We start from the raw sequence: 144179 nt of genomic DNA on the forward strand, positions 1-144179 counted from the left end.
AGGTAGCAGGGTTGCTCCCGGGTCCTTCCAGGGTTACTGGCTGGTGTGAAAGGTGCAGGGACATGTCCCTGCTTCCCGTGTTGCCTCTGCTAGTTCTGATTTGCTAGCAGGGCAACTTCCTGTTGTGGTGGACACACACAGACACGCCCAGAGGCAGCAAACAGCATGCAGGGAGACAGTGTGCATGTTCTGTAGCACCACCAACCCCAGAAGTGAATTTTAACCCCTGAAAGCCTGCAATGTGTGCCATGTCTTGGACAAATGAGGAGGTGAGAGAGCTATTTATCATTAGAGGAGAAGAGCTTTCATATGCCTTTTAATTTGTTTTATACAAGTAAACAAAGGCTGAAACACTACAAATGTTTTGTGTCTTAATTATTAATAATCAATAATCTAATGTGAGCCTAAAAAAGGCCATTTTCAATGCTATTCTCATAGAAATGCAGGGTCATCCCGGGTTCAGTGTGAAAGGTGCCGACCCGGGTTGCCCCTGCTTCAAAAGCATGTGTGAATGGGTCCCAACCCGGGAATGTCCCTGCTTGTCCCGGGAATGTAATTCCCGGGTTTGTCTCTGCATTTCTGGTGTGAAAGGGGTATTACAGTCCAAGTTTTAAGGATAGCCATGCTTGAGTCCAGGCGTTTAAATCAAAATGAGTAATGTAGTTAAGTCATCTGTGCTCGCACGTGGACATCCTTAAAGCCTGGCCAGTAATTATGGAGTTTGGGAAATTCTGCCTTAGCCTATAACACTGTTTTTCTGTATCTCGTGTGGTGTTAATTCCATGATGTATCGCAAGACCTGTGACAATGTAATGTAATATTTTGGAGCTCTATAAATCATGATAAAATGAATATGTTACACTGCATCAGCTAATGTTAGCCCACATTTATTTATACACACGTAAAACAATAATAAACAAATCTAAAATAATGACAGAGACCTATTGGCGAGGAAAATCGTCAGGGTTACTAATTACTAGCTGAAGTACCCGGCCATACCCAAATGATCAAGTTATTAAGTTATCATTAAGTTCGGTGTAACTGTCACCATAATAATAATTAGCAGCTTAGCAGCTCTTCCAACACACCCATGAGGTGGCTGCTCAATGTCGTTTTTTTTGTGGGGTGTCGCCATTAGCCCTAATCCCCAGCTTGTTACCGTCAATTCCCTCCAGAAAAATGATTGCAGAAACTGGAGGGATCAGGAACAAGTCTTTACAATCAGTTGATTGTTTGCAAAAAAGAAAAGGAGTAAAAGAAAAGATGTAAAAATTTATTAATAATATTAAATAGGAACTTACCGCTTTAGACCTTTGCTCTTACATTTTGGTGGTTCTGATTCGATGGGGAGCCATCAGGTGAGGTGGGAGAGAAGGTCCAGGCTGAAGAGTCCCTCGCGGCACAGAGGGCAGGTGTTGTTGACCTTCAGCCATTCTGTAAGACAGGGAGCATGGAAGGTGTGGTGGCAGTGTGACAAAGCCATTTCCGTCCCTACCTCAATATCAGAGATGCAGATGGCGCAGTGCTCTGGTTTCTCTCCTTCCGCAATGGTGTGTCTGCAGAAGGTGGGGAGACGGGGCTTGAAGAACTGCAAGAATATTTCCAGCAGGAGGCGATCTGGTCTCACAGCCTCTGCCTGATGGTCACTGCCACTGAGCTCATGTCCTCCTCTTCCTCTCCGTCCAGATCTTCCTCTTCCCGACGATGGTCCAGATCTTCTTCCTGATCGACTCCCATCGGATGGTCTGCGGCGTCCTGACCTCAGCCAAGCCTCTCTGATGTTCTGGCTGGGTCCATCTAAAATGATATTTCATACATTGTAGATATAACAAATAGCCATATGTGACATGTGAGGATCGGATATTGCTGTGTACAATAAGAGATCCAGCAATAACATCATTATATATATTAAATTACCATACAACTGAAATACAGAGCTGCAGCAGTATGCGTGTACGGATGCAGGCCCCAATGTTTAGCGCTTCCTGATCTGTAACTAACAGCATGGGAGGTGCCAGCCAGTAACACAGGGACACTGGCCAACCACCACTGCTATAATCCCTCCCACTACAAAGGACAGGTGCCCATACACTAGTAAGATTTATCATCAGATCTGGCTGGTTGGGACAAAAACATGGTGATGGATGAGTGACAGTTTGTCAGTTTTCCAGCATTTCCAAGCTGTCAGCTGTCATTTGCTCTCATCCATAACCAGGTTTTTGTTCCAACCAGCCAGATCTGAAGATAAATCTGCGTGTGTATGGCCACTAAAAGATTTAATTTACTGAACAAACTTTTTACTGACCTTGGTTTCCAATTAGCTGGGACAACTCTCGACGGCTCATTGTAGCCGGAGGCAGAAGGTGATCGAAGTGAGAAAAAGAAGAAAAAAAAGGGGGAAAAGAGAAAGAAAAAGCACAGATGTAATTGTGCGCTGAGCTCCACTCACTGGTCACTCACTACAGTCACTGGCTGCGATTTTTTTTGCCTGAAAATGTCTCTTACCTGAGAGCTGGTTTTTTCCCTGCGTCCTCGTCCACTTCTGCCCAGGAAATGCCAGTGCTGAGGCTGCATCATTCAAATGTGGCATGCGGGCGGCAGTTGGTGATGGCCGTGCGGCACATCACATCTACATTATATTCCACATCATCCTCTTCCAGGACAGGGGAAATGACCAAAAACAGACACCCAGACATATGTACATGTGTAACACTAGCTTCTGTGCATTATTGTAGCAACCCAGCATCTGTAATACACCGTGAGACAGGTTTATTAAGCCTGATGAAGCTGCACCAGCCAATCAGCCTCTAACTGTCAATGTTAAACCTATCCTGTTAGGAGCTGATTGGTTGGTGCGTTATCACTTCCCACTTTATCATGTCACCAGGCTTAGTACATATGGCCCTGTGGGAGGTGATTTGCTGATTAAATAAAAATGTAAAGAGAAATACAGTTTTCCTGATGATTTGATGCTGCGCATCTCAGAGTGTCTCAGTTGTGCCGGGTGACTTGTGCTGTGTGTCGCATTAATGCTACAATAGGTATATGAGGATGCCCTGACATCACAGCGGGCGAGATGTACGAAGCTTAAAAAGTGATAAAATTGAGAGTAATAAACAACCAGCCAATCAGTTGGTAATAGCCATGTCGCAGGCTGTGTTTGAAAAATGACAGGTAGGAGCTGATTGGTTGGAGGTTTATCACTCTCCATTTTATCACTTTTTAAGGCTCAGTACATCTCGCCCGCTTAGCGTGTTGTGATATACTTGGATGACAGACACCGTTCATCTCTTCTTCTAATTATGGAAAACGTTTATGCATTTTATTATTGCTAATGTATGATTGGAGGATGGAACGCTGGGTGATTGATGTGTTTAGGACATTTGAGTGATAAATGGTGTGTACACACGGTGAGATCCCCTTGCTATGCGACTTAATGGTGTGTACACACTTGTACAATGTGCATATACTATAGAGTCAAAATCTCATCTGGATCTCATGTAGATCGCATAGGTTTTAACCCTTGTGATCCCGATGCGCGCTCCCGTATCGCAGCCAGAAAGTCTTGGCTGCATAGACTATATAGTGCAGATCTGCACTATGTAGTCTACATTGTTTGCAGATAGTCTAAATTGTAATATAGCTGGAAGGGATAAATAAATAATAGATAAATAATACATTGCAGGATAGCGCTGGTATTAATGCAAAAACAAAAGTGAAAAGATGGAGACTGGTGTGTGAGGTAATGTAGAGCAGGAATAATATGGGGGGGGGGGTTCACCTTGTGCTTTGGTCTCCCTTACTTCTCTAGATGAAATATATATATAAATGGCTATATGCAATATTTCAAATGAATACAAATGAGAGTAAGGATGTTTTGTTTAAAAAGTAAGTGTTTATTTGTTACTTGTTTCCAAGCAGGGCGGCCGGTGCGCTGAATGCTTACTGGGCTATTCTCCGTAGTGAAATTGCATGACGCGTTATAGTAGCATGCGATACATGTGATGTCCATATAAAGTGCACAGGAGTGCTTATACAATGAAATATTGAATCCGATCTCAGTGCACCCAATGCGTTGCGATATTTTATTGTACAAGCAGCCATGTGATGGGTGTTTACAATTGTAATCCCCTATGCCATAGTTTTGCATCACCCCCAGTATCAACGCCACCCCGAAGCGTGACGAGCAGCGGCGGAACGCGTCCTCCGACCTTTTCATACCCCCACTATCCACGTCGGCGTGGAGTTGACTTTATATAGTGTGGGGAGCGCAGCGCGCCACCGTGCCCGAAGCGTGGCGAGCGGACGCGGATTACATGTAAAGTAGTCCACATCCCCTCACGGGGCTTGCTGTGCTCGCCACACTATATACAATCAACTCCATGCTGACGTGGATCGTGGGGTTCCGCCACCCCTCGCGGGGCTCCCTGTGCTCGTCATGCTTCGGTGTGGTGTTGATACTGGTGGGGTTTTAGGAACAGATTCTACTCTCCATCTATGGGAGTCATGGAATTCACGGAAAGGGGGCCTGGAATCGCATCGCGCGGTGAAAACGTACCATGCGATGCGATTTCACTACGTTTGCGTACGTAAGACATCTGGGCGCCCTGCTAGGAAATAAGTACCGTTTATTTGTATTTACATACAAAGGTTTACTAACCCATACAATATAAAATGCAATTTGTATACTAAAAAGAATAAAAAAAAAAAAGGTGCTAATATACAAAATCAGTATTGAGCTTGTAATATCAAGTGATTCTATGAGTCTCCTCTACTAGTAACTAATACCGGTATATGCATACACAGAGGGTGGGTATTGGGAAGGGGGGATCACATACACGGACTGACAGTCCAGCCCACTAACCTTATGCCATGTTATACCCGAGGTCGCAAACCTGAAGGACTGGCTTGTTAAAACAGATATGAAAAAATCCGGGTCCTCCCCTCAAAGTGACTCATTTCTGCGTCATATCAAACATGGATGCACTAGATGTGGTTCCGGTACCTGCCAGCATAGGTGCCAATTCTGTGGGTGCTTGAGGGCCCGAGCACCCACGGAAATTGATGAGCACCCACCCGCTCAGCAGCATCCCACTCGCCCGTGTCCCACTGCACACCCCCTCCCTTGCTGCTGGCACAGGTACTGTGTGGGCATTTATGTATTTGGCACTGTGGGGGCATTCATGTATTTGGCACTGTGGGGGCATTTATCTATTTGGCATTGTGGGGGCATTTATGTATTTGGCACTGTGTGGGCATTTATGTATTTGGCACTGTGGGGGCATTTATGTATTTGGCACTGTTGCCATAATTTGAATATTGGAGACAACTGTGCTGCGTAATTTAAATCAGTATTATTTTGTGGCCACGCCCCTTTCCCATGAAGCCACTCCCCTATGTTTTTGGCTTGAGCACCCACCAGCAAAAACATAAATCGGCACCTATGCCTGCCAGTTCCTCCTTACGAGTCATTGGCCACCATTTTAATTGTGACCGTATGTTCGTTGAATACCAAATCATATGCCCTTATGGCCTGGTATACATCGGCAAGACGGAACGCAAATGGGAAAGGATGACGGCCCATCGGTCATCCATATAAAGTGCCCTTGCCATAAGCTGTAGTGACCAACCGGTCTCTAGGCATTTTGCAGACTTAAAACACCCATTGAGGACATTGAGGTATCACATGATAGATAGGGTCCAACCCCTCAGTTGTGGAGGTAACAGGGCTGCCAAACTAATACAATGTTAGTGTTCCTTCTAGGAACTGGGCAGGGCAGGGCGGGGCTGCACGGGGCAGCATAAAGGGGGTGGACCGGGTCTGCTGACATCACCATTGTGGACTGGCCCAGGTTGCCAACAGCACCAAAGAGCCGACGATGTCACCAAAGGGGGCGGGCCCTGCCACCGAAGTCACCAAAGGGGATGGTCCTGGCTGCCGCCATCACCAAAGGAGGTGGGTCAGATCCGCCAACATCACCAAAGGGGGCACTGATGGGGAATTCACTGCCGGGGAAGGGCTGGCATCTACGGCGGCGCTGGGCTTTTCCTTGTGCATTGGCGGGGACAGGCAGCAGGCTATTCTAGCCGAGAGCTGCTAGAGGGGCGGGGCTATAACAGCCTAGTAGTGTGAACACTACAATGTCAGACCAAATGGATCATGACATTGGATTTCTTTCCTCCATGTGGGCTTAATGAAAACCTGTCATTTTCCACATTTTATAGTGTTCATTCCAACACTCGCCATCTTTGAAAATCCATGCAGTTCCTCTTCCCTGCCTGGGGTGTCGCTGTCTGCTGTAGTGCTTCTAGCACAGTGTGGTCTGTATATCTGCATTGATATGCAAACCAGACCTGTGCTAGAAATACCACAGCAGACAGTGACACCCCAGGCAGGGAAGAGGAACTGCATGTGTTTTCAAAGATGGCGGGTGCTAGCATGCACACTATTTTACATTATTGCTCTGTTTTGGTAGTGCTATATATTGTGCCCGGTTTCTTTTCTGGCCCAAATATTGCATCTGGTGGAAGCACATGTGAGAGTATGTTCTATATTAAGTATGTGCGCGGTTGCGTGTTAATTCTTCCCATGTGTGCTGCACGTCAGTCCGTTTCTGTTTATTTATAGGCTACAATAATGCCCCTAGTGTTCTAGGTAGCCGCAGAATATACCTGGATATATGCGCATGTTATCAGTCAGCTGTTCTCATGTATCCCATATCATATCACATGCGGCACGCCCTTACATTCTATTAACACTTTTCCCTCACTAACACTACTGTATCTCTCTCTTCTTTTAATTCCATTTAATTTTTTATTTGATCTCTCTCTTTATATATAGCTTCGGCTTCCTATCACTAATTATTAACACTATAGTATCTCACTGGCGTGCCGCACTGGGTTTCCTAGCATATGATAGTTTTTGGGGTGCCGCACCCGTCACCTAGATATGGACCCCCAATATACAGAGAAGCTTGATGTGGCTTGGGGGCATATCATACACCTGCGCAGGTATATGTAACCAATATCTCTGAATCCTATTATCATGTAGTGTTCAAGATTGGCTACTAATACCATTCAGTGAGCTGTGGGAACCAATGTCTTGTTTTACTATCCCATATCATTATAGGTAGCGTTGTGTTGCTATGGTGACGGGTTTGCACTTTCTGTCGGAGGTCCCGCTCTAGCGAGATGATGTCATCCTTTAGTGTGGTGTGTACACATATAAAGGTAGGTCATTGTTTCTTCCTTGATGGTAAACTTAAACTGAAACGTTGTTATACGATCCCTGACTTCTGTCTTGCTTCTTACCTGTGTGCCGCACCTCCGCTTCTCTCCCTCTCTCTGGGGTTATGCAATCCCCCACTGCTATTTCGGACGGGTGAAATAGCGGCGGATACCTATTCAATGTTGTCATTACCGACATTGAAGAGACATCACGGCAGAACGAGCCGACTGTAAAAGCTGCTGGGCCCGTTCTGCCGATAACAGCTGCGGATTGTCACGGTTTCGACAATGCACGGCCATTTACACGGCTGCGCCCCCTTTTCACAGAACGGCAAGCGGGACATTGAATCCTGCCTGCCGATTTCCTGACGGGCAAACCGCAAACGGGCCAGGATCACGGCTGTTGGGATGGACTGACAGTCGTGATCCGTGATTGCATAACCCCCATAGTCTCTCTCTCTCTCTCTCTCTCTCTCTCTCTCTCTCTCTCTCTCTCTCTCTCTCTCTATATATATATATATATATATATTTATATATATAGATATAGATATATGTGTATATATATATATATGTATATACTTACCACGATCTCCAGAATTACAAATGTGGCTCCTGATTGGCTGCCCTATGCAAGCCCTGGCTTCTGATTGGTTGCCAGTCAGGAAGTTCCTATTGGCTGGTGGCTAGTGCATGTCATCAGACATTTGGAAAAATTAAGTTTTTTTAGGGGGTCAAAGGTAGAAAATAGACTCTTTAACCCTTTCAGATCCGGCTTCTAGTCAGGTTCAACAGCCCTAGTGCTAGTAGCAGATCCTGTGGTGTGCCACTATAAAATAAGAACATTAACATCGTCCAACATTCAATGTAGATCATTTTTTTTAAATAAAAAAATGGACTACAAAGATTCTGGATGGCTCGGTAAGCTGCGAACCTCACATCTTACCGAGCACCTGAGACGCTGCCGCGAAAAATTCACCCCATTCCCAGTGATAATGAATTAGGCCCTTAGGTCATATAGGGCAGGCATGTCCAAGCTATGGCCCTCCAGCTGTTGTGACACTACAAGTCCCATCATGCCGTGCCACAGTTTTGCTATTAGGGAATGCTAAAACTATGGCAAGGCATGCTGGGATGTGTAGTGTCACAGCAGCTGGAGGGCCACAGCTTGGACATGCCTGATATAGCATACATCTCTTACATGGAGACTCTCTGCGTTAGGCTGGGGGGGGTGTGGCCAGGACAAGGCCGCCCAGCACGCCGCGTCCTCCCCATCGATGTGCTGCAGATACTCTCTGTACTGACAATACCCATGCGTTCCGATACCATCCAGCCCTGGTTTATACATGTGGTCGTATTGTCATTTATTTTCCGCTCATTTGAACTTTGCTGGATGTTGAATTCTACCTTCATGTAGTGATCTCTGCTCCTCAGCCGGCAGCTCGTGGTATTCTTTTATATGTTATCTAATATACTGACCCCATACGCAGCAACACACATCTCTATTGTTATGGATTATTTCCATTGCTATTATAAAGGATATCATGAGTCAGAGAGATATTTACATGATTAAACATAGAAACATATAATTTCATGGCAGATAAGAACCACTTGGCCCATCTAGTCTGCCCCTTTTTTAAACATGTTACCTCAAACCATACTTGCCTACTTTTGAAAACTAGTTTCAGGGAGATTATAGTTGGTCATAGAAGTTTGAACAGCGCCCCATTGAGGGGGCGTGTCATGCCCCACCCACAGGGCGTGTCTATTTACAAATATGGAGAGATTGTGAAAAGAGATTGTGAACGTGGCACCTAGAAGCGTGGGTGTGCACTGCTACATCTGAGAGGAACCTTGTAAAACGACTTATATACAAGTGTAGATGATCCCCAAAGCAGTTCGTAAGAGCTACAATACTTGGTAAAGTGCTGGGACATGGTGCTGATGATTCAATGTAACTGTATCTGTCTCTCATTCCTTTTTTTCCCCAAACAATGTAACCATGTAATGTGGGCTAGGTGACATGAGGGAGATTGCTAGATTAATGAGGGAGAGAGGGAGATTGCTGCTATTTCAGGGAGTCTCCTGCAGAATGCAGGAGCGGAGGTAACTATGATGTAACAGTGTAATGTGGGCTAGGTGACATGAGGGATATTGCTAGACTAATGAGGGAGAGAGGGAGATTGCTGCTATTTCAGGGAGTCTCCTGCAGAATGCAGGAGGGTAGGCAGCTATGCCTCAAACCATATTTGATCCTTATTTTTTTGTGAGGATATCAGTATGCCTATCTCAAGCAGGTTTAAATTGTACTACTGTATTTGCCTCTACCACCCGCTGATGCAGCATTACCAAGGGATTGTTGATAGAGAAGCTGCACAGCGTGAAGCCGTACGAGATGCTGAGGCTGCAGAGCGGTTAGCCAAATGAGAGGCTGCAGAGCGCAGAGCCGTACGTGATGCTGAGGCTGCAGAGCAGTTATCCAAACGAGAGGCTGCAGAGCGCAGAGCCGTACGAGATGCTGAGGCTGCAGAGCGGTTAGCCAAACGAGAGGCTGCAGAGCCGTACGAGATGCTGAGGCTGCAGAGCGGTTAGCCAAACGAGAGGCTGCAGAGCCGTACGAGATGCTGAGGCTGTAGAGCGCAGAGCCGTACGAGATGCTGAGGCTGCAGAGCCGTACGAGATGCTGAGGCTGCAGAGTTGTACGAGATGCTGAGGCTGCAGAGCTGTACAGGGTTCGCAAATACTCGCTATAGCGAGTATTTTACCCGTTTTTGAGCAGCAGGGACTCAGTTTTTGTTTCTGCCTGCGTCCCCTGGGACGCGCTCCGGTTGCATCTGTAATTATGCGCGGCACACTGTGTAATTAGCTAGGCTAGGGCGGAGGGATCTGTTTTCCCGCTCTGTGATGCGGCCGCAGAGGAGGGAACGTGCACTGCTCACGTATCACAGTCACACAGTCGGGCGCTGGCTGACTGGACTTGCAAGGTCGGAGGAGAAGGCTGCCGCATGTGACATGTGAGTACTTTGCGCACAGTCACAGTGCCCAATCCTCTGCAGCAGAGGTAGTTCTGTGCGCCGCGGCTTCCTGGGGTGCCGCAGCCATAGGCGTGCGCACGGGGGGTGCCGGGGGTGCACAGGCACCTCCTAATGACCGGCATCCCCCACATGTTTGCAGCACCTAATATTCACCGGCAGCAGCAATGACGATGCTGCTTGGCCGGGCTGGCCGCATATTCTAGTAGTCCTCGCTGAAGCCTGCCCACCCGTGTCCAGCTGCCTCCCTCATGTCCGCACACAGCCCCCTGTTGATTGGCGTCCCGCTGCTGTTGAGCTGCAGGAGCGCAACAGCAGCGGGACACCAATCAACGGGGGGCTGTGTGCGGACATGTGCACGCTTTTTTGATGGGTAAAAGACTCGCCTGCCATGCCGTCCCTCTCCGTGGAGGTGTGTGAAACGCTCCTGTGGCTGCTGGAGGGTGAGTGTAACGGGGATGGTCACCAGGGAGCCGGGGTGTTGAGCTGAGTACACTGGGGGTCATGAGGTGGGGGGAGGGTGTCTCTCACCCAGATAAAGCCTGCCCTAGGCATTAGAAAATGCCTAGGGCTGATTCAGCTAAAGGTTGGATTGTGCCTCCTGCAAAAATCTCTCTCAGATATAATCCCTTCACATCCTGTTTAAATGATCCCCATCTGATAAAGTTAGTTCTGTGGCTGTGATTGCGTCTGCGAGTACATCTCCCGGGCCGCTGGGCAATGAGCACGTAATCCCCTTCTGGGCAATGAGCCTGTAAGCCCCCCCTCTGGGCAATGAGCATGTAATCCCCGCTGGGCAACGACCATATAATCCCCCCATGGGCAACAAGCATGTAATCTCCCTTGCGCAACGAGCATCAATTCTCTGGTATCAAGCATGTAACTCCTAGCAACGAACATGTAGGTAAGCTGTACTTATATGGCATTATATGTATTAGGCATTATGGTGTGTGCCATAATGGGCATCACGTGTATCAAATTATGTGTAATGAGCTTCACGGTGTGAGGCGTAATGGGCATCATGGTCTGAGGCATAATGTGTAAGGAGCATCAAGGTATGAGGCGAAATGTGTAATGGGCATCATATTGTGAGGCGTAATGGGCATTATGGTGTGTGGCATAACGTGCAATGGGCATTATGGCATGTGGTATACTAGTAATGTGTCTGTGACGTGTATTATGCATTATGGTATACATTTTTGGTGTGGGGGAATGATTCATTCTGAAGTGGATATACATAAATAAGTCACCTTCTATTTAGTTTGCATTAATACCCAATAGGTGTTGATAGACATGCCCAGTAGGCGGTGATGGACACGCCCAGTAGGTGGTGATAGACACGCCCCCCAATGGTGCACCCCCTAAGAAAATGGGCTGCGCACGCCTATGGCCGCAGCAATGTGGGTGCCGCGGCTGAAGGCTCATACCAGGGCTGCATATTTTGTACCCCCTCCCCTCCGCTCCATGGTGTGAGCCTGTCCATTAATGATTGGAGTCAGCCGGCGTCAGGGGTGATATGCGGGAGGGAATAGCTTGGAGTCTGCGTGTGATGGGGTGGATGGGATGGGGCTACGCTCGGCACACTAATTTATTCTCCCTCCAGGGGTGGACACCCACGGAGGGAGATTGTGTCGGGATTCTGAACGCCGGGATCCCGACCGCCGGGATTGTAACTGCAACCCCCTGAGATGGCTAATATGAATGCCATGGAGAAGCAGAAAGCAGAGCTTTCTACCAGGGTTCGCAAATACTCGCTATGGCGTGTTTTTTCCCCACTTTTGATGAGCAGGGACTCATTTTTTTAAAATGGCTGCGTCCGCAGGGACGCGCTCCTCCCGGACGTCGTGCGCAGCATTCTAGCATTTTCTACGTGCAAGGATCACAAAATTAATGGGACACAGTGGTGATGCGGTGCGCGGAGGGGAGGACCTTATATATTAGAGTGTGCCCAGGGTGGAGACAGTGCAGCACGTGCGCGGTGAAGGATACCTGCTGCTGTTCAACTGGCTGCTGCTGTTCGACTGGCCGCGGTGGACAACACCCGACGCTGCAGGGAAGGACACGTCTGTCTCAGATGGTGGACGAGAAAGCTGCCAGACCTGCTAGCGCTACCTCCGTGAGTCTCTGCCGGGAAGGACGCAGAGCCAGGCCAGAGACAGCTGCCTGGGAGCTCAGCCGCGACAACTGTGCACGCAGTTGCTGACCGGGGGCTAACGGGAGGGGATCTGTGCAGCTGCCGCCTCATGCTGACCTCGTTTGCTGCCTTAGGGGAGCGGAGGTGCGGCATGAATCTGTCGGCCGCCTGGGGGAGAGCATTTGTGGCGGATTCATGATTGTGCTGTGGGGCTGAGGGTAGAGAGTGTGGCATGATCCTGCTGGGGGCCGCTTAAGGGGAGAGGCATGCACTGTGCAGTAGCATGAATCAGTGATTCATGCAGTACATCCCTCCCCTACCCCCAGCAGATTTACCTGCTGGGGGCAGGGGAGAGAAGTGCGGCATGAATCTGCTGGGGGCCTAAGCGCAGGTGAGAGGAGGAGGTGGTATAGAATTGTTATGTGAGCTGGGGATGGAGGGCAGGCTGGCATAATATTTTTGTTGTATTTGCTATGCAGAGGAGGGACAGTGGCTGCCTGCTCCGGGTTGGGAGGAGGCTCAGTGGGTAAAGGTAAAAATAAAAAATTAAGATAAAAAATGTATGCCGTATTAATTATATGTTTATTTATGCTATTAGTGCACACATATTCCGCAGTGCTTTACAGAGAGAATATTTGTAAAATCTAGTGCAATTAAAAAAAGTGGCTTTTTAAATCCATTCCCCCACCTGCCTTAATTTTTTTTGAAAATGTCTCATCTCCTTTTTATCTGTAGTGCCGAGAACTTGCATTCATCTGCCGGACCAGACCGGCCCCTGCCACCACAACCCAGCTAAAACCAGGCTCTTCCTCCTCCTTTTGGGGCATTTCCAGAGTGACCAGCAGCTGCAGCAGTGACTACTTCCGTGACAGTGACTCTTGTGGGCATCCCAACTTTCTTCTAGGTAAGTAAGAACTTTTTTACTAGTAGGACTGCCCTTTGTGTCTTCCTTCCTACACCCATAACTCTGTTTTTAAGTGCATTTTTTTTCTCTTTCAGCAGCTCTACCTCCACAAGAACATTTCTAAAGACCAAGCTACTACGCAAATCCTGCTCATCAACCAACCACCAGGCTCTTCCTCCTCCTTTTGGGGCATTTCCAGAGTGACCAGCAGCTGCAGCAGTGACTACTTCCGTGACAGTGACTCTTGTGGGCATCCCAACTTTCTTCTAGGTAAGTAAGAACTTTTTTACTAGTAGGACTGCCCTTTGTGTCTTCCTTCCTACCCCCATAACTCTATTTTAAGTGCATTTTTTTCTCTTTCAGCAGCTCTACCTCCACAAGAACATTTCTAAAGACCAAGCTACTACGCAAATCCTGCTCATCAACCAACCACCAGGCTCTTCCTCCTCCTTTTGGGGCATTTCCAGAGTGACCAGCAGCTGCAGCAGTGACTACTTCCGTGACAGTGACTCTTGTGGGCATCCCAACTTTCTTCTAGGTAAGTAAGAACTTTTTTACTAGTAGGACTGCCCTTTGTGTCTTCCTTCCTACACCCATAACTCTGTTTTTAAGTGCATTTTTTTTCTCTTTCAGCAGCTCTACCTCCACAAGAACATTTCTAAAGACCAAGCTACTACGCAAATCCTGCTCATCAACCAACCACCAGGCTCTTCCTCCTCCTTTTGGGGCATTTCCAGAGTGACCAGCAGCTGCAGCAGTGACTACTTCCGTGACAGTGACTCTTGTGGGCATCCCAACTTTCTTCTAGGTAAGTAAGAACTTTTTTACTAGTAGGACTGCCCTTTGTGTCTTCCTTCCTACCCCCATAACTCTATTTTAAGTGCATTTTTTTCTCTTTCAGCAGCTCTACCTCCACAAGAACATTTCTAAAGACCAAGCTACTACGCAAATCCTGCTCATCAACCAACCACCAGGCTCTTCCTCCTCCTTTTGGGGCATTTCCAGAGTGACCAGCAGCTGCAGCAGTGACTACTTCCGTGACAGTGACTCTTGTGGGCATCCCAACTTTCTTCTAGGTAAGTAAGAACTTTTTTACTAGTAGGACTGCCCTTTGTGTCTTCCTTCCTACCCCCATAACTCTATTTTAAGTGCATTTTTTTCTCTTTCAGCAGCTCTACCTCCACAAGAACATTTCTAAAGACCAAGCTACTACGCAAATCCTGCTCATCAACCAACCACCAGGCTCTTCCTTTTGGGGCGATTATCCAGACAGACCAGCTTTGGCTGCATAAGATACCTCAGACTGGTGAGTACTTTCCCCCTCGGAATTCTGCTTTACTTCCGAGTCATCCCGTTTTTCAAAAAAAAAAAACCCACACACACTCTTTTCATTTTTAGCTTTCCTCAGCCAGCTGCAGAAATGCCCAAAAAAAGATTATTTAATGAAAAGTGGAAAACAGAATTTCCATGGTTAGAGTACAAAGATGGTCAAATGTTCTGTAGAACATGCTGTAAAGCCCGGATGAAGAATTCTTTTACAAGTGGCTGTACGAATTTTCAACATAGCACTTTACAGAGGCATGTTAATTTACAAAGTACAGACGGTGCATCTGGACAACATTTGAAAGCTATCTCAATTGTGCGAGAACAGCAAGTCTTTACACAAGCTGCAGAAAAACAGGTCACTATTGGTGATGACACAGATGAAAAACAATTAAGAACCGTTTATTGGATGGCCAAAGAACAGATTGCCGAGGTTAAATTTTGCTCCTTGATAGAACTGCAGGTAGTTAGTGTTGAGTTAGTACTGTTACACAGTTCCTATTATGTTAACACACAGTGTCACTAGACTGCTGATTCAGTGGTTCTGGGAGTCATTTTTATTTATATTTACAGTAAGTCCATGATTAACAAAAGTTTTTTCTCTTTGTTTCCTTACAGAAAGCCAACGGTGTCCAGTTCCCGAACAGAGTTATAAATCAACACCATTCACGTGTATCCGAGATGACGAAAAGTTTGGCAGAAACTGTTGGAGAAAGTCTTAAAGAAGACCTTAGAAAATCGCCAGTCTTTGGCATCATCTGCGATGAATCCTGTGATGTCGCAAACTACAAAAAGCTCATTATTTATATCACGTATGTTACCACTGAGGGCATTGGAAAAACAACACTAGCAGATATTGTTAGTATTGAGGATGGTAAAGCTATCACAATTGTTGCAGCCATACTCCAAACCTTAAGAGAGCTTGGCATTGATCTGAGTAAAGTGGTAGGCTTAGGCACAGATGGTGCTTCTGTGATGATGGGTAGAAAAAATGGTGTAGGGGTAAAGCTAATGGAAGAAGGTGCTAAACATTTAGTACAAATACACTGTTCTGCACACAGAGTGTCTTTAGCCCTCTCTCAAGCAGCTAAAAATATTGCAGAGGTTAAAAACCTTGAACTCGCTCTATCACAGCTGTTCCACTTCTTTGATGACAGTCCTGTTAGGGAATCTGTCTTGCACGCCATTCATAAAATTAATGATAGTGCAGACATTAAATTAAAAGAACCCAAACAAATTAGGTGGTTGAGTTTCTACGAAGCAGTTAATGCTGTCTTAATATCTTATCCTGCAGTAATTCAATCACTTGAGCATATTGCTGAGAGAAACAGAGATCTAAATGAAGCAAAAGCAAAAGGGCTACTTTCTAAAATTAAAGTTCCTAGTTTTCCAGCACTCCTTTCTGTAATTTTGGATATTTTGGAGCCCATAAAAAAGTTGAACAATATGTTTCAGTACAGAAATATTTTGTTCTCCAAAATTAAACCAATGGTTCAGAGTTGCATATATGCCATTGAGAATCTAAAAACCTGCCAGGGGCTACATGAATTACAATTTCATGAAGACTGTGTAGGTGTAAATGAGGAGTCCAGCCTGCAGCTGGTCAATCAGAAATTTTCCTTTCGAGGTGTGCTTTTTAACAAAAAGTTTTGTACAGATGAGATCAAACATCGCTTTGCTGATGCTGTCATTTCCAACCTGAAAAAACGTTTCCCTGAGGAAACCTTGGGTCTACTGACCTGTTTTGATGTAATTATAAATCCCAAACATTATCCAGCTTTAGCAGCTGAATTAAAAGACTATGGAAATGAGGAACTTGAAGTTCTAATTGAGCACTTTGGTAGTTCAAACCTAATTGATGAGCAGGATTTGCGTAGTAGCTTTCTCCAATTTAAACACATCTGTACTAACTTTCGTGGGAGAAGTGTTGATGATTTTGTAAAAATCCTAATTTCTGAATACAAACAGGAATTTCCCAGTTTTGTAATGCTAGCTAATATTGCTGCTGCAATTCCTATCAGCTCAGCTGATGCAGAACGTGGTTTTTCATGTATGAAACGAGTAAAATCTACTTCTCGCAATAGGCTGACTGATGGTAAATTGAAAGATTTGATGCTGCTGTCCTTGATGGGCCCACCATTATCAGATTCTCAGACTACTGTAGAAGTTGCCGCAAAGAAACTAAAGAGAAACCACAGAAATGGAACAGTTTCACTACTTTAAAGTTATTATGATTGAATGAGCCAGGTGAAAATTAGCTGGGTGCTTGCCTGCATCTTACCAGTCTAAAGCATTAATGTCTTTTTTGTCTTCGATTTTTTCTAAACTGTTTATATGAGCCAATCTTCTTTGTCAAATCCACTGGTATCTACATGGAAGCATATGCCTCCTTTGCAACTTATACAGTAGTTTGTGAATCTAATATTGGTGGCAGCCTCTCACTGGGGTTTATTCTACTCCATTCTTTCTGACAAAATCCTTCTTAGATGGACAAAACCATGTGCACTGCGGGTGGGGAAGATGTAACTTGTGCAGAGAGAATTAGATTTGGGTGGGGTTTTACTTCAAAGTGAGATCTATATTGCAGTGTAAAAATAAAGCAGTCAGTATTTTCCCTGCACAGAAACAAAATTACTCACCCAAATCTAATTCTCTCTGCACATGTTACATCTGGCCCCCTGCAGTGCACATGGTTTTGTCCATCTAAGAAGGATTTTTTTGTCAGAAAGAATGAACTAGAATAAACCCCACTGTTCTGCAGTGTGTCAGACTCAGCGGCTTCTTAAGTTATTTAAAAATGGAAGCTAAGCTTGAACATCCATTTGTCCTGTCTCCTTGGAGACAAACTTTCACATAGTTTTTACCAGAATAAACAGTGAGTCTGAGCAAATTTTGGATATTTTAATTATTTTTGTGGGAAATATTAATACAATACAGCAGATATTGTCATACAATTTACAGTTGAAGTATCACTTATTTGCTTTTCCTGCATTGCAATTCATTACACAATTTATCTGTAAAATTATATTTTGTAATTTACTGGTGGTACATGACTCATTTGAAGAAAAAGTTTTTGTAAAAAAAAAAGGGACCTAACATTTATGTCCACTGTTGTAATTCAAGTTTATTATACCAAGAAAAGCATGTCTCTGGTTTGCTAATGGACAAAACAGCACTGCAGATGGGGGCTGATGTACATGTGCAGAGAGACTATTTGGGTGAGTTTGGTTAATGGACTGACAGCTTCATTTTTACACTGCAGAATTATTCACTTTGAAGTACAGTCTCACCTCCCAAATCTAAGGGGTAGATGTATGAAGTAGTGTCAGGGAGGAAAAGTGAGCCAGAGGAGAAGTGGCCCATGGCAACCAATCAGCACTGAAGTAACATCTATAATTTGCATAATATAAAATTATACAGAGCAGTTGATTGGTTGCCATGGGCCACTTCTCCACTGGCTCAGTTCTCTTCCCTTATCACTGCTTCATACATCTACCCTGAAAAGTCTTTCCACATGTTATTCTGCCCCACCTGCAGTGCACATGGTTCATTAGCAAACCAAATGTGCTTGACAAGTGAACCTGAATCACCCCTGGCCCTGTGAGCTTGGATGTTAACTTGCTTTCTGTAACAGTGCCTGTTAAAATTTATTCTAAAGCTTACTGCTTTACAATACTCTGTTTATTAAGAGTGAACGGTAATCACCCTGTAAACCAACTTGGATGAATATTGCTTATGTGAGTGTCATCTTCAAATGTACTGTAATAAAGCTGTTTACTGCATTACAAAACTGTTTACCTCTCTTTCTTTCTGTTTAAGTTGTTAGAATGATAATAGAACCTTCATTTCTGTTTGAACCCAGAAAAGGTCAGGTAGGACCCCAATTTTTAGATGTGAAGGGTCCCCGGGACCCACTTTTCTGAGCGGTTTTCGCGAACACTGGGCGGGTGCTCATCTCTGGATGAGGCCCATAGTATACACAGATATCACCCATCGGGCTGGCGGGTGCTCATCTCTGGATGAGGCCCATAGTATACACAGATATCACCCATCGGGCTGGTGGGTGTACATCTCTGGATGAGGCCCATAGTATACACAGATATCACCCATCGGGCAGGCGGGTGCTCATCTCTGGATGAGGCCCATAGTATACACAGATATCACCCATCGGGCTGGTGGGTGTACATCTCTGGATGAGGCCCATAGTATACACAGATATCACCCATCGGGCTGGCTGGTGTACATCTCTGGATGAGGCCCATATTATACACAGATATCACCCATCGGGCTGGCGGGTGTACATCTCTGGGTGAGGCCCATAGTATACACAGATATCACCCATCGGGCTGGCGGGTGTACATCTCTGGGTGAGGCCCATAGTATACACAGATATCACCCATCGGGTGAGCGGGTGTACATCTCTGGATGAGGCCCATAGTATAAACAGATATCACCCATCGTGCTGGCGGGTGTACATCTCTGGATGAGGCCCATAGTATACACAGATATCACCCATCGGGCAGGCGGGTGCTCATCTCTGGATGAGGCCCATAGTATACACAGATATCACCCATCGGGCTGGTGGGTGTACATCTCTGGATGAGGCCCATAGTATACACAGATATCACCCATCGGGCAGGCGGGTGCTCATCTCTGGATGAGGCCCATAGTATACACAGATATCACCCATCGGGCTGGTGGGTGTACATCTCTGGATGAGGCCCATAGTATACACAGATATCACCCATCGGGCAGGCGGGTGTACATCTCTGGGTGAGGCCCATAGTATACACAGATATCACCCATCGTGCTGGTGGGTGTACATCTCTGGGTGAGGCCCATAGTATACACAGATATCACCCATCGGGCTGGTGGGTGTACATCTCTGGATGAGGCCCATAGTATACACCGATATCACCCATCGGGCTTGCGGGTGCTCATCTCTGGATGAGGCCCATAGTATACACAGATATCACCCATCGGGCTGGCGGGTGTACATCTCTGGATGAGGCCCATAGTATGCACAGATATCACCCATCGGGCTGGCGGGTGTATATCTCTGGGTGAGGCCCATAGTATACATAGATATCACCCATCGGGCTGGCGGGTGTACATCTCTGGATGAGGCCCATAGTATACACAGATATCACCCATCGGGCTGGCGGGTGTACATCTCTGGGTGAGGCCCATAGTATACACAGATATCACCCATCGGGCTGGCGGGTGTACATCTCTGGGTGAGGCCCATAGTATACATAGATATCACCCATCGGGCTGGCGGGTGTACATCTCTGGGTGAGGCCCATAGTATACACAGATATCACCCATCGGGCTGGCAGGTGTACATCTCTGGGTGAGGCCCATAGTATACACAGATATCACCCATCGAGCTGGCGGGTGTATATCTCTGGGTGAGGCCCATAGTATACATAGATATCACCCATCGGGCTGGCGGGTGTACATCTCTGGATGAGGCCCATAGTATACACTGTATCACCCATCGGGCAGGCGGGTGTACATCTCTGGATGAGGCCCATAGTATACACAGATATCACCCATCGGGCTGGCGGGTGTACATCTCTGGATGAGGCCCATAGTATACACAGATATCACCCATCGGGTGGGCGGGTGTACATCTCTGGGTGAGGCCCATAGTATACACAGATATTACCCATCGGGCCGGGGAGTGTACATCTCTGGGTGAGGCCCATAGTATACACAGATATCACCCATCGGGCTGGCGGGTGTACATCTCTGGGTGAGGCCCATAGTATACACAGATATCACCCGTCAGGCTGGCGGGTGTACATCTCTGGATGAGGCCCATAGTATGCACAGATATCACCCATCGGGCTGGCGGGTGTACATCTCTGGATGAGGCCCATAGTGTACACAGATATCACCCATCAGGTGGGCGGGTGTACATCTCTGGATGAGGCCCATAGTATACACAGATATCACCCATCGGGCTGGCGGGTGTACATCTCTGAATGAGGCCCATAGTATACACAGATATCACCCATCGGGCTGGCGGGTGTACATCTCTGAATGAGGCCCATAGTATACACAGATATCACCCATCGGGCTGGCGGGTGTACATCTCTGGGTGAGGCCCATAGTATATACAGATATCACCCATCAGGCTGGCGGGTGTACATCTCTGGGTGAGGCCCATAGTATACACAGATATCACCCATCGTGCTGGTGGGTGTACATCTCTGGGTGAGGCCCATAGTATACACAGATATCACCCATCGTGCTGGCGGGTGTACATCTCTGGATGAGGCCCATAGTATACACAGATATCACCCATCGGGCTGGCGGGTGTACATCTCTGGATGAGGCCCATAGTATACACAGATATCACCCATCGGGCTGGGGGGTGTACATCTCTGGATGAGGCCCATAGTATACACAGATATCACCCGTCAGGCTGGCGGGTGTACATCTCTGGGTGAGGCCCATAGTATATACAGATATCACCCGTCAGGCTGGTGGGTGTACATCTCTGGATGAGGCCCATAGTATACACAGATATGACCCATCGGGCTGGTGGGTGTACATCTCTGGATGAGGCCCATAGTATACACAGATATGACCCATCGGGCTGGCGGGTGTACATCTCTGGGTGAGGCCCATAGTATACACAGATATCACCCATCGGGCTGGCGGGTGTACATCTCTGGATGAGGCCCATAGTATACACAGATATCACCCGTCAGGCTGGCGGGTGTACATCTCTGGGTGAGGCCCATAGTATACACAGATATCACCCATCGGGTGGGCGGGTGTACATCTCTGGGTGACGCCCACAGTATACACAGATATCACCCATCGTGCTAGCGGGTGTACATCTCTGGGTGAGGCCCATAGGATACACAGATATCACCAATCGGGTGGGCGGGTGTACATCTCTGGATGAGGCCCATAGTGTACACAGATATCACCCATCGGGCTGGCGGGTGTACATCTCTGGATGAGGCCCATAGTATACACAGATATCACCCATCGGGCTGGCGGGTGTACATCTCTGGATGAGGCCCATAGTATATACAGATATCACCCATCGGGTTGGCGGATGTACATCTCTGGATGAGGCCCATAGTATACACAGATATCACCCATCGGGCTGGCGGGTGTACATCTCTGGGTGAGGCCCATAGTATACACAGATATCACCCATCGGGCTGGCGGGTGTACATCTCTGGATGAGGCCCATAGTATACACAGATATCACCCATCGGGCTGGCGGGTGTACATCTCTGGATGAGGCCCATAGTATACACAGATATCACCCATCGGGCTGGCGGGTGTACATCTCTGGATGAGGCCCATAATATACACAGATATCACCAATCGGGCTGGCGGGTGTACATCTCTGGATGAGGCCCATAGTATACACAGATACAGTATAAAGACAATTACATAACCTTTGGCCCCTTTGGGGCTGGTTCTATGTCTCAGACAATGTGGTTGTACAGCGGGCCTGGTCCCTTATCCTAATGTTAGAGTCCATAGGGTTACTGTGGGGTGGGGGTCCTGCACACAGAATCTGTTACCAACCTGTGCACCCCTCTGAGTGAGATCTTAGTTTATACTCTGATGTTGGTGCGGTCACTGTATGACTTTGGGCCTACTTCAGCACAGATCCCTAATCAGAGAAATTGCAGTGGACTGTGAGGAGAAAGACGTTATCTTCCTTCCACTGAAGCTTCGTCCCTCATGATCCATCTTCTGTTCATTGACGCGTTCATCTGCACCATGCACTTGGATGTATACGCTGTCTGATGGCTGATGCCCTCCCCTCCCGGCCAGATTACACCACCCCATGAACTACAACTCAAATAAAGACAAGGAGACGGATATAGGGGGAAAGGAATCAAAGCTTTTATTGATAACTTGTTTGTTTTTTTTTTGTTTGTTTTTTAAGGTTGTCCTCTAGAGGACCTATATGGTGGCAGCCTCGTGACTCACGAAGAGTCGTCCTGCAGCACTCAGGAGAGGAAAAACCCCCTGTGGGGGAAACCTCCGGGGAACCATGGCTGGAAGGACCGCCCTTCCCTCTGGGCATTAAGAGGCTCTGTAGCTATAGCCAGTGGGCTGGTGAGATGTCTGTGGTGCTATTTGTCTAGAAAAATAGGTGCAGTGGAATGGGCAGAGCTGTGGGTAATGTGGGAGGAGCTACAGCTTGTGGTTTGGGCTTGGAGACATATGCTGGTGGGTGGGGCTGGTAGACCTATACACTGGTGACTGGGGGATGTGGGTCAAGGAGACCTGTACAGTAGGGGTGGGTCAAGGAGACCTGTACAGTATGCTTGTGACTGGGGTTGGGTCAGGATAACTTACACAGGGCTGCAGTAATTATGCCCCAGCCCTTACACAACCACCAGGGCCGGATTAAGCCCTCGGGGCAACCGCTGGAGTGATGCCTGGTGGTCTCTGGGTCAGTGTGGTAGTGCAATGTGTGAATCAGTGTACTAGGGGGCCTCAATGGTGCAGCACTATGTGTGTATCATTGTGCTGAGGTGCTCAGTGGTGCTGTGTGTGTGTGTGTGTGTGTGTGTGTGTGTTTGTGTGTATCATTGTGCTGGGGGGCTCAGTAGTGCTGTGTGTGTGTGTGTGTGTGTGTGTGTGTGTATCATTGTGCTGGGGGGCTCAGTGGTGCAGTGCTATGTGTGTATCAGTCTGCTGGGAGGTCAGTGGTGCAGTGCTGTGTGTATTGGTGTGCTGGGGTGGGCTCAGTGGTGCAGTTTTAAGTGTATATCAGTGTGTTGGGGTGGGCTCAGTGGTGCAGTGCTATGTGTGTATCAGTGTGCCGGGGGGCTAAATGATGCAGCGCTGTGTGTGCATCAGTCAGATGGGGGGGGGGGGGGTTGGCTCAGTGGTGCAGTGCTATGTATCAGTGTGCTTGGGGGAGTCAGTGGTGTGGTGCTATGTGTGTGTCATTGTACTGGGGGTGGGCTCAGTGGTGCAGTGTTAAGTGTATATCAGTGTGTTGGGGGGGGGGCCTCAGTAGTGCAGTGCTATGTGTGTATCAGTGTGCCGGGGGGCTAAATGATGCAGCGCTGTGTGTGCATCAGTCAGATGGGGGGGTTGGCTCAGTGGTGCAGTGATATATATCCATGTGCTTGGGGGAGTCAGTGGTGTGGTGCTATGTGTGTGTCATTGTACTGGGGGTGGGCTCAGTGGTGCAGTGCTCTGTAATACTTTGCTGGGGGGTTCAGTGGTGCATTGCTATGTGTGTTTCAGTGTGCTGGGGGGTCAATGGTGCAGCACTATGTGTGTATCATTGTGTTGAGGTGCTCAGTGGTGCAGTGCTGTGTGTGTATCAGTGTGCTGGGGGGGGCTCAGTGGTGCAGTGCTATGTGTGTATCAGTGTGCTGGGGGACTCAATGGTGCAGTGCTATGTGTGTATTAGTGTGCTGGGGGGTTCAATGGGGCAGTGCTGTGTGTGTATCAGTGTGCTGGGGGCCTTAGTGGTGCAGTGCTATTTGTGTATCAGTGTGCTTGGGGGGCTCAGTGGTTCAGTGCTATTTGTGTGTCAATGTGCTGGGGGGGGGGCTCAGTGGGGCAGTGCAATGTATGGATCAGTGTGCTGGGGGGCCTCAATGGTGCAGCACTATGTGTGTATATTTGTGCTTAGGTGCTCAGTAGTGCAGTGCTGTGTGTGTGTATCATTGTGCTGGGGGGGTGGGGCTCAGTGGTGCATTGCTATGTGTGTATCAGTGTGCTGGGAGGTTCAATGGTGCAGTGCTATGTGTGTATCAGTGTGCTTGGGGGGCTCAGTGGTGCAGTGCTGTGTGTATCAGTGTGCTGGGGTGGGCTCAATGGTGCAGAGTTAAGTGTATATCAGTGTGCTGGGGGGGGCTCCGTGGTGCAGTGCTATGTGTATATCAGTTTACCGGGGGCTCAATGGTGCAGCACTGTGTGTGTATCAGTTTGCTCAGTGGTGCAGTGCTATTTATCAGTGTGCTGGGGGGGTCAGTGTTGAGGTGCTATGTGTGTGTATCATTGTACTGGGGGGGGGGGGCTCAGTGGTGCAGTGCTCTGTAATAGTGTGCTGGGGGGGTTCAGTGGTGCATTGCTATGTGTGTATCAGTGTGCTGGGGGGTCAATGGTGCAGCACTATGTGTGTATCATTGTGCTGAGGTGCTCAGTAGTGCAGTGCTGTGTGTGTATCAGTGTGCTGGGTGGGGGCTCAGTGGTGCCAGTGGCGTAACTATAAATTTTGCTTGACATGATGGCGTCACACGCATAAGGAAGAAGCTGAAGCAGGATAGAGAAAGAGAGACCAGCATACACTGCTGCTTCCCTTGGCTCCGATGCATCCCAGGCTGCCCTAGCATGCCCATCCGCCCGCCCATCCTGTACACAGTAGCCAATAGCCGGCTCTGTGTACAGTCAATTGAATCAGTGGGAGAATGTGCCATCTCTGCCATGGCCCCACCTGCGCTGCGGCAGACTCGCCTCCAGTGCTCAGTCAGTGGGCAGTGGCAGGCAGCAACATGTCAGTGCTTTGTATGAGTGCCGGCGCCCACACAGACCCTGCTGTTGCTTGCTCCCCCAAGCGGCTGCTGGGGCTGCCTTACAGTAGTTACGCCACTGAGTGGTGCAGTGCTATGTTTGTATCTGTGCTGGGGGGGAATCAGTGGTTCAGTGCTATTTGTGTGTCAGTGTGCTGGGGGGCCTCAATGGTGCAGTGCTATGCGTGTATCATTGTGCTGAGGTGCTCAGTGGTGCGGTGCTGTGTGTGTGTGGGTGTGTGTGTGTGTGTGTGCATCAGTGTACCGGGGGGCTCAGTGGTGCAGTGCTGTGTGTGTATCAGTGTGCTGGGGGGCCTCAATGGTGCAGTACTATGTATGTATCATTGTGCTGAGGTGCTCAGTGGTGCGGTGCTGTGTGTGTGTGTGTGTGTGTGTGTGCATCAGTGTACCGGGGGGCTCAGTGGTGCAGTGCAGTGTGTGTATCAGTGTGCTGGGGGGGGCTCAGTGGTGCAGTGCTATGTGTGTATCAGTGAGCTGGTGGACTCAATGGTGCAGTGCTATGCGTGTATCATTGTGCTGGGGGGCTCAGTGGGGCAGTGCTATGTGTGTATCAGTGTACTGAGGTACTCAGTGGTGCAGTGCTGTGTGTGTGTGTATCAGTGTACTGAGGTACTCAGTGGTGCAGTGCTGTGTGTGTGTGTATCAGTGTGCTGTGTAATAAACCAGTGCTGCCCTACACAGGGGGGTATACTACCTGGCTGTTGGTGTGAGCGCTGCTGAGCTCAGAATGGCATCTCGCTCTGATCTTCCTACTGGCCGGATGTCCCTGGCAGGGATCTCCAGGTGGTGCTGATGTACGAGATCCCGCTGAATGCTGCCTGGTCTTGGGCTGGTATTGGTGGTCTCTGGGCCTCTGCTGCTTCCATCCTTTCCAAGCTGAGCTTTTTGGAGACAGCGTGTGTAATGGTTGGCTACAGAGAGAGGAGATAAAGGGGTGTCAGTGATCACTGCATCTGGCACTGGAATTAGTGAGCTGGAGACATTATGGAGAGGTTAGATGTCAGGCTCTTACAGCGTGGTCTATATAACGTATAAATGTCACACAGATGTAGGAACCTGTCACTCAGGCCGTACATTACAGCAGTGTTACTGCAGACGCTGAGTTACTGCGACGTAACAAACTCCAAGACCTTTTGCTTTATAGAGCTTGGTAAATAGACTCACGTTTGCAGTCCCCATAGGAAGCTCTGGGGAAACGCGTCTGTGACTGACACCAGATGGAATGCGGATGGGGTGCAGCTGACTTTGGAATATTGGCTACGAGAGTATGTTAGTAATAGTCTCCTATGTCTTATGCTAGGTACACACTGTCCATATTGTTAGCTATGTCATCGGTGACGTGGGAGCCATGATATATCGCATACACACTGACATCACCCGCTCCGTACCTGCAGGCGTGGACTAGACCGTCAGTACTGAGCTGCATGTACAGGCCACAGGGAGGGGTCAGTAACGATGTGCGGGATGAAGCATCACTAACGGCATTGAGCGCACACACTGGATGATTTGCGCTATATAGCGATATTGTCCATGCTTACGGTATATCGCCCAGTGTGTACCCAGCATTACACTTGTGCAGCATTTAGTCCCACCCTGCCGTGGATAGGCGTTCTGTGTGGTACTTACTGGCGCAGGTATGTAGGGGGGTACAAGCTTCAGTTCCTCCAAAGAGACCCAGTCCATGTCCTCAAAGAACACGTGGCGGCGGATGTTTCCATGGGCTCCGAGGCGTCTGGATGGATCCCGCTGGAGGAGCTTTTTCACCATGTTCCTGGCAGCAGCGCCTGGTGCGGCAAACAGTCTCCGATGGTAGTCAGGCGTTCCGGTGAGCATTTGTGTCAGGATAACTCCGAATGAGAACCAATCCACAGCGGCGCCGTACTCCTCGCAGGCCTCTATCTGCAGTACCAGAGCGATGCCAGTTACCAGCTTATTCACCAGCACTTTTACCATTATTTGTTATGTCATTGTCCCTATATATCAGTCCTCATAGGGGTAATGCTGTGATTCAGGGCACACATGTGTGACTCTATGTAACATGTAATAATGGGCCTGATTCAGGGCACACATGTGTGACTGTATGTAACATGTAATAATGGGCCTGATTCAGGGCACTGATGTGTGACTGTATGTAACATGTAATAATGGGCCTGATTCAGGGCACATATGTGTGACTGTATGTAACATGTAATAATGGGCCTGATTCAGGGCACTGATGTGTGACCGTATGTAACATGTAATAAAGGGCCTGATTCAGGGCACACATGTGTGATTGTATGTAACATGTAATAATGGGCCTGATTCAGGGCACTGATGTGTGACTGTATGTAACATGTAATAATGGGCCTGATTCAGGGCACTGATGTGTGACTGTATGTAACATGTAATAATGGGCCTGATTCAGGGCACACATGTGTGATTGTATGTAACATGTAATAATGGGCCTGATTCAGGACACTGATGTGTGACTGTATGTAACATGTAATAATGGGCCTGATTCAGGACACTGATGTGTGACTATGTAACATGTAATAATGGGCCTGATTCAGGGCACTGATGTGTGACTGTATGTAACGTGTAATAATGGGCCTGATTCAGGGCACTGATGTGTAACGTGTAATAATGGGCCTGATTCAGGGCACATATGTGTGACTGTATGTAACATGTAGTAATGGGCCTGATTCAGGGCAATGATGTGTGACTATGTAAGATGTAATAATGGGCCTGATTCAGGGCACACATGTGTTACTGTATGTAACATGTAATAATGGGCCTGATTCAGGGCACATATGTGTGACTGTATGTAACATGTAGTAATGGGCCTGATTCAGGGCAATGATGTGTGACTATGTAAGATGTAATAATGGTCCTGATTCACGTGTGTGCAGTCAGTAAGCAGCAGGGATATCCTGTGCCACTCACCTCAGGAGCAATGTAGTCGGGTGTAGCACCGTAGTCACTGGCTGTCCGGCCTCCATGCATGTTCACCAAGGCAATGCCGAAGTCGTCGATCTTCAGATGTCCAGTTCCAGCCACTAAGATGTTGTCCGGGTTCAGGTCTCTGTGATGACAATAAAACCTTGATGGTCACTTTGCTGTTGTGTACATAATGTATTACAGTAACATGAAATGACTTGTGTATAATCCTAGTATGTGGACTTTCCTTACAGGCTCCCGCTATACGATATACTAAGCATGGAGCCGGGGACTACAGATCTCGCATACAGCCTGCTATCAGTGTGCCGTGACAGTGCCGCCAGTGCTGACAGCCCCTGGGAGGATCCTCTGACACATGTGAGTACAGATTACTCTCTGCTCACCCACAGATGCCAGGATAAATCACATGTGCAGGAGATCCTTTGTGTGCTGTGAGTCAGTGGTGGATTTCCCACTAGGCATGTCCCGAGGGGTGCCACCTGCAGGGGGCAGCACAGCGGGTGACTCTGCATGAGAGCCCGGCTAGGTGACTGGATAGTGTAACACGTGTAGAGTAGGGAGCAGGCCTATTACACCTGCAGGGGGCGGTACAGCGGGTGACTCTGCGTGAGAGCCCGGCTAGGTAACTGGATAGTGTAACACGTGTAGAGTAGGGAGCAGGCCTATTACACCTGCAGGGGGCGGTACAGCGGGTGACTCTGCATGAGAGCCCGGCTAGGTGACTGGATTGTGTAACATGTGTAGAGTAGGGAGCAGGCCGATTACACCTGCAGGGGGCGGTACAGCGGGTGACTCTGCATGAGAGCCCGGCTAGGTGACTGGATAGTGTAACACATGTAGAGTAGGGAGCAGGCCTATTACACCTGCAGGGGGCGGTACAGCGGGTGACTCTGCATGAGAGCCGGCTAGGTGACTGGATAGTGTAACACGTGTAGAGTGGGGAGCAGGCCTATTACACCTGCAGGGGGCGGCACAGCGGGTGACTCTGCATGAGAGCCTGGCTAGGTGACTGGATAGTGTAACACGTGTAGAGTGGGGAGCAGGCCTATTACACCTGCATGGGGCGGTACAGCGGGTGACTCTGCATGAGAGCCCGGCTAGGTGACTGGATAGTGTAACACGTGTAGAGTGGGGAGCAGGCCTATTACACCTGCAGGGGGCGGTACAGCGGGTGACTCTGCATAAAAAACGGCTAGGTGACTGGATAGTGTAACACGTGTAGAGTGGGGAGCAGGCCTATTACACCTGCAGGGGGCGGTACAGCGGGTGACTCTGTATGAGAGCCGGCTAGGTGACTGGATAGTGTAACACGTGTAGAGTAGGGAGCAGGCCTATTACACCTGCAGGGGGCGGCACAGCGGGTGATTCTGCATGAGAGCCGGCTAGGTGACTGGATAGTGTAACACGTGTAGAGTAGGGAGCAGGCCTATTACACCTGCAGGGGGCGGTACAGCGGGTGACTCTGCATGAGAGCCCGGCTAGGTGACTGGATAGTGTAACACGTGTAGAGTGGGGAGCAGGCCTATTACACCTGCAGGGGGCGGTACAGGGGGTGACTCTGCATGAGAGCCCGGCTAGGTGACTGGATAGTGTAACACGTGTAGAGTGGGGAGCAGGCCTATTACACCTGCAGGGGGCGGTACAGCGGGTGACTCTGCATGAGAGCCGGCTAGGTGACTGGATAGTGTAACACGTGTAGAGTGGGGAGCAGGCCTATTACACCTGCAGGGGGCGGTACAGCGGGTGACTCTGTATGAGAGCCGGCTAGGTGACTGGATAGTGTAACACGTGTAGAGTAGGGAGCAGGCCTATTACACCTGCAGGGGGCGGCATAGCGGGTGATTCTGCATGAGAGCCGGCTAGGTGACTGGATAGTGTAACACGTGTAGAGTAGGGAGCAGGCCTATTACACCTGCAGGGGGCGGTACAGCGGGTGACTCTGCATGAGAGCCGGCTAGGTGACTGGATAGTGTAACACGTGTAGAGTAGGGAGCAGGCCTATTACACCTGCAGGGGGCGGTACAGCAGGTGACTCTGCATGAGAGCCCGGCTAGGTGACTGGATAGTGTAACACGTGTAGAGTAGGGAGCAGGCCTATTACACCTGCAGGGGGCGGTACAGCGGGTGACTCTGCATGAGAGCCCGGCTAGGTGACTGGATAGTGTAACACGTGTAGAGTAGGGAGCAGGCCTATTACACCTGCAGGGGGCGGTACAGTGGGTGACTCTGCATGAGAGCCGGCTAGGTGACTGGATAGTGTAACACGTGTAGAGTAGGGAGCAGGCCTATTACACCTGCAGGGGGCGGCACAGCGGGTGATTCTGCATGAGAGCCCGGCTAGGTGACTGGATAGTGTAACACGTGTAGAGTAGGGAGCAGGCCTATTACACCTGCAGGGGGCGGTACAGCGGGTGACTCTGCATGAGAGCCCGGCTAGGTGACTGGATAGTGTAACACGTGTAGAGTAGGGAGCAGGCCTATTACACCTGCAGGGGGCGGTACAGCGGGTGACTCTGTATGAGAGCTAGGTGACTGGATAGTGTAACAAGTGTAGAGTAGGGAGCAGGCCTATTACACCTGCAGGGGGCGGTACAGCGGGTGACTCTGCATGAGAGCCCGGCTAGGTGACTGGATAGTGTAACACGTGTAGAGTAGGGAGCAGGCCTATTACACCTGCAGGGGGCGGTACAGCGGGTGACTCTGCATGAGAGCCGGCTAGGTGACTGGATAGTGTAACACGTGTAGAGTGGGGAGCAGGCCTATTACACCTGCAGGGGGCGGTACAGCGGGTGACTCTGCATGAGAGCCGGCTAGGTGACTGGATAGTGTAACACGTGTAGAGTGGGGAGCAGGCCTATTACACCTGCAGGGGGCGGTACAGCGGGTGACTCTGTATGAGAGCCGGCTAGGTGACTGGATAGTGTAACACGTGTAGAGTAGGGAGCAGGCCTATTACACCTGCAGGGGGCGGCACAGCGGGTGACTCTGCATGAGAGCCGGCTAGGTGACTGGATAGTGTAACACGTGTAGAGTAGGGAGCAGGCCTATTACACCTGCAGGGGGCGGCACAGCGGGTGACTCTGCATGAGAGCCGGCTAGGTGACTGGATAGTGTAACACGTGTAGAGTAGGGAGCAGGCCTATTACACCTGCAGGGGGCGGTACAGCGGGTGACTCTGCATAAGAGCCGGCTAGGTGACTGGATAGTGTAACACGTGTAGAGTAGGGAGCAGGCCTATTACACCTGCAGGGGGCGGCACAGCGGGTGATTCTGCATGAGAGCCCGGCTAGGTGACTGGATAGTGTAACACGTGTAGAGTAGGGAGCAGGCCTATTACACCTGCAGGGGGCGGTACAGCGGGTGACTCTGCATGAGAGCCCGGCTAGGTGACTGGATAGTGTAACACGTGTAGAGTAGGGAGCAGGCCTATTACACCTGCAGGGGGCGGTACAGCGGGTGACTCTGCATGAGAGCCGGCTAGGTGACTGGATAGTGTAACACGTGTAGAGTAGGGAGCAGGCCTATTACACCTGCAGGGGGCGGCACAGCGGGTGACTCTGCATGAGAGCCGGCTAGGTGACTGGATAGTGTAACACTTGTAGAGTAGGGAGCAGGCCTATTACACCTGCAGGGGGCGGTACAGCGGGTGACTCTGCATGAGAGCCGGCTAGGTGACTGGATAGTGTAACACGTGTAGAGTATGGAGCAGGCCTATTACACCTGCAGGGGGCGGCACAGCGGGTGACTCTGCATGAGAGCCCGGCTAGGTGACTGGATAGTGTAACACGTGTAGAGTAGGGAGCAGGCCTATTACACCTGCAGGGGGCGGTACAGCGGGTGACTCTGCGTGAGAGCCGGCTAGGTGACTGGATAGTGTAACACGTGTAGAGTAGGGAGCAGGCCTATTACACCTGCAGGGGGCGGTACAGCGGGTGACTCTGCGTGAGAGCCCGGCTAGGTGACTGGATAGTGTAACACGTGTAGAGTAGGGAGCAGGCCTATTACACCTGCAGGGGGCGGTACAGCGGGTGACTCTGCATGAGAGCCGGCTAGGTGACTGGATAGTGTAACACGTGTAGAGTGGGGAGCAGGCCTATTACACCTGCAGGGGGCGGTACAGCGGGTGACTCTGTATGAGAGCCGGCTAGGTGACTGGATAGTGTAACACGTGTAGAGTAGGGAGCAGGCCTATTACACCTGCAGGGGGCGGCACAGCGGGTGATTCTGCATGAGAGCCGGCTAGGTGACTGGATAGTGTAACACGTGTAGAGTAGGGAGCAGGCCTATTACACCTGCAGGGGGCGGTACAGCGGGTGACTCTGCATGAGAGCCCGGCTAGGTGACTGGATAGTGTAACACGTGTAGAGTGGGGAGCAGGCCTATTACACCTGCAGGGGGTGGTACAGCGGGTGACTCTGCATGAGAGCCCGGCTAGGTGACTGGATAGTGTAACACGTGTAGAGTGGGGAGCAGGCCTATTACACCTGCAGGGGGCGGTACAGCGGGTGACTCTGCATGAGAGCCGGCTAGGTGACTGGATAGTGTAACACGTGTAGAGTGGGGAGCAGGCCTATTACACCTGCAGGGGGCGGTACAGCGGGTGACTCTGCATGAGAGCCGGCTAGGTGACTGGATAGTGTAACACGTGTAGAGTAGGGAGCAGGCCTATTACACCTGCAGGGGGCGGTACAGCGGGTGACTCTGCATGAGAGCCGGCTAGGTGACTGGATAGTATAACACGTGTAGAGTAGGGAGCAGGCCTATTACACCTGCAGGGGGCGGCACAGCGGGTGACTCTGCATGAGAGCCCGGCTAGGTGACTGGATAGTGTAACACGTGTAGAGTAGGGAGCAGGCCTATTACACCTGCAGGGGGCGGCACAGCGGGTGACTCTGCGTGAGAGCCGGCTAGGTGACTGGATAGTGTAACACGTGTAGAGTAGGGAGCAGGCCTATTACACCTGCAGGGGGCGGTACAGCGGGTGACTCTGCGTGAGAGCCCGGCTAGGTGACTGGATAGTGTAACACGTGTAGAGTAGGGAGCAGGCCTATTACACCTGCAGGGGGCGGTACAGCGGGTGACTCTGCATGAGAGCCGGCTAGGTGACTGGATAGTGTAACACGTGTAGAGTGGGGAGCAGGCCTATTACACCTGCAGGGGGCGGTACAGCGGGTGACTCTGCATGAGAGCCGGCTAGGTGACTGGATAGTGTAACACGTGTAGAGTGGGGAGCAGGCCTATTACACCTGCAGGGGGCGGTACAGCGGGTGACTCTGTATGAGAGCCGGCTAGGTGACTGGATAGTGTAACACGTGTAGAGTAGGGAGCAGGCCTATTACACCTGCAGGGGGCGGTACAGCGGGTGACTCTGCATGAGAGCCGGCTAGGTGACTGGATAGTGTAACACGTGTAGAGTAGGGAGCAGGCCTATTACACCTGCAGGGGGCGGTACAGCGGGTGACTCTGCATGAGAGCCGGCTAGGTGACTGGATAGTGTAACACGTGTAGAGTAGGGAGCAGGCCTATTACACCTGCAGGGGGCGGTACAGCGGGTGACTCTACATGAGAGCCCGGCTAGGTGACTGGATAGTGTAACACGTGTAGAGTAGGGAGCAGGCCTATTACACCTGCAGGGGGCGGTACAGCGGGTGACTCTGCATGAGAGCCGGCTAGGTGACTGGATAGTGTAACACGTGTAGAGTAGGGAGCAGGCCTATTACACCTGCAGGGGGCGGTACAGCGGGTGACTCTGCATGAGAGCCCGGCTAGGTGACTGGATAGTGTAACACGTGTAGAGTAGGGAGCAGGCCTATTACACCTGCAGGGGGCGGTACAGCGGGTGACTCTGCATGAGAGCCCGGCTAGGTGACTGGATAGTGTAACACGTGTAGAGTAGGGAGCAGGCCTATTACACCTGCAGGGGGCGGCACAGCGGGTGATTCTGCATGAGAGCCCGGCTAGGTGACTGGATAGTGTAACACGTGTAGAGTAGGGAGCAGGCCTATTACACCTGCAGGGGGCGGTACAGCGGGTGACTCTGCATGAGAGCCCGGCTAGGTGACTGGATAGTGTAACACGTGTAGAGTAGGGAGCAGGCCTATTACACCTGCAGGGGGCGGTACAGCGGGTGACTCTGCATGAGAGCCCGGCTAGGTGACTGGATAGTGTAACACGTGTAGAGTAGGGAGCAGGCCTATTACACCTGCAGGGGGCGGTACAGCGGGTGACTCTGCATGAGAGCCGGCTAGGTGACTGGATAGTGTAACACGTGTAGAGTAGGGAGCAGGCCTATTACACCTGCAGGGGGCGGTACAGCGGGTGACTCTGCATGAGAGCCGGCTAGGTGACTGGATAGTGTAACACGTGTAGAGTGGGGAGCAGGCCTATTACACCTGCAGGGGGCGGTACAGCGGGTGACTCTGCATGAGAGCCGGCTAGGTGACTGGATAGTGTAACACGCGTAGAGTGGGGAGCAGGCCTATTACACCTGCAGGGGGCGGTACAGCGGGTGACTCTGCATGAGAGCCGGCTAGGTGACTGGATAGTGTAACACGTGTAGAGTAGGGAGCAGGCCTATTACACCTGCAGGGGGCGGCACAGCGGGTGACTCTGCATGAGAGCCGGCTAGGTGACTGGATAGTGTAACACGTGTAGAGTAGGGAGCAGGCCTATTACACCTGCAGGGGGCGGTACAGCGGGTGACTCTGCATGAGAGCCGGCTAGGTGACTGGATAGTGTAACACGTGTAGAGTGGGGAGCAGGCCTATTACACCTGCAGGGGGCGATACAGCGGGTGACTCTGCATGAGAGCCGGCTAGGTGACTGGATAGTGTAACACGTGTAGAGTGGGGAGCAGGCCTATTACACCTGCAGGGGGCGGTACAGCGGGTGACTCTGCATGAGAGCCGGCTAGGTGACTGGATAGTGTAACACGTGTAGAGTAGGGAGCAGGCCTATTACACCTGCAGGGGGCGGCACAGCGGGTGACTCTGCATGAGAGCCGGCTAGGTGACTGGATAGTGTAACACGTGTAGAGTAGGGAGCAGGCCTATTACACCTGCAGGGGGCGGCACAGCGGGTGACTCTGCATGAGAGCCGGCTAGGTGACTGGATAGTGTAACACGTGTAGAGTAGGGAGCAGGCCTATTACACCTGCAGGGGGCGGTACAGCGGGTGACTCTGCATGAGAGCCGGCTAGGTGACTGGATAGTGTAACACGTGTAGAGTAGGGAGCAGGCCTATTACACCTGCAGGGGGCGGCACAGCGGGTGACTCTGCATGAGAGCCCGGCTAGGTGACTGGATAGTGTAACACGTGTAGAGTAGGGAGCAGGCCTATTACACCTGCAGGGGGCGGCACAGCGGGTGACTCTGCATGAGAGCCCGGCTAGGTGACTGGATAGTGTAACACGTGTAGAGTAGGGAGCAGGCCTATTACACCTGCAGGGGGCGGCACAGCGGGTGACTCTGCATGAGAGCCCGGCTAGGTGACTGGATAGTGTAACACGTGTAGAGTAGGGAGCAGGCCTATTACACCTGCAGGGGGCGGCACAGCGGGTGACTCTGCATGAGAGCCGGCTAGGTGACTGGATAGTGTAACACGTGTAGAGTAGGGAGCAGGCCTATTACACCTGCAGGGGGCGGTACAGCGGGTGACTCTGCATGAGAGCCCGGCTAGGTGACTGGATAGTGTAACACGTGTAGAGTAGGGAGCAGGCCTATTACACCTGCAGGGGGCGGTACAGCGGGTGACTCTGCATGAGAGCCGGCTAGGTGACTGGATAGTGTAACACGTGTAGAGTAGGGAGCAGGCCTATTACACCTGCAGGGGGCGGTACAGCGGGTGACTCTGCATGAGAGCCCGGCTAGGTGACTGGATAGTGTAACACGTGTAGAGTAGGGAGCAGGCCTATTACACCTGCAGGGGGCGGTACAGCGGGTGACTCTGCATGAGAGCCGGCTAGGTGACTGGATAGTGTAACACGTGTAGAGTGGGGAGCAGGCCTATTACACCTGCAGGGGGCGGTACAGCGGGTGACTCTGCATGAGAGCCGGCTAGGTGACTGGATAGTGTAACACGTGTAGAGTGGGGAGCAGGCCTATTACACCTGCAGGGGGCGGTACAGCGGGTGACTCTGCATGAGAGCCGGCTAGGTGACTGGATAGTGTAACACGTGTAGAGTAGGGAGCAGGCCTATTACACCTGCAGGGGGCGGCACAGCGGGTGACTCTGCATGAGAGCCGGCTAGGTGACTGGATAGTGTAACACGTGTAGAGTAGGGAGCAGGCCTATTACACCTGCAGGGGGCGGTACAGCGGGTGACTCTGCATGAGAGCCGGCTAGGTGACTGGATAGTGTAACACGTGTAGAGTGGGGAGCAGGCCTATTACACCTGCAGGGGGCGGTACAGCGGGTGACTCTGCATGAGAGCCGGCTAGGTGACTGGATAGTGTAACACGTGTAGAGTGGGGAGCAGGCCTATTACACCTGCAGGGGGCGGTACAGCGGGTGACTCTGCATGAGAGCCGGCTAGGTGACTGGATAGTGTAACACGTGTAGAGTAGGGAGCAGGCCTATTACACCTGCAGGGGGCGGCACAGCGGGTGACTCTGCATGAGAGCCGGCTAGGTGACTGGATAGTGTAACACGTGTAGAGTAGGGAGCAGGCCTATTACACCTGCAGGGGGCGGCACAGCGGGTGACTCTGCATGAGAGCCGGCTAGGTGACTGGATAGTGTAACACGTGTAGAGTAGGGAGCAGGCCTATTACACCTGCAGGGGGCGGTACAGCGGGTGACTCTGCATGAGAGCCGGCTAGGTGACTGGATAGTGTAACACGTGTAGAGTAGGGAGCAGGCCTATTACACCTGCAGGGGGCGGCACAGCGGGTGACTCTGCATGAGAGCCCGGCTAGGTGACTGGATAGTGTAACACGTGTAGAGTAGGGAGCAGGCCTATTACACCTGCAGGGGGCGGCACAGCGGGTGACTCTGCATGAGAGCCCGGCTAGGTGACTGGATAGTGTAACACGTGTAGAGTAGGGAGCAGGCCTATTACACCTGCAGGGGGCGGCACAGCGGGTGACTCTGCATGAGAGCCGGCTAGGTGACTGGATAGTGTAACACTTGTAGAGTAGGGAGCAGGCCTATTACACCTGCAGGGGGCGGTACAGCGGGTGACTCTGCATGAGAGCCGGCTAGGTGACTGGATAGTGTAACACGTGTAGAGTAGGGAGCAGGCCTATTACACCTGCAGGGGGCGGCACAGCGGGTGACTCTGCATGAGAGCCCGGCTAGGTGACTGGATAGTGTAACACGTGTAGAGTAGGGAGCAGGCCTATTACACCTGCAGGGGGCGGTACAGCGGGTGACTCTGCGTGAGAGCCGGCTAGGTGACTGGATAGTGTAACACGTGTAGAGTAGGGAGCAGGCCTATTACACCTGCAGGGGGCGGTACAGCGGGTGACTCTGCGTGAGAGCCCGGCTAGGTGACTGGATAGTGTAACACGTGTAGAGTAGGGAGCAGGCCTATTACACCTGCAGGGGGCGGTACAGCGGGTGACTCTGCATGAGAGCCGGCTAGGTGACTGGATAGTGTAACACGTGTAGAGTGGGGAGCAGGCCTATTACACCTGCAGGGGGCGGTACAGCGGGTGACTCTGTATGAGAGCCGGCTAGGTGACTGGATAGTGTAACACGTGTAGAGTAGGGAGCAGGCCTATTACACCTGCAGGGGGCGGTACAGCGGGTGACTCTGCATGAGAGCCGGCTAGGTGACTGGATAGTGTAACACGTGTAGAGTAGGGAGCAGGCCTATTACACCTGCAGGGGGCGGTACAGCGGGTGACTCTACATGAGAGCCCGGCTAGGTGACTGGATAGTGTAACACGTGTAGAGTAGGGAGCAGGCCTATTACACCTGCAGGGGGCGGTACAGCGGGTGACTCTGCATGAGAGCCCGGCTAGGTGACTGGATAGTGTAACACGTGTAGAGTAGGGAGCAGGCCTATTACACCTGCAGGGGGCGGCACAGCGGGTGATTCTGCATGAGAGCCCGGCTAGGTGACTGGATAGTGTAACACGTGTAGAGTAGGGAGCAGGCCTATTACACCTGCAGGGGGCGGCACAGCGGGTGATTCTGCATGAGAGCCCGGCTAGGTGACTGGATAGTGTAACACGTGTAGAGTAGGGAGCAGGCCTATTACACCTGCAGGGGGCGGTACAGCGGGTGACTCTGCATGAGAGCCCGGCTAGGTGACTGGATAGTGTAACACGTGTAGAGTAGGGAGCAGGCCTATTACACCTGCAGGGGGCGGTACAGCGGGTGACTCTGCATGAGAGCCAGGCTAGGTGACTGGATAGTGTAACACGTGTAGAGTAGGGAGCAGGCCTATTACACTTGCAGGGGGCGGTACAGCGGGTGACTCTGCATGAGAGCCGGCTAGGTGACTGGATAGTGTAACACGTGTAGAGTAGGGAGCAGGCCTATTACACCTGCAGGGGGCGGTACAGCGGGTGACTCTGCATGAGAGCCGGCTAGGTGACTGGATAGTGTAACACGTGTAGAGTAGGGAGCAGGCCTATTACACCTGCAGGGGGCGGCACAGCGGGTGACTCTGCATGAGAGCCCGGCTAGGTGACTGGATAGTGTAACACGTGTAGAGTAGGGAGCAGGCCTATTACACCTGCAGGGGGCGGTACAGCGGGTGACTCTGCGTGAGAGCCGGCTAGGTGACTGGATAGTGTAACACGTGTAGAGTAGGGAGCAGGCCTATTACACCTGCAGGGGGCGGTACAGCGGGTGACTCTGCGTGAGAGCCCGGCTAGGTGACTGGATAGTGTAACACGTGTAGAGTAGGGAGCAGGCCTATTACACCTGCAGGGGGCGGTACAGCGGGTGACTCTGCATGAGAGCCGGCTAGGTGACTGGATAGTGTAACACGTGTAGAGTGGGGAGCAGGCCTATTACACCTGCAGGGGGCGGTACAGCGGGTGACTCTGTATGAGAGCCGGCTAGGTGACTGGATAGTGTAACACGTGTAGAGTAGGGAGCAGGCCTATTACACCTGCAGGGGGCGGTACAGCGGGTGACTCTGCATGAGAGCCGGCTAGGTGACTGGATAGTGTAACACGTGTAGAGTAGGGAGCAGGCCTATTACACCTGCAGGGGGCGGTACAGCGGGTGACTCTACATGAGAGCCCGGCTAGGTGACTGGATAGTGTAACACGTGTAGAGTAGGGAGCAGGCCTATTACACCTGCAGGGGGCGGTACAGCGGGTGACTCTGCATGAGAGCCCGGCTAGGTGACTGGATAGTGTAACACGTGTAGAGTAGGGAGCAGGCCTATTACACCTGCAGGGGGCGGCACAGCGGGTGATTCTGCATGAGAGCCCGGCTAGGTGACTGGATAGTGTAACACGTGTAGAGTAGGGAGCAGGCCTATTACACCTGCAGGGGGCGGCACAGCGGGTGATTCTGCATGAGAGCCCGGCTAGGTGACTGGATAGTGTAACACGTGTAGAGTAGGGAGCAGGCCTATTACACCTGCAGGGGGCGGTACAGCGGGTGACTCTGCATGAGAGCCCGGCTAGGTGACTGGATAGTGTAACACGTGTAGAGTAGGGAGCAGGCCTATTACACCTGCAGGGGGCGGTACAGCGGGTGACTCTGCATGAGAGCCAGGCTAGGTGACTGGATAGTGTAACACGTGTAGAGTAGGGAGCAGGCCTATTACACTTGCAGGGGGCGGTACAGCGGGTGACTCTGCATGAGAGCCGGCTAGGTGACTGGATAGTGTAACACGTGTAGAGTAGGGAGCAGGCCTATTACACCTGCAGGGGGCGGTACAGCGGGTGACTCTGCATGAGAGCCCGGCTAGGTGACTGGATAGTGTAACACGTGTAGAGTAGGGAGCAGGCCTATTACACCTGCAGGGGGCGGTACAGCGGGTGACTCTGCATGAGAGCCCGGCTAGGTGACTGGATAGTGTAACACGTGTAGAGTAGGGAGCAGGCCTATTACACCTGCAGGGGGCGGTACAGCGGGTGACTCTGCATGAGAGCCGGCTAGGTGACTGGATAGTGTAACACGTGTAGAGTAGGGAGCAGGCCTATTACACCTGCAGGGGGCGGTACAGCGGGTGACTCTGCATGAGAGCCCGGCTAGGTGACTGGATAGTGTAACACGTGTAGAGTAGGGAGCAGGCCTATTACACCTGCAGGGGGCGGTACAGCGGGTGACTCTGCATGAGAGCCGGCTAGGTGACTGGATAGTGTAACACGTGTAGAGTGGGGAGCAGGCCTATTACACCTGCAGGGGGCGGTACAGCGGGTGACTCTGCATGAGAGCCGGCTAGGTGACTGGATAGTGTAACACGTGTAGAGTGGGGAGCAGGCCTATTACACCTGCAGGGGGCGGTACAGCGGGTGACTCTGCATGAGAGCCGGCTAGGTGACTGGATAGTGTAACACGTGTAGAGTAGGGAGCAGGCCTATTACACCTGCAGGGGGCGGCACAGCGGGTGACTCTGCATGAGAGCCGGCTAGGTGACTGGATAGTGTAACACGTGTAGAGTAGGGAGCAGGCCTATTACACCTGCAGGGGGCGGTACAGCGGGTGACTCTGCATGAGAGCCGGCTAGGTGACTGGATAGTGTAACACGTGTAGAGTGGGGAGCAGGCCTATTACACCTGCAGGGGGCGGTACAGCGGGTGACTCTGCATGAGAGCCGGCTAGGTGACTGGATAGTGTAACACGTGTAGAGTGGGGAGCAGGCCTATTACACCTGCAGGGGGCGGTACAGCGGGTGACTCTGCATGAGAGCCGGCTAGGTGACTGGATAGTGTAACACGTGTAGAGTAGGGAGCAGGCCTATTACACCTGCAGGGGGCGGCACAGCGGGTGACTCTGCATGAGAGCCGGCTAGGTGACTGGATAGTGTAACACGTGTAGAGTAGGGAGCAGGCCTATTACACCTGCAGGGGGCGGCACAGCGGGTGACTCTGCATGAGAGCCGGCTAGGTGACTGGATAGTGTAACACGTGTAGAGTAGGGAGCAGGCCTATTACACCTGCAGGGGGCGGTACAGCGGGTGACTCTGCATGAGAGCCCGGCTAGGTGACTGGATAGTGTAACACGTGTAGAGTAGGGAGCAGGCCTATTACACCTTCAGGGGGCGGTACAGCGGGTGACTCTGCATGAGAGCCGGCTAGGTGACTGGATAGTGTAACACGTGTAGAGTAGGGAGCAGGCCTATTACACCTGCAGGGGGCGGTACAGCGGGTGACTCTGCATGAGAGCCCGGCTAGGTGACTGGATAGTGTAACACGTGTAGAGTAGGGAGCAGGCCTATTACACCTGCAGGGGGCGGTACAGCGGGTGACTCTGCGTGAGAGCCGGCTAGGTGACTGGATAGTGTAACACGTGTAGAGTGGGGAGCAGGCCTATTACACCTGCAGGGGGCGGTATAGCGGGTGACTCTGCGTGAGAGCCGGCTAGGTGACTGGATAGTGTAACACGTGTAGAGTGGGGAGCAGGCCTATTACACCTGCAGGGGGCGGTACAGCGGGTGACTCTGCATGAGAGCCGGCTAGGTGACTGGATAGTGTAACACGTGTAGAGTAGGGAGCAGGCCTATTACACCTGCAGGGGGCGGCACAGCGGGTGACTCTGCATGAGAGCCGGCTAGGTGACTGGATAGTGTAACACGTGTAGAGTAGGGAGCAGGCCTATTACACCTGCAGGGGGCGGTACAGCGGGTGACTCTGCATGAGAGCCGGCTAGGTGACTGGATAGTGTAACACGTGTAGAGTGGGGAGCAGGCCTATTACACCTGCAGGGGGCGGTACAGCGGGTGACTCTGCATGAGAGCCGGCTAGGTGACTGGATAGTGTAACACGTGTAGAGTGGGGAGCAGGCCTATTACACCTGCAGGGGGCGGTACAGCGGGTGACTCTGCATGAGAGCCGGCTAGGTGACTGGATAGTGTAACACGTGTAGAGTAGGGAGCAGGCCTATTACACCTGCAGGGGGCGGCACAGCGGGTGACTCTGCATGAGAGCCGGCTAGGTGACTGGATAGTGTAACACGTGTAGAGTAGGGAGCAGGCCTATTACACCTGCAGGGGGCGGCACAGCGGGTGACTCTGCATGAGAGCCGGCTAGGTGACTGGATAGTGTAACACGTGTAGAGTAGGGAGCAGGCCTATTACACCTGCAGGGGGCGGTACAGCGGGTGACTCTGCATGAGAGCCGGCTAGGTGACTGGATAGTGTAACACGTGTAGAGTAGGGAGCAGGCCTATTACACCTGCAGGGGGCGGCACAGCGGGTGACTCTGCATGAGAGCCCGGCTAGGTGACTGGATAGTGTAACACGTGTAGAGTAGGGAGCAGGCCTATTACACCTGCAGGGGGCGGCACAGCGGGTGACTCTGCATGAGAGCCGGCTAGGTGACTGGATAGTGTAACACGTGTAGAGTAGGGAGCAGGCCTATTACACCTGCAGGGGGCGGTACAGCGGGTGACTCTGCATGAGAGCCGGCTAGGTGACTGGATAGTGTAACACGTGTAGAGTAGGGAGCAGGCCTATTACACCTGCAGGGGGCGGTACAGCGGGTGACTCTGCATGAGAGCCGGCTAGGTGACTGGATAGTGTAACACGTGTAGAGTAGGGAGCAGGCCTATTACACCTGCAGGGGGCGGCACAGCGGGTGACTCTGCATGAGAGCCGGCTAGGTGACTGGATAGTGTAACCCGTGTAGAGCAGGGAGCAGGCCTAATACACCTGCAGGGGGCGGTACAGCGGGTGACTCTGCATGAGAGCCCGGCTAGGTGACTGGATAGTGTAACCCGTGTAGAGCAGGGAGCAGGCCTATTACACCTGCAGGGGGCAGTACAGCGGGTGACTCTGCATGAGAGCCCGGCTAGGTGACTGGATAGTGTAACACGTGTAGAGCAGGGAGCAGGCCTATTACACCTGCAGGGGGCGGCACAGCGGGTGACTCTGCATGAGAGCCGGCTAGGTGACTGGATAGTGTAACACTTGTAGAGTAGGGAGCAGGCCTATTACACCTGCAGGGGGCGGTACAGCGGGTGACTCTGCATGAGAGCCGGCTAGGTGACTGGATAGTGTAACACGTGTAGAGTAGGGAGCAGGCCTATTACACCTGCAGGGGGCGGTACAGCGGGTGACTCTGCATGAGAGCCCGGCTAGGTGACTGGATAGTGTAACACGTGTAGAGTAGGGAGCAGGCCTATTACACCTGCAGGGGGCGGTACAGCGGGTGACTCTGTATGAGAGCCCGGCTAGGTGACTGGATAGTGTAACACGTGTAGAGTAGGGAGCAGGCCTATTACACCTGCAGGGGGCGGTACAGCGGGTGACTCTGCATGAGAGCCAGCTAGGTGACTGGATAGTGTAACACGTGTAGAGTAGGGAGCAGGCCTATTACACCTGCAGGTCAGTGTCCATTCTGATGTCCCTGTAGTATACTATCGTTATATTGTAGCTGTATAATTACCGATGGATGATTCCCTGAGAGTGGAGGAATTGTATCCCGCAGATGATCTCAGCAGCGTAGAACCTGTAAATGGGAAATAGGTTCTATTACAGCACATCATGGCTGAGAGATTTCCAGCCAACACTCCCCACATTCCCAAACAACGTCCCTGTTTTCACAATCACAGAGAGCCCAGGATTGCAATGTACTTATTACACCTTCCCCAGTCTGACAGAGGCCTCAGGCTCCGAGGCCGTCACACAGCTCCCAGGCTGCCAACTATCACCTCCGGCTCCCAGGCCGTCCCGCAGCTCCCAGGCTGCCAACTATCACCTTCGGCTCCGAGGCCGTCCCGCAGCTTCCAGGCTCTCTACTATCATCCCCGGCTCTCAGGCCGTCTCAAAGACATTCTCTCAAATCTCCTGTGTCCTCAGTCCCAGCCTGCGTCCAGAGGACCAGGGCAGGGGGCCGCGACCTGCTTGTCAGACGCAGCCAAGTCCATAGATCCTTGCGGGACTTCCTGGTGAATACCACTGGCAAGTTAGACTCCGCGCCCCTGCTTCTGGTCTCCGCCAACCCTCTGGTTCGCTGTGCCCAGGTCCCCAGTGCATGTCATACATAAAGCCTCCTGCTTTCTGCTTTCCAGCACCCTCCACTGGTCCACCACGGTCACAGCCGGGAACACAAGAAACCCCGGTGCTGACACCTCCCATATACTACAGACAGCATCGGTGACATCCCATATACTACAGACACCACCGGTGACCTCCCGTGTACTACAGACAGCATCGGTGTCCTCCCATATACTACAGACAGCATCGGTGACCTCCCATATACTACAGACACCACCAGTGACCTCCCGTATACTACAGACACCACCAGTGACCTCCTATATACTACAGACACCACCAGTGACCACCCGTGTACTACAGACAGCATCGGTGACCTCCCATATACTACAGACAGCATCGGTGACCTCCCATATACTACATACAGCATCGGTGACCTCCCATATACTACATACAGCATCGGTGACCTCCCATATACTACAGACAGCATCAGTGACCTCCCATATACTACGGACACCATCAGTGACCTCCCATATACTACGGACACCACCAGTGACCTCCCATATACTACGGACACCACCAGTGACCTCCCATATACTACAGACACCAGCAGTGACCTCCCATATACTACGGACACCACCAGTGACCTCCCATATACTACGGACACCACCAGTGACCTCCATTATACTACACACACCACCAGTGACCTCCAATATACTACAGACAGCATCAGTGACCTCCCATATACTACAGACACCACCAGTGACCTCCCATATACTATACACACCACCAGTGACCTCCCATATACTACAGACACCAACAGTGACCTCCCATATACTACAGACACCACCAGTGACCTCCCATATACTACAGACATCATCAGAGACCTCCCATATACTACAGACAGCATCAGTGACCTCCCATATACTACAGACACCACCAGTGACCTCCCATATACTACAGACAGCCTCAGTGACCTCCCATATACTACAGACACCACCAGTGACCTCCCATATACTACAGACAGCATCAGTGACCTCCCGTATACTACAGACACCATCAGAGACCTCCCGAATACTACAGACACCACCAGTGACCTCCCGTATACTACAGACAGCATCAGTGACCACCCGTATACTACAGACACCACCAGTGACCTCCCGTATACTACAGACACCACCAGTGACCTCCCATATACTACAGACAGCATCGATGACCTCCCATATACTACATACAGCATCGGTGACCTCCCGTATACTACAGACAGCATCAGTGACCTCCCATATACTACAGACAGCCTCAGTGACCTCCCATATACTACAGACACCACCAGTGACCTCCCATATACTACAGACAGCATCAGTGACCTCCCGTATACTACAGACAGCATCGGTGACCTCCCGAATACTACAGACACCACCAGTGACCTCCCATATACTACATACAGCATCGGTGACCTCCCATATACTACAGACAGCATCAGTGACCTCCCATATACTACGGACACCATCAGTGACCTCCCATATACTACGGACACCACCAGTGACCTCCCATATACTACGGACACCACCAGTGACCTCCCATATACTACAGACACCAGCAGTGACCTCCCATATACTACGGACACCACCAGTGACCTCCCATATACTACGGACACCACCAGTGACCTCCATTATACTACACACACCACCAGTGACCTCCAATATACTACAGACAGCATCAGTGACCTCCCATATACTACAGACACCACCAGTGACCTCCCATATACTATACACACCACCAGTGACCTCCCATATACTACAGACACCAACAGTGACCTCCCATATACTACAGACACCACCAGTGACCTCCCATATACTACAGACATCATCAGAGACCTCCCATATACTACAGACAGCATCAGTGACCTCCCATATACTACAGACACCACCAGTGACCTCCCATATACTACAGACAGCCTCAGTGACCTCCCATATACTACAGACACCACCAGTGACCTCCCATATACTACAGACAGCATCAGTGACCTCCCGTATACTACAGACACCATCAGAGACCTCCCGAATACTACAGACACCACCAGTGACCTCCCGTATACTACAGACAGCATCAGTGACCACCCGTATACTACAGACACCACCAGTGACCTCCCGTATACTACAGACACCACCAGTGACCTCCCATATACTACAGACAGCATCGATGACCTCCCATATACTACATACAGCATCGGTGACCTCCCGTATACTACAGACACCACCAGTGACCTCCCATATACTACAGACACCACCAGTGACCTCCCATATACTACAGACAGCACCAGTGACCTCCCATATACTACAGACACCACCAGTGACCTCCCATATACTACAGACACCACCAGTGACCTCCCATATACTACAGACACCACCAGTGACCTCCCATATACTACAGACACCACCAGTGACCTCCCATATACTACAGACACCACCAGTGACCTCCCATATACTACAGACACCACCAGTGACCTCCCATATACTACAGACACCACCAGTGACCTCCCATATACTACAGACAGCATCGGTGACCTCCCATATACTACAGACAGCATCAGTGACCTCCCATATACTACAGACACCACCAGTGACCTCCCATATACTACAGACAGCAACAGTGACCTCCCATATACTACAGACAGCAACAGTGACCTCCCATATACCACAGACACCACCAGTGACCTCCCATATACTACAGACAGCAACAGTGACCTCCCATATACTACAGACAGCAACAGTGACCTCCCATATACCACAGACACCACCAGTGACCTCCCATATACTACAGACACCACCAGTGACCTCCCATATACTACAGACACCACCAGTGACCTCCCATATACCACAGACACCAGCAGTGACCTCCCATATACTACAGACAGCATCAGTGACCTCCCATATACTACAGACACCACCAGTGACCTCCCATATACTACAGACAGCATCAGTGACCTCCCCTATACTACAGACACCACCGGTGACCTCCCATATACTACAGACAGCATCGGTGACCTCCCATATACTACAGACAGCATCGGTGACCTCCCATATACTACAGATACCACCAGTGACCTCCCATATACTACAGACACCACCGGTGACCTCCCGTATACTACAGACACCACCAGTGACCTCCCATATACTACAGACAGCATCAGTGACCTCCCCTATACTACAGACAGCATCAGTGACCTCCCATATACTACAGACACCACCAGTGACCTCCCATATACTACAGACAGCATCAGTGACCTCCCCTATACTACAGACAGCATCAGTGACCTCCCATATACTACAGACACCACCAGTGACCTCCCATATACTACAGACAGCCTCAGTGACCTCCCATATACTACAGACACCACCAGTGACCTCCCTTATACTACAGACACCACCAGTGACCTCCCCTATACTACAGACACCACCAGTGACCTCCCATATACTACAGACACCACCAGTGACCTCCCATATACTACGGACAGCATCAGTGACCTCCCATATACTATAGACACCACCGGTGACCTCCCATATACTACAGACAGCATCGGTGACCTCCCATATACTACAGACAGCATCGGTGACCTCCCATATACTACAGACAGCATCGGTGACCTCCCATATACTACAGACACCACCAGTGACCTCCCATATACTACAGACACCACCAGTGACCTCCCATATACTACAGACACCACCAGTGACCTCCCATATACTACAGACAGCATCAGTGACCTCCCATATACTACAGACACCACCAGTGACCTCCCATATACTACAGACAGCATCAGTGACCTCCCCTATACTACAGACACCACCAGTGACCTCTCATATACTACAGACAGCAACAGTGACCTCCCATATACTACAGACAGCAACAGTGACCTCCCATATACCACAGACACCACCAGTGACCTCCCATATACTACAGACACCACCAATGACCTCCCATATACTACAGACACCACCAGTGACCTCCCTTATACTACAGACAGCAACAGTGACCTCCCATATACTACAGACAGCAACAGCGACCTCCCATATACCACAGACACCACCAGTGACCTCCCATATACTACAGACACCACCAGTGACCTCCCATATACTACAGACACCAGCAGTGACCTCCCATATACTACAGACAGCATCAGTGACCTCCCATATACTACAGACACCACCAGTGACCTCCCATATACTACAGACAGCATCAGTGACCTCCCCTATACTACAGACACCACCAGTGACCTCCTTTATACTACAGACACCACCAGTGACCTCCCGTATACTACAGACACCACCAGTGACCTCCCATATACTACATACAGCATCAGTGACCTCCCATATACTACAGACAGCATCAGTGACCTCCCCTATACTACAGACACCACCAGTGACCTCCCATATACTACAGACAGCATCAGTGACCTCCCATATACTACATACAGCATCAGTGACCTCCCATATACTACAGACAGCATCAGTGACCTCCCCTATACTACAGACACCACCAGTGACCTCCCCTATACTACAGACACCACCAGTGACCTCCTATATACTACAGACACCACCAGTGACCTCCCATATACTACAGACACCACCAGTGACCTCCCATATACTACAGACAGCCTCAGTGACCTCCCATATACTACAGACACCACCAGTGACCTCCCTTATACTACAGACACCACCAGTGACCTCCCATATACTACGGACAGCATCAGTGACCTCCCATATACTACATACAGCATCAGTGACCTCCCATATACTATAGACACCACCAGTGACCTCCCCTATACTACAGACACCACCGGTGACCTCCCATATACTACAGACAGCATCAGTGACCTCCCATATACTACAGACAGCATCAGTGACCTCCCATATACTACAGACAGCATCAGTGACATCCCGTATACTACAGACACCACCAGTGACCTCCCGTATACTACAGACACTACCAGTGACCTCCCGTATACTACAGACAGCATCGGTGACCTCCCATATGTAGCACCCTGCTCAGTGGTTGAGATGTAATGCACTCACCGGTGTCGCTGGTGTTAATCACCCCACCGCACAGGTTCTTCTTTTTCCTTGGAGAGTAAGTAGAAGGAATACCGGCTCACACGAGTGTTGTCCTTTTAAGGCCTCGCTTTGAGATAATTTATTTTGCGTAAGAGGTCAAGTAAAAAGGGAGTAACCCAGAGGGACACTGCCCATGGGCAGTCTCCTATAATTGCAATGGGTTATCACAATAAATGCAATACATTTCTATATTCACTTCAAAGGTTCAATATCTCCCTTAGCAGACATATATATCTTAACTGTTTTAGAGTAACTGTTTTAAAGTAGCATAGACTTAACTGTTTTAAAGTAGCATAATTCAGAACATACATCACATGCACATATTCACAATTCACAGTGCAACATACTGTAGGTAAATATCAACAGTCTCCTTTATAACTGTACCATTTAGTGCAACTTAAATGCTCAAATCCCAGTTGAATAGTCACGTGGTACTGACGTTTGGGATATACATGCATGTATATAAAACCCTTTGTGTAATAATGGAGTGTATTCCTCAAAAGTTTAGAGTAGTGACTTTGGACATAGTGCAGTAATGTCATTACTATTCAGCACACTTGTTAAATAGGTGACTCATGAGTGTCCAGAATGTTCACAAGTATGATATGGCAAGAGCTCACCACTGCAACGGGGTCCTGTCACTGCTAGGCTGACAGTGACTGTAAATACTTTATTGGAAAACTTGACTGTATGCTGGATATACACTGATGAAACACATGGTTGCTTGTTGTAGCAATGTTTAGAATATGGAAGGCTTATGCACCCTGTCACTAATAATGCAGAATAGTTGTAGAGTCAGGTGCTGATGTTGCATATGCAGAATAGTTCAAATGTAAGATACTTCAGATGCAGAGTACTTTAAATGCATAATACTTCAGTTGTAGGATACTTGCCAGGACCTCTGTTGGCCCTCTGCTGCTGCTGGTACTCCCACTGGGTTCTCTCTCTCTGCCCAGGGCCACTCCCGATGCCTCAGCTCCAGGGACGCAGGCCCACTCTCTCTGACCCTTGCAGCTGCACACTTGCTGATGGGGCTGACAGGCTGTCCTCACTGACCAGCGCTCTCTGCATGCTGCCAGTCTGTGCCCACCATACACTTCAGGACTGGCTGCTTCATCTTCACCCAAGTCAGGCCGCTTTCCCCAGCCTTCAGGGTTCTGCCAGCTTCATCATTCACCAGTCCACAACTACACACTTCTCACTCTGCTGTCTCAGACTCCCAGGGAGAGATTCCATCCAGGATTTCCCACCTTTTTCTGCAAACTTGTCAGTTCTGTAACAATGTTTCTTTTTGCAAACTGACCTGCCTTGCTGTGAGCTGAGCTTTTAACCCCTTTTGTGCTGCAAGCTATATCAGCTCAGCTCTGTGCAACTCAAGTAGTACTTTTTAATACAGTCATGCTGGCACCTGTAGTGCCACAGCTACTTTATGCCTGCAGGCCTTTACAGTATTTCCATTACATTACAGCTTGTGGGGTGCCACATTAACCCCCGCTGAAAGATTGCTCGTCCTCGAGCATTCGGAATGACAGTACTAAAGTCTCTTAATGCAAAAAGTCATTTTTCTAACAAAATGGAAGTGACATTTTAATAAACGTAGCTAAAACAACATATTAGCTTAATACTATTTTACAGATTTACTTAGAGAGGCAAACATTTTTAAACAATATTGTTTAACATCTAATGAGCAGAAATCCCTTTGTGCCTCCTTCCTTGTCTTCTTGATGCCTGCTGCAACAGTAAGATGGCATCCTCACTGCTTATCCTGTCATACTCACAGTCAGGCCGGTGCCATTCTGGGAAGAGCCACGTCACGGTATTAGCTACACTATTGGACGGTGGAGGGACTCCAGACTCCAATGTAACTGAATCTGAGTCAGCAGGTTTAGGGTGTCCCAACCCTTCCTCTGGTACCTTGTGAGTCACTCCTTCAGTGTCTCCTTCTTGGTCAGCGGCCTGTAAATCGACCTGATTAAGGTGGGCTGAATTGGAATTAGCATCATCCATGCTAAGTCTACCTTGAGATTGGAACTCTTGAGGAAGTTGCTCTTCAACAGTTTCTTGCAGGTTCTGTTGCATATTTCCACTCGATTCCCCCAAATTAGCTGTTATTTTCAGTAATGCATTCTGCTTTTGGGTATCAGGATACTGCTGTTTATGTCCATATGGTCTCTTATTGGCACTCTCTGCTACATTTTCTGCTTCTGTGTGCTTTCTCCCTACACTGTATTGATAGTTTTGCTGGTAGTCACGTGGAGGACCTCTGGAACGTGCATAGTTCCAATAACACTTGCGATTTGCTGCATACCTGCTGCCTTTGACTGGAGCACCATCTGGACCTGTGACGTTTGTTGCCTGTAAACCCTTTTCTCCATTGACGACATCGAATTCCAACATTTCTCCTTCTCCTAAACTACGATGGTATTTTCTGGGGTTGTTTCTCTGGATGGCCGTATAATGAACAAAAAGATCTTGTTTGGTGTCCTCACAACTTATGAATCCATAACCACGTCGTACGTGAAACCAGATGACCTTTCCTGAAACTTTTCCTATGCAGACTGGAGCTTTCATGTCTAATATGGGGGTAAACTCATCTTCACTTATAGGGCATTGCCTTCCACAGCAAGGCCACCATTCTTCAGAAACTGACCTAGCTCTTGCCTTCCCCGATGCTCGGCCTCTCTCCTCAGGGCACTGGAGTTTAAATGATCTTCTCCGTTCTGGTTTCCATCTGGATTTTCCCGTGGCATGTGCTGGTCGACTGAACATATTTTGCCATTCTTGTTGCATTTCTGCTAGTCCTGCAATCATTTCCTCCATTTGCCTCTTCAATGTCTGTAGCAAGTCAGTGGATGGAGTCTGACTGCTTTGGATCACCGTGCCTGTATTCCTCATTGATGTTTCCGGGCTTGGTGCCATGGCTCTGTGTGACTGGGGGTGTTCGTGAAATTCTGTCAATTCTGGGAACTCTTCCTCCCGATTTGCATTGGTGCCCATTACCGTTATGGCAGCCTCTTTAAACCTCTGAAATGGCTGGCCCACCATTTGTCTTCTTAGTAGTCGTAGATAGGTTCGGACACTCGGTCCTAAGGCTCCCTCAGTGAGTTGGGTGATCAATGCTTCATCAGGATTCTTGACTTCTTCTTTGTCAACAGCCTGTACTGCCTTTAGGGCTTCCTGTAGGCTTAGTGCATATTCCCGGAGAGTCTCGCCAGGCTGCTGTTTGCAGGCATAAAACTTTATTTTTATTTCTGGGAGTGTTTGTGTTTCAAATGTGGTTGACAATCTTTTGAATACCTGTTCCACATCTTTTTTTTGGTCAATTGGCCATGAGTTCACTTCCCTGAGGGCCGTCCCTTTCAGCTGGCAAGTCAGTACTTCCATTTGTTGTTGTTCACTCAGGGCATAAATTTGGAACATGGAGTTCAATTTGTTCTTGAAGTTGATTAGGTTGCTGCTATCTCTGCCACTGGCATCCCCACTATAAGTTGGAAGCCCTGGGGCCCCAAAGTAGTAGGGCATAGTGATTGGATTGAGCTGTACTTTTGTGGGTGGTGGCTGTTCTATGCCATTTGATGGCCCTGACGAGGGGCTTCGTTCTCTAGACATTTTCTTGGACTTGTATTCCCTTTACTTTGGGCTCCAATCCTGTTCTTATTGACGCCAAATGTAGCACCCTGCTCAGTGGTTGAGATGTAATGCACTCACCGGTGTCGCTGGTGTTAATCACCCCACCGCACAGGTTCTTCTTTTTCCTTGGAGAGTAAGTAGAAGGAATACCGGCTCACACGAGTGTTGTCCTTTTAAGGCCTCGCTTTGAGATAATTTATTTTGCGTAAGAGGTCAAGTAAAAAGGGAGTAACCCAGAGGGACACTGCCCATGGGCAGTCTCCTATAATTGCAATGGGTTATCACAATAAATGCAATACATTTCTATATTCACTTCAAAGGTTCAATATCTCCCTTAGCAGACATATATATCTTAACTGTTTTAGAGTAACTGTTTTAAAGTAGCATAGACTTAACTGTTTTAAAGTAGCATAATTCAGAACATACATCACATGCACATATTCACAATTCACAGTGCAACATACTGTAGGTAAATATCAACAGTCTCCTTTATAACTGTACCATTTAGTGCAACTTAAATGCTCAAATCCCAGTTGAATAGTCACGTGGTACTGACGTTTGGGATATACATGCATGTATATAAAACCCTTTGTGTAATAATGGAGTGTATTCCTCAAAAGTTTAGAGTAGTGACTTTGGACATAGTGCAGTAATGTCATTACTATTCAGCACACTTGTTAAATAGGTGACTCATGAGTGTCCAGAATGTTCACAAGTATGATATGGCAAGAGCTCACCACTGCAACGGGGTCCTGTCACTGCTAGGCTGACAGTGACTGTAAATACTTTATTGGAAAACTTGACTGTATGCTGGATATACACTGATGAAACACATGGTTGCTTGTTGTAGCAATGTTTAGAATATGGAAGGCTTATGCACCCTGTCACTAATAATGCAGAATAGTTGTAGAGTCAGGTGCTGATGTTGCATATGCAGAATAGTTCAAATGTAAGATACTTCAGATGCAGAGTACTTTAAATGCATAATACTTCAGTTGTAGGATACTTGCCAGGACCTCTGTTGGCCCTCTGCTGCTGCTGGTACTCCCACTGGGTTCTCTCTCTCTGCCCAGGGCCACTCCCGATGCCTCAGCTCCAGGGACGCAGGCCCACTCTCTCTGACCCTTGCAGCTGCACACTTGCTGATGGGGCTGACAGGCTGTCCTCACTGACCAGCGCTCTCTGCATGCTGCCAGTCTGTGCCCACCATACACTTCAGGACTGGCTGCTTCATCTTCACCCAAGTCAGGCCGCTTTCCCCAGCCTTCAGGGTTCTGCCAGCTTCATCATTCACCAGTCCACAACTACACACTTCTCACTCTGCTGTCTCAGACTCCCAGGGAGAGATTCCATCCAGGATTTCCCACCTTTTTCTGCAAACTTGTCAGTTCTGTAACAATGTTTCTTTTTGCAAACTGACCTGCCTTGCTGTGAGCTGAGCTTTTAACCCCTTTTGTGCTGCAAGCTATATCAGCTCAGCTCTGTGCAACTCAAGTAGTACTTTTTAATACAGTCATGCTGGCACCTGTAGTGCCACAGCTACTTTATGCCTGCAGGCCTTTACAGTATTTCCATTACATTACAGCTTGTGGGGTGCCACACATATACTACAGACACCACCAGTGACCTCCCATATACTACAGGCCACATCGCTCTACATTATTCAACCTGGTGCTTTGACACTGCAGAATATCCCAGGTTGCTGCGTGTGTACAATAACCTGGGTTATTCAGAGCAGTCACAGCATGATGCAAATGCAGGAACTCAGAATAATATAGTTATATACTAGAACATAAGTGAACACACATCCTTATATGCATTATATATGTAATTATCCACAGACAAAACACAAATGGCTTAAACCGCTATAATCCAGTAAGTAATAAATAATAGCAGCGGTGCCGCGTGTTGGGACGGCTGTAGCGCAATAATGATCGGCTCAGCCGGTCGGGCCGCTTGTCATTGCGCACTGGTGGGGGGCAGCGGGCCAGGCCCACCCCTAATTCTATTTCTGTACATCACATAACAAATGGGCCACCACAGCCGGGAACACAAGAAACCCCGGTGCTGACACCTCCCATATACTACAGTACTGACACATTACATACATCATGTATGACAGCAAGAGAACATTATTACAGGTGCGTGTTACATTGCAGTTATTGGTCACTATTCCTATGTGATGGACTATACAGGACGTCCCCATTCCCTGTATGCTGTTACTGTGGTGTATATACAGAGTGATATCCATCCGCCAATAAGGTAGAATAATGATTACATGGCGGATTGGAGTATTCTGCATGTGTGGCCGGATTAGGACTGGACTATTAGGACTATTCGCCTGCTGCTCTGCAAGCCTGCGGTACCCCCCCCCCCCCCCCCCAACCCCTTCTACTCCAGTAGTGTGGTAGGGTTATTGGGATTGTCATGAAGAAGGTAAAGGAGCCAATTACTGCTATGGTGAGTGGCTAATAATGGGGATGATTCTGGTTCACTTGCAAAAGCGAATCCTCTCTAATGGACAAAACCATGCTGCACTGCAGGTGGGGCAGGTGAAACATGTGCAAAGAGTTATACCCCTTTCACACCAGAAATGCAGGGACAAACCCGGGAATTACATTCCCGGGACAAGCAGAGACATTCCCGGGTTTGGACCCTTTCACACCAGAAATGCAGGCACAAACCCGGGAATTACATTCCCGGAACAAGCAGAGACATTCCCGGGTTTGGACTCTTTCACACCAGAAAAGTCCCTGCATTTTCTGGTGTATGAAGGGGGGGCGGGAAGGAGGTGGGGAGGAGGCGGGCAGTCGGCAGAATGGCATCGGGCAGACGGCGGGATGGTGGCGGAAGTGGGCAGGAGGTGCTGAGAATACTCACCCCGGTTGCTTGTCCTCTGTGCAGGCCGGGGATCCACACAGGCGGCGTTGTAAATAACAGGACAGGCGGCGGATGAAGATGACGCAGCTTTCCGGCGCCCCCACTGACGCCGGAGAGCTGCATCACCATCATCCACCGCCTGTCCCGTCATTTGCGCCCGCCGCCTGCGTGGATTCCCGGCCGGACAGGACACAGAGGACCGTCAACCCGGGTAAATATACCCTACCCCATTCACACCAGCCAGGTCCCCGGGTTGAACCCAGGAACAACCCTGCTACCTAGCAGGGTTGGATTGCCGGCAAATTAGCCCTGTAATTTGTCCCGGGAACCTTTCACACCAGCGGTAGTACCGGGTTGTTCCCGGACTCAACCCGGGAATTTAGGCTGGTGTGAATGGGGTATTAGATTTGGGTGAGTTACTTTGTTTCTGTGCAGGGTAAATACTGACATGGATCCAGAAGACAACACAGGACATCAGGACCAGGGCTACCTATGGGAAGAAGATAGGTAAGTATTAGTATGTGTGGGCTTTGTATGTATTAAAGTTTTATTTTAAGTGTGTGTCAGTGTGTTTTATTGTACTATTTTTAATACTGTGGCACTACAAGACCCAGCGGGCCCTTTAATGCCCCGCAGGCTGGGACTTGTGGTTCTCCAAGTCCCAGCTTGCGGGAAAGGCTTGCTGGGACTCATAGTGCCCCAGTATTAGACAATAGTTTAATCTTTTTTTTACACCAAGATCAGCTCGATGCCCACCGCCCAGGGGCATCGAGGACAGCACCAGGCTTCAGCCTGGTCAGGTAAGTCCTGGAGGGGGGGACCCCTTTATTGGGGGGGTCTCCACTCCCCCAGGGCCGCTGGCCAGGCTGACTGGTCGGTAGGGCTGAATGCTTTGGCCGGGGGGACTTGTATAAAAAGTCTCCCCCCGGCTGTGGCATTACCCTGCTGGCTGGTTTGGCCTGGGGCTGGTTCTTGAAATACGGGGGACCCCTACTCATTTTGTCCCCCGTATTTTGGGAACCAGCCCCGGACCTGGAGCCTGGGGCTGGTTGTTAAAAATCGGGGAACCCCTATTTGCCGGGTTCCCTGATTTTTAATTACCGGCCCCGGCTCTGTCAGCCTGGTGCTGGTTACGGCTGTGGGGGGGACCCCACGCCGTTTTTTTTTTTAAATATTTTTTTACATTAAAGCCTGTACGGATCTGACTGATCCGTGCAGGCTTAAAGCAAATACGACAGGGAAAGCAAGGTGTATTTTCCTGTTGTATTTGCGTGGGTGTTTTACACCACTTAGCAGCCGTATTATCAGTACGGCTGCTTAGTACATCAGGAACCACCATTCTTTTGAATGGTGATTTCTGTCGTATCCTATCGATGGTGTAGACATTCGTATTTGTAAATACAAATACGAATGTTCCATCTTTAGGAATACGAATTGTTGTATTTTCGGGATACACCTTTTTTCTACGAATCCATTTTGGTAAATGTCCCCCAAAATCGCATGGCATACACCCAATGCACAGCGATGCGATTTTAAATTGTAAGCCCCTATATGATGTTTAATTGTATAAGCACCCTAATGGGGGCTTACAATACTGCGCTCGCCACACTATATTAAAAATCAACTCCATGCTGACGTGGATAGTGGGGGTATGAAAAGGTCGTAGGACGCGTACCGCCACCCCTCGCACCCCATGTTATAGAGGCCACTTTTTACATTGAAAAACCCATTAGGGTGCTTATACAATTTTAAATGGCATACCATTGTATATGTGATACAATGCCATACAATGCGATGGTATACAATTTAAAATCGTATAACATCGCCTGCCATCGCATAACATCGCATGCCTTATGGTCTGCCGTGCTAGTACACAAGTACCTATTCCTGCCCTACATTACCTCACAAACCAGTCTCCATCTTGTCACTTTTGTTTTTGCATTAATACCAGCGCTATCCTGCACTGTATTATTTATCTATTATTTATTTATCCCTCCCAGCTCTGTATTAATCACTCACATTTCCTAAACACATCAATCACCCAGCGTTCCATCCTCCAATCATACATTAGCAATAATAAAATGCATAAACGTTTTCCATAATTAGAAGAAGAGATAAACGGTGTCTGTCATCCAAGTATATCACACCACGCTAAGCGGGCGAGATGTACTGAGCCTTAAAAGGTGATAAAATGGAGAGTGATAAACCTCCAACCAATCAGCTCCTACCTGTTATTTTTCAAACACAGCCTGCGACATGGCTATTACCAGCTGATTGGCTGGTTGTTTATTACTCTCAATTTTACCACTTTTCAAGCTTAGTACATCTCGCCCGCTGTGATGTCAGGGCGTCCTCATATACCTATTGTAGCATTAATGCGACACACAGCACAAGTCACCCGGCACAACTGAGACACTCTGAGATGCGCAGCATCAAATCATCAGGAAAACTGTATTTCTCTTTACATTTTTATTTCATCAGCAAATCACCTCCCACAGGGCCACATGTACTAAGCCAGGTGACATGATACAGTGGGAAGTGATAACGCACCAACCAATCAGCTCCTAACAGGATAGGTTTAACATTGACAGTTAGGGGCTGATTGGCTGGTGCAGCTTCATCAGGCTTAATAAACCTGTCTCACGGTGTATTACAGATGCTGGGTTGCTACATTAATGCACAGAAGCTAGTGTTACACATGTACATATGTCTGGGTGTCTGTTTTTGGTCATTTCCCCTGTCCTGGAAGAGGATGATGTGGAATATAATGTAGATGTGATGTGCCGCACGGCCATCACCAACTGCCGCCCGCATGCCACATTTGAATGATGCAGCCTCAGCACTGGCATTTCCTGGGCAGAAGTGGACGAGGACGCAGGGAAAAAACCAGCTGTCAGGTAAGAGACATTTTCAGGCAAAAAAATCGCAGCCAGTGACTGTAGTGAGTGACCAGTGAGTGGAGCTCAGCGCACAATTACATCTGTGCTTTTTCTTTCTCTTTTCCCCCTTTTTTTCTTCTTTTTCTCACTTCGATCACCTTCTGCCTCCGGCTACAATGAGCCGTCGAGAGTTGTCCCAGCTAATTGGAAACCAAGGTCAGTAAAAAGTTTGTTCAGTAAATTAAATATTTTAGTGGCCATACACACGCAGATTTATCTTCAGATCTGGCTGGTTGGAACAAAAACATGGTTATGGATGAGAGCAAATGACAGCTGACAGCTTGGAAATGCTGGAAAACTGACAAACTGTCACTCATCCATCACCATGTTTTTGTCCCAACCAGCCAGATCTGAAGATAAATCTTACTAGTGTATGGGCACCTGTCCTTTGTAGTGGGAGGGATTATAGCAGTGGTGGTTGGCCAGTGTCCCTGTGTTCCTGGCTGGCACCTCCCATGCTGTTAGTTACAGATCAGGAAGCGCTAAACATTGGGGCCTGCAACCATACACGCATACTGCTGCAGCTCTGTATTTCAGTTGTATGGTAATTTAATATATATAATGATGTTATTGCTGGATCTCTTATTGTACACAGCAATATCCGATCCTCACATGTCACATATGGCTATTTGTTATATCTACAATATATGAAATATCATTTTAGATGGACCCAGCCGGAACATCAGAGAGGCTTGGCTGAGGTCAGGACGCCGCAGACCATCCGATGGGAGTCGATCAGGAAGAAGATCTGGACCATCGTCGGGAAGAGGAAGATCTGGACGGAGAGGAAGAGGAGGACATGAGCCCAGTGGCAGTGACCATCAGGCAGAGGCTGTGAGACCAAATCGCCTCCTGCTGGAAATATTCCTGCAGTTCTTCAAGCCCCGTCTCCCCACCTTCTGCAGGCACACCATTGCGGAAGGAGAGAAACCAGAGCACTGCGCCATCTGCATCTCGGACATTGAGGTAGGAACGGAAATGGCTTTGTCACACTGCCACCACACCTTCCATGCTCCCTGTCTTACAGAATGGCTGAAGGTCAACAACACCTGCCCTCTGTGCCGCGAGGGACTCTTCAGCCTGGACCTTCTCTCCCACCTCACCTGATGGCTCCCCAGCGAATCAGAACACCCAAAATGTAAGATCAAAGGTCTAAAGCGGTAAGTTCCTATTTAATATTATTAATAAATTTTTACATCTTTTCTTTTACTCCTTTTCTTTTAATCCTATTCTTTTTTTTGCAAACAATCAAATGATTGTTAAAGACTTGTTCCTGATCCCTCCAGTTTTTGCAATCATTTTTCTGGAGGGAATTGACGGTAACAAGCTGGGGATTAGGGCTAATGGCGACACCCCACAAAAAAAACGACATTGAGCAGCCACCTCATGGGTGTGTTGGAAGAGCTGCTAAGCTGCTAATTATTATTATGGTGACAGTTACACCGAACTTAATGATAACTTAATAACTTGATCATTTGGGTATCGCCGGGTACTTCAGCTAGTAATTAGTAACCCTGACGATTTTCCTCACCAATAGGTCTCTGTCATTATTTTAGATTTGTTTATTATTGTTTTACGTGTGTATAAATAAATGTGGGCTAACATTAGCTGATGCAGTGTAAAATATTAATTTTATCATGATTTATAGAGTTCCAAAATATTACATTACATTGTGTCACAGGTCTTGCGATTACATCATGGAATTAACACCACACGAGATACAGAAAAACAGTGTTATAGGCTAAGGCAGAATTTCCCAAACTCCATAATTACTGGCCAGGTTTTAAGGATGTCCACGTGCGAGCACAGATGACTTAACTACATTACTCATTTTGATTTAAACGCCTGGACTCAAGCATGGCTATCCTTAAAACTTGGACTGTAATACCCCTTTCACACCAAGCAGGGACATTCCCGGGTTGGGACCCATTCACACATGCTTTTGAAGCAGGGACAACCCGGGTCGGCACCTTTCACACTGAACCCGGGATGACCCTGCATTTCTATGAGAATAGCATTGAAAATGGCCTTTTTTAGGCTCACATTAGATTATTAATAATTAAGACACAAAACATTTGTAGTGTTTCAGCCTTTGTTTACTTGTATAAAACAAATTAAAAGGCATATGAAAGCATCTTCCCCTCTAATGATTAATAGCTCCCTCACCTCCTCATTTGTCCAAGACATGGCACACATTGCAGGCTTTCAGGGGTTAAAATGCACTTCTGGGGTCTGTGGAGCCACAGAACATGCACAGTGTCTCCCTGCACTCTGGGCGTGTCTGTGAGTGTCCACCACAACAGGAAGTTGCCCTGCTAGCAAATCAGCACTAGCAGAGGCAACACGGGAAGCAGGGACATGTCCCTGCACCTTTCACACCAGCCAGTAACCCTGGAAGGACCCGGGAGCAACCCTGCTACCTAGCAGGGTTGAATTGCTGGCAAATTAACCCGGGAATTTGTCCCTGGAACCTTTCACACCAGAGCTAGTCCGGGGTTGTTCCCGGACCCAACCCGGGAATTTAGGCTGATGTGAAAGGGGTATTAGGCATATTTTGGAAAACTCTAGGATAAAGTGTGATGTTGGCAACAGTATCGGCAAGTAAACCAATCAGATAGAGCTGGATTAAGGATTGGGGGGTCTAATGCACCTAAGAAAAGCCCTAAGGTCTAAAATTAAAATCAGAGCATCGCAATCACTAAATTCATTTATTTTTTAAATGATTGGGTAACTGGCCTTATTTGCATGAAGCAATTCATATACCACCGGTGCTCATATATGTAAGATTAGCAGGGCCAGAATCTTAGCATTTATTTAGTGGAGATGGAGCTGAAACTTCACGTTTTCATCTGGAACGCTAAATGCAGCAAGCGGTATTAGGAAATACTACTAGAATATCTGTCAGTGGTAACAGACTAGGAAACAGCGAGTAATTATACAGGTTATATTGGAAAAAGAAACATCTGCAATGTAGCCACAATGAGGAAAATAAAGTAAGGCACAATAGGCCTTACTGAATGTGAGCTGGAAAACAAAGAACGGACGATCGCTTCTGTATACATGAGCAAATACACTGTGGCCCTTATTCTAGTTGACTCGGTCGGATGCGTATTTCGGACGGCCACCCAGTGTTCTTAGCCCCGCCTACCATACGGATCGCCCACACCGTCCGAATGCTAGGTCAGCTGTCCGCCCCCCACACGTGCGTCACGGCCAGATTACCATACGCATGCCCAGCTATTGCCAGAGGGGAAATAATGCCGACATTGCAGTCAAAGGTCACGAGGGAACAGCTAATAACCGCATAACCATGGACCAAAGTTCCCCACTGATTACTGAAGATCTGATGTACAAAACAGCAGACAGCAAGTAAAACGGCTGCCACCAGTATGCATAGGCGACATATTGTCCTGTGGCATACATCCCTACCAGCTACCACCATGGGAAAATATTTCATTTATTTACCGTTTCTTATATAGCGCAGCATATACCGTTGCGCTTTAAGATTTTGGCAGATCTCGTACCAGCGCCGCCAGTGGCCGACTTGAACTCTAAAATGGCGCCAATATCAGACATAAAATCCTACCAATGCCACCCACAGGAAACAAATCTAAATGACATAGATAGCAACCTCAATCTACTGTATATTATAAAATAATATACCATAAGTCCTGAATAAAACACAAAGGAATGGTAACAAGAGAAATACTCCCTCTAATAATGGGGGCCAATAGCTCGGCAGATTTCCCTACCAAACATGCTGGAAAGGCTAAAAATCATTCCTGTTACTTAAAGTCAAAGCCGTGCAAATGCTTGTACAAGATTAACTGAAATACCGCCCCCAGCCTGGGGTAACCCGGCCCCGCATAGTGTGTTTATAAACCCTAACTGACGGGGCTAAGCAGGATACAGCATAGCAGCCCCGGCACCTAACTGGACCCCGCCAGTATGAACGGCGCCAGAGAGATACTCCGCGCGCCAGAGAGATACTCCGCTGCACAGCCGAAACCTGCAGATGTCCCAGCCCGGACTCGGCCAGAAGGACCCGCGAGTAATGGCGGCCGCAGCTTTAGAGGCTCCATCACAGGCCGCGTCGCTGCTGCGATAAACTACCGGCAGCGCTGTGACCAGGAGGCCCAGCGCCGCAAACCTAAGCGACCCGCGGAAGTTAAACTGCTAATTACACTGTGACGTGACCCGATGCCTATACAGCGCAAGGGGACACGGCAAATTCTCAGGCCCAGCAAATGCAATATGGATAGATGAAGGAGAGAATATAACAAATAGGAAGAAATACAGATTAGAATATAGATGAGAGATTTAGCAGAGAAAGAAAAGTGAAAACAGAAAGATGATACAATATGAGCAGTATTTAACCACTTCAACAATATACTTATCGGCACAACGAATCTGACTGAAAAGAGATGGAACCTTCTAGATCATAGGCATATATCAGATGTAGAGCCACTCCCCTGATGTTCCATCAACCAATCAAATCAGTACTCCCTTCACATAATGTTCCTCCCCTTAAAACCTCACCCCCCACATGCCAGTGTATATGATTCCTTGTTACATGCCCATGCTGGTAAGCTTATGTTGCTTGGGATAAACTAGTTATCCTCTGCAATCTTTCTCACATAGGGCGAGATTCACCAAACTAAAAATGCCGTAAAAACCCTGTTTTCTGGGTTTCTACCGCATTTTCATAGGCAGCAAAGCCCCACCGCCCACCCATAGGCTTCCATGGGTTACGCTATCTAGAACTGGCGTAACCCCATGGAAGCCTATGGGCAGCGGCGTAACTATAGCACCGCAGCCCCTGCCACCGCGGGGGGGCTGCTGTGCATGTGGGGGCGCAGGGGGCTGCAGTGTTATAGTTACACCCCCCCCCCCATCCCCCGCAGACTTACCTATCTCGCTGGTCCCGGCGGCGCCGTTTTTCTGCTGAGGACCACCCCAAAATGGCTGCCCCCATATAGCACACAGTTCTCTGAAACTGTCTGCTGTATGGGGGCGGCCATTTTGTGGTGGTCCTCAGCAGAAGAACGGAGCCAGCATTTTGTAAACATAGTCTATGACTATGACAAAAAAACAAACCGAACACCCCGAAACCAGCCGAACAGCTGAGCCGCACGGTACTCTGTGTACATCGTGCGGCTCCGCCTCCCGAATGCCGCTATTGGCCGCCTGGCCGCAAGGCGGCCAATAGCGGCATTCGGGAGGCGGAGCCGCACAATGTAAACAAACACCGTGCGGCTCCCAGTCCGGTCTGGTTTCGGGGTGTTCGGTTTGTTTTTTTGCCAAGACACTTACCTGGACTACGTCACGCTGGGACAGGTGAGTATGGTTTCCTTCCACAGCTTCCACATGGATTTCGTCGGACCTGGACACCGGACGCCATCGCCGACAGCGACGTCGACATGAAGAAGGACGTCGACATGGATCCCGAAGACGACACAGGACTGGAGGACATCAGGACCAGGGCTACCTACGGGAAGAAGATAGGTAAGTATTAGTATGTGTGGGCTTTGTATGTATTAAAGTTTTATTTTAAATGTGTGTCAGTGTGTTTTGTGTACTATTTTTTTAACTACAAGTGCCAGCGGGCCCTTTAATGCCCAGCAGGCTGGGACTTGTGGTTCTCCAAGTCCCAGCTTGCTGGCACTTGTAGTGCCACAGTAAAAAAACAATAGTTTCATCTATTTTTTTACACCATAATCAGCCCGATGCCCACCGCCCAGGGGCATCGGGGACAGTACCAGGCTTCAGCCTGGTCAGGTAAGTCCTGGAGGGGGGAGACCCCTTTATTGGGGGGGTCCCTACTCCCCCAGGCCAGGCTGACCGGTCAGGGGGTTAATGTTTTGGCCGTGGGAACTTATATCATAATTGTCCCCCGGCTGTGACATTACCCTGCTGGCTGGTTGTGCCTGGGGCTGGTTCTTAAAATACGGGGGACCCCTAGTCATTTTGTCCCCCGTATTTTGGGAACCAGCCCCGGACCTGGAGCCTGGGGCTGGTTGTTAAAAATCGGGGAACCCCTATTTGTCGGGTTCCCTGATTTTTAATTACCGGCCCCGGCTCCTTCAGCCTGGTGCTGGCTTCGGCTGTGGGGGGGACCCCACGCCGTTTTTTTTATTTATTTATTTAATTTTTCTATTTTTTTACACCTTGCAGCCTGCACGGATCTGACTGATCCGTGCAGACTGCCTGTACGAATTCGTATTAGCGGCCGTATATATGGCCAGCTAATACGAATGGTTAGACCATCGGATGGTTACAAAGCAGTCGTATCTGACTGCTTTGTAATTTCCCCTCCGGAACACGACTTTGCATACGACTAAAACAGTCGTATGCAGCCGTAGGGGAAATACCAATACGAAAAACTAGGTTTTTCATATTGGTAAATTTCCCCCATAGTGACACATAAAAGAAAAATAAACAGTGGAAAATTGAGATAAACATCGGCGGATAAATCTAGTGATGTTGAGGAAACATTGGATTGGGTTAAACATCGAACATTGGAACCATAAATCCGATGTTGTCGATGAAACATCATATGATTACCCCCATCCCTACCTACCAGTGTCCCTCTTCGCTAAAAGCTACAAGTTGGGAGGTATGGGGGAGGGTACAGAAGAGCCTCTGCCTCTCACATCTCCTCCATCCCATGCAGAGCTCTTGTTAGGACTTACCACAGGCGCCTCTCTCAGCATCTGCCGCATACTCCCTCCTGCCGCCTGTCTGGTGCCCATGCCGGCGGTACCAGGGCTAGGGCCACTTGTCACTATATATATCATGGTGGGGAATCAGGGTGTCAGTCTCCCCTGGGCTGCGGCTGGGCTCGATCATCTGCTGCTGCTGCTGGGCTCCCGGCAATCCGGTCTGCTGAAGCGGGGCTGCGGACAGGCACACAGGGAGATGCTGGACTCCTCCCGCCGGATACACTGACTGCTGCTGCCGGCTGCTTCTCTCGCTGCGAATGCGCCCCCGCCCGGCCCAGCAGCAGCAGCATGACAGGGAGCCGCACACATGACGGAGGCAGCTGCAGTTCCGCCCAGCAGCCACTAGGGGCAGAGTTCCCCGGGGGCGGCGCTGTGTGTGATGCTGCGTCACTGTAGGGCAGGTTCCCGCCCGGGCTGCTGCGGTGACAGAGGAGGAGAAGACTCCCGGTACCGGGCATGGGAATGGCCCTGGAGGCACCTGTCAGCACCCGGGCCCAGCCGCTGTGGAGGAGAGGTGCGCGGTGGTGGCAGAGCAGGCGGCCCTCAGGGAGAGCAGGTGATTGGTCAGTGTGTGATGTGGGCGGGGCTGGCTCCCTGCGGCCGGTGTCCCCTCAGCTCTCACATTTCTCTCTCATTTATGCTCATTTGTTGTTTTTATGTCTTATTTATTATTAGTTTTATACACAATTATTGGAGTTATTATATTGTCCGTATTATTACTGATATTATGTCACATGTCTGCTGTATACCACAGGGGGGGGGGGGGGGGGGGGAGGGGAGTGGGTGCTGTGGTGAAACAATACACTGATCACATAAGCAGCTGTATGCAGTGATCTGTGTGTAATAAGAGGGGGCTGCACTGATGCCACCACTGTTATATACACACGCACATTACACTCACACTTCTGATACATACAGGTGACTGGCGTCTGGGATGCCGACATACAGAATACCGACACCGGCATCCCGAAGGAGGGAATCCTGACAGGGGTCAGGTAATCTTACTTATTACTCATTTGGTTCCCCCCCCCCTTTCATCACCCCCCAAAAATAAAAAAAAACTTCCACAGCCTATCCCTATCCCTCCACCCCCTGTAACCCTCCCATCTGCAGCCTGTACCTATCAGCAGGGTCTGTCCTACCATTACGCTGAGTGCGCTGCTGTGTGAGGCGCCAGGCTAGGGAAGGGCGCCGCAGCCTGTCATGCCTCAGCGCCACTCTTGTGGTCTACGGCTGCCTCGGACACTGACCCCTATGACAGGTGACAGGACAAGAGCAGCGTTGCCCAGACTGCTGTGTGACACAGGGCAGTTATAGCGACCACATCCTGTGCACTGGAAGACAGGACACTATCAGCCTGGCCAGGGGCTTACATCCTCCCTCATCAGTCCCCCTGAGATGCAGAAAGTGCTGTGACTGGTGCCTGTGTTCCCCACACATCCTCCCACCCAGCTCTGTTATTATATACACCCCGCAGCCCCCAGAATATGTACCCCCAGAGTGTGGCTCCTCTCACATCCAGTCTTGGTCTTATACCCAGGTACTTGTGTTGGCTTGCTGAGGGAGGAGGAAGAAGATGGGGTCGGTGATTCCAGGGGTGGAAGAAGGATGGCAGCAGGAGGAAATGGGAGCCCCACTGGCCCATGATGGATGGCGGCTCGGTTACCAGTGTTCTCGGAGAGCACAGACACTGTCAACTTGGGAAGAGTTACAAGAAGGTGAGTGTGGTCTGGGACCGGAGGCCGATATCTGGATGTGTATGGGGGAGGTGATGGATAGTCACTTTGGGGGATGGATAGTCACTAGTGGGGATGGATAGTCACTTTGGGGGATGGATAGTCAGTAGGGGGATGGATAGTCACTTTGGGGGATGGATAGTCACTAGTGGGGATGGATAGTCACATGGGGGGATGGATAGTCACTAGGGGGGATGGATAGTCACTTTGGGGGATGGATAGTCACTAGGGGGATGGATAGTCACTTTGGGGGATGGATAGTCACTATTGGGGATGGATAGTCACATGGGGGGATGGATAGTCATTAGTGGGGATGGATAGTCACTAGTGGTGATGGATAGTCACTAGGGGGAAGGGATAGGCACTATTGGGGAGGGATAGTCACTAGTGGGGATGGATAGTCACTAGTGGGGATGGATAGTCACTATGGGGGCTGGATAGTCAGTAGTGGGGATGGATAGTCAGTAGTGGGGATGGATAGTCAGTAGGGGGGATGGATAGTCACTAGTGGGGATGGATAGTCAGTAGGGGGGGTGGATAGTCACTATTGGCCAGGGGATGTTCAGCTAAGAGAAAGCGGAGTTCATCCTGTGAAACAGGGATTTTGTACTTACCGTAAATCCTTTTCTCCGAGTCCACAGGTGTCACTGGAGTTACACTGGGGAATAGAAGGCGACCACAGGGAGCATGGGCACTTTAAAATAATTAATCAGTGTGACCAACTCCTCCCCTTCTACTTCCCCTCCCAGGCAGTCATAAAGATTGTGCCCGAAAGGGAGCAGAAAGATATAACACACATCCGAGAGGAGGTTCATCACAACATAACATCATTCAATACAAATAGTAGAAAAAGAATGTATATATATGAAAAAACAAACACACACACACACACAGAGTCAAACCAGATGAGACAGGTGTGTAATAACCATGTTTAAATAACCCTGACAAGGGAAAACTCCAGAGGTTACCCAATAGGAACCTAACACTGAACATAACAGGTGGAGAACAGCGCTGAGGCGGGCGTCCAGTGACACCTGTGGACTCGGAGAAAAGGATTTACGGTAAGTACAAAATCCCTGTTTCTCCTTCATCCACTAGGTGTCACTGGAGTTACACTGGGGACGTCCCAGAGCTTTCAACCCGGGTGGGTGAGCGCTGAGATCCCCTTAAAACAGAGCGGCCAAACTGAGAAGCTGGTGCCGCAAAGGTATCAAACCTATAAAAACGCACAAAGGTGTGCCGACCAGACCATGTCGCAGCACGACAGAGCTGTTGCAAGGAGACCCCACGGGCAGCCGCCCATGAAGGACCCACCGATCTGGTGGAGTGCGCACCTATGTTAGTAGGAGGCGTCTGAGCCTCAGCAAGGTATGCCTGACGAATTGTCAGACGGATCCATCTGGCCAGCGTTTGCTTTGAAGCTGGCCATCCACGACGCACTGGGTCGTAGGTAACAAACAAGACATCCGTCTTGCGAAGAGAGGCCGTGCGCGAGACATAAATCCGCAGGGCCCTCACCACATCCAAAGACCTATCCTCAGGTGAAGCCTCTGTGAATGCTGGAACCACTATGGGTTGGTTCACGTGGAACGCTGAGACCACCTTTGGAAGGAAGGAGAGACTGGTACGGAGCTCCGCTCTGTCCGGGTGAAACTGGAGGAACGGAGAGCGACAAGAAAGCGCCCCTAGTTCCGAGACGCGTCTGGCCGAGGCCAGAGCCAAAAGAAGAACCACCTTCCAAGTGAGATATCGAAGATCCACCTCTTCTAACGGCTCAAATATCGATGACCTCAAATATCTGAGGACCAACTCTAGGTCCCAGGGAGCCGTAGGCGGACGAATAGGGGGCTGAAGCCTCAGCACCCCCTGGAAAAAAGTGTGGACTTCCGGAATGAGAGCTATACGTTTCTGGAAAAAAACTGAAAGTGCTGAAACCTGCACCTTAAGTGTATTCAGTCTAAGTCCAGAGTTTAACCCCTCCTGTAAAAACAGGAGCAACCGAGCCTTCTTGAACAGAGTAGAGGACACTCTGCGTCTTTCGCACCACGCCACATAGGATCTCCAAATACGATGATAGTGTCTGGAGGTGACTTCCTTCCTGGCCCTCATCATTGTAGGTATCACCGCCCTAGGGATACCTGCATGTCTCAAGATGGACCTCTCAGCAGCCACGCCGTCAAATGTAGACGTCCTAAATCTGGGTAGATGAAGGGACCCTGACTGAGGAGGTCCTCTTGAAGAGGTAGCGGCCACGGCTCGTCGATTAGAAGATCCGTCAGGTTGGTGTACCACGAGCGCCGGGGCCAATCCGGCGCTATCAGAAGCTCTGTTACCCCCCCTCTGCGAATGCGCTGTAATACCCGCGGTATCAGCGGAAAGGGAGGAAAGAGGTAAATGAACTGGAACGGCCAAGGGGCGACCAGAGCGTCCACCCCTGCGGCCTGAGGATCTCGAGTCCGCGCGAAGTATGTTGGGAGCTGGAAGTTGTGGCGGGATGCCATCAGATCCGCCTGCGGACACCCCCAACGATGTACTAGGGACTGAAATACCTGAGGGTTGAGGCACCACTCCCCCTGGTGGGCATGTTGCCGACTTAGAAAGTCGGCCTCCCAATTGTCTACTCCGGGGATGAACACCGCTGACAAGGCCTGAGCATGATTCTGAGCCCAGAGAATGATCCTGCTTACTTTCTTCATCGCCGCCTTGCTCCGAGTGCCGCCCTGTTTGTTTATGTAGGCGACGGCTGTGGCGTTGTCGGACTGAGCTCTGATTGCTCTGCCCCGCAGCAGGTGTCCCGCCTGCAGAAGAGCATAGTAGACTGCTCTGAGTTCCAGCACATTGATGGAGAGTAAGCTCTCCTGCCTCGTCCATAAACCCTGGAACTGGTGTTCCAGCGTTACCGCCCCCCAGCCTCGAAGGCTGGCGTCTGTGGTGAGGAGAGTCCACTCCCATATGCCGAACCTCCTGCCCCTTTGCAGGTTTTCGGAGTTTAGCCACCACAGCAGAGACAGACGGGCTCGAGGAGACAGGGTCACCCGCTGCTGAAGATGCAGGTGAGACCCTGACCACTGGTGAAGGAGAGACAACTGGAATTGGCGCGAGTGGAAGCGGCCATATTGCACCGCCTCGAAGGAGGACACCATCTTCCCCAAGAGTCTGGTGCAAAGGTGCACCGTTACCTGTGGCCGTCGCAAGACCGACCTGACCAGGACCTGCAGGGACTGAACTTTGTCGGGCGGTAGAAAAACCTTCATTTGCTGGGTGTCCAGAATCATCCCCAAAAAGAGAAGACGTTGGGACGGCTGTAGCTGAGACTTTGCAAAGTTCAGAATCCACCCATGACTGATGAGAGTCTCCTGGGTGAGTCGTATGTTGGAACACACAAAGCTTGGGCTATTCGCACAGGATCCTCATCTATGAGAGGCAGAAGGGTGGACCCCCAATAGGTACAGTGACTGAAGAAATGTCAATTGTTGTCGGAGGTGTGCTACCACTGGACATAAAGATTTGGAACATATATGGTAAAGAAAAAGTATGTCCGTGTGTGATGCACCTGCTAGAACTCACACGAATAAAAAGTAACCTTTATTAGTTATATTTAAGAAAGCGAAATATAAAAAAACACATACAACAAATACACACTGTGTTAAAAAACGGTGGCTCTCTGATCTCATAAACGGTAGAACTATACCAATAGTTCAAATACAGGAATAGGGGGCCGTGTTATCCTTATAGCGTGGTAAAGTGCCACTGTATTATCTCATATGGTAGTTGGCCACAATCCCTAGATAGAAGCGCATTGATGAATGATCCTAAACAAAGTTAGAATCCTAAAGAGATTTCAGGTTTTGAATATTGGTGTATCGAAGTCTGCCCAGGCTGCTGTTTGCCACAATAGGTATGTCGACACAGATGTCATAGGTTGAAAGAGTATCTCCTCCTAAACAAAATGTAGGCTAGTAATAATCACAGTGTACTAGGTCTATAGACGCCTGTCACTGTTAAGCCTCATAGGGGGTGACTCTTATATACCTCAATATCGGCATGTGTCGACACAGATGTCGTCACCTAAGGTGTGTCCCTTCCCAAACAAATATATGTAGGCTGGTGATTGTTCTGCGCACTAGATATACAGGCGCTTGTCACCAGTAAGCCTAGTTATGGGTGGCCACCTGCGGTGTGTATTATCAGTGATGATTTACAGTAAAACAGTCACCTAAAATAGCCGGAGAAGTTTGATCTCCTCAGTTTTAGCAAGAGATTAATGCTTGGTCTCTTAAATTACCCGCAACAACGGGAGTCATATATAGAGATTAGCTGGTGAATATATCAACTGAAATGTCGACATTATGTGTCAATACTCGTGCGGCAGGTAGATAGTGAATATATATCCGGTAATTGAATGGCAGCTAGGTAATTAGCCTATCTCAAAATATATGGCAAGCGATATTCTGCCTGCAATACTGTGTGCCACAGTTTATGGTTCTAATAAATATAGACACGGCAGGTAGTTACTTATAGGGATGTCGACTTCCAAACAAATATTTATTATCAGGCTGGTGATACTTGTATAGCGCTAAATAGAGACGCGCCTGTCACCAATAAGCCTAGTTTGGGGTGACAATCTGAGATGTAAACTCTCAATAGCAGTTAGACTCAGAACCCCTTTCAAGAGTAACAGAATATAGACACAACTTTTACAATCTCTTAATTACCCGAAAACGGGAATAGTATGGAGACTGGTGATAATAATCTTGTGGTAATCGCTCATGGGGATGAATCAAATTTCATCTCTGCAGAGTGAGGTTAGTGGGGTAGTCGAGTGGTCTAATAATCAGGTGTTCGTGGACACAGTAGGTGAAAAGTCGACACTGGGTGTCAGCAGTTTATTGGCAGACAAAGAGTTTTAATGGTTTTTAACAGTGAATAGGAAACATTAGGTCCTGCATACCATTAACATAGTATAACCGATGCAAGATCGGTTCTAATGGTATAGAGACCAGTATGCAGATAACATGTACACCATATGTTAAGCTGTCACAGCAGGTAACGCAATTTACCTCAAATGACAGAGTCGCTATATAGGTTAGTTCATGTATAAATAACAGTATATTAAAGCTGTATGGAGGAGTTATTCCAAAACCCTTAATACGGGTGATGGGAGTATTATGATATACTGCCCCAGAGACAAGTGGTGAATGTCAGAGGGGTGGGAAACAATTCCCTGCAGAACTTCCTCCGTAAGCTAGTACCCAGCGACTTAGAGGTATATATTTATTAGAACCATAAACTGTGGCACACAGTATTGCAGGCAGAATATCGCTTACCATATATTTTGAGATAGGCTAATTACCTAGCTGCCATTCAATTACCGGATATATATTCACTATCTACCTGCCGCACGAGTATTGACACATAATGTCGACATTTCAGTTGATATATTCACCAGCCAATCTCTATATATGACTCCCGTTGTTGCGGGTAATTTAAGAGACCAAGCATTAATCTCTTGCTAAAACTGAGGAGATCAAACTTCTCCGGCTATTTTAGGTGACTGTTTTACTGTAAATCATCACTGATAATACACACCGCAGGTGGCCACCCATAACTAGGCTTACTGGTGACAAGCGCCTGTATATCTAGTGCGCAGAACAATCACCAGCCTACATATATTTGTTTGGGAAGGGACACACCTTAGGTGACGACATCTGTGTCGACACATGCCGATATTGAGGTATATAAGAGTCACCCCCTATGAGGCTTAACAGTGACAGGCGTCTATAGACCTAGTACACTGTGATTATTACTAGCCTACATTTTGTTTAGGAGGAGATACTCTTTCAACCTATGACATCTGTGTCGACATACCTATTGTGGCAAACAGCAGCCTGGGCAGACTTCGATACACCAATATTCAAAACCTGAAATCTCTTTAGGATTCTAACTTTGTTTAGGATCATTCATCAATGCGCTTCTATCTAGGGATTGTGGCCAACTACCATATGAGATAATACAGTGGCACTTTACCACGCTATAAGGATAACACGGCCCCCTATTCCTGTATTTGAACTATTGGTATAGTTCTACCGTTTATGAGATCAGAGAGCCACCGTTTTTTAACACAGTGTGTATTTGTTGTATGTGTTTTTTTATATTTCGCTTTCTTAAATATAACTAATAAAGGTTACTTTTTATTCGTGTGAGTTCTAGCAGGTGCATCACACACGGACATACTTTTTCTTTACCATATATGAGTCGTATGTTGGACAACAGGGCCTTTCAGAAGAAGATCGTCCAAGTAGGGGATGATGGTAATCCCCTGTGCCCTGAGGACCTCCATCATCACCGCCATCACCTTGGTGAAGACCCTGGGGGCCGATGAGAGACCGAACGGCAGGGCCTGGAACTGCCAGTGTTGTTCCTGTATAGCGAACCGGAGGAAGGCCTGGTGAGGAGGCCAGATGGGGATGTGCAGGTATGCGTCCCTGATATCCAAGGATACCAGGAACTCTCCCTGTTCCAGTCCCTGAATCACCGACTGCAGGGACTCCATCTTGAATTTGACCGCTTGTAGAAACGGATTCAAATCCTTTAGATTTAGTATAGGCCTTACCGAGCCATCCGGCTTCGGCACAAGGAACAGACTGGAGTAGTATCCCTGAGTACGCTGATCCTCGGGTACTGGTATCACAACTCCCGTTGTCCGCAGCTTGTTGATTGCTGACAACAGAAGTTGCGCCTTGTCTCCTGAGACTGGGAGACCGGTCTTGAAAAACCTGTTTGGAGGGACTAACCTGAAATGGATTTTGTAACCCTGGGTCACGAGATCCCTTACCCACGAGTCCTGACAAGACTGCAGCCAGATGTGACAGAAGGACAGCAGTCGGGCCCCGACTCTGGGATCCCCCAGATGAGACCGTGGACAGTCATGCGGCTGGCTTGGAGGACTTGGGCTCCTGGACAGCTGCCGAGGCGCCTCTGCCTCGTCCTCTGGAGCCTCTAGATGGAGCTCCGCCTCTGGAACGACCTCTGAATCTGGTCGTAGGCCGAAAGGACCGAAAGGAGGGCCTTTGAGGGGTCCTGCGTGTAGCTGGAGGAGCCGCTGAGGGAAGGAAGTGGGACTTACCCCCCGTTGCTTGGGAGATCCACTTGTCGAGCTCTGGCCCGAAAAGAACCTCCCCATTGAACGCCAGGGCCTCCACAGCACGCTTGGACTCTGCGTCAGCCTGCCATTGGCGTAACCAGAGAGCTCTGCGAGCTGATATAGATAAGGCCGAAACCTTGGCTGCAACCATGCAGACGTCAGAAGAGGCGTCTATTAGATAATTTGATGCCTCCTGGATCTGTTCAGCCAGCTGAACAATAGAAGCAGGGTCAGAGCCCTCACGGACCTCTGTTAGGATCTGAGAAGCCCATACCCCCATGGCTTTATTTACCCAGCACCCGACCTGGGCCGGACGCTGAATAATTCCAGCTGCTGAAAAAATGTTCTTAAGGGTTACCTCCAACTTACGGTCAGAAGTATCCTTAAGAGTGGTTGCACCCAGCACCGGGAGAACCGTCTTTTTAGACAGTCGTGAGACTGAAGAGTCCACTACTGGAGGAATCTCGACCCTCTTTCTACCCTCTGGTGGAAGAGGATAAGCAGCCAGAAACCTCTGAGGTACCTGGAATTTTTTATCAGGATGATTCCAAGCCTGCAATATATGTTCATCCAACTCCTCCGCTGGGGGGAAGGTGGGTGACTGCCTTTGTCTCTTTCCAAAGAAAGAAGGACGAGCAGGAATGTCTGTGTCATCTGACACCTTGCAGGCAACCTTTACCATATGTATAAGGTCCTCCAGACCTAATACCTAAATTGTAGTACCCTTATTAACTAGTGCAGTTCCCCATTCCCATTTGCAAAAAACTGGAGTGGCTGGGGCCGGCTCTTGCGTAACTAACGCCTGAGCCTCAGGTTCCACATCATCATCCTCATAATTATCTGGAAGGGCAAATTCGCCCTCCTCCAGATCAGGCATATCATCATACTCCCCAGAGGGCTGTAATACCCTTTTCCTGAGTAAGGTAGGGGGATTTTGCCTAGAAGATGAAGCAATGGCGCCCTCTGCTGGTGTCAAGGCCTTTGTTAAGCTCTGCACAGCAGAAGTCAAGGAAGCCTGTTGAGTTCTGGAAGTTTCTCTGTCCTTTTGAGCTGCAGAGAGCTCGCAAGCTAAATGAGACATCACATCAGCTAATTGTGATGCCCAAACAGGGGTATGAACGGGGGACTCTGGAGCTGGGGGTAAAGCAGCGCATTTATCACATACAGAGTCTCCCTCCTTAGAAGGTGTAAATTTAACAGCACACTTCTTGCAAGTAACCCTCTTGGAGCTACCCCCTGCCATGGTTCAACAGAACACCCAGCAATCACCACACACTACCAGACTGATCACAGATAGTAGGTATAGGATAGGCAGCAATATATTATGCTGGAAGGGAGAGACAGTGAAAGTAAAAGAGCTGTCACAGAGCTTTGTACAGCGCTATGGCATATACCTAGGAGCGCTATAGCTCCAAATTTGAGACACAGCCCAAACTGTCTCCACCTAGCTCTAATCCCCACTGTAACTCACAGACCGGATAGAGCGTTCAGCAGGACGGTCACCAGGGGACAGGAATCGCCCAACTGCAGTCAGGATAGATCTGCAGCGCAACTGTGGAGCCTCCAGCAGCGTGTTCAAACGGCGCCAAATGTCCAAGATGGCCGCCGCGACTTGCAGGAACGCTGGGGTATGCCAAGGCCTGCTGGGAAGTACCGGGCGGTAACTCCGCCCCCGCCTGGCAGCTCCGTCACCCATAATGGCGCCAGGTTTAAAAGACCCTCTGCTGCACCGCCGTTTGTGTCCCTGACCTTCCTCTAATAGGAAGGCAGGGTAATACTCACAGTGCTGCGGCCATGCCGTCGGCGGTGGGGCTGGGGGAGGATCGGGTGCACGCTGCGTGTGAGCGGCGCCCGTTACAGCTCCAGAGACGGTGGTCTCTGTCAGCCAGGGAGCCGGGCGCAAACCCTTAAGCAGCAGCCGGCTCCCTCCGGCAGGCTCCCACGTCGCAGGCAGATAGTAGCAGCAACTATCTGCCTGTCCTCAAGGACAAAACTTGCTGCTTTATGCCCTAATTACAAAAAGCCCAGGAGATGAGCCAAATGTGACCTGCTCCCTTTTGGGCACGATCTAAGACTGCCTGGGAGGGGAAGTAGAAGGGGAGGAGTTGGTCACACTGATTAATTATTTTAAAGTGCCCATGCTCCCTGTGGTCGCCTTCTATTCCCCAGTGTAACTCCAGTGACACCTGTGGACTCGGAGAAAAGGATTTACGGTAAGTACAAAATCCCTGTTTCACAGGATGAACTCCGCTTTCTCTTAGCTGAACATCCCCTGGCCAATAGTGACTATCCACCCCCCCTACTGACTATCCATCCCCACTAGTGACTATCCATCCCCACTAGTGACTATCCATCCCCCCTACTGACTATCCATCCCCACTACTGACTATCCATCCCCACTACTGACTATCCATCCCCACTAGTGACTATCCATCCCCACTAGTGACTATCCATCCCCCCTACTGACTATCCATCCCCACTAGTGACTATCCATCCCCACTAGTGACTATCCATCCCCACTAGTGACTATCCATCCCCCCTACTGACTATCCATCCCCACTACTGACTATCCATCCCCACTACTGACTATCCAGCCCCCATAGTGACTATCCATCCCCACTAGTGACTATCCATCCCCACTAGTGACTATCCCTCCCCAATAGTGCCTATCCCTTCCCCCTAGTGACTATCCATCACCACTAGTGACTATCCATCCCCACTAATGACTATCCATCCCCCCATGTGTTTATCCATCCCCAATAGTGACTATCCATCCCCCAAAGTGACTATCCATCCCCCCAGTGACACCTAGTGGATGAAGGAGAAATAATAGTAGCCTCAAATGCTTTATCCAATAAGAATTTCAAAGATTTAATGAAGTTGGGGGTGGGGCCTAAGGATAGGTTTTTATGTACTTCCTCATCCTCCAGCTGTCTTAAAGCTTCACTGATATAATCGTCTCTATTTTGGATAATTCTCCCCCCCCCCCCCCCCTTATCGGCCTGCTTTATTACGATAGAGGTGTCTTTTATTAATTTTTAAGTGTGTTCTTTTCGTATCTTGTGAGGTTATCTTTCAATTATTTTTTGTTTTGTGAAGAGTATTATAGTGCGGCAGTGCGGGAAGGCGTCATATGGGTGGGGACGGAGCTTCCTATCCCAGCAGCCCTGCTCAGAGAGGCCGGCGGCCATCTTCCCGCACAAGGCTATATACTGCTGCACCCACACGTAGCTGCCGCTGCAGGAGATCAGGGGGCGTGAGTAGTGGGGTAGATTTGTACTGCACAGCGGTGCATCCTCTACCCAGCACTGTTTGCTATTGCCTTTCAGGCTGGTGGTAAAAGCCTAGGCTGCTTCTCCCCTGGATTAGCCCTCTCCCTGGTCTCCCTTCCCTGCTGCCCTCTAGTCTGTCCTTGTGTTTTATTATTTCATTTAATTTGTGTTGTTTCTGCTTTGCACTATGGCTGGAAAGGGCTCCAAGGCTACCCAAAAATTGGCCACATGCAATAAATGTGTAGACAAATTCTCACAGGGGTCCTCTGCTTCACAACTCTGTGACCCATGCAGGCCTGACAGACAGGACATTGAGCAGGGCCTAGATTCCCCAGAGTGGGCATCTCATCTCTCTGTAGTTATGGCAGGTCTGTCAAGTGAGCTCTTGGCTGCCCAAAGAGAACCGGAAGCTGCTAGACAACCTGTTTCCCAGCCACCAGGGCCAGCATGGGCTCAGGCAGAGGCATCCTAGGTGGCTAGCCTATCTCCCCTCTAAATCTCCATCTCATTTAACTAAAAAGAGGCTTTTGCCAGCTGTTTTACAGACTGATTCATCTGACGGTGCCGGGAGAAGAGGCGGGGGAAGTCGCTGGTGGGAGGAGCAAGCTTCTCCGACTAGCGACCATTAGGGGGCTAAAAACGGGAGCACGCACTCTGCGATTTATCGCTGGTGCACCATCCAATAGCTGGCAATATGGTCGCTCGGCCGCCCCTAGGCACACGCCTCAACATCAGGTTTACTGGGGGCATCCTAAACACACATGTATCCCGCCTCTATCATGTGCAGCATGGAGGAGATGGTGGCACTCTGCTAGGGGGAACAACTATGTGCAGAGACACACCTGGGGTCATGGATGAGGCACCTAGGGAGGGGCAAACATGGGGGTCGTGGGTTAGGCACATTGGGGTAGCACAAAAGGAGGCAGATGCGTAAATGGAAGCGGGTTCTGTGGAAAAAGGCACATGGCGGGGCACAGGCAAATATGGGAATAGATGCACATATATGGCAAACCTTACATGCCACTGCCGTACATGGGCATTTTTTCCCACAAGTAGCACAAGTGGGGGGTCAGGGACATATATGGGGGGCACATGTTGGAGGTCATAGACATATATGGGGGAGAAATACACAGAAAATGTATAAACAGTGCACTAGATGGCTGTCAGCTGCCAACACCATAATGAAGAGGTCTGACTAACATCTCTGGGTGAGGCCCATAGTATGCACAGATATCACCCATCGGGCTGGTGGGTGTACATCTCTGGGTGAGGCCCATAGTATACACAGATATCACCCATCGGGCTGGCGGGTGTACATCTCTGGGTGAGGTCCATAGTATACACAGATATCACCCATCGGGCTGGTGGGTGTACATCTCTGGGTGAGGCCCATAGTATACACAGATATCACCCATCGTGCTGGTGGGTGTACATCTCTGGGTGAGGCCCATAGTATACACAGATATCACCCATCGTGCTGGTGGGTGTACATCTCTGGGTGAGGCCCATAGTATACACAGATATCACCCATCGGGCTGGAGGGTGTACATCTCTGGGTGAGGCCCATAGTATGCACAGATATCACGCATCGGGCTGGCGGGTGTACATCTCTGGGTGAGGCCCATAGTATACACAGATATCACCCATCGGGCTGGCGGGTGTACATCCCTGGATGAGGCCCATAGTATACACAGATATCACCCATCGGGCTGGCAGGTGTACATCTCTGGGTGAGGCCCATAGTATGCACAGATATCACCCATCGGGCTGGCAGGTGTACATCTCTGGATGAGGCCCACAGTATACACAGATATCACCCATCATGCTGGCGGGTGTACATCTCTGGATGAGGCCCATGGTATACATAGATATCACCCGTCGTGCTGGTGGGTGTACATCTCTGGGTGAGGCCCATGGTATACACAGATATCACATCGGGCTGGCGGGTGTACATCTCTGGATGAGGCCCATAGTATACACAGATATCACCCATCGGGCTGGCGGGTGTACATCTCTGGGTGAGGCCCATAGTATACACAGATATCACCCGTAGTGCTGGAGGGTGTACATCTCTGGATGAGGCCCATAGTATACACAGATATCACCCATCGGGCTGGCGGGTGTACATCTCTGGATGAGGACCATAGTATACACAGATATCACCCATCGGGCTGGCGGGTGTACATCTCTGGATGAGGCCCATAGTATACACAGATATCACCCATCGGGCTGGCAGGTGTACATCTCTGGATGAGGCCCATAGTATACACAGATATCACCCATCGTGCTGGCGGGTGTACATCTCTGAATGAGGCCCATATTATACACAGATATCACCCATCGGGCTGGCGGGTGTACATCTCTGGATGAGGCCCATAGTATACACAGATATCACCCATCTTGCTGCTGGGTGTACATCTCTGGATGAGGCCCATAGTATACACAGATATCACCCATCGGGCTGGGGGGTGTACATCTCTGGATGAGGCCCATAGTATACACAGATATGACCCATCGGGTTGGCGGGTGTACATCTCTGGGTGAGGCCCATAGTATACACAGATATCACCCATCGGGCTGGCGTTTGTACATCTCTGGGTGAGGCCCATAGTATACACAGATATGACCCATCGGGTTGGCGGGTGTACATCTCTGGGTGAGGCCCATAGTATACACAGATATCACCCATCGGGCTGGCGGGTGTACATCTCTGGATGAGGCCCATAGTATACACAGATATCACCCATCGGGCTGGCGGGTGTACATCTCTGGATGAGGCCCATAGTATACACAGATATCACCCATCGGGCTGGCGGGTGTACATCTCTGGATGAGGCCCATAGTATACACAGATATCACCCATCGGGCTGGCGGGTGTACATCTCTGGGTGAGGCCCATAGTATACACAGATATCACCCATCGGGCTGGCGGGTGTACATCTCTGGGTGAGGCCCATAGTATACACAGATATCACCCATCGGGCTGGCAGGTGTACATCTCTGGATGAGGACCATAGTATACACAGATATCACCCATCGGGCTGGCGGGTGTACATCTCTGGTTGAGGCCCATAGTATACACAGATATCACCCATCGGGCTGGCGGGTGTACATCTCTGGATGAGGCCCATAGTTGTTAATGGTGATTAAATATGACCAGAGAGACAATAAGTGAAAAGCGCAGGTTGCGTAATAAGTCCACAACCTGAGTACCCTTTATACCTAACTACGTGCGAACAAAACGTAGCGCAGCGTAGCGTACCTTTATTGTATATTATACACCAAGAACCGATACCTTAATAAGAGATCCCTTCGCAGTACTTTGTCTCTAATCTGCGACTTATACCTTTAAGGACAGTGTCCGTAATATACCTTTATCGCTAAATGCGAATAACAGACACAAACCACAGTATAGAAGTAAGGAGATAAGAACTCCGCAAAAAGGTTGTATTTAAGTCCCTAATGGACAAAAGGGGGTTACAGGAATAGAGAATACAGGTTTAACAGGTAATACAATAGACTAACAATAAAATACTATAATCAGGCTCTGCTAGGGGGAAAGAAACAGATACAAGACACAATCAGCCAACAATATAATAAGAATAAATACCGTTAATGCAACCGTTACCGTCTCATCAAATATGCGAAGTGCAGTCCGGTCAGAGCTCACTATCGTTCAGGGATGAACTATAGTCCGGTGGAAAGTCAGGGAAAGGTAGATGTGCCGAAGTGACTGTGACTGCTCTGGGTTGCCTATCTTATAGGGTCAGAAGGGGGAGGTCAAAGGCCATTTCCATTGGTCAGAGATCGTATGTCAGGTCCACTGTGATTGGGGGTAAGATGATACAACTGGTTTGACTAGGTGCAGGGGAGTGAACTTTAAGAGTCCTTTGTTTGATGGTTTCGGCGTCAGCAGTGATAAGAATCAGTTTCATCCAGATTCCTTTGTTACATACTTTCAACAGAAATTTATATAGAGAAGAAAAGCAAATCAGTTTCAATGTGACGCACTCCTTATTCACAACATTGTCAAAATTGACTGAAATACAGATATGTCTTTATTAAATATTATAGAACAATTACAATAGTAAGTATCACTTACAGGTCATCATTAATTATATAGTAATCTCAAAAAATTTTATTATTTATAAAATAATGCTTGACCCGATAATATATTTCCCTGTGTCAGGGACTTTAGTGGCGAAAAATTAAAATAAGATAGTAAATATAGAGAAAAAGAAAATATAGAAAGATTAAAATTGGTCTCTGTAGGCCGTTAGTATAAGATATTAGTGTTACGGTTCCTGTGAATATTACAGGTAAGTATGGTACTTTCTTATAGGTTGAAATGTAATTAATAAGTGGGTTTTATTCCCAACTCTGCATCTAATATAGTTTTTGTAGCGTGTTTTTTTACTTTTCACATATCTGTGTTGTATACCAATTATATCAAATAAGAAGATGGGTGGTGACCTGCCGTACGGCCTAGTGAACCACTTCTTTCTTCAAATCCTATTGATCACATAAAAGGTCATACACATGTCAGTAGTTGCATACATTTACTTATAACATGGACATAATAGGTAGTTATTCCCTTTATTCCATGTCTCCCTATGCCTATATCTGACAGATATTAAGTGTGATGCACCTTACACATTTATGGTTCTGGTGCTTATATAATGACACATTTGTTTAATATATGTCACAGACTACATATGTGATTTATGGGCGTTCATAGTTATCCAGAATGCGTGGTCATCGACAATGAGCTTACAGTAAATTATCCAATCCGTGCTATAAATTTATAGTTCACCAATTAGGCTTTACACATATTCGTGCACATTGATCAGAGCAAATTGCTTAGTCTGTGTTATATATCTTGCAAAAAATCGTGCATACAGTTTTTAATCAGATGAGCTTGCAATAGATTGTCTAATCCGTGCTAGAAGTTTAATAATTCACCAATTAGGCTTTATACATATTCGTGCACATTGATCAGAGCAAATTGCTCAGTCTGTATTCTATGATAAATCAGAGCAAATGCCAGATCTGCAGTAGATAGTTTCTATATCAATTGTGTACTGAATTTCATACAAACACGTTCTAGCATGTATAGTACTTCCAGCCGTCAGCCAAATATCCACAGTATAATAGGTAATTAATAAGTGGCTTTCTGGAGTATGCACGCGCCGGAGTGCTCTTAGTATATTAAGCGACTTGTAACCAATATCATCGTAGAACGTGTCGCTAAATTAAGCTTGTATCATAGTGCTTTTGAAGTAAAACAAACGCTACAATGAGCGCTAGTTGTACACAATGTGTTTAAACAATTAATTATAAACACATCAATACGTTTGCTGTCGACGGACTGGAATGATATGCCCAATTTCTATATCAGTTTTTAATCAGATGAGCTTGCAATAGATTGTCCAATCCGTGCTGGAAGTTTAATAATTCACCAATTAGGCTTTATACATATTCGTGCACATTGATCAGAGCAAATTGCTCAGTCTGTACTCTATGATAAATCAGAACAAATGCCAAATCTGCAGTAGATAGTTTATATATCAATTGTGTATTGAATTTCATACAAGCACGTTCTAGCATATACAGTACTTCCAGTCGTCATCCAAATAGCCACAATATGCTAGGTAGTTAATCAGTGGCTTTCTGGAGTATGTACGCGCCGGAGCGCTCTTAGTATATTCAGCAGCTTGTAACCAATACCATCGTGGAACGTGTCGCTAAATTCAGCTAGTATCACAGTGCTTGAAGTAAAACACACGCTACAATGAGCGCTAGTTATACACAATGTGTTTAAACACTTGATTATATACACATCAATACGTTTGCTCGCGGACAGACTGGAGTAATATGCCCAATTTCTATGTCAGTTGTATTCTGACATTCACACATTCATACGCTCTTTAGTAGAGCTTCCGTCATATAGTGAGTGACTTTACTAAGCTGTACGGGCGCCGGAGCGCTCTCAGTACAGTGAGCGGCTAACAGCCAGCGCTGTGCGGGGTCGGGTCACTGAGCTCTGCCTGTCTTGCAGTGCCTCAGGTGTACCTCGCTCTCCCGTCTATGACAGACGCTATGGTGAGCGCTCGTTACACGCTACGTATTATGACACAGAATTATAAATACATTATTACATTTGTATACATTTCAACTACTATTTTAACGGCTACAGAGCGAGCTGCCGATGCGCATTTCGCCTGTGTCGGCTTTTTCAAGGCTGACCTAAGTTGAAAAAGCCGACACAGGCGAAATGCGCATCGGCAGCTCGCTCTGTAGCCGTTAAAATAGTAGTTGAAATGTATACAAATGTAATAATGTATTTATAATTCTGTGTCATAATACGTAGCGTGTAACGAGCGCTCACCATAGCGTCTGTCATAGACGGGAGAGCGAGGTACACCTGAGGCACTGCAAGACAGGCAGAGCTCAGTGACCCGACCCCGCACAGCGCTGGCTGTTAGCCGCTCACTGTACTGAGAGCGCTCCGGCGCCCGTACAGCTTAGTAAAGTCACTCACTATATGACGGAAGCTCTACTAAAGAGCGTATGAATGTGTGAATGTCAGAATACAACTGACATAGAAATTGGGCATATTACTCCAGTCTGTCCGCGAGCAAACGTATTGATGTGTATATAATCAAGTGTTTAAACACATTGTGTATAACTAGCGCTCATTGTAGCGTGTGTTTTACTTCAAGCACTGTGATACTAGCTGAATTTAGCGACACGTTCCACGATGGTATTGGTTACAAGCTGCTGAATATACTAAGAGCGCTCCGGCGCGTACATACTCCAGAAAGCCACTGATTAACTACCTAGCATATTGTGGATATTTGGATGACGACTGGAAGTACTGTATATGCTAGAACGTGCTTGTATGAAATTCAATACACAATTGATATATAAACTATCTACTGCAGATTTGGCATTTGTTCTGATTTATCATAGAGTACAGACTGAGCAATTTGCTCTGATCAATGTGCACGAATATGTATAAAGCCTAATTGGTGAATTATTAAACTTCCAGCACGGATTGGACAATCTATTGCAAGCTCATCTGATTAAAAACTGATATAGAAATTGGGCATATCATTCCAGTCCGTCGACAGCAAACGTATTGATGTGTTTATAATTAATTGTTTAAACACATTGTGTACAACTAGCGCTCATTGTAGCGTTTGTTTTACTTCAAAAGCACTATGATACAAGCTTAATTTAGCGACACGTTCTACGATGATATTGGTTACAAGTCGCTTAATATACTAAGAGCACTCCGGCGCGTGCATACTCCAGAAAGCCACTTATTAATTACCTATTATACTGTGGATATTTGGCTGACGGCTGGAAGTACTATACATGCTAGAACGTGTTTGTATGAAATTCAGTACACAATTGATATAGAAACTATCTACTGCAGATCTGGCATTTGCTCTGATTTATCATAGAATACAGACTGAGCAATTTGCTCTGATCAATGTGCACGAATATGTATAAAGCCTAATTGGTGAATTATTAAACTTCTAGCACGGATTAGACAATCTATTGCAAGCTCATCTGATTAAAAACTGTATGCACGATTTTTTGCAAGATATATAACACAGACTAAGCAATTTGCTCTGATCAATGTGCAAGAATATGTGTAAAGCCTAATTGGTGAACTATAAATTTATAGCACGGATTGGATAATTTACTGTAAGCTCATTGTCGATGACCACGCATTCTGGATAACTATGAACGCCCATAAATCACATATGTAGTCTGTGACATATATTAAACAAATGTGTCATTATATAAGCACCAGAACCATAAATGTGTAAGGTGCATCACACTTAATATCTGTCAGATATAGGCATAGGGAGACATGGAATAAAGGGAATAACTACCTATTATGTCCATGTTATAAGTAAATGTATGCAACTACTGACATGTGTATGACCTTTTATGTGATCAATAGGATTTGAAGAAAGAAGTGGTTCACTAGGCCGTACGGCAGGTCACCACCCATCTTCTTATTTGATATAATTGGTATACAACACAGATATGTGAAAAGTAAAAAAACACGCTACAAAAACTATATTAGATGCAGAGTTGGGAATAAAACCCACTTATTAATTACATTTCAACCTATAAGAAAGTACCATACTTACCTGTAATATTCACAGGAACCGTAACACTAATATCTTATACTAACGGCCTACAGAGACCAATTTTAATCTTTCTATATTTTCTTTTTCTCTATATTTACTATCTTATTTTAATTTTTCGCCACTAAAGTCCCTGACACAGGGAAATATATTATCGGGTCAAGCATTATTTTATAAATAATAAAAATTTTTGAGATTACTATATAATTAATGATGACCTGTAAGTGATACTTACTATTGTAATTGTTCTATAATATTTAATAAAGACATATCTGTATTTCAGTCAATTTTGACAATGTTGTGAATAAGGAGTGCGTCACATTGAAACTGATTTGCTTTTCTTCTCTATATAAATTCCTATTTACTAATCAGTTGACAGCACCCTCAACCTAGGAGGCTAGTGTATATATATATAACACACTCCCCTTAGGTGGGCTCAGTGCCATTCACATGTACTAATAACCCTATTGAATATCTGACGTACTATAGATGGTGCGGGTCGCTCACTCTCTTCTCACATACTTTCAACAGAAACTGTCCCTGGAATATGGATTATGTCCATAACTATCGGGCCGTGTATATTGCGAAATATTCGCAATGACCGGAATACTTCGCACAATGAACGGAACGGAACGGTACTAAACATGATACAGACAGATGTGTGCAGGGCTAACTAAGCTATGTGTGGCGTTCTAAACCTTTAACTATATTTCATTTAGTGTAAGTGTGTTATTATGAATTTATGTGTGATAGCATGGCTACTCTTCTGGTCCACTTTGTCACACATACTCGGGTATGGAAACTTTATTTGTGCAACTCTGCGAACCAAAATGGCGGCCATACTATCCTAAAATGGCGTGTGTGTAACGACTTCCACAGTCCACCCTTTAACAGTAAATATAAAACTGTTACAATACAAAACATTTCACACGACAATACAGAAATTCATAATCCTAACAAAGAAATTGGGATCCATGAATTAAACATATAAGGGGAGTAAACCATCTGCTCTTGGCCGATCCGGGATCACGGATAAACGATGGGCGGCATTTATCGAACAATCTACTCAGGGTCACGAAGGATAATGTACAATTTTGGGATAAAAATAAAAACAGGGGTGGTTACAACATATACACGTTCACAAATATGGTTTCTTTAAAGGGAGGTGGTTTCGATTCTAGGGTCATATACCAAACCCTGGTCTTCCTCTGCATCTCTCGTTCTTACACTCATGATTTCGGTACGTTTTGTCCTTCCCCGGGTCATCACCTTTAAACATTTGAACAGCAGCACAAAGACTATGATGGCACCACCGATACAGAGAAGGAGTTTTCCTATGCTGGCTATGATCCCTTGCGCCCATTCTCCTAAACCAGAGAACCAGTGCATTGGATTCAACCAAGAGGTCCATTCGCTAACTTTGTTACCTATCTCTGCCAGGCTGATATTGTGTTCCCTCCTAAATTCCCATTTAAGCTGAAGAATCTCATCCATCCGATGATCGATGATTTCTTCTGGGTCTTCAGTATTGTTGGTGATATATGTACAACATTTCACCCCAAACTGCGTAGAGAGGGTGGCACAATATCCTCCTGTCATGGCTGTCAGATAGTTCAACACCATCCGATGTTGGACTAGCTCTCTTTTATACGCTTGTAACTCCTTCCCAGTGTATCTAAAAGTGTCATCATAAATCTCAGTGATGTTATCTACCAAGCTGGCTAATGCTTGTATATACTTAAAATGTATGACTCCTCTGGCAGTATGGGTGATATCTAATGCAATGAGATGTTGGATACCGAATGACTCGTGTATCATTTCAGAAGCTAGGGGTTCTTTCCTGATTGTTAAATCCCTTTTATGGATTTGATCATAATGGGTATGAGTGTAAGGAGGAGGTATGCCTCTGTGTATGCTCACCATCTCATCATGGGTGAGGGTCATCACTTCAGGTAACACTCTGCCTAGGTAACAAATTCCGACGTAGTTCATGGAGAGCCATTTGTACGCCCTCCTACCACAAATATAATAAACATCGTCAGGGAGAAAATAAGGGACAGAGTATTTCATGATCTTGTCACACATTATCCATAAGAACATCCCCGTCCCCTGTTCCCTGACTTGTTCCTCACAGATTTCTGGCTGTAGGGTTACATTACAGTAGCCGGCTGATACTCTGCCGGCCATCATTTTACTTTTCTTCACCGTGTAAACATATTTATAATGTCTCCCACTGGTTCGGATCTTTAACAACAATTCCTTATCAATAGGCTCTCCATCTGGACGCTGGGAGTAAGTTATTGTCTGGTTATGCCATGTCACTTCCCAAGTACCAATCGCTCTGGAACTCGAGAAGTTCATACATACCAGGGATTTATCCACTTGGTATGGGTGTAATCTAAGACTAGGGGACCTGGTATACAGGTATCTCTTATCCAATGGCCTCTCCTTATTTAATACGCTTATCTCTGAAATATTAAGCGGATATGGGACTAGGCCTACATTACTCCTTTTATGTAGCACTTGTGAACACACCCAGCATTCTGTTTGGTTTAAAACCTTACCCACTAGTGAGTGGTAATCACTCAAGGGATGTCGGCCGGTAGTTGCCTTACTTGTCGACTGACATCGCTGGATGCATTCTTCTTCCATTTTAGGTTGACAATATCTAGACACAGTACTCACCAGACAATAACTCATCACATAGCCCTTGAACTACGTTTTCCTCATACCTTTTACCTTCTCCTGTCATGGGCAAAGTGTCAAGCTGGTTTAGGGATTCTACCTCACCCATATCTGGGTTCATTATTACACTGTCAGAACTCCGCTCCGATCGCTCTAGAATGTGGCAGCCACCGAGTATCTTTGGATGAAGAAAAGAACATAGAAAGAAAACAAAGACATATATGCATAACTGTGAACCTGTTGCTTGGAGTCCTTCCATCATCTCTACCAGGGGACTTTTATTTTGCTCTGCTCTTAGACCTTTGTTCGCTCAGGTTGCTCGACCTTGGCTGCCTTTCAGTCTTCCCGGAATAATGCTTCTAGCGACACTTCTTCTCTTTCGCTCTCTGCACACTGGGACTCTGGGTTACTGGCTTTCTTGCAGTGGGACGAATGTATCCAAGTCTCTCTCTCTGCGACTTTAATCGATGCAGTGCTGGTCAACAAAACTTGGTTCGGTCCTTCCCAACGGTCTATCAAACAACCTGAGCGTAAAAAATTTCGGATCATAACAAAGTCTCCTGGTTTAAGATTATGACAATTATCGGTAGGCATATCAGGGTTCAGTAAATTCAGCTGCTTTTGTTGTTTCCTTAGCTGTTTGTTTAGCTTTAGGATATACTGTACAGTTAGCTCATTGTTACATTTGAGATCATCCTGTGGGTCTATCATGATGTGTGGCTGCCGACCAAACAATATCTCGAAGGGGGACAAGTTGAGCGGAGTCCTGGGAGTGGTCCTAATGCTATACAACACAATAGGCAGTGCCTCTGGCCATAACAACCCTGTTTCAGCCATAACTTTACCCAATTTGTTCTTAATAGTACCATTCATTCTCTCAACTTTGGCGCTCGCCTGGGGACGATATGGAGTATGAAGTTTACTATTAATCCCCAGGAGTTTACACATGATTTGGAAGACCTCTCCTGTGAAATGAGTGCCTCTGTCACTCTCAATGACCTTTGGGATACCATATCTACAGACAAACTCCTGACATATTTTCTTTGCTGTAAAGGTAGCAGTGTTGGAGGCAGCGGGGAAAGCCTCCACCCAGCTGGAAAACATGTCAACACAAACCAATACATATTTCAAATTTCTACAGGGTGGTAACTGTATGAAGTCGATTTGTATTACCTGGAAAGGGCCTTCTGTAGGAGGGATGTGGGATGGCTCTGTTGGGATGGCTTTTCCAACGTTCTTCCTCAAACAGGTGAGGCATGACATTGCCACTCTACCTGCTTGAGAAGCGAACCCTGGTGCACACCAGTAGGCCTTTACCAGCTTGCACATACCTTCCTTCCCAAGATGTGTCAGCCCATGGGCCGCCTCGGCTAGACTAGGAAGGTATGCTCTGGGGGCCACTGGTTTCCCGTGTCCATCTCTCCAAAGTCCGGTGGACTCTTGGCCACATCCCTTCGACTTCCATACTGCTCTTTCCTGTGGGGAACACAAATTCTGCATGTCTATCAGTTTGGATGTGGATACCATGTTCAGTGTACAAAGGTTGGTAGGATGGGTGAAAATATTTACAGGGCATGCGGCCCTTTTCGCTGCCTCATCAGCGCGGCTGTTACCAAGTGACACCGGGTCCTTCTCTGATGTGTGAGCTTTGCACTTGATAACAGCCACTCTGTCTGGAAGCTGAATAGCTCCCAGAAGTCTCCTAATGTATGTCGCATGCGCCACTGGTGTGCCAGCCGCCGTCATGAAATTTCGGAGGCGCCATAGGGCTCCAAAATCATGCACTACTCCGAAAGCATATCTGGAGTCGGTATATATGTTAACTGATTTTCCTTGGGCCAGTTCACATGCTCTGGTCAATGCCACCAGTTCCGCTACTTGTGCTGAGTGAGGTGGTCCCAAGGGTTCAGCTTCCACAATACCTTCTCCATCTACTACTGCGTAGCCTGTGCACAGCTCTCCCGTGTCCGTCTGTCTATGACAGCTACCATCTGTGAATAAGGTTATGTCTACCTCACTTAATGGGCTGTCGCTTATGTCAGGACGTGCTGTGAAGGTCTGATTCAGGTAGGTCATGCAATCATGTTTGTCCTCACTCTCACTAAACTCTGCTTTACCATATTCAGCAACATTCCCATCACCCTCCACCCTTTGTGCCTTGGAGGGCACATTAGGAAGGAATGTGGCTGGGTTTAGTGTGTTGCATCTTTTGATGGTAATATTTACTGGGGCCATCAGCGCCAGTTCCCACTTAGTGAACCGTGCTGAGGACACATGACGTGTTTGGGCAGAATTTAGGAGGGCAGAGACAGCATGGGGAGCATGAACAGTTAAATCGTGTCCCAACACTACATCCTCACTCTTACTTACTAGTTGTGCTATTGCGGCCACACTTCGTAAGCAAGTTGGGAGTGAGCGTGCTACTGTGTCTAGCTGGCCACTGTAGTACGCTATTGGTCGGTTGGCATCACCATGTTTTTGTACAAGTACTCCTGCCGCACACCCACCTGATTCAGTTCCATACAGTTCAAAGGGTTTCCCATAATCTGGCATTCCCAGTGCTGGGGCCTTTGTTAGGCTCACCTTTAGTTCCTCGAAAGCCAGCTCAGATTCCTCAGTATGAGAGACCCGATCTGGCTTAGTTGAGGAAACCATCTCTTGTAGTGGTAATGCCAGAATAGAGAATCCTGGGATCCAATTGCGACAGTATCCACACATGCCTAGGAACGTACGGATCTGATGCTGGGTCTGTGGCAGTACCATGTTCTGAATCGCTTGGATTCTGTCGTCGGTGAGGTGTCTCAGCCCTTGGGTAAGGCAGTGGCCCAGATACTTAACCCTGGTCTGGCATAATTGCAGCTTATCCTTTGATACTTTATGTCCTGTTTCTGAGAGATGCATCAGTAGTTGTCTAGTGTCATCCACTGATGACTCCAGTGACCCAGAACACAACAATAAGTCATCGACATACTGTATCAGTATCGAACCACTCATGGGTTGAAAGGATTGTAAACAATCATGCAAGGCCTGGGAGAAGATGCTGGGGCTGTCTATGAATCCCTGGGGGAGTCGTGTCCAGGTATACTGTACTCCTCTGTAAGTAAAGGCGAACAGATACTGGCTGTCAGGGTGCAAAGGGACGGAGAAGAACGCTGAACACAAATCAATGACTGTGAAATGAGTACAATGAGGTGGGATTTGCATTAGGATGACAGCTGGGTTTGGCACTACGGGGAATTGGCTCTCAACTACTTTGTTTACCCCTCTTAAATCCTGCACTAGTCTGTAGCCCCTCCCCCCGCTCTTTTTCACAGGAAAGATGGGACTATTGGCCGTGCTGGAAGTTCTAACTAGGATTTCCTGTTGGAGCAATCGTTGGATCACTGGGAATATTCCTAGCTCAACTTCAGGTTTTAAAGGGTATTGCGGTATTTTTGGGGCTATCCTGCCTTCTTTTAAGCGGATCTCTACTGGAGCTACATTTGCCATCAGCCCAGCATCCTGTCCATCTTTAGTCCAAAGGGAACCCGGTATTTGTGCTGTAATTTCAGCTACCCTAGATGGATTTGACTCTACAACAGTGGAATACAACATTAGCCTCTGAGGACTGTCCAGCATATCTTGCACTTCTTGTGTAAGATTTTTAGGAGTGTCTAGGAATACCCCATCGGGAGTGCAATAGATGACACATCCCATTTTACATAGTAAATCTCTACCCAGGAGGTTAGTCGGGGCCGCTGCAGCCAACAGGAAACTGAGATTTATGTCTTACCTGTTAAATCTCTTTCTTCGAGGACGTCAGGGGCCACAGGGATTACATTGGGTAGAGAGTGAGGTCACGACCTTTCCAGCACCAGAAAGGATAAAACTTCTGGACTGCCCAGTGACAGCCCTGGCTCCTCCCTCCTCTACCCCGCCTCCTAGGCTAGCTTACTTTCAGTTTTTCCCAAAGCCAGGCAGGAGACAAGATAGAAGGAAGAGAAGCCCATACAGTAACACATTCAACCAATATATGTGTGTGTGGTTGCTCAACAGAGGAACCATAACTGTGACATGTATAAGTACCTCAACAAAGGAACTTTTAACTAAGTTCACTCAACGGAGGAACTATGAACTTCAATACCATGAAGCAGGCGCGGCAGGGAGGGATCCCTGTGGCCCCTGACGTCCTCGAAGAAAGAGATTTAACAGGTAAGACATAAATCTCAGTTTCTTCTGCGGCAGACGTCAGGGGCCAGAGGGATTACATTGGGATGTCCTAAAGCAGCCACCTAAGGGTGGGGACGCGCCTGTGCCGCGGCCAATATATTCTGGCCGAATGCCGAGTTCTGAGAGGCAAACATAACAAACGCAAAAAAAGCGTAAGAAATCGTTGGCAGACGACCAAGTTGCCGCCTTGCCAAGTTGCTCTGCCGTTGCACCACCTGTAAAAGCCCGAAACACACCCACAGATGTAGTGGAATGAGCCTGTACCCCTGCAAGAACGGGGAGTGAGGTGAACAAGGAATCCTGCTTGATAAACGACCGCAGATATCGGCTGGCAATAGTCTGCATGGTAGCAGACCAGCCCCTCTTATGAATTCTCTAGTGGATAAAGAGAGAGTCAAATGGCCAAAGTATTACAGCGTGATGTACATAGACGTGCAAAGCACAGACCATCTCCAGTTGATTGCTGCCTAGGAGAGACCGCCGGCCTACAAAGGGCAGGGATCACTATCTCCTGGATGACCTGAAATTCAGGAACCACCTTGTGAGGTGTAAAGTAACGTTTCAAAGAATCCGTTCTATGACAATGAAAGATTATGAAAGGCGATTGACCTAACAGAGCCTACCGGGCAGACACCCAGCAGCAACGGTGAACAGGAAAATCGTTGTCCAAGTTAGCCTGTAAAGAGCCCTAAAGGGCCCAAATAATCAGAGAAAGATTTTATCAAACCACCATGTTTGTAACAACCAGAGGTTGGATCTGCAGGACCCCCTGCCAGAATGAGCGGAGATCATACCACAGAGCTCATAGGCTGTGAAATACAAAGGAGAGAGCCGATCCCTGTTGCTTTAAAGAAACAGGCGGAGGCCAGCCCCCACTACTTCTACCGAAAGGACAAAACCCTAGACAAACGCTAAATTCTGGGATTGAATTCAATCCCGTGGCTCTTAATAAGGTTGTCTTAACAACCCTGTGAGCAGTTCTGGCCCCAGAGGCAGACCGATAAGAGAGACCCCTAACAGGGTTCACAGATCCGAGAACCAGATTCTCCTGGATTAAGGTGCCCCCACCTCCACTTTTAATGTACAAATTACTTTGAGGAGGAGCAAAAAATGGGGAAAAGCCTACCTCCGAACGAATAGCCACTGGACTGACATAACAGAGCGTGGACTCTAACCTGCAGGGTCTCGAGACCTGGACACATACAGGGTGACCTGGTAAATGTGACGCAAAGCCATCAATCCACCATTGGTCCACCCCAATGGCCTACCAACCACAGGAACACCTCCGAAGGGAGGGTCCATCTGCCGGTATAGTTTTGCCAACAAGGCCGGGATCTTGCGCTGCACCCATTGGAAGAAGCGGGAGGCCTAAGCCTACAGCACCTGGTATTCCCAGATGGTCTCCCATCCAAGTACTAACCAGGCCTGACCCTGCTTGGCTTCCAAGATCAGACGAGATCAGGCGTGTTCAGGGTGGTGTGGCCGTAGGCTCATAGCCGGCCCACTCAGAGTGTCACCCTAGTGGTTGGTAAAAAACCACCCTTTTTGCATCACCCGACTGGACCTGCACAGGGTGACCTAGAAACCAAGGTTCTACCTTGCAGAAATCCCACAGGACTGTCTTTTTCACTTAGGTTTCAAGACAGAAGCATCTTTTCCATAATAGCATTATCCAGTCTATGCCTTAAGATGTACTGTTGCGTGTATAAAACACGGATTTACCAAAAGGACCAGTTTTGGTTATAATGTATGTAGATACATTAGAAAACAAACAAACAGGAAACTTTATCGAACCGCTGTTTGAATGTAAGAAGCGAGAATGCTGGCCCAGCACCGCTATATATATCCACATATATATATTGTGTATGTACATGTATATATATATATACACACACATGTACATACACAAATGCCTACAAACATAAACATATGCATTCATGTACCCCTATACAATAGGTCGTACAGATTAAGAGGCAACATATTGGTATATAGCATATGGTGGCGCTGAAATGAACAAGGCCGTCAACATTGGCAACCAGTAAAACTTCTACCAAAGTGAGATTGCGTCCCTGAAGGGATGCATAGTCAAGGCCATATTAGCTTTTAATTATAAAAGCTACAGCCAGTGTTTCTCCGCTAACATAACTTAAAGGAGACCCATAAGAAATGACAAACCGAATTGTTTGTGGGAGAAAAACAGGAGTACCTCGAGTAATCCCACGCAATTACGGGGAGAATATACATAAACTCCACACAGTTAGGGTAATGGCGTTGTTTGAATGGAACCCATGTTATCTATAACAGCTGGTGTTCCCATGTGATCTCTAACGAGATTGGACATATCCAGTGTGGTATGAATATAGATTGACATCAGTGCCGTGAGGTAGTAATGTTAACCATTACACAGTTCGTACTGCACCTCCACAGCTGCATCTCCCAAAAATGCTACCCCGCTGGGGTGCAAGGCTACTAGAGGCCTGGAGGAATACTAAGTCAAATTATCTCAAATGTGCGATCTGCATGCTACATGCATGTGATCCTAATGTAAATCCGACTACATAGTCAGATCCCACACTGGATTGTATTGTGCGTACACACCACAACCAGCTCTGTATGTGACAGTGCAATGTTCAAACTTCCAATGACCAGGAATACCGAAGGTTATCCTGTGGAGAAATTACACTTCAGAGTCCACCGTTGGTGACGTTTGCCATAGTGCCCTGTCAGAACATGAAATAACCCCTGGTATTGTGGGGACTGAATCCTTATAGCCGTGCGCTTTGTCTACTTAAGAGACGGGAGCGTTGCTGATTGAGCTATTGCTCTATTAGGGTAAAACAGGCCTGGACTATGTTCCGACAGGGTTTAAAAATTAGCAGAGGTGTCTTACACTAAGTGTCTGGACCAGAACTGTAATGGCTGCACACACTGTGATTTCTAATTGACTTGCTATGGAAAACTTTGCTAACTCATGAGTTAGTAACATACAAGTCATGCTATCTGCATTAGACATTGCTGCCCTTGCCTTTGATTAATGGAGTGACCTCTGTGTCACTCTGATAGCAGGGTATGAGACTTCCTGCTGTCCTCTGTATGACCCACCTGGCAGCAAACTGTCCCCCCATAAACTGGAATCTGAGAACACAGTATCTTTCTGGAAGAAAGCAAGAAGGGGTTTTATTTTGTCAGCCAGCAGATACACATTGCACAATTAGAGGCTTATTGCAGAAATCTAACGATCTCTATGTCACAGAGGAAAAATACATCAGGGAAGGCAGCAGGGACCTGCCTCAGATGACAGTGGAAACTGAGTTATACACTTTCCACCTGACAATATATACACTACACACACACAGGGAGAGAGAGTAGGTATAGGTAACCAGAGATAGAATCACTGGATAAGAGACAGTATAAGGAGATGAGCTGCCCAGGCCATCAACAACACCATGGTATATAACACAGGGGTGCTATGACCTAATTTACATACAGCCCAATACTGTCCCACTATGCTCTAAACCCCACTGTCTGATCACAGAACCTGGGGGAGCAGCTGCATTCAATATGCAGTTAATCAGGACAAGCTTGAGCACAGCCCTGGCATTAGTAGTCAGGAGCCTCCAGCAGCGTGCAATGGCGGCAAGTATGTTAAAATGACCGCCAGAACCGCGTGATAGCTGGGAAAGTACCATGGACTCCGTCCTTACAATGGCGTCCCTTTTTGAAAGGGTAGCCGCGCCATCAGGCTATACTCATATGCCCAGGCTGGCCGGTGGTACTTGGGCCAGACTTGCAATGTGTGCAGGACACCAATATAGGAGTTCCTGTGTCACTATCGCTGTCCTCTAAGATTGTACAAGAGGCAGCTAAACTGGTACAGCTAACACCTATACTTCTGACATGCAGTGATGGTGTTAACACAGTTATGAGACATAGCACAATGCAAATAATAAAGTGGCACTGAGCTCCGCAAAGCACAAAGGCCGGCAGGAGCATAAAGTACTGTACCCTGTGCTCCAGTAGGAGAGGTACAGGTGGGATTTGCCCATATGGCCCGGTAGTGAAGAGATGGAACTCCAGAACGGCAAGAAGCTCTCTGTGTCCTTCTTACACTTGCAGCAGGCAGGCAGGAAGAGATCAGGGCTGGAAACCCCGTGGGTACATCCTAGCTCCTGTCTCCGGGGGAGGGGCTGTGTGAGGAGAGGCTCCCTTCCCCCTACTAGCAAATGGCCACCGGGATTTTATGACTCATGCGGCGTCGGTAAAATGGCGGGGATCTGGCGCTTGCCGGGCGGCCCCGCATACCGACGCCGCTGCCCACACTCAAAGTCTCCCTGGTGGTCCAGCGGGTCAGGGTGCACACCTAGTGAAAGGCGGCGTTCTGGCCGCTTGCTAGTGCAGCCCGGCGATCCCCCCCACCGGGCTGCTCAGCCGCTATAACTGCGCACGCATTCGCACTCCCAGCGGGGAGCGCGTTACCTGAAAGCGGTTGTCACCGCTGAAGTCCCGGTCCCCGTCGCGGCTGCTCTCCTCAGTGCCCGGAGCCAGCCGACACCAACACTGTGGAAGCCACGTGGGAGGTGTGCGGCTGCCGGGTGATGGAGCGCAGTGCCGGGGTCTAACAGACCCCCAGCGCTGCTGCTCTGTCACTGACCAATAGTCAGTGTAAAAATAAGAATAAAAAAAAAATTTAAAACGAAGTTTAAGCTGCTTTAACAGCAGCCCTTTCAAAATGCGTGTTGGCTCCTGCCAGCACAATCAAAACTGAAAGTAAGCTAGCCTAGGAGGCGGGGTAGAGGAGGGAGGAGCCAGGGCTGTCTCTGGGCAGTCCAGAAGTTTTATCCTTTCTGGTGCTGGAAAGGTCGTGACCTCACTCTCTACCCAATGTAATCCCTCTGGCCCCTGACGTCTGCCGCAGAAGAAAGAGTGTTTGGTATGCAGAGGCCCGATTGTAACCTCCGCTGGTTTCGTCAGTGGGTAATGTTGTATTTTTCCTGTTACCCCAATTGCTGCTACTACTGATTGGTTAGTGAAACCCAAGTGAAGAGGAGTGTTGAAAACAGATCTGGCCGCCCCTGTATCAACCAAAAAGGTTTGTCTTACTCCAGCTATATCAACTTTCACCTGAGGTTCCTCTCTAAGGTGTTGTGTTAGTCTAACTGGCTGTAGGATACAGGTATGACCTGTTTCCTATTGTCTGACCTGGGTTGCCCTTAGCACAGTGTCAGCCATCAGATGGGGAGGAGGCATGTTGCGTGACCTGTCTGTCTCCTCCCATTGTCTAGGGGCTGGGTATCTCTGTGTCTCACCTTGGTGAGATTCCCATTCTCGCTTATGTGTCTGATAACTCCTGGGGTTTCCTGACCTACAATGAGCTGAGTAGTGACCTTCCCTATTGCAGTTGTAACAGATAATTGGCTTTCTACCTGTGTCCCTGGTGTTTCGTTGGTATGCAGCTTTGTTTGGGGCATTAGTAAGGGCTTGGATGCTAACCATCATCAGTTTGTCAGTTTGCAGTTCCCTGTGCTTCTTAATGTTGCGGTCGTGGTCCACAGCAGAATCCCGTAGGGCGTCTACTGTCATTCCACGCCAATTTGGAAAGGAAGTTTGGACTCTGGTTCTCAGGTTTTCGCTAAGCCCTTCCACCAGCACAGAGACAATCAGCTCCCTCAAGTGGGGGTCATCCTTAGGCTCAGAGACACCAGTGTATTTTGATACCGCCATCAAACCCCGGCTGAAATATTCGCTAGCTACTTCACCATCTTTTTGTTTGATAGTGAATATCTTGCTATATTCCACTGTCGCAGGAAAATATACTCCCAATTGTAAGTTAATCAGGCGTATATTTTCCTGGTTGATCTCATCATTTATCTCCCTGTCCACTTTCAATCCGCTATCCTGAATGAATTTCGGGATGTCTATGTGGGCAGGGAGACAGGCCCTCAACATGATTCTCCAATCCTTGTTGGTGGGCTCATCAGAGTTTCCCAAATCCCTTACAAATTTCCGGCTCAGAGCCAGATCTTTCCTAGGATCAGGGAAATCTGAAATGATGGACCGCAGCTCTAGCCGTGTCCATGGGTTTAGCATGGTCATCTTTCTGGTAGGTATCACACCCTCTCTGTCTGCCTTACCATAGGGAACCTCCAGTGTGCGAACAGGGTATGTTTGTACCACATCCGCATTACTGGGACCTGCTTGGGAGTCGTCCGTGTCTGTGCTGTGTATTGCATCCTTACCTGAGTCCAATACTACGCTGTTGGCATCAGCCGTCTCCTCCTCCTGTGCTGGGGCCTCAACAGCGGGTTGAGCTTTTCCCTCAATCATATTAATTGCATGGGAGACGGCCAGTGCCAACAGCTGCTCGTTTTCCTCTCGGGTTTCCTTGTAAGGGGATAAGACAGGGTACAAGTTAGCAACGGATACATTATTACTTATGTCTTTCTTATGAGTCATTAACCCCTTCGGCACATATGGTGGTGGGGGAGCTGATTCTATTGTGGCAGCGGTTGCATTTTTATTGTGGCTGATTGCGTCTGGTATTGCTAGACCTCTGATTCCCCATTGTTCCTGTCCTTCCTTCTGCCACAATTTAAGAATATCTATATGCTTCACTCTCTCCTTACGACTGGAGAGTAGGCATATTTCATCTTTTACTGCCGATAAGATTTCTGGATCGAAGCTACCAACACTGGGAAATTCTAACTTGCTGCCTTGTGTCATTTTTCTCCATTTATTTTGGTAAACAACTGCGAGTTCACCGTGCTTCCTGCACATAATAAAAGCTGCCGATCCTTTTGGCCGGCTTGCTTCCTCCCTAACATGCACGTTATCACAGCGTGACCCGTTATTACCCATAATTACAGGAATAAACCTTCACGCCTAATAGATACCGGTGGGTTATTTAAGTTAAGAGCTCCCCAACCACTCACTTCTCCACACAGTGGCACTATTCCGCAATCAAGCGTGAAGCCCACAATGCGAGGTAATGTACTCAATCACCAAGTCTTTCAACTAGCAGCGAACTTCTAGCCAACTTGCAAGGCGCGGCCTAATTTCTCCAGGGCACAACAAACTTGTTTTCCTGTGCCCCCAGAAACTGGATTTCTAAAGTAGCTAATCGGAAACAACTGGGTTCCGATGTATCTTCTTGTACCCTCCTAGCGGAATTTAGTTCCACTGAAGGGGCAGTTCCTATGTGTACGTCGGCACGTACACCCTGTCCTAACTGGACTGTCCTACACTGCGCTTGAGTCGTGCCGTCACACACCCGTTCGCCTCAGTTATTTTTCACACTGGGCGCTAGTTACACCTTGGTCTTATGCTTATTTTTGAAATATTTCTGTACAGAAAATCTTCCCAGGCCGGTAGCTTTTCACTAGATACTTATGCAGGTATAAATCCCTTATAATACGCTATAGGAATCTATTAAAATAATGCTTGAGTTGCTTGCTTATGAGAAAATGAACAAAAAGAAAAAAAAAATATTTTCTTTTTATTAAATCACCGCCCTACCCACAGTATATTACTATACTGTTTAAATAAGGCTAGTGGTTTAATACTGTTCACCTTTGAGTTCCTATGTGTGCTGCATGTGCAGTACCAATGTACAGCCACGTGTGTATGTGCGCTGTTCACAGGCCGCCGATGAATCGGCCACCCACGTGTTCTATAGTGTATTTGCAAGGTTGCGCTCGGGTTTCGCTATACGCAGTAATTGCGCCTAAATGTGGAATAAATCCCTTAACTCCGTCCGAAAGTTACGTATCAAAATGCGAAATAAATCCCGCACTTAATCCGTAAATCACGTACAAAGATGCGAAACTTTCCCGATGTGGACACGTGCGCGCACACCTTGCGTAATACACAATAGACGCTTTACGTTACTGTAAAAGGCCCAGAACTTATCGCCACGTGGCGGAGTCCCCGGTTTTACAGTAACTAACAATAAAAGTTATAGTTTTGCACAGAGGGGATCCTCTATGTACTATAATAAACACAGACTCCACGTGTGCGAACCTCATCGCACGTGGTACATATACTGTAATGAACAAGCAACTCAAGACACTATACCCCGTTAAACTACTTGTGGCAGGCAGAAGTACAGTTTACTAAATACTTAATATATGCTTTAAACACGTGGTTTTCACTTATTGTACTCCGGGTTCAACGCTAGCACTTCCCAAACCCCGCACCGCCGCGGACCTGGCCTATCCAGCAATGGATAATACTTCCACCCTTTTGCTGGTATAGGTCGGGTCGCACGCCTGGTACTGGGTTCTGGAATGTGGAGCGGTCGGACGATGCCCCCAATTGTTAATGGTGATTAAATATGACCAGAGAGACAATAAGTGAAAAGCGCAGGTTGCGTAATAAGTCCACAACCTGAGTACCCTTTATACCTAACTACGTGCGAACAAAACGTAGCGCAGCGTAGCGTACCTTTATTGTATATTATACACCAAGAACCGATACCTTAATAAGAAATCCCTTCGCAGTACTTTGTCTCTAATCTGCGACTTATACCTTTAAGGACAGTGTCCGTAATATACCTTTATCGCTAAATGTGAATAACAGACACAAACCACAGTATAGAAGTAAGGAGATAAGAACTCCGCAAAAAGGTTGTATTTAAGTCCCTAATGGACAAAAGGGGGTTACAGGAATAGAGAATACACGTTTAACAGTTAATACAATAGACTAACAATAAAATACTATAATCAGACTCTGCTAGGGGGAAAGAAACAGATACAAGACACAATCAGCCAACAATATAATAAGAATAAATACCGTTAATGCAACCGTTACCGTCTCATCAAATATGCGAAGTGCAGTCCGGTCAGAGCTCACTATCATTCAGGGATGAACTATAGTCCGGTGGAAAGTCAGGGAAAGGTAGATGTGCCGAAGTGACTGTGATTGCTCTGGGTTGCCTATCTTATAGGGTCAGAAGGGGGAGGTCAAAGGCCATTTCCATTGGTCAGAGATCGTATGTCAGGTCCACTGTGATTGGGGGTAAGATGATACAACTGGTTTGACTAGGTGCAGGGGAGTGAACTTTAAGAGTCCTTTGTTTGATGGTTTCGGCGTCAGCAGTGATAAGAATCAGTTTCATCCAGATTCCTTTGTTACATACTTTCAACAGAAACTGTCCCTGGAATATGGATTATGTCCATAACTATCGGGCCGTGTATATTGCGAAATATTCGCAATGACCGGAATACTTCGCACAATGAACGGAACGGAACGGTACTAAACATGATACAGACAGATGTGTGCAGGGCTAACTAAGCTATGTGTGGCGTTCTAAACCTTTAACTATATTTCATTTAGTGTAAGTGTGTTATTATGAATTTATGTGTGATAGCATGGCTACTCTTCTGGTCCACTCTGCGAACCAAAATGGCGACCATACTAACCTAAAATGGCGTGTGTGTAACTTGACTTCCACATAGTATACACAGATATCACCCATCGGGCTGGCGGGTGTACATCTCTGGATGAGGCCCATAGTATACACAGATATCACCCATCGGGCTGGCAGGTGTACATCTCTGGATGAGGACCATAGTATACACAGATATCCCCCATCGGGCTGGCGGGTGTACATCTCTGGATGAGGCCCATAGTATACACAGATATCACCCATCGGGCTGGCAGGTGTACATCTCTGGATGAGGCCCATAGTATACACAGATATCACCCATCGTGCTGGCGGGTGTGCATCTCTGAATGAGGCCCATAGTATACACAGATATCTCCCATCGGGCTGGCAGGTGTACATCTCTGGATGAGGCCCATAGTATACACAGATATCACCCATCGTGCTGGTGGGTGTACATCTCTGGATGAGGCCCATAGTATACACAGATATCACCCATCGGGCTGGGGGGTGTACATCTCTGGATGAGGCCCATAGTATACACAGATATGACCCATCGGGTTGGCGGGTGTACATCTCTGGATGAGGCCCATAGTATACACAGATATCACCCATCGGGCTGGCGGGTGTACATCTCTGGGTGAGGCCCATAGTATACACAGATATGACCCATCGGGTTGGCGGATGTACATCTCTGGGTGAGGCCCATAGTATACACAGATATCACCCATCGGGCTGGCGGGTGTACATCTCTGGATGAGGCCCATAGTATACACAGATATCACCCATCGGGCTGGCGGGTGTACATCTCTGGATGAGACCCATAGTATACACAGATATCACCCATCGGGCTGGCGGGTGTACATCTCTGGATGAGGCCCATAGTATACACAGATACAGTATAAAGACATTTACATAACCTTTGGCCCCTTTGGGGCTGGTTCTATGTCTCAGACAATGTGGTTGTACTGCAGGCCTGGTCCCTTATCCTAATGTTAGAGTCCATAGGGTTACTGTGGGGTGGGGGGTCCTGCACACAGAATCTGTTACCAACCTGTGCACCCCTCTGAGTGAGATCTTAGTTCATACTCTGATGTTGGTGCGGTCACTGTATGACTTTGGGCCTACTTCAGCACAGATCCCTAATCAGAGAAATTGCAGTGGACTGTGAGGAGAAAGACATTATCTTCCTTCCACTGAAGCTTCGTCCCTCATGATCCATCTTCTGTTCATTGACGCGTTCATCTGCACCATGCACTTGGATGTATACTCTGTCTGATGGCTGATGTCCTCCCCTCCCGGCCAGATTACACCACCCCATGAACTACAACTCAAATAAAGACAAGGAGACGGATATAGGGGGAAAGGAATCAAAGCTTTTATTGATAACTTGTTTGTTTTTTTTTGTTGTTTTTTAAGGTTGTCCTCTAGAGGACCTATATGGTGGCAGCCTCGTGAATCACGAAGAGTCGTCCTGCAGCACTCAGAAGAGGAAAAACCCCCTGTGGGGGAAACCTCTGGGGAACCATGGCTGGAAGGACCGCCCTTCCCTCTGGGCATTAAGAGGCTCTGTAGCTGTAGCCAGTGGGCTGGTGAGATGTCTGTGGTGCTATTTGTCTAGAAAAATAGGTGCAGTGGAATGGGCAGAGCTGTGGGTAATGTGGGAGGAGCTACAGCTTGTGGTTTGGGCTTGAAGACATATGCTGGCGGGAGGGGCTGGTAGACCTATACACTGGTGACTGGGGGGAGTGGGTCAAGGAGACCTGTACTGTATGCTTGTGACTGGGGTTGGGTCAGGATAACTTACACAGGGCTGCAGTAATTATGCCCCAGCCCTTACACAACCACCAGGGCCGGATTAAGCCCTCGGGGCAACCGCTGGAGTGATGCCTGGTGATCCCTGGGTCAGTGGGGTAGTGCAATGTGTGAATCAGTGTACTGGGGGGCCTCAATGGTGCAGCACTATGTGTGTATCATTGTGCTGAGGTGCTCAGTGGTGCTGTGTGTGTGTATCATTGTGCTGGGGGGCTCAGTGGTGCAGTGCTATGTGTGTTTCAGTCTGTTGGGAGGTTAGTGGTGCAGTGCTGTGTGTATTGGTGTGCGGGGTGGGCTCAGTGGTGCAGTGTTAAGTGTATATCAGTGTGTTGGGGTGGGCTCAGTGGTGCAGTGCTATGTGTGTATCAGTGTGCCGGGGGGCTAAATGGTGCAGCGCTGTGTGTGTATCAGTCAGATGGGGGGGTTGGCTCAGTGGTGCAGTGCTATGTATCAGTGTGCTTGGGGGAGTCAGTGGTGTGGTGCTATGTGTGTGTGTGTCATTGTACTGGGGGTGGGCTCAGTGATGCAGTGCTCTGTAATACTTTGCTGGGGGGTTCAGTGGTGCATTGCTATGTGTGTATCAGTGAGCTGGTGGACTCAATGGTGCAGTGCTATGCGTGTTTCATTGTGCTGGGGGCTCAGTGGTGCATTGCTATGTGTGTATCAGTGTGCTGGAGGGTCAATGGTGCAGCACTATGTGTGTATCATTGTGTTGAGGTGCTCAGTGGTGCAGTGCTGTGTGTGTATCAGTGTGCTGGGGGGGGCTCAGTGGTGCAGTGCTATGTGTGTATCAGTGTGCTGGGGGACTCAATGGTGCAGTGCTATGTGTGTTAGTATGCTGGGGGGCTCAATGGGGCAGCACTATGTGTGTATCATTGTGTTGAGGTGCTCAGTGGTGCAGTGCTGTGTGTGTATCAGTGTGCTGGGGGGGGGGGGGGGGGGGCTCAGTGGTGCAGTGCTATGTGTGTATCAGTGTGCTGGGGGACTCAATGGTGCAGTGCTATGTGTGTATTAGTGTGCTGGGGGCCTTAGTGGTGCAGTTCTATTTGTGTGTCAGTGTGCTGGGGGGGCTCAGTGGTTCAGTGCTATTTGTGTATCAGTGTGCTGGGAGGTCAGTGGTGCAGTGCTGTGTGTATTGGTGTGCTGGGGTGGGCTCAGTGGTGCAGTGTTAAGTGTATATCAGTGTGTTGGGGTGGGCTCAGTGGTGCAGTGCTATGTGTGTATCAGTGTGCCGGGGGGCTAAATGTGTGTATCAGTCAGATGGGGGGGTTGGCTCAGTGGTGCAGTGCTATGTATCAGTGTGCTTGGGGGAGTCAGTGGTGTGGTGCTATGTGTGTGTGTGTCATTGTACTGGGGGTGGGCTCAGTGGTGCAGTGCTCTGTAATACTTTGCTGGGGGGTTCAGTGGTGCATTGCTATGTGTGTTTCAGTGTGCTGGAGGGTCAATGGTGCAGCACTATGTTTGTATCATTGTGTTGAGGTGCTCAGTGGTGCAGTGCTGTGTGTGTATCAGTGTGCTGGGGGGGGCTCAGTGGTGCAGTGCTATGTGTGTATCAGTGTGCTGGGGGACTCAATGGTGCAGTGCTATGTGTGTATTAGTATGCTGGGGGCTCAATGGTGCAGTGCTATGTGTGTATCAGTGTGCTGGGGGGGCTCAGTGGTGCAGTGCTATGTGTGTATCAGTGTGCTGGGGGACTCAATGGTGCAGTGCTATGTGTGTATTAGTATGCTGGGGGGCTCAATGGGGCAGCACTATGTGTGTATCATTGTGTTGCGGTGCTCAGTGGTGCAGTGCTGTGTGTGTATCAGTGTGCTGGGGGGGCTCAGTGGTGCAGTGCTATGTGTGTATCAGTGTGCTGGGGGACTCAATGGTGCAGTGCTATGTGTGTATTAGTGTGCTGGGGGGCTCAATGGGGCAGTGCTATGTGTGTATCAGTGTGCTGGGGGCCTTAGTGGTGCAGTTCTATTTGTGTGTCAGTGTGCTGGGGGGGCTCAGTGGTTCAGTGCTATTTGTGTATCAGTGTGCTGGGGTGGGCTCAGTGGTGCAGTGTTAAGTGTATATCAGTGTGCTGGGGGGGCTCAGTGGTGCAGTGCTATGTGTGTATCATTGTGCTTAGGTGCTCAGTGGTGCAGTGCTGTGTGTGTGTGTGTGTATCATTGTGCTGGGGGGGCTCAGTGGTGCATTGCTATGTGTGTATCAGTGTGCTGGGAGGTTCAATGGTGCAGTGTTATGTGTGTATCAGTGTGCTGGGGTGGGCTCAGTGGTGCAGTGTTAAGTGTATATCAGTGTGCTGGGGGGGCTCAGTGGTGCAGTGCTATGTGTGTATCAGTTTGCTCAGTGGTGCAGTGCTATGTATCAGTGTGCTGGGGGGGGGGGGTCAGTGGTGAGGTGCTCTGTGTGTGTATCATTGTACTGGGGGGGGGGGGGCTCAGTGGTGCAGTGCTCTGTAATAGTGTGCTGGGGGTTCAGTGGTGCATTGCTATGTGTGTATCAGTGTGCTGGGGGGTCAATGGTGCAGCACTATGTGTGTATCATTGTGCTGGGGTGCTCAGTGGTGCAGTGCTGTGTGTGTGTATCAGTGTACCGGGGGGATGGGGGGCTCAGTAGTGCAGTGCTGTGTGTGTATCAGTGTGCTGGGTGGGGGCTCAGTGGTGCAGTGCTATGTTTGTATCTGTGCTGGGGGGGAATCAGTGGTTCAGTGCTATTTGTGTGTCAGTGTGCTGGGGGGGGCTCAGTGGGGCAGTGCTATGTTTGTATTAGTGTGCTGGGGGGATCAGTGGTTTAGTGCTATTTGTGTGTCAGTGTGCTGGGGGGGCTCTGGGGCAGTGCAATGTGTGAATCAGTGTGCTGGGGGGCCTCAATGGTGCAGCACTATGTGTGTATCATTGTGCTGAGGTGCTCTGTGGTGCTGTGTGTGTGTGTGTGTTTGTGTGTGTGCATCAGTGTACCGGGGGGGTGGGGCTCAGTGGTGCAGTGCTGTGTGTGTATCAGTGTACTGGGGGGGCTCAGTGGTGCAGTGCTGTGTGTATCAGTGAGCTGGTGGACTCAATGGTGCAGTGCTATGTGTGTATCAGTGTGCTGAGTAGTGAGGCCAATCCCGGGATCGGGATCGGCGGGATCCCGGGATTTAGGCCTAAAATCGGCGGGATTTCAATCCCGGGATTGAAGCTTTCAATCCCGGGATTTCGGGATTAGTATCCCAGTGCTTTTTTTTCCAAAGCCGGGCAGCGCTGAGCACTTTAGAATGGCTCAGATGCTGCCCGGCTGTCTGCTGCGTACCCCCGGTGGCTGTCAGTGTCATGACGGCGCCCAGGCTGCGCAGCGTGACCCCTGACATCACGCCACGCTGCGCAGCCCATCCACCGCCATGCCTGTCAGTGCACTGTCTTCAGCATAAGTACAGTCGCTCAGCCGCCCGCCCGCCCCGCCGCTGCATGGACGGACGGACGGACATCGCTCCTGCTGCTGCCTGTCACCATACCACTGTAAGTGACAGTGCAGGGCAGGGGGATGGGGAACAGTGGCGGGCGGGCAGGCGAGGGGCGAATAAGAGGGCATTTATATTGATATTTGGGGGGCAGGTCATTTTTTTTTTTTATTAGGGAGGCCAATCCCGGGATTCCCGGGATCCCGGGATTGAGCATTTTTCAATCCCGAATCCCGGGATTGAAAAAATGCCCCGGGATTGGCCTCCCTAGTGCTGAGGTGCTCAGTGGTGCAGTGCTGTGTGTTTGTATCAGTGTGCTGTGTAATAAACCAGTGCTGCCCTACACAGTGTGGTATACTACCTGGCTGTTGGTGTGAGCGCTGCTGAGTTCAGAATGGCATCTCGCTCTGATCTTCCTACTGGCCGGATGTCCCTGGCAGGGATCTCCAGGTGGTGCTGATGTACGAGATCCCGCTGAATGCTGCCTGGTCTTGGGCTGGTATTGGTGGTCTCTGGGCCTCTGCTGCTTCCATCCTTTCCAAGCTGAGCTTTTTGGAGACAGTGTGTGTAATGGTTGGCTACAGAGAGAGGATATAAAGGGGTGTCAGTGATCACTGCATCTGGGACTGGAATTAGTGAGCTGGAGACATTATGGAGAGGTTAGATGTCAGGCTCTTACAGCGTGGTCTCTATAACGTATAAATGTCACACAGATGTCAGAACCTGTCACTCAGGCCATACATTACAGCAGTGTTACTGCAGACGCTGACACTGCAACGTAACAAACTCCAAGACCTTTTGCTTTATAGAGCTTGGTGAATAGACTCACGTTTGCAGTCCCCATAGGAAGCTCTGGGGAAACGCGTCTGTGACTGACACCAGAGGGAATGAGGATGGGGGTGCAGCTGACTTTGGAATATTGGCTACGAGAGTATGTTAGTAATAGTCTCCTATGTCTTATGCTAGGTACACGCTGTCCATACTGTTAGCTATGTCATCGGTGACGTGGGAGCCATGATATATTGCATACACACTGACATCACCCGCTCCGTACCTGCAGGCGTGGACTAGACCGTCAGTACTGAGCTGCATGTACAGGCCACAGGGAGGGGTCAGTAACGATGTGCGGGATGAAGCATCACTAACGGCATTGAGCGCACACACTGGATGATTTGCGCTATATAGCGATATTGTCCATGCTTACGGTATATCGCCCAGTGTGTACCCAGCATTACACTTGTGCAGCATTTAGTCCCACCCTGCCCAGGAGCCCATAGGCGTTCTGTGTGGTACTTACTGGCGCAGGTATGTAGGGGGGTACAAGCTTCAGTTCCTCCAAAGAGACCCAGTCCATGTCCTCAAAGAACACGTGGCGGCGGATGTTTCCATGGGCTCCAAGGCGTCTGGGTGGATCCCGGCTAGGTGACTGGATAGTGTAACACGTGTAGAGTAGGGAGCAGGCCTATTACACCTGCAGGGGGCGGTACAGCGGGTGACTCTGCATGAGAGCCCGGCTAGGTGACTGGATAGTGTAACACGTGTAGAGTAGGGAGCAGGCCTATTACACCTGCATATTCACCTGCTGCCGACATCCTGTGTCGACTGGGCACTGAAGTGCCCCCAGAGATTTTGCAACACCTTTCCTGGTTATCGACATCAAGTACTAACGACTCCCAGGTCGTCACCTCCGGCTCCCAGGCCGTCCTGCAGCTCCCAGGCTGCCAACTATCACCTCCGGCTCCCAGGCCGTCCTGCAGCTCCCAGGCTGCCAACTATCACCTCCGGCTCCCAGGCCGTCACACAGCTCCCAGGCTGCAAACTATCACCTCCAGCTCCCAGGCCGTCCCACAGCTCCCAGGCTGCCAACTATCACCTCCGGCTCCCAGGCCGTCCCACAGCTCCCAGGCTGCCAACTATCACCTCCGGCTCCCAGGCCGTCCCACAGCTCCCAGGCTGCCAACTATCACCTCCGGCTCCGAGGCCGTCCCGCAGCTTCCAGGCTGTCTACTATCATCCCCGGCTCTCAGGCCGTCTCAAAGACATTCTCTCAAATCTCCTGTGTCCTCAGTCCCAGCCTGCGTCCAGAGGACCAGGGCAGGGGGCCGCGACCTGCTTGTCAGACGCAGCCAAGTCCATAGTTCCTTGCGGGACTCCCTGGTGAATACCACTGGCAAGTTAGACTCCGCGCACCTGCTTCTGGTCTCCGCCAACCCTCTGGTTCGCTGTGCCCAGGTCCCCAGTGCATGTCATACATAAAGCATCCTGCTTTCCAGCGCCCTCCACTGGTCCACCACGGTCACAGCCGGGAACACAAGAAACCCCGATGCTGACACCTCCCATATACTACAGACAGCATCGGTGACATCCCATATACTACAGACACCACCGGTGACCTCCTGTGTACTACAGACAGCATCAGTGACCTCCCATATACTACATACAGCATCGGTGACCTCCCATATACTACATACAGCATTGGTGACCTCCCATATACTACAGACAGCATCAGTGACCTCCCATATACTACAGACAGCATCGGTGACCTCCCATATACTACATACAGCATCGGTGACCTCCCATATACTACAGACAGCATCAGTGACCTCCCATATACTACAGACAGCATCAGTGACCTCCCATATACTACAGACAGCATCGGTGACCTCCCATATACTACAGACAGCATCGGTGACATCCCATATACTACAGACAGCATCGGTGACATCCCATATACTACAGACACCACCGGTGACCTCCTGTGTACTACAGACAGCATCAGTGACCTCCCATATACTACATACAGCATCAGTGACCTCCCATATACTACATACAGCATCGGTGACCTCCCATATACTACAGACAGCATCAGTGACCTCCCATATACTACAGACAGCATCGGTGACCTCCCATATACTACATACAGCATCGGTGACCTCCCATATACTACAGACAGCATCAGTGACCTCCCATATACTACAGACAGCATCAGTGACCTCCCATATACTACAGACAGCATCGGTGACCTCCCATATACTACAGACAGCATCGGTGACATCCCATATACTACAGACACCACCGGTGACCTCCTGTGTACTACAGACAGCATCAGTGACCTCCCATGTACTACAGACAGCATCAGTGACCTCCCATATACTACAGACACCACCAGTGACCTCCCATATACTACAGACAGCATCAGTGACCTCCCATATACTACAGACAGCATCAGTGACCTCCCATATACTACAGACAGCATCAGTGACCTCCCATATACTACAGACACCACCAGTGACCTCCCATATACTACAGACAGCATCGGTGACCTCCCATATACTACAAACACCATCAGTGACCTCCCATATACTACAGACACCACCAGTGACCTCCCATATACTACAGACAGCATCAGTGCCCTCCCATATACTACAGACACCACCAGTGACCTCCCATATACTACAGACAGCATCAGTGACCTCCCATATACTACAGACAGCATCGGTGACCTCCCATATACTACATACAGCATCGGTGACCTCCCATATACTACAGACAGCATCAGTGACCTCCCATATACTACAGACAGCATCAGTGACCTCCCATATACTACAGACACCACCAGTGACCTCCCATATACTACAGACAGCATCAGTGACCTCCCATATACTACAGACAGCATCGGTGACCTCCCATATACTACAGACACCATCAGTGACCTCCCATATTCTACAGACACCACCAGTGACCTCCCATATACTACAGACAGCATCAGTGACCTCCCATATACTACAGACAGCAATGGTGACCTCCCATATACTACATACAGCATTGGTGACCTCCCATATACTACAGACACCACCAGTGACCTCCCATATACTACAGACACCACCAGTGACCTCCCATATACTACAGACAGCATCAGTGACCTCCCATATACTACAGACAGCATCAGTGACCTCCCATATACTACAGACTGCATCAGTGACCTCCCATATTCTACAGACACCACCAGTGACCTCCCATATACTACAGACAGCATCAGTGACCTCCTATATACTACAGACACCACCAGTGACCTCCCATATACTACAGACAGCATCTGTGTCCTCCCATATACTACAGACACCACCAGTGACCTCCCGTATACTACAGACACCACCAGTGACCTCCCGTATACTACAGACACCACCAGTGACCTCCTATATACTACAGACACCACCAGTGACCTCCCGTATACTACAGACAGCATCAGTGACCTCCCTTATACTACAGACACCACCAGTGATCTCCCATATACTACAGACAGCATCGGTGACCTCCCACATACTACAGACAGCATCAGTAACCTCCCATATACTAGACAGCATCGGTGACCTCCCATATACTACAGACACCACCAGTGACCTCCCATATATGATGATGATGGACTATATATGTCGACGTCGCTGTCCATGTCGGCGATGGCGTGGGCGTCCGGAGTCCGACGAAATCCATGTGGGAACCTATGGAAGGAAACCATACTCACCTGTCCCAGGGCGACGTAGTCCAGATAAGGGTCTTTGCAAAAAAACAAACCGACACCCGAAACCAGCCGGACAGCAGGAGCCGCACAGTGTTTGTGTACATCGTGCGGCTCCGCCTCCCGAATGCCGCTATTGGCCACCTTGCGGCCTAGCGGCTCCTGATTGGCCGCTAGGCCGCAAGGCGGCCAATAGCGGCATTCGGGAGGCGGAGCCGCACGATGTACACAAACACCGTGTGGCTCCTGCTGTCCGGCTGGTTTCGGGTGTCGGTTTGTTTTTTTGCCAAGACCCTTACCTGGACTACGTCGCCCTGGGACAGGTGAGTATGGTTTCCTTCCACATGGATTTCCTCGGACTCCGGACCGCCGACAGCGAGGACGACATGGACAGCGACGTCGACATGGATCCAGAAGACGACACAGGACATCAGGACCAGGGCTACCTACGGGAAGAAGATAGGTAAGTATTAGTATGTGTGGGCTTTGTATGTATTAAAGTTTTATTTTAAGTATGTGTCAGTGTGTTTTATTGTACTATTTTTAATACTGTGGCACTACAAGACCCAGCGGGCCCTTTAATGCCCCGCAGGCTGGGACTTGTGGTTCTCCAAGTCCCAGCTTGCGGGGGAGGCTTGCTGGGACTCATAGTGCCCCAGTATTAGACAATAGTTTAATCTTTTTTTTTTACACCAAGATCAGCTCGATGCCCACCGCCCAGGGGCATCGAGGACAGCACCAGGCTTCAGCCTGGTCAGGTAAGTCCTGGAGGGGGGGGGACCCCAGGGCCCCTGGCCAGGCTGACTGGTCGGTAGGGCTGAAAGCTTTGGCCGGGGGGACTTGTATAAAAAGTCTCCCCCCGGCTGTGGCATTACCCTGCTGGCTGGGTTGGCCTGGGGCTGGTTCTTGAAATACGGGGGACCCCTACTCATTTTGTCCCCCGTATTTTGGGAACCAGCCCCGGAACTGGAGCCTGGGGCTGGTTGTTAAAAATCAGGGGAACCCCTATTTGTCGGGATCCCTGAATTACCGTCCCCGGCTCTGTCAGCCTGGTGCTGGTTACAGCTGTGGGGGGGACCCCACGCCGTTTTTTTTTTTATATTTTTTTTTTACACTAAAGCCTGCACGGATCTGACTGATCCGTGCAGGCTTAGAGCAAATACGACAGGGAAAGCAAGGTGTATTTTCCTGTCGTATTTGCGTGGGTGTTTTACACCACTTAGCAGCCGTATTATCAGTACGGCTGCTTAGTACATCAGGAACCACCATTCTTTTGAATGGTGATTTCTGTCGTATCCTATCGATGGTGTAGACATTCGTATTTGTAAATACAAATACGAATGTTCCATCTTTAGGAATACGAATTGTTGTAAGTCCCGAAAATACAAATTCGTAAAAAAAAGGTGTAATTCTGCCTACGAATAGACCTTTTTTCTACGAATCCATTTTGGTAAATGTCCCCCAAAATCGCATGGCATACACCCAATGCACAGCGATGCGATTTTAAATTGTATAAGCCCCTATATGATGTTTAATTGTATAAGCACCCTAATAGGGGCTTACAATACTGCGCTCGCCACACTATAGTAAAAATCAACTCCATGCTGACGTGGATAGTGGGGGTATGAAAAGGTCGTAGGACGCGTACCGCCACCCCTCGCACCCCATGTTATAGAGGCCACTTTTTACATTGAAAAACCAATTAGGGTGCTTATACAATTTTAAATCGCATACCATTGTATATGCGATACAATGGCATACAGTGCCATACAATGCGATGGTATACAATTTAAAATTGTATAACATCGCCTGCCATCGCATAACATCGCATCGCATACCATCGCATGCCTTATGGTCTGCGATGCGATGGGCGCCGTGCTAGTACACAAGTACCTATTCCTGCCCTACATTACCTCACAAACCAGTCTCCCTCTTTTCACTTTTGTTTTTGCATTAATACCAGCGCTATCCTGCACTGTATTATTTATCTATTATTTATTTATCCCTCCCAGCTCTGTAAATCACTCACATTTCCTAAACACATCAATCACCCAGAGTTCCATCCTCCAATCATACATTAGCAATAATAAAATGCATAAACGTTTTCCATAATTAGAAGAAGAGATGAACGGTGTCTGTCATCCAAGTATATCACAACACGCTAAGCGGGCGAGATGTTCTGAGCCTTAAAAAGTGATAAAATGGTGAGTGATAAACCTCCAACCAATCAGCTCCTACCTGTCATTTTTCAAACACAGCCTGCGACATGGCTATTACCAGCTGATTGGCTGGTTGTTTATTACTCTCAATTTTATCACTTTTCAAGCTTAGTACATCTCGCCCGCTGTGATGTCAGGGCATCCTCATATACCTATTGTAGCATTAATGCGACACACAGCACAAGTCACCCGGCACAACTGAGACACTCTGAGATGCGCAGCATCAAATCATCAGGAAAACTGTATTTCTCTTTACATTTTTATTTCATCAGCAAATCACCTCCCACAGGGCCACATGTACTAAGCCTGGTGACATGATACAGTGGGAAGTGATAACGCACCAACCAATCAGCTCCTAACAGGATAGGTGTAACATTGTCAGTTAGGGGCTGATTGGCTGGTGCAGCTTCATCAGGCTTAATAAACCTGTCTCACGGTGTATTACAGATGCTGGGTTGCTACAATAATGCACAGAAGCTAGTGTTACACATGTACATATGTCTGGGTGTCTGTTTTTGGTCATTTCCCCTGTCCTGGAAGAGGATGATGTGGAATATAATGTAGATGTGATGTGCCGCACGGCCATCACCAACTGCCGCCCGCATGCCACATTTGAATGATGCAGCCTCAGCACTGGCATTTCCTGGGCAGAAGTGGATGAGGACGCAGGGAAAAAAACCAGCTCTCAGGTAAGAGACATTTTCAGGCAAAAAAATCGCAGCCAGTGACTGTAGTGAGTGACCAGTGAGTGGAGCTCAGCGCACAATTACATCTGTGCTTTTTCTTTCTCTTTTCCCCCTTTTTTTCTTCTTTTTCTCCCTTCGATCACCTTCTGCCTCCGGCTACAATGAGCCGTCGAGAGTTGTCCCAGCTAATTGGAAACCAAGGTCAGTAAAAAGTTTGTTCAGTAAATTAAATATTTTAGTGGCCATACACACGCAGATTTATCTTCAGATCTGGCTGGTTGGAACAAAAACCTGGTTATGGATGAGAGCAAATGACAGCTGACAGCTTGGAAATGCTGGAAAACTGACAAACTGTCACTCATCCATCACCATGTTTTTGTCCCAACCAGCCAGATCTGATGATAAATCTTACTAGTGTATGGGCACCTGTCCTTTGTAGTGGGAGGGATTATAGCAGTGGTGGTTGGCCAGTGTCCCTGTGTTCCTGGCTGGCACCTCCCATGCTGTTAGTTACAGATCAGGAAGCGCTAAACATTGGGGCCTGCAACCATACACGCATACTGCTGCAGCTCTGTATTTCAGTTGTATGGTAATTTAATATATATAATGATGTTATTGCTGGATCTCTTATTGTACACAGCAATATCCGATCCTCACATGTCACATATGGCTATTTGTTATATCTACAATATATGAAATATCATTTTAGATGGACCCAGCCGGAACATCAGAGAGGCTTGGCTGAGGTCAGGACGCCGCAGACCATCCGATGGGAGTCGATCAGGAAGAAGATCTGGACCATCGTCGGGAAGAGGAAGATCTGGACGGAGAGGAAGAGGAGGACATGAGCCCAGTGGCAGTGACCATCAGGCAGAGGCTGTGAGACCAAATCGCCTCCTGCTGGAAATATTCCTGCAGTTCTTCAAGCCCCGTCTCCCCACCTTCTGCAGGCACACCATTGCGGAAGGAGAGAAACCAGAGCACTGCGCCATCTGCATCTCGGACATTGAGGTAGGAACGGAAATGGCTTTGTCACACTGCCACCACACCTTCCATGCTCCCTGTCTTACAGAATGGCTGAAGGTCAACAACACCTGCCCTCTGTGCCGCGAGGGACTCTTCAGCCTGGACCTTCTCTCCCACCTCACCTGATGGCTCCCCAGCGAATCAGAACACCCAAAATGTAAGATCAAAGGTCTAAAGCGGTAAGTTCCTATTTAATATTATTAATAAATTTTTACATCTTTTCTTTTACTCCTTTTCTTTTAATCCTATTCTTTTTTTTGCAAACAATCAAATGATTGTTAAAGACTTGTTCCTGATCCCTCCAGTTTTTGCAATCATTTTTCTGGAGGGAATTGACGGTAACAAGCTGGGGATTAGGGCTAATGGCGACACCCCACAAAAAAAACGACATTGAGCAGCCACCTCATGGGTGTGTTGGAAGAGCTGCTAATTATTATTATGGTGACTGTTACACCGAACTTAATGATAACTTAATAACTTGATCATTTGGGTATCGCCGGGTACTTCAGCTAGTAATTAGTAACCCTGACGATTTTCCTCACCAATAGGTCTCTGTCATTATTTTAGATTTGTTTATTATTGTTTTACGTGTGTATAAATAAATGTGGGCTAACATTAGCTGATGCAGTGTAAAATATTAATTTTATCATGATTTATAGAGTTCCAAAATATTACATTACATTGTGTCACAGGTCTTGCGATTACATCATGGAATTAACACCACACGAGATACAGAAAAACAGTGTTATAGGCTAAGGCAGAATTTCCCAAACTCCATAATTACTGGCCAGGTTTTAAGGATGTCCATGTGAGAGCACAGATGACTTAACTACATTACTCATTTTGATTTAAACGCCTGGACTCAAGCATGGCTATCCTTAAAACTTGGACTGTAAGGCATATTTTGGGAAACTCTAGGATAAAGTGTGATGTTGGCAACAGTATCGGCATGTAAACCAATCAGACAGAGCTGGATTAAGGATTGGGGGGGGTCTAATGCACCTAAGAAAAGCCTTAAGGTCTAAAATTAAAATCAGAGCATCGCAATCACTAAATTCATTTATTTTTTAAATGATTGGGTAACTGGCCTTATTTGCATGAAGCAATTCATATACCACCTGTGCTCATATATGTAAGATTAGCAGGGCCAGAATCTTAGCATTTATTTAGTGGAGATGGAGCTGAAACTTCACGTTTTCATCTGGAACGCTAAATGCAGCAGCGGTATTAGGAAATACTACTAGAATATCTGTCAGTGGTAACAGACTAGGAAACAGCGAGTAATTATACAGGTTATATTGGAAAAAGAAACATCTGCAATGTAGCCACAATGAGGAAAATGAAGTAAGGCACAATAGGCATTTACTAAATGTGAGCTGGAAAACAAAGAACAGACGATCGCTTCTGTATACATGAGCAAATACACTGTGGCCCTTATTCTAGTTGACTCGGTCGGATGCGTATTTCTGACGGCTACCCAGTGTTCTTAGCCCCGCCTACCATACGGATAGCCCACACCGTCCGAATGCTATGTCAGCTGTCCGCCCCCCACACGTGCGTCACGGACAGATTACCATACGCATGCCCAGCTATTGCCAGAGGGGAAATAATGCCGACATTGCAGTCAAAGGTCACGAGGGAACAGCTAATAACCGCATAACCATGGACCAAAGTTCCCCACTGATGGGGGTGTGGCCACGGCGGTGCAGACGTGAGGTAGCGTGCTCTCTCCTCCCTATGCCTACCTGCACGATTCTTTGAGCTCTGTCCCTCGTTTGCAGCCCGCAATTTGTGCCGGATCTGACTGTAGCTGCCCGGTGTGGTTTGGCGTCCCTTGGTGAGAGGTAGTTCCTGCTGCATCCGGAGTGCTTGCTGGACGACTGGCCGGGTCTGAAGTCATACTGGACCCGTTGGCGTGGTGCGGGCAGCGGTGACTCGCTGTGTGTAGCGCTTCCGGGAGCATCAGCTGTTAGCCGTCATCAACCTCCGACCACTGTGGACGCGCGCACGCGGCTGACGCAACTAGGCTGGCGGCGTCCATCGGAGCAGCTCTGCAACAGGGAAGATCTGTATCTGGCCAGCTGGGACTTTTTGGCTGGCAGCCAGTGATCTAGACCGACGGGAAGGTACGGTTAGTACAAATCCCTCTAACATCCCTGCTACGCTTGCTTATACCGTGCTGCCTGTGAGAGAGGCAGCTGATTAATAGCAGGCAGCTGCACCCCCATTGGGACATACAGGAACATTTCTAAATCCTGCCTGCTTGTAGAGTGCAGAATTATAGTGGATATGTGTATTCTGACCAGCGCTAAGACATCACCCTGTCCAGTGCGTCTATAATAAGGGGCTTATTCAGCTGGCCCTGGAAGGTTGCAGAGTCATACTCCTACAGCACAGAGTGGGCAGTTGCTCGCTAATTGGGACATATAGTAACATTCCCTGCTTTCACATTCCTGTGAAGGGCAGGATTATACTAGTTGCGGGCATTGTGACTTTTTTTCAGTTTGTTTCAGAAGGTTGTAGCTGTCTACTTCTATTGCTCATATAAGTATTATGGGTAAAACAGGCCAGAACACGGCCGCAGCCAGACTTGAAAAATATGCCCGTACACAGTCTCAGCTTGGGAGCAGTTCCCAGTCCACTACTCCCGCAACTACCCCAGTAAAGGGAGGTAATCCCCAACCAGCAACGGATGTTACTTTGCAGCAAGTGTTGGAGGCTGTAAATAAGTGTGAGGCCCGCTTACTGGAACAAATGGGTAAAGTACAGTCGGACATTTCACTATTAAGAAATGATGCGCAGAAAATAAGAGAAAGGGTGTCCGAGGCCGAGAACCGCATATCGTTATTGGAGGACTGTGTTACCCCACTTAACGTACAGGTTAAAACAATGGCATCTAATGTTGTAGAACTGCGTCAAAAGCTCACGGATATGGAAGGGAGGCTCAGGCGCAACAATGTTCGGTTCTTGGGCTTTGACGAACGTGTGGAGGGTAGGGAGCCTGAAAATTTTTTGGAAGAGTGGATAATACAATCATTTGGTAGAGAAGGCTTCTCTACCCAGTTCGCTATTGAACGGGCGCACCGAATCCCAGGGCGGCCACCTGTGCCGGGGGCCCCGTCTCGAACCATGATTGCTAAATTCCTGCACTTCAAAGATCGTGATGCCTTGTTGCGGCTGGCTAGGGATAAAGAGGACTTAACACATAATGGGAAAAAAATAGCCACCTTTCCGGACTTTCCTATTGAGGTCCAGCGAGACCGCGCAAAATTCAAAGATGTGAAAACGCGGCTGCGGGGTTTGGGTTTGAAATACTCAATGATGTACCCGTCCAACTTGAGGATTGTGGCGGATGGGTCAACAAAATTCTTTTCTTCGCCTAGCGACGTGGCCAATTGGCTGGACAGTTCCTATCCAGGGAAGAGACAAGTGCTTGCTAATTAGTCTTGGACTGATATACTCGGGTGTCGCTTTCAGACCAGAAATTATGTATTTTGATTAGTTGGACTAACGACGAGTGTGAGATTGGCTCATAGAAATTTGAATATACTTAATACAGTGTTATATGCAGGTCGGGCATGGGGAGGGGGGGACAGTTCTCTCCAGTGGTTTATTAGTTAATTGCCCCTAAAGAAGGGTTGTTTTGGGGAGGGGGCGGGGGATACAGGGACGAAGGTATGCCTAGGGGTTATGGGTATACAGGGTGGGGGTGGGGGGAGGGGTGTGTTATTTGTAATGTTATATATGTTTGTTTGTGTTTTCTTTGGTCACAATTTGCTCGAATTGGAATGGCGGAACAAGCTGCAATAGGTTTCTTTCTTTGTACACAATCTAGTCGCTTTAAGTCAACATGGGAGTTCGTATCTTGAGCTGGAATGTGAGGGGCCTGAATGAGAGAATAAAAAGGGCTCTGGTGTTAAAACAATGTAAAAATTATGAAGCAGATATAATCTGCCTTCAAGAAACCCATTTGGTTGGGGATAAATTACATTCGTTAAAACGACCCTGGCTGGGTACCCTCTACCATGCCCCTTTCTCGTCCATGTCCAGAGGGGTCTCGATTTTGATCAAAAAAGCCTTGGCTTTTATACCGGGAGTTTGTAGGATAGATCCCTTGGGCAGGTATATATTCTTAGAGTGCCGTATTAATCAGACAAGGATGTGTATTCTGGCAGTGTATATACCCCCTCCGTTCTCCTATGATATTATTAAGGAAGCCGTAGAGTTCTCGGCAAACTATCCAGATAGTCATGTAATATGCTTAGGGGACTTTAATAAGGTTCTGGATTCCCAACTAGACCGTTGGAAATCACCCCAGGGGACAGTTAATGAAGGTAATAAGTTCCAGGACTTTATTAGAGAAATAGGATGGTGGGACCCTTGGCGTTTAAAATATCCAGATCGCAAGCAATACTCATGTTATTCAGCTACCTATAAGGTATTTTCTAGAATAGACTTAATTCTTGTGTCTGATAGTCTCCTTAATAAGGTTGCTCTGATTGAGTATAAATCGCGAGGAATCTCCGACCACTCCCCTGTAATTATCCAGCTAGAACTAACAAAGAAGGAGGGGTTCAAGTACTGGAAACTGCAGCCATATTGGCTGACCCAACTTGGGGAGCAGGAGGAGTTGGAAGCAGCAATGGAGGAGTTTTTTAATGAGAACCGCGGCTCTGTTCAAGGCACGATAGTGTGGGACACTTTTAAGGCCTTCGTTAGAGGGATTCTAATTAAAAAGATTGCGTTTATAAAGAAGGGACATCGGATTAGGGCTACTGAATTAGAATGCAGGGTGGCTAATTTTGAGACAATATTTGTGAAGAGTGGCTTGGATGCAGATAGGAATGCCTGGCTTGTAGCCCAAAAAGAATGGCAGGACTATATGCAAGAGGTTACAAGTCGTAGATTAATTTCCGGTGATCACCGCAGATATGCCAGTGCAGATAGGGCTGGGAAGTGGCTAGCCCTTCTGGCCAAACAGGATAGTCCTCCAAATATTATTCCTAATATAAGGGTGGAATCAGGCGAACTGGAGTCTGATACACCCAAGATAGTTTCGGAGTTTGTCTCGTACTTTAGCAAAATATATCAATCCCAGCTGGCTAAGAATAAAGAAGAGATTGCTGAATATTTGACCGCATCTGCACTGCCTCAAATACCCTCAGAATTTAGAGAGCTTTTAGATTCCCCATTTAGTTTAGAGGAGGTTGTGGTCGCTATTAAGGCCCTGCCAACCAATAAAGCCCCGGGGTTGGATGGGCTCCCAGGCGAATTTTACCAAAAATATGTAAAAACTCTGGCCCCTTCTCTTTTGGTGTTGTTTCAGGAGATGGTGGAAGAAGGAAACTTTCCTCCGTCAATGTCAGCAGCCTCAATAGCAATGATCCCCAAAGCTGGAAAGGATCCTTCTCAGGTGGAGTCATACCGACCGATCTCAATAATGACAACTGATGCAAAAATCTTTGCTAAAGTATTAGCTAACCGTTTGGGGACTGTGCTTGATCATATCGTGCACCCTGACCAAACGGGTTTTAGGGCAGGTATGTCAACTGCAATCAACCTGAGGAGGGTCCTCTCGTATATCCAAAATGTTAACTATAGGAAAGGTAGGGCGGCGTTGGCATCTTTTGATGCCAACAAAGCCTTTGACTCAATAGAGTGGGAATATCTTTGGGGGGTTCTCAAGGCTTTTGGATTTGGGGAGAACTTTCTCAACTGGATAACACTAATGTATCAGAAACCAGTGGCCAGGATTTCAATCAATGGGTTTATATCAGCCTCTTTCCCGCTTGCAAGGGGTACTCGACAGGGGTGTCCATTGTCACCGCTATTATTCGCGGTGGCAGTGGAACCCCTTGCGTGTATATTGAGAGAAAAACTCAGGGATCGTATAGCCGACTCTGGATATGGAATAAATATGGTTTCTTTGTATGCAGATGATCTGCTAATAGGGGTGGATAACCCCGAGATAGATCTGCCAGTTATTTTGACTCAGTTGAGTGAATTTGGGGAATATTCAGGGATAAAGATTAATTGGGCAAAGTCGAATTTGATGTATTTAGGGGATAGTTCACAGATGGTGCAGACTGGGTTACCAATATACCCGACCAATAAGTTTAGGTATTTAGGAATTTGTGTTTCGAAGGTACCTCAAGAGTATATCGGGGATAATCTTGTTCCACTTATTAAAGAAATCAAGGTTAAGTGTCGTAGGTGGGTTAAACTTCCTATTTCACAAATAGGAAGGGTTAACCTGATTAAGATGTCTGTCCTCCCTAGGCTCTTATATGTCTTCCAACATTCTCCAGTTTATATTAAAAATGATTATTTTAAGGAAATAGACAGTATTCTATCCTCCTTTATCTGGCGAAATAAACGTCTGAGGATTAAAATGGCCACATTGAGTAGAGATCGTGCCAGGGGAGGCCTGGCGTCTCCCAATATGAAGCTATATTATATGGCCGCTCAATTAGCACATGCCTGTGCATGGGTTCGGGATAATGAAATCACAGCAGAGATGGGAAAATTGATAAACTGCTTGGACCCGGATTTAACTCCGCTTCAAAGATTGTTGTCTGGTGACGCACGAAGGGACTTGCCCCCCATTATTAAACAAACAGTTGAGATTTGGAAGTGGGTGCATAGAACTATACGGTTTGATGGTGTAGATCCAGACACGTCTATTTTTTCATTAGCAGCCCTGAAAGGAATCAAGGCACAACAGGGAGGTATAGTATGGGGAAAATATGGTTTAACCTCTATCGGTCAATTTTACCAGGAAGGTCATCTTAGAACATTCAGTGAGCTACGAACGCAGTATAATCTTCCTAACCATATGTTTTATAGATATCTTCAGGTTAGGAGTGCGTTACAGCAGTCTGAAGGATGTGGAAGGATAAATATTATTGACTCACCGTGTAAGAAATATATGAAGCAATTGTGTCCCCGTAAGAGGCTCTCCAAATTATATAGGTACTTACTTTCCCAGGTACAGTGCGATGAGTTGGAGCAACTAAAAAGACATTGGACGGAGGATGTACCCCAGGTGGCCCTAAGCTCCTGGAGTGAGGTATTGTCCTCTCCCAGCGGCGCTACTACCTCAATCCCTATTCAGCAGGTGCAGTTCAACATTTTGCACAGAAGCTATATAACCCCAGTGAGACTAAAGAAAGTAGAGAGCTCCTATTCTGAGATATGCCCTAAGTGCAAGGAAGGTGTGGGGACGTTCTGGCATATGCTATGGGAGTGTAGAGTTGTAAAATCCTTCTGGGATGAAATCGTTAATCTAATGGTGGATGTGGGAATCCCCCGGAATACTATCACCCCCACTAGTTTAATACTGGGGGTTTGGGAGCAAGGGGTCAACGGGGGAGAATGGGAAAAGTTAGCTTGGAACCTGTCAGCCATAGCGAAGGTTATTGTTGCCAGGCGTTGGATGGCCCCTTTAGCCCCAACGGTTGGAGAATGGTTAAAACTAGTTAATAATACATGTTCACACGAGAGATTTGTGTATGCTACAAGGGGAGTTAGCGGAAAATTTCACAAGATTTGGGGTATATGGAAAGCCTCAAAGTATTACTCTGTACCACCAATGCATGTTTAAATATGTTTAACTTTTTTTTTTTTCCCACTGGGTTGTTTTTTTTTTTTTTTTCTTCTTTCCGTTGAGGAAACATAGAATCACATATACTTGTATAGTATAATAGAGATTGGACATTCGCACTGAACTACTACTGTATAGATTGTATAATTGGGCACCCTTTGGAAACCTAACTAAGTGCACTTAATTAGTTTATAAAACAGTTTGTAAGAACAGTTTTTGGATTTGAGCTGACACGTTTGTCTCGGAAACACAGAATCACAATTACCTCCTTAGTTAAAGAGTGGGGTAGATAGCAGGAATTATCTGTATTTGGATAATATTAAGGGATATCTAGGGAGGTATTAGTAGAATGTATTTATTTAGAAAATGATTATATAATTAAGATTAGGATTTAAGATATTGGTACACTTGTTGGTTAGATATATTTATTTATTTATTTATCTAGTACTTAAGGCCCCCATACATTAGGCCTAGGGACAAGTCAGACCCAATTTACCTGCGAGCCGCCCGGCAGCTCCCCGGGAGGCTCACATACAATCTGGCACTTGATGTGCCATTTTTTACATGGGATAAATCGCATGCGATTTATCCCATGTTAAAAAAAAACCGGGGAGCTGCAGGGCGGTGAGCAGTAGTGGGGGCGGGCAGCGGCAGTAGTGGGGGCGGGCAGCGGCGGCTGCGGTGGTGGGGGCGGCCAGCGGTGGTGGTGGGGGTGGCCAGCGGTGGTGGTGGGGGCGGGCGGCGGGTGCGGTGAGCGCTGCTGACCTGGCCGGGCAGTGTACTTACTTACATAGCAGCAGCGCAGTGGCGGCTATTATATTTTGAAAATACTTGTCAAATGACCGGCCGCTCTCTGATTGGCCGGAGAGCTCTCAGCCAATCAGAGAGCGGCCGGTCATTTGACAAGTATTTTCAAAATATAATAGCCGCCACTGCGCTGCCCGTCCCCGCTGCTGCTATGTAAGTAAGTACACTGCCAGGTCAGCAGCGTTCACCGCACCCGCCGCCCGCCCCCACCACCGCCCGGCCAGGTCAGTCAGCCGGTGCTCAGGGACCCGCTGCCCGCCCGGTGTCTGCATGCATATGCCTGTCAGGTGGCAGGCATATGCATACAGGGAGGTCGGATGATCTTATGTGCTGACCGTCCGACCTCCCTGATCCGGTCCGATGCGCACGGGACCGCGCATCGGATCGGATCAGACATCACACACATACGATTTTGGGCCGATTTCATCCGATTATCGGCACCAAGTGCCGAAATCGGATGAAATCGGACCAAAATCGCATAGTGTATGGGGGCCTTTACTCTCTCTGTGTAGGACAGGAATATTATAGTCAGATTTTGAAGTATGGCAGTTGGATATATCTGGGAGTGACCTTCATGGGCCCTATATGTTGACTTATACCCTATCGAGTAATAACAAGTATCTATGGTTTACTTTTCTTTTTTTACGTACTATGCAGCTTGATGTTAGGATGACATTTGAATAAGTTGTGGCTGACCTACCTTTTCTTTTTTTTTTTTTTTTTTCTTTTTTTTCTTCCTATGTCTGTGTCTTTCGTCTTCTTTCGGGCAGGGGGAGGGTGGGGGTAATGGGCTATTTTCTTATCTTGAATTTTATTAAATGTGAAAATATAATAATGATGTAATGTATATTTATAACCATGGAATTTGTGTGATTAAATAAAAACTTAATAAAAAGTTCCCCACTGATTACTGAAGATCTGATGTACAAAACAGCGGACAGCAAGTAAAATGGCTGCCACCAGTATGCATAGGCGACATATTGTCCTGTGGCATACATCCCTACCAGCTACCACCATGGGAAAATATTTCATTTATTTACCGTTTCTTATATAGCGCAGCATATACCGTTGCGCTTTAAGATTTTGGCAGATCTCGTACCAGCGCCGCCAGTGGCCGACTTGAACTCTAAAATGGCGCCAATATCAGACATAAAATCCTACCAATGCCACCCGCAGGAAACAAATCTAAATGACATAGATAGCAACCTCTATCTACTGTATATTATAAAATAATATACCATAAGTCCTGAATAAAACACAAAGGAATGGTAACAAGAGAAATACTCCCTCTAATAATGGGGGCCAATAGCTCCGCAGATTTCCCTACCAAACATGCTGGAAAGGCTAAAAATCATTCCTGTTACTTAAAGACAAAGCCGTGCAAATGCTTGTACAAGATTAACTGAAATACCGCCCCCGGCCTGGGGTAACCCGGCCCCGCATAGTGTGTCTATAAACCCTAACTGACGGGGCTAAGCAGGATACAGCATAGCAGCCCCGGAGCCTAACCGGACCCCGCCAGTATGAACGGCGACAGAGAGATACTCCGCTGCACAGCCAAAACCTGCAGATGTCCCAGCCCGGACTCGGCCAGAAGGACCCGCGATTAATGGCGCCCGCAGCTTTAGAGGCTCCATCACAGGCCGCGTCGCTGCTGCGATAAACTACCGGCAGCGCTGTGACCAGGAGGCCCAGCGCCGCAAACCTAAGTGACCCGCGGAAGTTAAACTGCTAATTACACTGTGACGTGACCCGGTGCCTATACAGCGCAAGGGTACACGGCTCAGGCCCAGCAAAAGCAATATGGATAGATGAAGGAGAGAATATAACAAATAGGAAGAAATACAGATTAGAATATAGATGAGAGATTTAGCAGAGAAAGAAAAAGAAAAGTGAAAACAGAAAGATGATACAATATGAGCAGAATTTAACCACTTCAACAATATACTTATCGGCACAACGAATCTGACTGAAAAGAGATGGAACCTTCTAGATCATAGGCATATATCAGATGTAGAGCCACTCCCCTGATATTCCATCAACCAATCAAATCAGTACTCCCTTCACACAATGTTCCTCCCTTTAAAACCACACCCCCACATGCCAGTGTATATGATTCCTTGTCACATGCCCATGCTGGTAAGCTTATGTTGCTTTGAATAAACTAGTTATCCTCTGCAATCTTTCTCACATAGGGTGAGATTCGCCAAACTAAAAATGCGGTAAAAACCCAGTTTTCTGGGTTTTTACCGCATTTTCATTGGCAGCAAAGCCCCACCGCCCACCCATAGGCTTCCATGGGTTACGCTATCTAGAACTGGCGTAATCCCATGGAAGCCTATGGGCAGCGGCGTAACTATAGCACCGCAGCCCCCCCGCCAAGCACCGGTCGCCCATGCAAACCCCCCCCCAATCCCCCGCAGCCTTACCTATCTCGCTGGTCCCGGCAGCTCCGTTCTTCTGCTGAGGACCACCACAAAATGGCTGCCCCCATATAGCACACAGTTCTCTGAAACTGTCTGCTGTATGGGGGTGGCCATTTTGTGGTGGTCCTCAGCAGAAGAACGGAGCCGCCGGGCTCAGCGCGATAGGTAAGGCTGCGGGGGATTGGGCGGGTTTGCATGGGCGATGGGTGCTTGGCGGGGTGGTGGCGGGGCACCCAAAACTTAGCTACGCCGCTGCCTATGGGCTTCTCTTAGCATCCCCTGCCGCCCCAGTCGATCCGCGCTGCCCTCCCCTCCCCTGTGTCCGGGCAGCCTCCTGCTGTGCTGCCCAGACAGTGACCTCCTCCTCCCTGCACAGCTTCCGGGTGCAGGGAGGAGGAAACGGAGCCCTTACAGCCAGGTAAGGGTGCAGGGAGGGAGGGGGGTCCCGCTACACATCGCCGGTCATCAGCTTAGTGCATCTGGCCCTGTGTGTGTTACTGTTTTGTATCTGTGTTTTAAGTTGTCAATGAATATAAAACAAGGTGTGACAGCACCACATAGTGACACACAAAAGAAAAATAAACATTGGAAAATTGAGAAAAACATCGGCGGATAAATCTAGTGAAGTTGAGGAAACATTGGATTGGGTTAAACATCGAACATTGGAACCATAAATCCGATGTTGTCGATGAAACATCATATGATTACCCATCCCTACCTACCAGTGTCCCTCTTCACTAAAAGCTACAAGTTGGGAGGTATGGGGGAGGGTACAGAAGAGCCTCTGCCTCTCACATCTCCTCCATCCCATGCAGAGCTCTTGTTAGGACTTACCACAGGCGCCTCTCTCAGCATCTGCCGCATACTCCCTCCTGCCGCCTGTCTGGTGCCCATGCCGGCGGTACCAGGGCTAGGGCCACTTGTCACTATATATATCATGGTGGGGAATCAGGGTGTCAGTCTCCCCTGGGCTGCGGCTGAGCAGGGATCCGATCATCCACCCTGCTGCTGCTGCTGCTGGGCTCCCTGTAATCTGGTCTGCTGTAGCGGGGCTGCGGACAGGCACACAGGGAGATGCTGGACTCCTCCCGCCGGATACACTGACTGCTGCTGCCGGCTGCTTCTCTCGCTGCGAATGCGCCCCCGCCCGGCCCAGCAGCAGCATGACAGGGAGCCGCACACATGATGACAGAGGCAGCTGCAGTTCCGCCCAGCAGCCACTAGGGGCAGAGTTCCCCGGGGGCGGCGCTGTGTGTGTGATGCTGCGTCACTGTAGGGCAGGTTCCCGCCCGGGCTGCTGCGGTGACAGAGGAGGAGAAGACTCCCGGTACCGGGCATGGGAATAGCCCTGGAGGCACCTGTCAGCACCCGGGCCCAGCCGCTGTGTGGAGGAGAGGTAGCGCGGTGGCGGCAGAGCAGGCGGCCCTCAGGGAGAGCAGGTCAGTGTGTGTGATGTGGGCGGGGCTGGCTCCCTGCGGCCGGTGTCCCCTCAGATCTCACATTTCTCTCTCATTTATGCTCATTTGTTGTTTTTATGTCTTATTTATTATTAGTTTTATACACAATAATTATTGGGGTTATTATATTGTCCGTATTATTACTGATATTATGTCACATGTCACCGCTGCTGTATGGGGGGGGGGGGGGGGGGGGGAGTGGGAGTGGGTGCTGTGGTGAAACAATACACTGATCACATAAGCAGCTGTATGCAGTGATCTGTGTGTAATAAGAGGGGGCTGCACTGATGCCACCACTGTTATATACACACGCACATTACACTCACACTTCTGATACATACAGGTGACTGGCGTCTGGGATGCCGGCATACAGAATACCGACACCGGCATCCCGAAGGAGGGAATCCTGACAGGGGTCAGGTAATCTTACTTACTACTCATTTGGTTCCCCCCCCCCCCCTTTCATCACCCCCCAAAAATAAAAAAAACTTCCACAGCCTATCCCTATCCCTCCACCCCCTGTAACCTGTCCTTAACCCTCCCATCTGCAGCCTGTACCTATCAGCAGGGACTGTCCTACCATTACGCTGAGTGCGCTGCTGTGTGAGGTGCCAGGCTGGGGAGGGCGCCGCAGCCTGGCATGCCTCAGCGTCACTCTTGTGGTCTACGCCTGCCTCGGACACTGACCCCTCTGACAGGTGACAGGACAAGAGCAGCGTTGCCCAGACTGCTGTGTGACACAGGGCAGTTATAGCGACCACATCCTGTGCACTGGAAGACAGGACACTATCAGCCTGGCCAGGGGCTTACATCCTCCCTCATCAGTCCCTCTGAGCTGCAGGAAGTGCTGTGACTGGTGCCTGTGTTCCCCACACATCCTCCCACTCTGTAACTATATACACCCCGCAGCCCCCAGAATATGTACCCCCAGAGTGTGGCTCCTCTCACATGCAGTCTTGGTCTTATACCCAGGTACTTGTGTTGGCTTGCTGAGGGAGGAGGAAGAAGATGGGGTCGGTGATTCCAGGGGTGGAAGAAGGATGGCAGCAGAAGAAAATGGGAGCCCCACTGGCCCATGATGGATGGCGGCTCGGTTACCAGTGTTCTCGGAGAGCACAGACACTGTCAACTTGGGAAGAGTTACAAGAAGGTGAGTGTGGTCTGGGACCGGAGGCCGATATCTGTATGTGTATGGGGGAGGTGATGGATAGTCACTTTGGGGGATGCATAGTCACTAGGTGGGATGGATAGTCACTATGGGGGATGGATAGTCACTAGTGGGGATGGATAGTCACTAGGGGGGATGGATAGTCACTATGGGGGATGAATAGTCACTAGGGGGAGGGCTAGTCACTAGTGGGGATGGAAAGGAACTAGTGGGGATGGATAGGAACTAGTGGGGATGGATAGTCACTATGAGGAATAATTAGTCACTAGTGGGGATGAATAGTCACTAGTGGCGATGGATAGTCACTATGGGGGATGGATAGTCACTAGGGGGAGGGATAGTCACTATGGGGGATGGATAGTCACTAGTGGGGATGGATAGTCACTAGGGGAGATGGATAGTCACTATGGGGGATGGATAGTCACTAGGGGGTAGGGATAGTCACTAGTGGGGATGGATGGGAACTAGTGGGGATGGATAGGAACTAGTGGGGATGGATAGTCACTATGGGGGATAATTAGTCACTAGTGGGGATGGATAGTCACTAGTGGCGATGGATAGTCACTATGGGGGATGGATAGTCACTAGGGGGAGGGATAGTCACTATGGGGGATGGATAGTCACTAGTGGGGATGGATAGTCACTAGGGGAGATGGATAGTCACTATGGGGGATGGATAGTCACTAGGGGGGATGGATAGTCACTAGGGGGGAGGGATAGTCACTAGTGGGGATGGATGGGAACTAGTGGGGATGGATAGGAACTAGTGGGGATGGATAGTCACTATGGGGGATAATTAGTCACTAGTGGGGATGGATAGTCACTAGTGGCGATGGATAGTCACTATGGGGGATGGATAGTCACTAGGGGGAGGGATAGTCACTAGGGGGAGGGATAGTCACTAGGGGGAGGGGACAGGCACTATTGGGGAGGGATAGTCACTAGTGGGGATGGATAGTCACTATGGGGGATGGATAGTCACTAGGGGGGATGGATAGTCATGGGGGATGGATAGTCACTAGGGGGGATGGATAGTCACTAGGGGGGATGGATAGTCACTAGAGTGGAGGGATAGTCACTAGAGTGGAGGGATAGTCACTAGGGTGGAGGGATAGTCACTATGGGGGATGGATAGTCACTATGGGGGATGGATGGTCACTAGGGGGATGGATAGTCACTAGGGGGAGGGATAGGCACTAGGGGGGATGGATAGTCACTATGGGGGATGGATAGTCAGTAGAGGGGATGGATAGTCACAATGGGGGATGGATAGTCACTATGGGGGAGGGATAGTCACTAGGGAGGAGGGATAGTCACTATGGGGGATGGATGGTCACTAGTGGGGATGGATAGTCACTAGGGGGAGGGATAGTCACTAGGGGGGATGGATAGTCACTAGGGGGGATGGATAGTCACTATGGGGGATGGATAGTCACTATGGGGGATGGATAGTCACTATTGGGGATGGGTAGTCACTATGGGGGATGGATAGGCACTAGGGGGGATGGATAGTCACTATGGGGATGGATAGTCACTATGGGGAGGGATAGTCACTATGGGGAATGAATGGTCACTAGTGGGGATGGATAGTCACTAGGGGGAGGGATAGTCACTAGGGGGGATGGATAGGCACTAGGGGGGATGGATAGTCACTATGGGGATGGATAGTCACTATGGGGGATGGATAGGCACTATGGGGGATGGATAGTCACTATGGGGGATGGATAGGCACTAGGGGGATGGATAGTCACTATGGGGGATGGATAGGCACTAGGGGGGATGGATAGTCAATATGGGGATGGATAGTCACTATGGGGGATGGATAAGCACAAGGGGGGATGGATAGTCACTATGGGGGATGGATAGTCACTATGGGGGATGGATAGGCACTAGGGGGGATGGATAGTCACTATGGGGGATGGATAGGCACTAGGGGGGATGGATAGTCACTATGGGGGATGGATAGTCACTAGGGGGATGGATAGTCACTAGGGTGGAGGGATAGTCACTATGGGGGATGGATAGTCACTATGGGGGATAGATGGTCACTAAGGGGGATGGATAGTCACTAGGGGGAGGGATAGGCACTAGGGGGGATGGATAGTCACTATGGGGGAGGCATAGTCACTAGGGGGTAGGGATAGCCACTAGGGGGGAGGGATAGTCACTATGGAGGATGGGTAGTCACTATGGGGATGGATAGTCACTAGGGTGGATGTATAGTCAGTAGAGGGGATGTATAGTCACTAGGGGGATGGATAGTCACTATGGGGGATGGATAGTCACTATGGGGGATGGATAGGCACTAGGGGGGATGGATAGTCACTAGTGGGGATGGATAGTCACTATGGGGGATGGATAGTCACTAGGGGGGATGGATAGTCACTAGGGTGGAGGGATAGTCACTATGGGGGATGGATAGTCACTAGGGGGGAAAGATGGTCACTAGGGGGGATGGATAGTCACTAGGGGGAGGATAGGCACTAGGGGCGATGGATAGTCACTATGGGGGGATGGGTAGTCACTATGGGGATGGATAGTCACTAGGGTGGATGTATAGTCAGTAGAGGGGATGTATAGTCACTATGGGGGATGGGTAGTCACTATGGGGGATGGGTAGTCACTATGGGGGATGGATAGTCACTATGGGGGATGGATAGTCACTATGGGGGATGGGTAGTCACTATGGGGGATGGATAGTCACTATGGGGATGGGTAGTCACTATGGGGGATGTATAGTCACTATGGGGGATGGATAGTCACTAGGGGGGATGGATAGTCACTATTGGGGATGGATAGTCACTATGGGGGATGGATAGTCACTATGGGGGATGGATGGTCACTATGGGGGATGGATGGTCACTATGGGGGATGGATAGTCACTATGGAGGATGGATAGTCACAATGGGGGATGGATAGTCACTAGGGGGAGGGATAGTCACTATGGGGGATGGATAGTCACATTTCTACGGTGTTCCAGAAATCTCACTCTCAAAGGTCTGGTCGTTCTCCCCACAACTGAAGGCCAATAAATCAATGACATAATTGCTATTACAATGTATAAAGCCCCTAATGTCATGGGGATTCTTATCACCTTTGATTAGAATCGATTTTGTTCTATTTTGAATATGCCCACAGGTAATACAGAAATTTCTGCCACATTTGTAGCACCCCTGAGTATTCTGTGTCAACCACATACTTGGGGTGTCAGGTGTCCGGTCCCCTATTACTGTTGCATTTAGCTTCTTTCAGTTCGCTAGAAGCCAATAAAATTTTTAGTGATCTGTTTTTTTTTGTTTAATAAAAGAGGGTTTGACCGGTAGTATTTCTTTCAATGTATGATCTTGTTTCAAAATATTGTAGTTTTTCTGAATTATGTTCCTAACCTCCCTGTATTGGGAATTAAAGGTGGATATAAAAGACATCCTGTTCTCCTTTGGGATGGAAATCGATTTCTTTTTAGGGACCAGTAATGTCTCTCTGTCGTATTTTTTAACCTCCTATATTGCTCCTTTCACCAAATGTTCAGGGTAACCTCTTTATACGAAAGACTTGGCTAAGTCTTCCACTTGATCTGATTGTACATCTGAACAATTCCGCCTAAAATGAAGCATTTGTCCCTTTGGGATGTTCATCTTCCAAGAGGGATGATGTGCACGATGATAGTGCAAATATGAATTTGTATTGACAGTTTTCTTAAAATTAGAGACATGAACTCGGCCTTCTCTGATTTCTAAACTGGCATCCAAAAAGTCAATCTTAGTGAAATGTGTATGTGAATTTAAGATGAAATAAATTAGAATTAAGGTGAGCGTTGAAAGAAAGTGCTGAAGACAGATCCCCATCCCAAATAATAAAAAGATCATCTATGTAACGACCATAGAGGACCAGGCCCGCCCCCTCATCCTCCAGCTGTCTTAAAGCTTCTCTGTTTTGGATAATTACCCCCCCCCCCCCCCCCCTTATCGGCCTGCTTTATTATTAAGTGTGTTCTTTTTGTATCTTGTGAGGTTATCTTTCAATTCTTTTTTGTTTTGTGAAGAGCACAAGTTTTTAAAGTCCTTGAGGGTCAATTTATAGAGGCTCTCTATATAGGTCCCTTTAGATTTTATAGGGAAAAACTGCCACTGCCGGTCTCCACCGTGGAACTGCCGGGGAAACCCCACCGCCACTGCGGTTTGCGCTGGGGTTTCCACAGCGAGAGTCTCAGGTGCAGCTCAGCCAGACCGCACCCAGCAGCGCTTGGTGGCAGGGGTGAGTTACCTGCTGGACACCTGACTAGCGGGTGCCCCGGCAGTATTATAGTGCGGCAGTGCGGGAAGGCGTCATAATGGTGGGGACGGAGCTTCCTATCCCAGCAGCCCTGCTCAGAGAGGCCGGCGGCCATCTTCCCGCACGAGGCTGTATACTGCTGCACCCACATGTAGCTGCCACTGCCGCTGCAGGAGATCAGGGGGCGTGAGTAGTGGGGTAGATTTGTACTGCACAGCGGTGCATCCTCTACCCAGCACTGTTTGCTATTGCCTTTCAGGCTGGTGGTAAAAGCCTAGGCTGCTTCTCCCCTCGATCAGCCACCAGGGCCAGCATGGGCTCAGGCAGAGGCATCCTAGGTGGCTAGCCTATCTCCCCTCTAAATCTTCACCTCATTTAACTAAAAAGAGGCTTTTGACAGCTGTTTTACAGACTGATTCCTCTGATGCTGCCGGGAGAAGAGGCGGGGGAAGTCGCTGGTGGGAGGAGCAAGCTTCTCCGACTAGCGACCATTAGGGGGCTAAAAACAGGAGCACGCACCCAGCGATTTATCACTGGTGCACCATCCAATAGCTGGCAATATGGTCGCTCGGCCGCCCCTAGGCACACGCCTCCACATCAGGTTTACTGGGGGCATCCTAAACACACATGTATCCCGCCTCTATGATGTTCAGCATGGAGGAGATGGTGACACTCCGCTAGGGGGAACAACTATGTGCAGAGACACACCTGGGGTCATGGATAAGGCACCTAGGGAGGGGCACACATGGGGGTCGTGGGTTAGGCACATTGGGGTAGCACAAAAGGAGGCAGATGCGTAAATGGAAGCGGGTTCTGTGGAAAAAGGCACATGGCGGGGCACAGGCAAATATGGGAATAGATGCACATATATGGCAAACCTTACATGCCACTGCCGTACATGGGCATTTATTCCCACAAGTAGCACAAGTGGGGGGTCAGGGACATATATGGGGGGCACATGTTGGAGGTCATAGACATATATGGGGGAGAAATACACAGAAAATGTATGAACAGTGCACTAGATGGCTGTCAGCTGCCAACACCATAATGAGGAGGTCTGACTAACATCTCTGGGTGAGGCCCATAGTATACACAGATATCACCCATCAGGTGGGCGGGTGTACATCTCTGGATGAGGCCCATAGTATACACAGATATCACCCATCAGGCTGGCGGGTGTACATCTCTGGATGAGGACCATAGTATACACAGATATCACCCATCGGGCTGGCGGGTGTACATCTCTAGGTGAGGCCCATAGTATACACAGATATCACCCATCGGGCAGGCGGATGTACATCTCTGGGTGAGGACAATAGTATACACAGATATCACCCATCGGGCTGGCCGGTGTACATCTCTGGATGAGGCCCATAGTATACACAGATATCACCCATCGGGCTGGCGGGTGCTCATCTCTGGGTGAGGCCCATAGTATACACAGATATCACCCATCGGGCTGGCAGGTGTACATCTCTGGATGAGGCCCACAGTATACACAGATATCACCCATCGGGCTGGGAGGTGTACATCTCTGGGTGAGGCCCATAGTATACACAGATATCACCCATCAGGTGGGCGGGTGTACATCTCTAGGTGAGGCCTATAGTATACACAGATATCACCCATCGGGTGGGCGGGTGTACATCTCTGGGTGAGGCCCATAGTATACACAGATATTACCCATCAGGTGGGCGGGTGTACATCTCTAGGTGAGGCCTATAGTATACACAGATATCACCCATCGGGTGGGCGGGTGTACATCTCTGGGTGAGGCCCATAGTATACACAGATATTACCCATCGGGCTGGGGAGTGTACATCTCTGGGTGAGGCCCATAGTATGCACAGATATCACCCATCGGGCTGGCGGGTATACATCTCTGGGTGAGGCCCATAGTATACACAGATATCACCCATCGGGCAGGCGGGTGTACATCTCTGGATGAGGCCCATAGTATACACAGATATCACCCATCGGGCTGGCGGGTGCTCAATCTGGATGAGGCCCATAGTATACACAGATATCACCCATCGGGCTGGCGGGTGCTCATCTCTGGATGAGGCCCATAGTATACACAGATATCACCCATCTGGCTGGCGGGTGTACATCTCTGGATGAGGCCCATAGTATACACAGATATCACCCATCGGGCTGGCGGGTGTACATCTCTGGGTGAGGCCCATAGTATGCACAGATATCACCCATCGAGCTGACGGGTGTACATCTCTGGATGAGGCCCATAGTATACACAGATATCACCCATCGGGCTGGCGGGTGTACATCTCTGGGTGAGGCCCATAGTATACACAGATATCACCCATCGGGCTGGGGAGTGTACATCTCTGGGTGAGGTCCATAGTATACACAGATATCACCCATCGGGCTGGCAGGTGTACATCTCTGGGTGAGGCCCATAGTATACACAGATATCACCCATCGAGCTGGCGGGTGTATATCTCTGGGTGAGGCCCATAGTATGCACAGATATCACCCATCGAGCTGGCGGGTGTACATCTCTGGATGAGGCCCATAGTATACACAGATATCACCCATCGGGCTGGCGGGTGTACATCTCTGGGTGAGGCCCATAGTATACACAGATATCACCCATCGGGCTGGGGAGTGTACATCTCTGGGTGAGGCCCATAGTATGCACAGATATCACCCATCGAGCTGGCGGGTGTACATCTCTGGATGAGGCCCATAGTATACACAGATATCACCCATCGGGCTGGCGGGTGTACATCTCTGGGTGAGGCCCATAGTATACACAGATATCACCCATCGGGCTGGGGAGTGTACATCTCTGGGTGAGGCCCATAGTATACACATATATCACCCATCGGGCTGGCAGGTGTACATCTCTGGGTGAGGCCCATAGTATACACAGATATCACCCATCGAGCTGGCGGGTGTACATCTCTGGGTGAGGCCCATAGTATGCACAGATATCACCCATCGAGCTGGCGGGTGTACATCTCTGGATGAGGCCCATAGTATACACAGATATCACCCATCGGGCTGGCGGGTGTACATCTCTGGGTGAGGCCCATAGTATACACAGATATCACCCATCGGGCTGGGGAGTGTACATCTCTGGGTGAGGCCCATAGTATACACATATATCACCCATCGGGCTGGGGAGTGTACATCTCTGGGTGAGGCCCATAGTATGCACAGATATCACCCATCGAGCTGGCGGGTGTACATCTCTGGGTGAGGCCCATAGTATGCACAGATATCACCCATCGAGCTGGCGGGTGTACATCTCTGGGTGAGGCCCATAGTATACATAGATATCACCCATCGGGCTGGCGGGTGTACATCTCTGGATGAGGCCCATAGTATACACAGATATCACCCATCGGGCTGGCAGGTGTACATCTCTGGATGAGGCCCATAGTATACACAGATATCACCCATCGAGCTGGCGGGTGTATATCTCTGGGTGAGGCCCATAGTATACATAGATATCACCCATCGGGCTGGCGGGTGTACATCTCTGGATGAGGCCCATAGTATACACTGATATCACCCATCGGGCGGGTGTACATCTCTAGGTGAGGCCTATAGTATACACAGATATCACCCATCGGGTGGGCGGGTGTACATCTCTGGGTGAGGCCCATAGTATACACAGATATTACCCATCGGGCTGGGGAGTGTACATCTCTGGGTGAGGCCCATAGTATACACAGATATCACCCATCGGGCTGGGGGGTGTACATCTCTGGGTGAGGCCCATAGTATACACAGATATCACCCATCGAGCTGGCGGGTGTATATCTCTGGGTGAGGCCTATAGTATACATAGATATCACCCATCGGGCTGGGGAGTGTACATCTCTGGGTGAGGCCTATAGTATACACAGATATCACTCATCGGGTGAGCGGGTGTACATCTCTGGATGAGGCCCATAGTATACACTGATATCACCCATCGGGCGGGCGGGTGTACATCTCTAGGTGAGGCCTATAGTATACACAGATATCACCCATCGGGTGGGCGGGTGTACATCTCTGGGTGAGGCCCATAGTATACACAGATATTACCCATCGGGCTGGGGAGTGTACATCTCTGGGTGAGGCCCATAGTATACACAGATATCACCCATCGGGCTGGCGGGTGTACATCTCTGGGTGAGGCCCATAGTATACATAGATATCACCCATCGGGCTGGGGAGTGTACATCTCTGGGTGAGGCCTATAGTATACACAGATATCACTCATCGGGCTGGCGGGTGTACATCTCTGGATGAGGCCCATAGTATACACAGATATCACCCATCGGGCTGGCGGGTGTACATCTCTGGGTGAGGCCCATAGTATACACAGATATCACCCATCGGGCTGGCGGGTGTACATCTCTGGGTGAGGCCCATAGTATACACAGATATCACCCATCGGGCGGGCGGGTGTACATCTCTAGGTGAGGCCTATAGTATACACAGATATCACCCATCGGGTGGGCGGGTGTACATCTCTGGGTGAGGCCCATAGTATACACAGATATTACCCATCGGGCTGGGGAGTGTACATCTCTGGGTGAGGCCCATAGTATACACAGATATCACCCATCGGGCTGGCGGGTGTACATCTCTGGGTGAGGCCTATAGTATACACAGATATCACCCATCGGGCTGGCCGGTGTACATCTCTGGATGAGGCCCATAGTATAAACAGATATCACCCATCGGGCTGGCGGGTGTACATCTCTGGGTGAGGCCCATAGTATACATAGATATCACCCATCGGGCTGGGGAGTGTACATCTCTGGGTGAGGCCTATAGTATACACAGATATCACTCATCGGGCTGGCGGGTGTACATCTCTGGATGAGGCCCATAGTATACACAGATATCACCCATCGGGCTGGCGGGTGTACATCTCTGGGTGAGGCCCATAGTATACACAGATATCACCCATCGGGCTGGCGGGTGTACATCTCTGGGTGAGGCCCATAGTATACACAGATATCACCCATCGGGCGGGCGGGTGTACATCTCTAGGTGAGGCCTATAGTATACACAGATATCACCCATCGGGTGGGCGGGTGTACATCTCTGGGTGAGGCCCATAGTATACACAGATATTACCCATCGGGCTGGGGAGTGTACATCTCTGGGTGAGGCCCATAGTATACACAGATATCACCCATCGGGCTGGGGGGTGTACATCTCTGGGTGAGGCCCATAGTATACACAGATATCACCCATCGAGCTGGCGGGTGTATATCTCTGGGTGAGGCCTATAGTATACATAGATATCACCCATCGGGCTGGGGAGTGTACATCTCTGGGTGAGGCCTATAGTATACACAGATATCACTCATCGGGTGAGCGGGTGTACATCTCTGGATGAGGCCCATAGTATACACTGATATCACCCATCGGGCGGGCGGGTGTACATCTCTAGGTGAGGCCTATAGTATACACAGATATCACCCATCGGGTGGGCGGGTGTACATCTCTGGGTGAGGCCCATAGTATACACAGATATTACCCATCGGGCTGGGGAGTGTACATCTCTGGGTGAGGCCCATAGTATACACAGATATCACCCATCGGGCTGGCGGGTGTACATCTCTGGGTGAGGCCCATAGTATACATAGATATCACCCATCGGGCTGGGGAGTGTACATCTCTGGGTGAGGCCTATAGTATACACAGATATCACTCATCGGGCTGGCGGGTGTACATCTCTGGATGAGGCCCATAGTATACACAGATATCACCCATCGGGCTGGCCGGTGTACATCTCTGGGTGAGGCCCATAGTATACACAGATATCACCCATCGGGCTGGCGGGTGTACATCTCTGGGTGAGGCCCATAGTATACACAGATATCACCCATCGGGCGGGCGGGTGTACATCTCTAGGTGAGGCCTATAGTATACACAGATATCACCCATCGGGTGGGCGGGTGTACATCTCTGGGTGAGGCCCATAGTATACACAGATATTACCCATCGGGCTGGGGAGTGTACATCTCTGGGTGAGGCCCATAGTATACACAGATATCACCCATCGGGCTGGCGGGTGTACATCTCTGGGTGAGGCCTATAGTATACACAGATATCACCCATCGGGCTGGCCGGTGTACATCTCTGGATGAGGCCCATAGTATAAACAGATATCACCCATCGTGCTGGCGGGTGTACATCTCTGGGTGAGGCCCATAGTATACACAGATATCACCCGTCGGGCTGGCGGGTGTACATCTCTGGGTGAGGCCCATAGTATACACAGATATCACCCATCGGGCTGGCGGGTGTACATCTCTGGGTGAGGCCTATAGTATACACAGATATCACTCATCGGGTGAGCGGGTGTACATCTCTGGATGAGGCCCATAGTATACACTGATATCACCCATCGGGCGGGCGGGTGTACATCTCTAGGTGAGGCCTATAGTATACACAGATATCACCCATCGGGTGGGCGGGTGTACATCTCTGGGTGAGGCCCATAGTATACACAGATATCACCCATCGGGCTGGCGGGTGTACATCTCTGGGTGAGGCCTATAGTATACACAGATATCACCCATCGGGTGGGCGGGTGTACATCTCTGGGTGAGGCCCATAGTATACACAGATATCACCCATCGGGTGGGCGGGTGTACATCTCTGGGTGAGGCCCATAGTATACACAGATATTACCCATCGGGCTGGGGAGTGTACATCTCTGGGTGAGGCCCATAGTATACACAGATATCACCCATCGGGCTGGCGGGTGTACATCTCTGGATGAGGCCCATAGTATACACAGATATCACCCATCGGGTGAGCGGGTGTACATCTCTGGATGAGGCCCATAGTATACACAGATATCACCCATCGGGCTGGCGGGTGTACATCTCTGGATGAGGCCCATAGTATACACAGATATCACCCATCGGGCTGGCGGGTGTACATCTCTGGGTGAGGCCTATAGTATACACAGATATCACCCATCGGGTGAGCGGGTGTACATCTCTGGATGAGGCCCATAGTATAAACAGATATCACCCATCGTGCTGGCGGGTGTACATCTCTGGATGAGGCCCATAGTATACACAGATATCACCCATCGGGTGAGCGGGTGTACATCTCTGGATGAGGCCCATAGTATATACAGATATCACCCATCGGGCTGGCGGGTGTACATCTCTGGATGAGGCCCATAGTATACACAGATATCACCCATCGGGCTGGCGGATGTACATCTCTGGATGAGGCCCATAGTATACACAGATATCACCCATCGGGCTGGCAGGTGTACATCTCTGGATGAGGCCCATAGTATACACAGATATCACCCATCGGGCTGGCGGGTGTACATCTCTGGATGAGGCCCATAGTATACACAGATACAGTATAAAGACATTTACATAACCATTGGCCCCTTTGGGGCTGGTTCTATGCCTCAGACAATGTGGTTGTACTGCAGGCCTGGTCCCTTATCCTAATGTTAGAGTCCATAGGGTTACTGTGGGGTGGGGGGTCCTGCACACAGAATCTGTTACCAACCTGTGCACCCCTCTGAGTGAGATCTTAGTTTATACTCTGATGTTGGTGCTGTCACTGTATGACTTTGGCCCTACTTCAGCATAGATCCCTAATCAGAGAAATTGCAGTGGACTGTGAGGAGAAAGACGTTATCTTCCTTCCACTGAAGCTTCGTCCCTCATGATCCATCTTCTGTTCATTGACGCGTTCATCTGCACCATGCACTTGGATGTATACGCTGTCTGATGGCTGATGTCCTCCCCTCCCGGCCAGATTACACCACCCCATGAACTACAACTCAAATAAAGACAAGGAGACGGATATAGGGGGAAAGGAATCAAAGCTTTTATTGATAACTTGTTCGTTTTTTTTTTTTTTTTTTTAAGGTTGTCCTCTAGAGGACCTATATGGTGGCAGCCTCGTGACTCACGAAGAGTCGTCCTTCAGCACTCAGAAGAGGAAAAACCCCCTGTGGGGGAAACCTCCGGGGAACCATGGCTGGAAGGACCGCCCTTCCCTCTGGGCATTAAGAGGCTCTGTAGCTGTAGCCAGTGGGCTGGTGAGATGTCTGTGGTGCTATTTGTCTAGAAAAATAGGTGCAGTGGAATGGGCAGAGCTGTGGGTAATATGGGAGGAGCTACAGCTTGTGGTTTGGGCTTGGAGACATATGCTGGTGGGTGGGGCTGGTAGACCTATACACTGGTGACTGGGGGGAGTGGGTCAAGGAGATCTGTACAGTAGGGGTGGGTCAAGGAGACCTGTACAGTATGCTTGTGACTGGGGTTTGGTCAGAATAACTTACACAGGGCTGCAGTAATTATGCCCCAGCCCTTACACAACCACCAGGGCCGGATTAAGCCCTCGGGGCAACCGCTGGAGTGATGCCTGGTGATCCCTGGGTCAGTGGGGCAGTGCAATGTGTGAATCAGTGTACTGGGGGGCCCTCAATGGTGCAGCACTATGTGTGTATCATTGTGCTGAGGTGTTCAGTAGTGCTGTGTGTGTGTGTGTGTATGTGTGTATCATTGTACTGGGGGGCTCAGTGGTGCAGTGCTATGTGTGTATCAGTCTGCTGGGAGGTCAGTGGTGCAGTGCTGTGTGTATTGGTGTGCTGGGGTGGGCTCAGTGGTGCAGTGTTAAGTGTATATCAGTGTGTTGGGGTGGGCTCAGTGGTGCAGTGCTATGTGTGTATCAGTGTGCCGGGGGGCTAAATGGTGCAGCGCTGTGTGTGTATCAGTCAGATGGGGGGGTTGGCTCAGTGGTGCAGTGCTATGTATCAGTGGTGTGTGTGTGTGTCATTGTACTGGGGGTGGGCTCAGTGGTGCAGTGCTCTGTAATACTTTGCTGGGGGGTTCAGTGGTGCATTGCTATGTGTGTTTCAGTGTGCTGGAGGGTCAATGGTGCAGCACTATGTGTGTATCATTGTGTTGAGGTTCTCAGTGGTGCAGTGCTGTGTGTGTATCAGTGTGCTGGGGGGGCTCAGTGGTGCAGTGCTATGTGTGTATCAGTGTGCTGGGGGACTCAATGGTGCAGTGCTATGTGTGTATTAGTGTGCTGGGGGGCTCAATGGGGCAGTGCTATGTGTGTATCAGTGTGCTGGGGGCCTTAGTGGTGCAGTGCTATTTGTGTATCAGTGTGCTGGGGGGGCTCAGTGGTTCAGTGCTATTTGTGTGTCAATGTGCTGGGGGGGGGGGGCTCAGTGGGGCAGTGCAATGTATGGATCAGTGTGCTCAGGTGCTCAGTGGTGCAGTGCTGTGTGTGTGTATCATTGTGCTGGGGGGGCTCAGTGGTGCATTGCTATGTGTGTATCAGTGTGCTGGGAGGTTCAATGGTGCAGTGTTATGTGTGTATCATTGTGCTGGGGGGCTCAGTGGTGCAGTGCTATGTGTGTATCAGTGTGCTTGGGGGGGGGCTCAGTGGTGCAGTGCTGTGTGTATCAGTGTGCTGGGGTGGGCTCAGTGGTGCAGTGTTAAATGTATATCAGTGTGCTGGAGAGGCTCAGTGGTGCAGTGCTGTGTGTGTGTGTGTATCAGTGTGCTGTGTAATAAACCAGTGCTGCCCTACACAGTGTGGTATACTACCTGGCTGTTGGTGTGAGCGCTGCTGAGCTCAGAATGGCATCTCGCTCTGATCTTCCTACTGGCCGGATGTCCCTGGCAGGGATCTCCAGGTGGTGCTGATGTACGAGATCCCGCTGAATGCTGCCTGGTCTTGGGCTGGTATTGGTGGTCTCTGGGCCTCTGCTGCTTCCATCCTTTCCAAGCGGAGCTTTTTGGAGACAGCGTGTGTAATGGTTGGCTACAGAGAGAGGAGATAAAGGGGTGTCAGTGATCACTGCATCTGGCACTGGAATTAGTGAGCTGGAGACATTATGGAGAGGTTAGATGTCAGGCTCTTACAGCGTGGTCTATATAACGTATAAATGTCACACAAATGTCGGAACCTGTCACTCAGGCCGTACATTACAGCAATGTTACTGCAGACGCTGAGTTACTGCGACGTAACAACATAGGAAGCTCTGGGGAAACGCGTCTGTGACTGACACCAGAAGGAATGCGGATGGGGGTGCAGCTGACTTTGGAATATTGGCTACGAGAGTATGTTAGTAATAGTCTCCTATGTCTTATGCTAGGTACACGCTGTCCATACTGTTAGCTATGTCATCGGTGACGTGGGAGCCATGATATATCGCATACACACTGACATCACCCGCTCCGTACCTGCAGGCGTGGACTAGACCGTCAGTACTGAGCTGCATGTACAGGCCACAGGGAGAGGTCAATAACGATATGCGGGATGAAGCATCACTAACGGCATTGAGCGCACACACTGGATGATTTGCGCTACATAGCGATATTGTCCATGCTTACGGTATATCGCCCAGTGTGTACCCAGCATTACACTTGTGCAGCATTTAGTCCCACCCTGCCCAGGAGCCCATAGGCGTTCTGTGTGGTACTTACTGGCGCAGGTATGTAGGGGGGTACAAGCTTCAGTTCCTCCAAAGAGACCCAGTCCATGTCCTCAAAGAACACGTGGCGGCGGATGTTTCCATGGGCTCCGAGGCGTCTGGATGGATCCCGCTGGAGGAGCTTCTTCACCATGTTCCTGGCAGCAGCGCCTGGTGCGGCAAACAGTCTCCGATGGTAGTCAGGCGTTCCGGTGAGCATTTGTGTCAGGATAACTCCGAATGAGAACCAATCCACAGCGGCGCCGTACTCC

The 144179-nt window shown here is 49.3% G+C and overlaps 2 protein-coding genes, 1 long non-coding RNA gene and 1 other non-coding gene across 4 annotated transcripts in view; 1 reads left to right on the forward strand and 3 right to left on the reverse strand.

The window, feature by feature from the left end:
• Positions 1-22498: 22498 nt before the first annotated feature.
• LOC146007504 (protein kinase C delta type-like) lies at positions 22499-112146 on the reverse strand. Its single transcript, XM_083145905.1, has 5 exons — positions 112099-112146; positions 43616-43678; positions 28084-28222; positions 26788-27060; positions 22499-26072 (listed from the first exon to the last, which is right to left on the reverse strand). Exons 3-5 carry the CDS (start codon positions 28141-28143, stop codon positions 25911-25913), a joined length of 495 nt encoding a protein of 164 aa, XP_083002031.1. The 5' UTR covers positions 28144-28222; positions 43616-43678; positions 112099-112146; the 3' UTR covers positions 22499-25910.
• On the reverse strand, positions 94034-94152 carry LOC146016394 (5S ribosomal RNA). Its single transcript, XR_014449287.1, has one exon. It is a non-coding gene; the product is annotated as a 5S ribosomal RNA (ribosomal RNA).
• A 15766-nt stretch (positions 112147-127912) lies between the features above and the next one.
• LOC146006897 (uncharacterized) overlaps positions 127913-144179 on the forward strand; it is a 237972-nt gene continuing 221705 nt past the window's right edge. The window contains exons 1-2 of the long non-coding RNA XR_014444116.1: positions 127913-128005; positions 128996-129173. This is a non-coding gene — a long non-coding RNA (uncharacterized LOC146006897). The remainder of the gene's footprint in view (positions 128006-128995; positions 129174-144179) is intronic.
• LOC146007505 (protein kinase C delta type-like) overlaps positions 141281-144179 on the reverse strand; it is a 10523-nt gene continuing 7624 nt past the window's right edge. Inside the window, exons 3-4 of the mRNA XM_083145906.1 lie at positions 143921-144179; positions 141281-143255 (exon numbers count right to left, since the gene is read on the reverse strand). The exon at positions 143921-144179 is cut by the window's right edge and continues 14 nt beyond it. Coding sequence (XP_083002032.1) covers positions 143094-143255; positions 143921-144179 — 421 coding nt within the window. The 3' untranslated portion in view covers positions 141281-143093. The remainder of the gene's footprint in view (positions 143256-143920) is intronic.

The sequence above is a fragment of the Crinia signifera genome, chromosome 6, assembly GCF_055691185.1.
Source record: "Crinia signifera chromosome 6, ASM5569118v1, whole genome shotgun sequence".
Classification (NCBI taxonomy): domain Eukaryota; kingdom Metazoa; phylum Chordata; class Amphibia; order Anura; family Myobatrachidae; genus Crinia; species Crinia signifera.

Excerpts from the sequence above, each read along its gene's own strand:
- LOC146007504 (XM_083145905.1), bottom strand. The coding sequence starts at position 28,143 with ATGCATGGAGGCCGGACAGCCAGTGACTACGGTGCTACACCCGACTAC. Across the intron at positions 27,061-28,083 it reads CCGACTACATTGCTCCTGAG|ATAGAGGCCTGCGAGGAGTA; the intron begins GTGAGTGGCACA and ends CTGGTACTGCAG. Across the intron at positions 26,073-26,787 it reads CCCCCTACATACCTGCGCCA|CCAACCATTACACACGCTGT; the intron begins GTAAGTACCACA and ends CTCTCTCTGTAG.